Source organism: Suncus etruscus, chromosome 9 (assembly GCF_024139225.1).
Source record: "Suncus etruscus isolate mSunEtr1 chromosome 9, mSunEtr1.pri.cur, whole genome shotgun sequence".
Classification (NCBI taxonomy): domain Eukaryota; kingdom Metazoa; phylum Chordata; class Mammalia; order Eulipotyphla; family Soricidae; genus Suncus; species Suncus etruscus.
The window spans coordinates 24,644,260-24,785,786 of NC_064856.1; the positions used below are offsets into that span (position 1 = coordinate 24,644,260).

Sequence of the window (141,527 nt, forward strand, 5' to 3'; positions counted from 1 at the left end):
GGATGTGCTTAACAAGCAGAATAATAAGATTATTTCCTGGTGGAGGGGCGATTGGGGCTACACCTGCCAGTGCCCAGGACTTACTCTTTTTTTTTTTTTTTTTGGTTTTTGAGTTACACCAGCAGTGCTCAAAAGTCACTCCTGGCTCCATGCTCAGAAATAGCCTCTGGCAGGCACGGGGACCATATGGGATGCCGGGATTCAAACCACTGTCCTTCTGCATGAAAGGCAAACACCTTACCTCCATGCTATCTCTCTGGCCCCAGGACTTAATCTTGATTGCACTCAGGAATCATGCTTGGAGCTCGAAGGATCTTATGAGGTGCCAGGGGTCAAACCTATGTCAGCTGTGTGCAAGGCAAGTATCTCACCCACTGTACTGTGTCTAGCCCTGACATGTTTTTTAAAAAGGGAAAGACTAAGAAAGTTAGAGACTAACTAGATGTCCAATATACAATTAATACTGATGACAATAAAAAAGAAAGCAAATAGGCTGGGAGGTAGCTTAGAAAACTAGTGTGAAGAGATTGCATGTGGAAGATCCTCCACACCAATACCCCCTACACCACAAGCACTACCTAGAGCAATGCCCAAATCCCCTATCAGGAGTAAGTCCCAGCAACACCGGATGTGGTCCAGAAACCAAAACCAAAAGTTAAGATTCCAGGAAATCCAAAGTAGTTCAATATAAATGGTTATCTTTAGGCCTGAAGGATATAGTACAGGAGTTAATGTGACTGATCCATCAAGTACTGCCACTACTGATCCCAGATCATAGAGCTAGGAGTAGTCCTAGGTACTGTGGATGTAGCCCTAATTCCTCTCCCTCAATCTTAAACCAGCCTATCTACTAGAATGAGAGGGGAAACACAGTTGCTCCGTTGGTACAGAAGAGGCATTTGACAAACTCAAAACTGCCTTTCACAATGGTGTGTGGAGCAATGAGAGGGTGCTTCTTCAATAGCCTTGAGGGCATCCTTGAGAAATAACCCCATAGCTAATCTCTTACACAATGGTAAAAAGAGTGAAAACTATTAAGAGCTGGAGCAAGACAGGGAATCTTGTTTGGAGTGCTGCTTTCTAGAATTGACCTGAAAGCTCTAGGTAGAGCAAATAGATAAGAAAAGAAAAAGCCACCCAAGTTGGAAAAGAAGAAACAAAACTCTATTTATAGACAACATGGTCTTAATATAGAAAGAATCCACAAGGAACAGGCCTGAGCTAATTAAGCCACGTTGCAGGGGAGAAGATGAATACAAACATGATCTGTGTTTTTACAAAATACTGCTTGGGGCCCGTAGAGATTGTAGAAAGCACTAGCCTTACATGTGACCAACTCTGATTCAATTCCTGGCACCCCATATGGTACCTAAGCACCACCAATAATGATTCCTGAGCACAGAGCCAGGAGTAAATTTTGAGCACTACTGGGTACCCCAGTGGTATCCCCCAAATAAAACAGCCAAGAAAAATTAATAAAGCAATTTTATATACAAAAGTATCTAAAACAAAAAAATACCTAAGAATAATTTTTTTTGTTTTTTGGGAGGGTCACACCCAGCAGCTCTCAGGGGTTACTCCTGGCTCTAAGCTTAGAAATCGCTCCTGGCAGGCATGGGGGACCATATGGGATGTCGGAATTCAAACCATCATCTGTCCTGTATCAGCTGCGTGCAAGGCAAACGCTCTACTGCTGTGCTATCTCTCTGCCCCCCTAAGAATAAATTTTTTTTTTTTTTGGTTTTTGGGCCACACCCAGTGATGCTCAGGGGTTACTCCTGGCTATGCGCTCAGAAGTCGCTCCTGGCTTGGGGGACCATATGGGACACCGGGGGATCGAACCTCGGTCCATCCAAGGCTAGCGCAGGCAAGGCAGGCATCTTACCTCTAGCACCACCGCCGGGCCCCAACTAAGAATAAATTTTAAGAAAGAGGTAAATGCTTATATACTGAAACTAAAAAGAAAATTGCTAAAATAAAAAAAGACCTAAATGTAGATTTTTGTTCATGGGAAAGGGGAGCAATTTTCTTTTTATTTTTTTAATATATCTTTTTTTTTTTTTTTTTTGGTTTTTGGGCCACACCCAGCAGTGCTCAGGGGTCACTCCTGGCTGTCTGCTCAGAAATAGCTCCTGGCAGGCACGGAGGACCATATGGGACACCAGGATTCGAACCAACCACCTTTGGTCCTGGATCGGCTGCTTGCAAGGCAAACGTCACTGTGCTATCTCTCCAGGCCCAATATATCTTTATTTAAACAGCTTGATTACAAATATGATTGTAGTTGGGTTTCAGTCATGCAAAGAACACTACCCTTTACCAGTCCTCCTCCCCACCCACCCCCACCTGTACTCTAGACAGGCTTCTACTTCCCTCATTCATTCACATTGTTATGATAGTTCTCAATGTAGTTATTTCTCTAACAACACTCATCACTCTGTGGAGAGCTTCATGTAATGAGCTGGACCTTCCAGCCCTCCTCTCTTTTGTCTCTGAGAATTATTGCAAAAATGTCTTTTCTTTTTCTTTTTTTTTTTTTTGTTTTTTTGTTTCTTTTGTTTTTGTTTTTTGGGCCACACCCGGCTACTCCTGGCGGTCTGCTCAGAAATAGCTCCTGGCAGGTACGGGGACCATATGGGACACCGGGATTCGAACCAACCACCTTTGGTCGAGGATCGGCTGCTTGCAAGGCAAACGCTGCTGTGCTATCTCTCCAGGCCCTTATTTTTCTTAAAACCCATAGATGAATGAGACTATTCTGAGTCTATCTCTCTCACTCTGACTTATTTCACTCAGCATAATAGATTCCATGTATAGGAAAATTTTATGACTTCATCTCTCCTGGTCCCAGAATTCCATATAGCCCTCCAAAAATGGAATATATATATTCCATTGTGTGTATATATATATATATATATATATATATACAATTCATCTGTTGAAGGGCATCTTGGTTGTTTCCAAAGTCTGGCTACTGTAAATAGTGCTGCAACGAATATAGGTGTGAGGAAGGGATTTTTGTATTGTATTTTTATATTCCTAGGGTATATTCCTAGGAGTGGTATAGCTGGATCATATGGGAGTTCCATTTCCAGTTTTTGGAGGAATCTCCATATTGCTTTCCATAAAGATTGAACTAGAAGGCATTCCCACCAGCAGTAGATAAGAGTTCCTTTCTCTCCACATCCCTGCCAGCACTGCTTATTGCCATTCTTTGTGATGTGTGCCAATCTCTGTGGTGTGAGATGGTACCTCATAGTTGTTTTGTTTTGCATCTCCCTGATGATTAATGATGTGGAGCATTTTTTTCATGTGCCTTTTTGCCATTTGTATTTCTTCTTTGACAAAGTGTTCATTTCTTTTCCCCATTTTTTGATGGGGTTAGATGTTTTTTTTTTCTTGTAAAGTTCCGTCAGTGCCTTGTATATTTTGGATATTAGCCCCTTATCTGATGGGTATTCGGTAAATAGTTTCTCCCATTCAGTGGGTGGCTCTTGAATCCTGGGCACTATTTCCTTTGAAGTGCAGAAGCTTCTCAGCTTAATATATTCCCATCTATCCCCTGGCATCCCATATGGTCCCCCAAGCCAGGAGAGCACATAGCCAGGAGTAACCCCTGAGCGTCACCGGGTGTGGCCCAAAAACCAATATATATATATTCCCATCTGTTAATCTTTGCTTTCACTTGTTTGGAGAGTGCAGTTTCCTCCTTAAAGATGCCTTTAGACTCAATGTCATGGAGTGTTTTACCTATGTGCTGTTCTGTATACCTTATGGTTTCAGGTCTGATATCAAGGTCTTTAATCCATTTATATTTTACCTTCATACATGGTGTTAGCTGGGGGAGGAGGGGAGCAATTTTCTAAGATATTAATGCTATACCAAAGTGATCTATCTAGAGATTCAGCACAAATCCTATCAAAATACTAGCAACATTTTTTGGTTTGTTTTTGGTTTTGTTTCATTTTGTTTTTGTTTTGGGGCCACATCCAGCGACGCTCAGGGGTTACTCCTGGCTCTGTGCTCAGAAATTGCTCCTGGAAGGCTTGGAGGACTGTATGGGATGCCAAGGATCAAACCCTGGCCCATCCTGGGTTGTCCACATGCAAGGCAAATGCCCTACCACTCTGCTATCACTCCAGCCCCTGTTTTTGTTTTTGAGCCTGGAGGAGCTCAAGGCTTATTCCTGGCTCTGGAGTCAGGAATCACTCCAGATTTGGGGGGCTATATGGAATTCTGGGATCAAACCTGGTCAGCCATGAGCAAGGCAAGCTCCCTCCCCACTGTACTATCTCTCCAGCCCTCTACTAATGACATTTTGTTTGTTTTTGTGCTCTACCCAAAGGTGCTCAGGGCTTATTACTGGTTCTGCTCTTAGGGATCACTCCTGGTGGGACTTGGGGGACTATATGGCGTCTTGGGGAACAAAACCTGGGTTGACTGCATTCAAGACAGTCCCCTTACCTGTTGTACTATTTCTCTAGTCCCCCTAATAACTTTTTGCAGTGATAAAAAGTTCATTTTCATATTTAAATGAAATTTCAACAGGTTCACCAAACCCAAAATAATTTTGGGGGTCACACCCAGCAGCACTCAGGGGTTACTCCTGGCTCATTGCTCAAAAATCACTCCTGGGGGCCGGAGAGATAGCATGGAGGTAAGGCGTTTGCCTCTCATGCAGAAGGTCATCGGTTCGAATCCCGGCGTCCCATATGGTCCCCCGTGCTTGCCAGGAGCGACTTCTGAGCATGGAGCCAGGAGTGAGCACTGCCGGGTGAGACCCAAAAACCAAAAAAAATCACTCCTGGTAGGCTTGGGGAACCATATGGGATGCCAGAATTTGAACCACCTTCCTTCTTCATGCAAAGCAAATGCCCTACCTCATGCTAACTCTCTGGTCCTAAACCCAAAATAATTTTTAAAAGGACTGGGATAGATAGTACAGCATGAAGGACATGTGCCTAACACACAGCCAACCTGGGTCTGATCCTCAGTATCCCATATTGTCCCCTGAACATCACCAGGAGTAACTCCTGAGTGCAGAGCCTGGAGTAATTAATCCCTGAGTATCTCCAGGTGTAGCCCAAAACAAACAAACTCCTCGAAAAAAAGAAAATCCTAAAAAAAAAAATTGGTGTAATCATACTTCCTGATTTCAAAAATTTCCATGAAGCAAAACTGTGATACTGGCATAATGACAGACCTTGAAAATATACATCTACAGCCAACTGATTTTTTTTTTAATATAAAAATATTGAGTCCAGGAGCCAGAAAGTTACTATCCAAGTACTGACAGGGAAAGGTAAGTGAGAAAATCATGCAAGAGCAGAAACATAGATATTGATGGTCCTTTTCTGGTACCAAATCCTTAGGGGCCTAAGGGGCACAGATGGATGGGGCACAGATACGAACGAATTGGAAGAAACCATTTTGCTACCTGCAGTTTCTCCTTGATCTGAAGCTGGAAACCGGTCAGAGGAGAGGCCTTTTCTTTCACAATCTGCTTCTTCGACAAAACCCTTTACGTAACACCCTGATGTGGGGGTTGTGCTGACTTTGGGAGAGCAGGAGAAGGACTTTGTGGGCTCCTCAGCAGGAGCTGAGCCCCCATTGGAAATGGGCAGGACCCCCAAGCTCTCCCCTGATTTGCTCTGTGCCTGGGGAGATCTGCCATCTCCTCCAGCGGCAGGAAGCCAGATACAGCCTGTGCTGCTGGCATCGGAGCCAGGGCTGGGTTTCACAGGACTAGGAAGGGTACACAATTTCTTTTCGTTCAGGCTTCATACGTGGCAGTGCTCAGGATTTTACTCCTGGCTGGGCTAGGTGGTGCTGGGGATCAAACCTGAGTCTCTTATGTGCAAGGCAAGTGTTCTAGCTATTATACTATCACTCCTGCCCCTGAGGCTGGCAGTTTCATGGAACCATAATGGACTGGGCTTAGGGGTAGCAGTCTCAGGCTTATATAGCAATTCTGGCCCAGCCTGGGCTCCTCTGTGGATCAATCCCTTGGTCTGGAAACTTCTGCTTAGCCTGGAAGAACCTTCCTTCCCTAAGAGCTCAGGAGAGCACAGCCCTGGCCTCAGCTCAGGCATCTGAAGAGCAGAGCTGAAGACCCAGGACTCCATTCAGCCAAGGTGCTGCTCCTGAAGGTGTTGGTTAATGCCCAAGCAAAGGTGATCTGGACACAGGCTGGAGTTGTGAGAGTCGGAGGTAACAAGGAGGTGGCCTGCTGGCAACAGGCCCAGGGGCAAGGATCTACCTTTTTATGGGTCTAGGAGGGGGTCCATGCCAGGCGCCACCCAGAGACTAGTGTCCCCAACAGGAAGTGTCTGAGGGGTGGATAGGCCTCTCCAGACTCTTCAGGTTCAGGATTCATGGGGCCACAGTGATAGCACAGCGGTAGGGTGTTTGCCTTACATGCTGCTGACCCAGGACGAATCTGGGTTCAATTCCTGGCATCCCATATGGTCCCCTGAGCCTGCCAGGGGCGATTTCTGAGCACAGAGCCAGGAGTAACCCCTAAGCGCCATTGGGTGTGGCCCAAAAACTAAAATCAAAAAAAGAAAGAAAAAAGAAAGTTCAGGATTTACATGGGTCAAAGCGATAATACAGCAGGGAGGACACTTGCCTTGTATGTTGTCAACCTAGGTTTGATCTTCAGCAGCCCATATAGTCCCCCAGTACTGCCAGAATTCCTGAGTGCAGACCCAGGAGTAAGCCCTGAATACAGCTGATTGTGTTCTCCTCAACAAAAAGAAAAATGGAGGAAAGGAAAGGAAAGGAGGAAGGAAAGGGTAGGGAAGGGAAGGGAAGAAAAGGAAAAAGGGAAGGGAAGGGAAGGGAAGAAGAAAGAAAAGTTCAGATAGTTTGGGCTCGGGCATGGGGAAAATCTTCGCTTGGAGGGGGCCCAAGTGATAGTACAGCAGGTAGGGCACTTGTCTTGCACATAGCTAGGTTCCACTAGCATCCCAGATGGTCCACAGAGCAAGCCTGGAATGATCCCTGAGCACAAAGTCAGAAATAACCCCAGCACATTGCCAGGTGTGGCCCGAACAAACAAACAAACAAACAAATGAACAAACAAGGGCTTGAATCTGTCCTGGGATTGAGATTACAGAGCACAGGAAGTGTCTGTGTAGAAAGGGCCCTTCCTGGGAAGCAGGACAACTCATGGTCACTAAGTCCCCTGAGATTGAGGAGCAAAAGTCACTTGCCCAAGGTCGAATGGCACAGGTTCCAAGGGTCCTGTACGGGAACCAGTGGGCACTGCCAGCATCATGATTCAGGTCCAGCTGGTAAATGAGTAACCCGATCCCAGCGGGCAGGGCCAGGAGGGGCACCAGCTGCTTCCAGCCAGCGTGCAGGCCAGTGGGGAACAGGTCGCTCCTGCCTGTGGAATGTTCCTCAAGCCGGCACTGGGTTTCAGGTCAGATATGCCATGCAGAGAGCCCAGTGGGCAGAGCTAGGCACAGCTCTGAGCAGGAACCCAAAATCTGCAGGTAAGAGGCTGAACCTTGAGCATGCAACTGCCTCTAGCTTGAGCACAGGCCCTTTCTTACTTACCCACATTCTTTCACGTTCATCCCTCATCCCTTCCACCCTCTGTCCTTATTCCCTTCCATGCTCCTTCATTCCCTTCTACCCTTTCCACTCATTCCCTTTCACCCTCTTTCCCAATTCTTTCATCCTCCACCCTCCTCCTTCATTCTACCTTCTACCCTCCTCCCTCACTCTTTCCTTCCCACCATCCTTCTTTCTTCCTCCCCTCTCTTTGCCCTTCCTTCCTACTCCCTGCCCTGCCTCCCTTGCTGCCCACTCCAGGCTTGCTGGGCAGAGTCCCTAGTTGTACTCAAAGCCTAGGCTCCAGATTGGAGTCCCAATGAGGGTAGCAGAGTTGGGGGCTAAGAGCTGCTCAGAATTGAGTCCCAGTGCAGTGATGGAAATGTGGAGTGACCTCTCCTGGTCAGTGCCAGGACCTGGAACCTCATGGTCTGCCTTGGGGTGGGGGAACCCTGCCTTCATGCCAGGCACACAGGACATACTCACAGGTACTTACAATGCATTGATAGTAACCAAGAGCTTCCTCCCCCATCTGAAAATCTGTTGCTGCTTCTTTGCATTATTTTTGATGTTGTTGAATTTCTGGAGGTTTACAACTGGTAGTACTGGGTGGGGTCACCAGGCCCACACCTAGGGCCACTAGAGGGACACCAAGGACTCTCAGGGCTATCCCTGGAGTTATAAGAGACACATCTGGCAGTGGGGTGTGTGTACAAAATGCCAGGGATATAACTCAGGGCCTCACACATGCAAGATCTGAGCTCTACTCCTTGAACCACTTCCTGGACCCTCTATGACTGTTTCTGTTTGTTTTGTTTTGCTTTGCATCCACACCCAGTGGTCCTTGAGGATCATTCCTGGCAGTGCTCATGGGACCATATCGGATATATAGGGTCAAATTTGTATTGGCCATGAGCAAGGCAAGCTCTCTGCCTTCTGTCCTATAGCTCCAGCTTCTCTGCTATTGTACTCAATATTGTTACCTCTCTGCTTCTGCTCCTATTTTATTTGTGTTTGTTTGTTTGTTTGTTTTTGGGTCTTTGGGTTTTTGGGTCACACCAGGCAGTGCTCAGCGTTACTCCTGGCTCTATGCTCAGAAATGGCTCCTGGCAGGCTCAGGGGACCATATGGGATGTCCGGATTCGAACCACTGTCCTTCTGCATGCAAGGCAAATGCCCTATCTCATGCTATCTCTCCAGCCCTCCTATTTCATTTGCAAAGGGAAAAGCTTTCATTTTCTATGTGTGTTATAATTGACTGTATCAGCTTATCTCGACTCATTTGTCAGGGAGAGGATGCAGCTCTAACTCAGGCCCTTTTCCTGGTCATTCAAACAGTGACCAAGAAAAGCCCTGGAGGGGTCCCTATAGTCAGGCCACTGGTGAACTGCTGGTCAGGTGTCATAAGACACTCAGAGTGACAAGAAGCTGAGCACTGCTGCCAACAGACACACCACCCTGGCTGGCCCAGTCCCTCATCCTGGGGAGTCCCCACCTCTCAGGCAAACTGGACAACCACACAGCTATGGTCAAGAAGGCAGTTTGGAGAGACAGTATTGGGCACTGGCCTCTAGGCCACCAATAGAAGCCAGTTATGCAAATGTGGGGAAGAACATTCAGACAGGAAAAGTGAGGGCAAGGGATGAGGTTAGGCAGCATGTGTGTATTCGCAGTTCTGCAGGAAGGTCAGGAGTAGAAGGAGGTGCAGAGAGTGAACCCAGAGCCCATGAGGGAGAGGGAGATAGAAGCTAATCGTGTGCATCCAATTTACATTCCGAGTCACTCTGGCTCTTGGTGGAGAAAGATTATTGTGGGTCAAATAACAAAGGTGGGCCCGGAGAGATAGCACAGCAGCGTTTGCCTTGCAAGCAGCCGATCCAGGACCAAAGGTGGTTGGTTCGAATCCCGGTGTCCCATATGGTCCCCCGTGCCTGCCAGGAGCTATTTCTGAGCAAACAGCCAGGAGTAACCCCTGAGCAATGCTGGGTGTGGCTCAAAAACAAACAAACAAAAACAAACAAACAAACAAAAGAAACAAAGGTACAGTGAGTAGGGCGCTTGCCTTGTATGCAGCCAGCCCAGGTTCGAAACCCTGGCATCCCATTGATTCCTTGGTTCTCTGTGTCCTGCTAGGAATGATTCCTGAGCTCAGAGCCAGGAGTAATCCCTAAGCACCACTGAATATCCCCCCCGTCCCCCCCAAAAAAGAAAGGAATATTGAGAATCTGGAGAAATAACATAGCGGGTATGGCACTTTTCTTGCACGTGGCACAGTTTTGATCCCTGGAACCCTATATGATCCTGAGCTCCACCAGGAATGATCCCTGAACACAAAGCCAGGAGTAAGTCCTGAGCACACCAAAAATTAAGCAAAACACCAAAAACAGAAACTTAAAAAAAAAAGTTATGTAGGGGGTAACTCCAAAAGCAGGAGACTGTCAGGTGGGAAAGAGAAAAAAAAGAGGATGAAAGACCCCAGTGTCCAGTAAATCAGAGTGTGTGCAGGAGGCCCAAGTCTGGAGCTCCAGGAGCTCTGGAGCAGCCAGAAATCAGGGGATATGAAAGAGCAGAACGAACAAGTAGTGAGCTCGAAGGAAAACTAGGGGATCCTGAAGTCAGGTGGAAAAGGAGGTGTGGATCACTTCGGGAAGCTGAGTAAAGTGAAGCCCCTGTACTCAGCACCCAGGACCTAACACTCAACACCCAGCACCAAACACCCAACACCCAATATCCAACACCCAGGATCCAGGACCCAAAATCCAGCAATAGCTCCTCACATGCGACCCACCGATTCACCCGCCCTGGTAAAGAGTGTGAAGCAAAGTCTTTGGACTTTGAAAAAAGAGAGAAGAGGGAGAGATGAAGGAGCCATGCTTGCAAGGAGTCTCACTGATAAGGGGAACAGATTAACAGCACAGCTGTCAGGACAGTGCCATTCCAGCCAGTGGCAATCAGCAGGGGATCTATCTACAGGGTTACCACAGCAAGAATCAGTGCTTCCCTTGTCCATTTAGTGCTATGGGGTGGGACTCTGTTGGGGTCTGCACTGACATGGCCTTGCTCAGCCCTTGTATCTGGTTGTGTATCTGTGTGGCAGTTCTGCTTTGTTGAAAGATGAAAGACTCTGATGTTGTTTTCCTGCAGTTTCCCCCAGGTCCCCACAGTGCCCTTCCTGACCAGTGTCATAGCACGATTTTCCTGAGCACACAGGGATGGCTACATGGACACATACATGGTCACAGACACTAGTGGACACGTAGACACACACAGCACATAACTATGAACAGACTTCCTGACATATGCATATACATTTGTATACACAGGATCACAGCGCATATGACACTGCTCACATGACAGTGAACCACATGCACATGGACCCAAATACAAAAGCCTGGACACATAGGGAACCGCTGCACAGACAGACACGAAATTTATCTCTGAATCCCCAGCCTTCTCCTCTCCCAAACCTCAGGATTCTCCTGCATCTGTGTCCCCCCTCCAAGGGCACTGACATCTCAGTTCCCATCATCAGCAAATGCTGAGACAGCCGAGTGACATCAGCAGCCCCCTCACTGCACCCAGTGGGCTTGCGCCAGGCACAGACACTCAGCCGTTGTTGGGAGAACAGAGAGAGACTCTGTCCCGGCCCAGCTCTGGCTCCAAGTGCTGATGCTCTCTGCTTCTCCTCGAGCCTTGCAGGTATGTGGCTTAGATGGCAGGGCTGGTGGGGACTGGTGGGCTCAGCCTGTAAGGAGCGGTCCCGGCCAGGGTATAGGTCCAACTGGGGCATTCTCAAGCTTGCTCCTAGGGCTCCACAGGCTTGAGGGTGTCCTTCCCTGTGTTTGTGTTCAACTTCTTAGCCCTCAAGAAGGCCTGGGATGGTGCCTTATTAAGATGAGGAGAGAGTACCTAGAAAGATTTAGGACCCCCAAACCCACAGCCAAGGCTATGGTGTTAGGACATTGGGTCTTTACCAGCCCCTGGAGCAACTAAACTCTCGTGTGAGATCTCAGTTTGGGGGCCCCAGTATTGCTCATGCGGCCACCATGGCAATACCTTGGGAGCTTGAGGTGTTAGGGATAGAATCCAGAGTCTAGCTCATAAAGGCATGTGCCCCTTGACCTTCCTGAAATCTCAACTTTGGCCTTGACTTTCCAAGTGGGAGTAGGAAGGTTGCGTGAGACCTGGGTCAGCTAACCTCCTTTTTCTGGCTGTGCAAGCCAGGGATGGCCAGGTCACACCAGTTTGTCGGCTTTCTCATGGCAGCAGGAAGTCCATATGCCCCTCCTGAGGCTCATCCACAAGGATTCAGGGAGGCAGCATCCAATCTGTCTCCCCAAGCTCAGTTACCCTAGGAAAGTACCCTTTATTAAAAAAAAATTAGGGCCAGAGAGATAGCATGGATGTGGGGCATTTGCCTTGCATGCAAAAGGAAGGTGTTTCGAATCCTGGCATCCCATATGGTCCCCTGTGCCTGCCAGGGGTGATTTCTGAGCGTAGAGCCAGGAGTAAACCCTGAGCACTTCCGGGTGTGACCCAAAAAACCAAAATAAATAAATAAATAAACAAACCCCAAGATGATAGAAATGAGGGCCAGGAGGACTGGTCCGTGGTAGAAAGTTTGCTATCAAATTGGGAGGAGGGGAGAGTGCAGTTGGGGTAGAGAAGTAACTATTATGACAATGATAGTGGAAAATGATCACTGGACAATAATTTGATGCTAAAAGGAGATAAAGTGATATGAATAATACCATTTCAGCAATTGTATGGCAAAACACAGTGTCTAAAAGGAAAATAATGGGGGCAGGGTAAAGGGAACAAGAGAATAGAGTTTTCCATGAGCTGGAAAGGATGGGAGGGAAATTGGAAACACAGGTGGTGAGGGATGGGTGTTAGACATTACATGACTAAAACTCAACAAACAACTTTGTAACTGTATCTCACGCTAATACAAGAAAAATTAGAATGTTGAGCCGGAGGGGCTGGAGAGATAGCATGGTGGTAGGGCATTTGCTTTGCATGCAGGACAGTGCAGGCTCAGGGGACCATATGGGATGCCGGGATTCGAACCACCGTCCTTTTGCATGGAAGGCAAACGCCTTACCTCCATGCTATCTCACTGGCTCCCCCGCCATTTTTTTTTCTTTTTTTGGTTTTGGGGTCATACCGGGCAGTGCTCAGGGGTTATTCCTGGCTCTATGCTCAGAAATAGCTTCTGGCAGGCTCAGGGGACCATATGGGATGCTGGGATTCGAACCACTGTCCTTCTGCATGAAAGGCAAACACCCTACCACTGTGCTATCTCTCCAGCCCCAGGGAGTGATTTTTGAGCACAGAGCCAAGAGTAATTCCTGAGCACTGCCGGGTATGGACCAAAGACCAAAAAAAAAATTTTTTTGAGCTCATACCTAACTGAGCTCAAGGATCACTCCTAGTGGGTTCAGGGTCAAGCATGTGGAGTGCTGGGAATCAAATATGTATGCAAGGCAAATACCCTATGCATTTGCTGTACAATTGCTTCAGTCCCTAAGAAAGTTCCCATTCTAAGACCTCACCTGAGAAAGAAGGGCAGGGTTCCAAAATGTGTAGGGGTTGCCATACCCAGCTGCATTCAGCGGTTACTCCTGGCTCTGCACTCACAAATTACTCTTGGCAGGCTTGGGGGAGCCAAATGGGTTGCCGGGAATCAAACCCAGGCCAGCCGCAATAAAAGAAAACACCCTCCCCGCTGTGCTATCGCTCCTGCCCCAGGTTTCCAAATTTAAGTTTCACAGAGGCCCTTCCAACCTGGCCTTTCTGTGGTCACACAGCCAAGGAGAGTAGCTACTAACCATCCCCATCCTGAGATGTTTGGTGAGATCCAGGGCCTTTTGTCCTCAAGAGATAGGTACTCAAGGGTGAGGAGTGGAAAGGCCTGCCCTACAGGCAGGGAAATGAGTTCCAGCAGTAATTCATGCCTCCTCCTCTGTGTCCCAGAGCCCACTGGTCCCTCCTGCACAATGGACTCTCCCCCTTCTGGGACGGCCAGCCCTCAGGTGAGTGTCCCAGGGTGGAGGAAATCTATGGAAAGCCCAGCTTCTAACCCGACCTCACAGAAGGGAGACATTTGCTGGACACAAAGAGAAGAAACTTGGGCAAGGCTTCAAGAAGTAGCTGGATAGGAAAATTGAGGGATTGGTCTTGATGGTTCTAATCCCAAAGGGGTGGCTTGGCTACCTCCTCTCAGTTCCTGTTCCCTGACTTCCACTCCCCCACTCCAGCCAGCGGCCTCCAATGGCTAGTGTGCAAAGCAGAGAAATGCTGGAGGGATGAATAAGTGTGTAAATAAAAGAAAAAAGATAGGAAGGAAGGAAGGAAGGAAGGAAGGAAGGAAGGAAGGAAGGAGGGAGGGAGGGAGGGAGGGAGGGAGGGAGGGAGGGAGGGGAGGGAGGGAGGGAGGAGGGAGGGAAGGAAGGAAGGAAGGAAGGAAGGAAGGAAGGAAGGAAGGAAGGAAGGAAGGAAGGAAGGAAGGAAGGAAGGAGGGAAGGAAGGAAGGAGGGAAGGAGGGAAGGAAGGAAGGAGGGAGGGAAGAAGGAAGGAGAGAGAAGGAGGTGATTAAAAGAGACGTTGGAGAGGAGACTGAGATCTAGTGGGTATGCGGACAGTAAGCAGGTCTTACTGACCTTACTTCCTCTTTCTGTGCATTCAGCCCTCAAGGGCCAATGAGAACATCAACCTGGGGCCTTCAGCCAACCCAAAGTAAGTTCTGGTCTCCCTCAATCTCCTCACTTTGGGAATTAAACCCAAGTTTTTTGGTCTTGAATCAAAACCTTCCACCATCTGGGTCCAGCACCATCCTCCAATTTCTCCCATAAAATTGTATGTCCCATATGCTGAGCTCACACCTGGAATGCCTCTCAATTATTTGCTCTGGTAGCACCTTCCTGTCCTCAGAGCTGAGATTTACCCTCACCTTCTGTGCAGCTGGGCCTGGTGTGCTTAACCCTACAGATGGAGGGTTCCTGAGGTGGAGCGGGTTGGAGCAGGTTTTATAGGCCTGCTCTGTGTACAGGACACAGTGATGAGAATCTTTGGACCTTAGAAAGGCCCCATATTTTTTTTTTTTTTTTTGCTTTTTGGGTCACACCCAGCAGTGCTCAGGGGTTACTCCTGGCTCCATGCTCAGAAATCACTCCTGGGGGCCAGGAAGGTGGCGCTGGAGATAAGGTGTCTGCCTTGTAAGCGCTACCAAGGAACGGACCGCGGTTCGATCCCCCAGCGTCCCATATGGTCCCCCCAAGCCAGGGGCGATTTCTGAGCCCATAGCCAGGAGTAACCCCTGAGCGTCAAATGGGTGTGGCCCAAAAACCAAAAAAAAAAAAGAAATCACTCCTGGCAGGCTCGGGGGATCATATGGGATGCTGGGATTCAAACCAATGACATTTTGCATGAAAGGCAAATGCCTTACCTCCATGCTAACTCTCCACCCCGCTCTCCCCCATATTCTCTTGTAGGCTTCAAGGTCTATAAAGTAGTTAAAGGACTGAAGAAATATACAACTTTGCATAAAGCCAACCCTGGTTAAAACCCAGGCACTCCATATGGTCCTCTAAGTCCATGAGGAGTGATTCCTAAGTGTAGAGCCAGGTGTGGCCCATAATAGATAAACAAATGAATAATCTGAGTCAGGAGCTCAGGCACACAGCCTGGCCCAGTTTCACTGAATTCTGTCCACTCTCTCTCAGCGCCCGGCCTACCGACTTCGACTTCCTCAAAGTCATTGGCAAAGGGAACTATGGAAAGGTGAGTGATGTGGGGAATGGGGCAGGAATTAGGACTCCCCTTTCCCAACTTCCTTCACTGGTAAAAAGTACAGAAGCTAGATCAGGCTGGAGCAGAAGTCACTGGAGCCTTGTCTGCATTCTCAGGTCCTCCTGGCCAAGCGCAAGTCTGATGGGATGTTCTATGCTGTGAAGGTGCTGCAGAAAAAGTCCATCTTGAAGAAAAAAGAGGTACCAGAGCAGAGATTCTTCCTCTCCAGCTTCTCCATCCCCCATGTCCAGCCTAGTGTGGCTCCCCAAGATAGTTGTAGCTCTGAGGGTGTGCATAAGCCTTGCATTCTAGATTCTTCTGCTGACTAGAGACTCCATCACATCAGGCTCAGAGAGGCCAGGGCAGGAGCTGAGGGGAGTAGATGTTCACTGGGAGAACTTGGGAAAGGGAAGGACATCTTGGGTGTGAGAAGAGAAAGTCACTCAGTGGCAGGCAAACTTGAAGCTGGTCTTGCAGATGGATTCCTCAGGACAACCCTAAGGGTGTCCAGGCAGAACCATGGGGCATGAATATGGAGAGTTAGGGCCTGTTGAAATGGAATCATATCTACTGTGTTTATCTCCTGAGGCAGAGGTAGCTGCCAGAAAGGATTTAAAATAGTTCTCTGGATCTGGAATAGTCTCTGTGTTGAGCCTTAGCCTGGCTTACAGGGCAAGAAGGATCCTGAAGAGCCAGAGAGATGGTTGAGAAGTGAGGCACCTTCCTTTCATGTGGCATTGTGGCCCACCCATGTTTGATTCCCATGATTTCATGGTGCTTCAAGCACTGCCAAAGGTGACCCCTAAGCACAGAGCCAAAAGTCAGGAGCTGGGGTCTAGAATGGTGGGCAGTGCCAGGATCTGCTTGTTCTCACAGCAAAACCACATCATGGCGGAGCGCAATGTGCTTCTGAAGAATGTGCGGCATCCGTTCCTCGTGGGCCTGCGCTACTCCTTCCAGACGCCCGAGAAGCTCTACTTTGTGCTGGACTATGTCAATGGGGGAGAGGTAGGTCGGCCACTTTGCTCAAACTCCCCTTTCTCCAGACCCATTATGTAGTGGAAGAAACTGAGGTTTAGGGAGGAGACCCCTTGTCCCAGACTTTCCAGTACCTGCCAGGGGCCTGAGTGACAGCTACCCCCTGTACTTCCATGTTCCCAGACAAGGTCAGAGAGTGAAGAGGCCTGGACTGGAGTTTCCCTGCTTTACAGCAGAGACCACAGGAAAAGGTGATCTAGACAGGTCCCAAGAGACCTAAAGCAAATCTGGGGACCCAGGTTTCTTCCCGGATTTCACTATCTCTCTGGCCATGGTGGCACAGTGAGCTCCTCACATTAACCCGAGCCCTCACATCAGAGAATCCTCTGGGCCTCTGATGTGAACGGGACATTCTGTTCTATCTTTCTGAGTCCCTTAGAAATGGGGCTGGGAGGGGCCAGAGAGATAGCATGGAGGTAAGGGGTTTGCCTTTCATGCAGAAGGTCATCGGTTCGAATCCCGGCATCCCATATGGTCTCCCGTGCCTGCCAGGAGTGATTTCTGAGCATGGAGCCAGGAGTAACCCCTGAGTACTGCTGGGTGTGACCCAAAAACCAAAAAAAAAAAGAAAGAAAAGAAAAGAAAGAAAGAGAAAGGAAGGAAGGAAGGAAGGAAGGAAGGAAGGAAGGAAGGAAGGAAGGAAGGAAGGAAGGAAGAAAGAAAGAAAGAAAGAAAGAAAGAAAGAAAGAAAGAAAGAAAGAAAGAAAGAAAGAAAGAAAGAAAGAAAGAAAGAAGAAAAAGAGAGAAAGAAAGAAATGGTGCTGGGGAGCCAGAGAGATAGTACAGTGGTAGGGTGTTTGCCTTGCACGTAGCAAACCCAGGATGGGTGGTGGTTCAAATCCCGGCATCCCATATGGTCCCCTGAGCCTGCCAGGAACGATTTCTGAACGCAGAGCCAGGAGTAACCCCTGAGCGTTGCCTGGTGTGACCCAAAGCCCCCCAAATGGGGGGGGGGGCAAAGTGGTGGTGCAAGTGGTAAGGCATCTGCCTTGCCCGCGCTAGTCTAGGATGGACTGCGGTTAGATCCTCCAGTGTCCCATATGGTCCCCCAAGCCAGGAGCAATTTCTGAGTGCATAGCAGTGACTAACCCCTGAGTGTCACCAGGCGTGGCCCAAAACAAAACAAAAAAATGGGGCTGGGCTTTCCTTGCCCATAAAATAGACCAATATGGGGCCGGAGTAATAATACAGTGAAGGGGCCGGTGAGATAGCATGGAGGTAAGGCGTTTACCTTCCATGCATAGGACGGTGGTTCGAATCCTGGCATCCCATATGGTCCTCCGTGCCTGCAAGGGGCGATTTCTGAGTGTAGAGCCAGGAGTAACCCCTGAGCGCTGCCGGGTGTGACCCCCCAAAAAAAGTAATAATAATACAGTGAATAGGGTACTTGCCTTGCATGTGACCAACTCGAATTCCATCCCCAGCATCTCATCTGGTTTTCTGAGCCAGCCAGGAATTATTCCTGAGCAGAGTCTGGAGTAAGTCCTGACCACTGCTGGGCATAGCACCCTAAAAGAAAAAACCATAGGACAATGTGACTGACTCTGGACACAGCTCTACAGGGTTCTGTTTTTTGCTAAATGGTCTTTTGTCTTCAGACCCGGGTAGAACAGCTTAGGCCTGAACCTCTCAAATACCAGCTCTCCTGACTGGTATCCATTGATATGTTCCTCACTGTCCCTATGGCCTAGTGGATGCTTTGAACATTGAGGATAAAACAAACAAAAAAAAACATAGGGCTGGAGAGATCACACATAGGCCTAGACAAGCTCTGCATGTGGGAGGCCCCACTCCCCAACACTCGTATCCTCCCATGGATTCCACCAGGAGTGACCTCTTAAAGCCAGGAAGGCCCCTCCCCCAGTACTTCAGGGTATGCCCCAAAATCAAAAACAGAGATATGAACAGATGTGACTCAGAAGCAGCTGTAAACTCTGTTTTAAGAACCTGTCTGTGGCCACTTGGGGATACTGGGGATGGGGTGGCCTTTTGCCTCTAAGTACATTGCAGCTAGAGGGAGATAGTTGACCAGTTGCCCACCTCTGCCCTCTAGGAACCAAAGCACCCCCCCATGTCCCCTATACCTCTTAAATATTCTCACTTGTATCCTGCTTCCTCCCTCGAAGCTCTTCTTCCACCTGCAGCGGGAGCACCGCTTCCTGGAGCCCCGGGCCCGGTTCTATGCAGCTGAGGTGGCTAGTGCCATTGGCTACCTGCACTCGCTCAACATCATCTACAGGTCAGGAAACCTTGTCCTCTGCCTCTGCCCCTCTCCTGATGCTGTGACCAGGTGTGCTAGGCAGTGGGCACACTTGGCTAGGAGTGGTTGGGAGTTACAGTGGTGATGCTCCTGCACATCCTGGAATAGTGCTTTTCTGGAGTTTTCTGTAGGGCCACACATTCTGAACTTTGTTTTGTTTTGTTTTGTTTGGCCACACCTGGAAGTGCTCAGGGGTTACTCTTCACTCATAAATCACTCCTAGGGGCTGGAATGATGGCACAGCAGTGAGGCATTTGTCTTGCACGTGGCTGACCTGGGACAGACCCAGGTTTGATTCCCGGCATCCCATATGGTTCCCCCAAGCCTGCCAGAAGAGATTTCTTTTTTTTTGGTGGTTTTTGGGTCACACCCGGCAGTGCTCAGGGGTAATTCCTGGCTCCAGGCTCAGAAATTGCTCCAGGCAGGCACAGGGGACCATAAGGGATGCCGGGATTCGAACCGATGACCTCCTGCATGAAAGGCAAATGCCTTACCTCCATGCTATCTCTCCGGCCCCCAGAAGAGATTTCTGAGCACAGAGCCAGGAGTAACTTCCTGGCATGCTTGGTGGACCATATGGGATGCTGATGATTGAACCAGAGATGGCTGCATGCAAAATAAATACCCTACCTGCTGTACTATTGCTCCGCCCCAAAAGTGCTTTTCTTTTTTTTTTTTTTTTTTTGTTGTTTCGTTTTGTTTTGTTTTGGGGCCATACCCAGTGATGCTCAGGGATTACTCCTGGCTCTGTACTCAGGAATCACTCCTGGTGGTGCTCAGAGGACCATATGGGATGCTGGGGATTGAAGCTGGGTCACCTGTGTGCATAGCAAATGTCCTACCTGCTGTACTATCTCTCTGGCCCAGATATCCTGCACTTTTAGTTGAGCTACTTGCTCTGGAAGTGACAGGCTCTGATGATAGAGGTGCCAGGACTGCTTCTGGGACATGTGGGTGGCCCTGAGCCTAGAACTCTTGGCCTCACACTTGATGCAGCTCTGGCCACTGAGCCATCTATGGGTTCCTCTAGGCTCAACTGCTTCTCCAATGACACATTGGAAATTGTTTGATCCCTAAAACCTGATGTAATTCCTGTGAGCTGAGCTTCTTTGTTTTGTTTTGTTTCTTTTGGGGCCACACCTAGCAATGCTCAGGGCTTTTTCCTGACTCTGCGCTCAGGGTTCATTCCTAATCAGATTTGGGGATCATATGTATGTGGTGCTGGAATTAAACTTGGGTCAGCAGTGGGGACCTGCACCCAGCTAGATTCACAGTCAACAGCACATCACACATGCTTTCTTTTGTCTTCTGCAGGGACCTGAAACCTGAGAACATTCTCCTGGACTGCCAGGTGTGTGTGCATTTGTGTGCCCAGGCATATCTGGATGTGCCCGTGAGCCAGTGCACATTTACACACATGTGTGGACATGTGTGTTCATGGATGCCCACATGGAGGCAGGCTGGAGATAGGTGGTGCCTCTGGGCCACCTGAGCCTCCGTGTCTGAGTCTGGACTCCGCAGACAAACCAAGGTTGGGTGTGGTGCAGGATATTGGGCCACAGTCTCAAGAGCTCTCCTTGAGGGGTCAAAGAGGTGGGTTGGGCAGAGGAGGGGCATTCATCGGGGAAGCCCTTGGGTCTGAATGAAACCTCAGTCCTGTGGGGCTGGGGTGGGGACTCTGGGCTTTGAAATCATCTTGTCATAGCTTTGGCTTTCACCACCCCATTCCTTGCCCGCACTCTTCAGGGCCATGTGGTGCTGACGGATTTCGGTCTCTGCAAGGAAGGTGTAGAGCCAGAGGAGACTACATCCACCTTCTGTGGCACCCCCGAGGTAAACCGAGCCCCCAGGAGAGTCTGGTGTGAGGAGCTAATCCAGAGCCACCAGGATCCTCCTAAGAGGATTCACTCCTTCCTCCAGAGTTCACTCCTTCCCTGCACTCAGCCTAGTTTTCCTCATCTGAGTAATGGGAACATGGATTCTAGGGACTGCTGAATTCTGGCAGGAAAGGAAATCTACACACTCTGGGCCCAAGGGATTCCTACTCACTCCCAGTGAGTAGGGAGTGAGTTGATCCCCGGCATCCAAGATGGTTCCCAGCCAAGGAGTGATTCAGAGTGTAGAGCCAGGAGTAAGCTGAGTGTGGCTCAAAAATAAATTAAGAAATTGACACATAAGTCATGTGTGGGATGGAAAAAAATAAATTAAGAAATTGACACATAAGTCATGTGTGGGATGGAAAAATTCTAGCAGCCAATTAAAAAAGAGAAAAGGAGGGGCCAGAGAGATAGCATAGAGGTAAGGCATTTGCCTTGCATGCAGAAGGCCCGTGGTTCGAATCCCGGCATCCCAATTTCTGAGCATAGAGCCAGGAGTAATCCCTGAGCTCTGCCAAGTATAACCCAAAAACCAAACCAAAACAAACAAACAAATAAACAAAAAAGTGAAAAGGAGGGCCGGAATATAGCACAGTGGTAAGGCATTTGCCTTGCATGTGGCCGACCCAGGATGCACTCGGATTTGATCCCATTTGGTTCCCTGAGCCTGCCAGAAGTGATTTCTGAGTGCAGAGTCAGGAGTAACCCCTGGACAGCCAGGTATGGCCTAAAAAAAACAAAACAAAAAAAGAAAAGAAAAGAAAAAGTGGATGGGGCCGGGAAGGTGGCGCTAGAGGTAAGGTGTCTGCCTTGCAAGCGCTAGCATAGGATGGACCGCGGTTCAATCCCCTGGCATCCCATATGGTCCCCCCAAGCCAGCAGCAATTTCTGAGCACATAGCCAGGAGTAACCTCTGAGCGTCAAATGGGTGTGTCCCCAAAACAAACAAAAAAAAAGTGGAAAAGGAATAATGATTTATGTTAATAATATAATTGAGGGCCCGGAGAGATAGCAGAGCGGCGTTTGCCTTGCAAGCAGCTGATCCAGGACCAAAGGTGGTTGGTTCGAATCCCAGTGTCCCATATGGTCCCCCGTGCCTGCCAGGAGCTATTTCTGAGCAGACAGCCAGGAGTAACCCTGAGCACTGCCGGGTGTGGCCCAGAAAACCAAAAAAAAAAAAAAAAAAAAAAAAATTAAAAAAAAATAATAATATAATTGAAGTATTTTATTATTTAAATTTAACTAGTTCATCTTTTTTTTTATAGCCATCCAGTGTGCTTTTGGCCCTTCAGACTCATCTTGGCTCAGATACATCTCTAGTCATCAATACTGTTGTGTGGGGCCAGAGCCATAGCACAGCGGTAGGGCTTTTGCCTTGCATACAGTCGATCCAGGTTGGACAGTGGTTCAGATCCCGGAGTCCCATATGGTTCCTCAAGCCAGGAGTGATTTCTGAGTGCATAGCAAAAAGTAACTCCTGAGCGTCACTGAGTGTGGCCCCAAAACAAAACAAAACAAAACAAAATACTGTTGTGTTTCGCCACAGAATCATTGCAGATTGTTTTGCTTTGTTTTGTTCTGGGATCACATCCAGTGGTGCTCAGAACTTATTCCTGGCTCTGCTTAGAGATTATTCCTAGAAAGGTTTGGGGAACCATATGGGATGCCAATGATCAAACTTTGGTCAGCCACATGTAATGCAGTGTTTTACCTGCTGTAATATTGCCCCAGCCTCTCATTGCAGATTTTGTGATCATTATCTTTTTTTAAATGTTTTTTTTTGTTTGTTTGTTTTTGGGCCACACCCGTTTGACGCTCAGGGGTTACTCCTGGCTATGTGCTCAGAAATCGCCCCTGGCTTGGGGGGACCATATGGGACACCGGGGGATCGAACCACTGTCCGTCCTATGCTAGCGCTTGCAAGGCAGACACCTTACCTCTAGCGCCACCTTCCTGGCCCCTTTTTAAATGTTTTTGGCATGTGATCATTATATACTAGATGCTGTGTGAGCCGAAGCACAGCCAAGAAAACATTCCAGTAGGATCGACAATGCAGATCCTTTCTTCTTGGTGGTTCTTTACAAAGGGAGAAGCTGAGGTGGGGTTTTTCAGATTGCTGTGTTTTCCCTCATCAGTACTTGGCTCCAGAAGTGCTTCGGAAAGAGCCTTATGACAGGGCAGTGGACTGGTGGTGCTTGGGGGCGGTTCTCTACGAGATGTTACATGGCCTGGTGAGTAAAGTGTCTGCAAGGGACTTCTGGATCTGGGGAGGAGTTGTGCTGGGGGATCCTTGTTGGCTCAGCTTTGCTCAGGAAACAAACAAACCATTTGTCTACTCTAATTTTACTCATTTATTTTTATTTCTTTTTTCTTAAACATTTTTGGTTTTTTTTTGGGGGGTCACACCCGGCAGCCCACAGGGGTTACTCCTGACTTCACTCAGAAATCACTCCTGGCAGGCTCTAGGGACCATATGGGTTACTGGGAATCAAACCGGGGTCTGTGCGTGCAAGGCAAACAGCCTGCCGTTGTGCTATCACTCCGGCCCCACTCATTTATTCATGTATTTTATTTTTATTTTTTTTTTGGTTTTTGGGCCACACCCGGTGACACTCAGGGGTTACTCCTGGCTATGCGCTCAGAAGTCGCTCCTGGCTTGGGGGGCCATATGGGACGCTGGGGGATCGAACCGCGGTCCGTCCTAGGCTAGCACAGGCAAGACAGGCACCTTACCTCTAGCGCCACCGCCCGGCCCCTTATTCGTGTATTTATTTATGTATTATTTTGTGCCAGACCTGGTAATGCTCAGGGATCAGGCCTGGCAGAGAAAGCAGACTGATTGAGATGATGGGGATTGAACCCAGGTTGACCAGGTGCATAGCAAGCACCCTGCATACTGTACTTCTTCTCCAGCCTTCTAAACTTTAAAAAAAACGATGTCAGCTGGGGATGTGGCTCACTGGCCAAGCACATGCCTGGCAAACATGAGATTCCTAACATCACCCCCCCACACACACACACACGCGCACACACACACACACACACACACACACACACACACACGCATGATACCAGGAGTCAGGAATCTGGCTTATTAGTAGAGCATTTGCTGTTTATGTGTGAGGCCCTGGAACAGTATGTTCCTCTGAACACCCCTGGGAGTGATTTCCAAACATTATCAGATGTGGTCCCAAACCAAAACAAAAAGAAATGAAGCCAGAGTGAATGTGATGATTATCTATGATTTTTCCCCCAATAATATTAGTTTAGTATTTTCCAATCTATGTTCATGGAGTCTCTGCCCAGCTAATTATTTTTTGGAATGGGCAGAGTGATGGGAACTACCTCCAATTCCAATAGCTGAAAATACTAGACCTCAACATCTCCAGCTTCTCTAGGTGGCCAGGGTTCTTCTGAGCCCAATTCTGACTCAAGGAAGGAGCTGGAGGCTCCATGTGGTAGCAGCCCACTCTGGCTCCTGGTCAGGTCAGGCTGAGGAGGTGTCCTGTTGCCATCCCGATTGCTTCTTTAGCTTTCTCAGTGATCTGCAGAGATGCTACTTTTTTGGCTTGATTGATCATAATTCGTTTAGGAACCTGCCCAGTACTATGATTTGAGTGCTGTTTTGTAAGCAGGAGGCCCAGATTGGATATCAGGCCCTGCAAGGACTCCAAGCACTACTGGGAGAAATCTCCAAGCTGGGAGTAACCTAACCAGATGTGGTCCCCAAACCAAATTACAACAGTGTGCTCTCTCTCTCTAATTTTGTTTTGGTGGTTCAAAAAAGCTTTTGGAGGCTGGTGCTGCAGCAGCAAATGGAATTATTCCTTTCTTACTGAGAGGTAAATTGAGGCCTAGAAAGGTGCTGAATGATATGGAACCAGCCCTGACACTCGTCCTGGGCTACCAGCATACACAAAATACACAGCAAGTATACAGAAGCTTAAATAGCTCTGGCCAGGCCAGGCCATTCTCTGAGGCGACTTCATCACTGTGGCTGGCATCGGTAAAGGAAGGGGCTACCTGGAGGAGGCTGAGGGAAGAATTAGTGTAGGGCAGCAGAAGGATCGTGTGGATAGAGGAGACACAGGACACACAGCCCGGCCCCTCCAACGAGGATTAGAAGGTTTGGTGCTAAAACATTGCAGAGTGTGAGGTGGGGCTGAAATGGATCAAGTAGGTGCTGTAGTGGAGCAAAGTGGGCTACAAGATACTTGTGGGGGTCCATAAGCCCCCATAGGTTTGGGGAGAAAATTGGGCAGAGACTGCTGACCCAGCAGTCCACTCCACCAAGCTGGAAGCCTGCCCAGACCTATTGGCTGCTCCCCAAGTGGAAACCTTTGCATAAAACCCAGATCTGGGGAAACTGACAGCCCCAACTTCTCCCTATCTTCCAAAACCTGTGACCCAAGGGCTAAGGAGTTTTCTTTGCATGCAGCTAACCCAGGTTTGATCCTCAGCATCCTATATAGTATCCAGTATCACATGGTATCAGATGTATAATATGTATGATATTATATCACACACTGCCAGGTGTGATCTCTGAGCACAGTCAGAAGAAAATCCTGAGCAACAGCAGGTGTGACCCCAAAGCCAACCAAGTGACTAGCCAACCAAACAATAACCCAAAACCTGTGTCCCTGAGCATGAGTAATCCTCCGGTCTCTCACAATCTCTCCCTAGCCCCCCTTCTACAGCCAAGATGTGTCCCAGATGTACGAGAACATTCTGCACCAGCCTCTCCAGATCCCTGTGGGCCGCACAGTGGCAGCCTGTGACCTCCTGCAGGGCCTTCTTCACAAGGATCGCCGGCAGCGGCTGGGCTCTGAAGCTGATTTTGTAGGTGACCAGATAGAGTACTATAGTCTCCTCCTGGCACCCTCCGCTTCCCACCCTCATTTGGAAAGTCACCCCTGCTATCCTTGGTGACCAGTTTCATTGCAGTCTTCACTGAAGCACCTGCTATGTGCAATGTGCCAGGAGCAAAGGGCTCCATAGACTGGATCCATCTTGACTGAGTTTAGCAGGGGAACATGACCAACATCTGCATTACTGGGAACAGATTGGGACACTAATCAGGAGAGGCATGAACTGGGAGGGACTAAGAGGAACTGTCAAGAAGGACTAAGAGGGAACTAAGAGGAATAGAGATAGGAAAGGCGAATTCACACATGTGGTCAGTGTGGTTGCCACTGGGAAGGAAACAATTTGGCTGCCACTGAAGTTGAGAAGGAAGCAATCCTGCTGAGAGTTGCGAGGAGGCACCCCAGATATGGGGCTCAACACGTATATGGTAGGAACCAGACTGAGTGTGATGAACTTGAAGGTATTTTGAATAGGTTGGCAAGGCTTGATTTAAATTTCTAGAACATGGGGCCAAAGAGATAGCATGGAGATAAGGCATTTGCCTTGCATGCAGAAGATCGGTGGTTCAAATCCCGACTCCTGAGTGCTGCCGGGTGTGGACCCCCCCCCAATTTTTTTTCTAGAACGTCCTGGCACTGGGAGATGCTCCATGAGCTAAGTGTATGCTTTGTGTGCGATGAGTCTAGTTGTTTCCCCTGCCTGGCATATTCACCCTGGCACCACTGAGTGTAACCCTGAGCACAGAGGTGGGAGTTGTCCTTGAGAACTGCCAGGTGTGAGGTGCCCACAAGCACAAAAACAAAACTAAAGAAATTCCTGATAATTCTGTGCAGAGCTCAACAGGACTCTTTTCTTTCTTTTTTCTTCTTCTTTTTATTTTGGTTTTTGGGTCACACCCGGCAGCGCTCAGGAGTTATTCCTGGCTCTACGCTCACAAATCGCTCCTGGCAGACTCAGGGGACCATATGGGATTCGAACCACCGTCCTTCTGCATGCAAGGCAAATGCCTTACCTCCATGCTATATCTCTGGCTCCAGGACTCTCTTTTCACTACTGAGCATGGCCTCTTTGCCGATATCCAAGAGGCACTCTGGAGAAGGAGCATTTGTATATCCTGTTTCCCCAGTAACTCTAAAACAATTTACTTTTTAAAAATTATTTACTTGTTCTTATGAGGCAAAGTTTTAGGTTCTAGATAATGGTTTTATCCAGATGACTTTTTGGTTACAGGACACCAACCAGAATAGCAGGTTAGTTTCTGGGTAAAGGCTTTAGCTCATTGTTGCTAGTTGGGGTGCCAAGCTTCAGGGGTGGTGTGGGAGCACCTCAAGAGGGTAACTTCTCATTTGTATTTTTTTTCTGCAGGTGGAGATACAGAACCACATGTTCTTCAGCCCCATAAACTGGGACGATTTGTACCACAAGAGAGTGACTCCGCCCTTCAATCCAAATGTAGTAAGTTGCCTTGGACTCAAACTAGATTATTGGAACTTGGGAAAGCATAGAGTACTGGGTGCCTCTCTCTCTCTCTCTCTCTCTTTCTCTCTCTCTCTTTCTCTTTCTCTTTCTCTCTCTCTCTTTCTCTCTCTTTCTCTCTCTCTCTCTCTCTCTCTCTCTCTCTCTCTCTCTCTCTCTCTCTCTCTCTCAGCATTTGGGGCTTACTCCTGGCTTTGTACGCTCAAGAATCACTCCTAATAAGGCTCAGGGGACCGTATGAGGTCCTGGAGATTGAACCTGGGTTGGCTGCAATTAAGGCAAGCACCCTACTCACTGTACTATTTATCTGATCCTATTTGCATATTTTTTAAGTTTAAAAAAATAGACTCTAGAGGCTAGAGCCATAACAGCAGATACAGTGTTTGCCTTGTAGGCAGCCAACCCAAGTATGATCCCTGGCATCCTATATGGTCCCCCCCAAGCCTGCCAGGAGTGATTTCTGAGCACAGAGCCAGAAGTAACCCCTAAGCACCACTGGGTTTGGCACAAAAAATACAAGCAAAACAAACAAAAAAAATCTAGTCTTAATTTGTAGTCCTTTGATTTATTTCTGGGGCTGGTGGGGTTGGAGAGACACATATGGAAATACTCAGGGAATATTCCAGACATACTGGCTTGGACTTATTCACATTGGCTCATGTTCCACTGACTCAAGCAAGTCACATTCCCAGTATGCAGAAATAGATTCCACCCATGGGTAAAAGGTGGAACATGTAAGATCAGCTCTGCCAGCTCCTCCAAAGTCTTCCTTCTCATCTCTCATGGAACCTGTTTTATCTACTCCAGAGAAAAACTATCAACCCCTAAAGTGACTTGCATGTAATTATGCATTATTCATCATTTCTCCCCTATGACACAAGCTCCTGATAGCTAGGACACACTCTGGTTTGTTCACCTATATTTCCAGCACCATGCAGTGCCTGGCTAGGTGGGCTTAGCTTATCTAAGATTTAGGGTGTCCAGGGCTGGAGGGATTGTATTTGTGTAATGAACCCTGTGGAAGGAAATGACTAGTCTGAAATATGTAGGTCAATGCCAGTAAGCAGTGTGTCCATGAGGTACTCAGAGAAGAGGCCAAATGCCCCTCTGGGGACATATGTGTGCCTTAGGCCCAGCTGCCAAAGCCTTCGCTTCTCACCCTTCTCTTATGTTCACAGGCAGGTCCTGCTGACTTGAAACACTTTGACCCAGAGTTCACACAGGAAGCTGTGTCCAAGTCCATCGGCTGTACCCCGGACACCATGGCCAGCAGCTCTGGGGCATCCAGTGCTTTCCTGGGCTTTTCCTATGCACCTGATGATGAGGCCATCCTGGATGGTTAGAAGAGCAGGGCCTGGGAAATGCATCTGCAAGGCCCCACAGTGGCATGTACCAGATACCACCAACAGGATGGTTTATCTGATCCCCCAGGTCACCAGAGACTTGCTGTGTTTCTGTTCTGCCACCCAGCAAAGGACTTTTAAGGTTGGGGTTACTCCATTAAAACAAGAAGAGAGGACTGGAGCGATAACACAGTAGGTAGGGCATTTGCATTGCACACGCCCAAACTGGGTTTAATTCCCAACATCCCATATGGTTCCCCAAGCATGTCAGGAATGATTTCTGAGCACCTAACCAAAAGTGACCCCTGAGTGACACAAAGTATGGCCCAAAAGCAAAAAAGAGAGAGAGAGAGAGACAGAGAGAGATTTATCTAATATCAGAATGTCTTCCTACATTCACAGATTCATGGAGTCTCTGCCCAGCTAATTATTTTTTGGAATGGGCAGAGTGATGGGAACTACCTCCAATTCCAATAGCTGAAAATACTAGACCTCAACATTTCCAGCTTCTCTAGGTGGCCAGGGTTCTTCTGAACCAAATTCTGACTCAAGAAAGGAGCTGGAGGCTCCATGTGGTAGCAGCCCACACTGGCTCCTGGTCAGGTCAGGCTGAGGAGGTATCCTGTCGCCATCCCGATTGCTTCTTTAGCTTTCCCAGTGATCTGCAGAGATGCTTTTTTTTTTTTTTTTTTTTTTTGGTTTTTGGGTCACACCCGGTGGCGCTCAGGGGTTACTCCTGGCTGTGTACTCAGAAATAGCTCCTGGCAGGCACGGGGTACCACGTGGGACACCGGGATTCGAACCAACCACCTTTGGTCCTGGATCGGCTGCTTGCAAGGCAAACACCAATGTGCTATCTCTCCAGGCCCAGAGATGCTATATTTTTGGCTTGACTGATCATAGTTCATTTAGGAACCTGCCCAGTACTATGATCTGAGTGCTGTTTTGTAAGCAGGAGGCCCAGATTGGATATCAGGCCCTGCAAGGACTCCAAGCACTACTAGGAGAAATTTCCAAGCTGGGAGTAACCTAACCAGATGTGGTCCCCAAACCAAATTACAACAGTAAAATACCCAGAACATCTGCATATGTTGTTGGTCTTTCTGTGCTTAACTATGCTCAGTCTGGGATGAGTTTTTATTCAAACAAACCAGCGGTAGAAACAATTAACATCCAGTTGGAGCCAAGAAGAGAAAGAGAGTAGAGTGACTTTCTCTGGTCTAAGGTTTGCCTCACTAAAGAAAAACTAGGGGAATGAAGTGACCCCAGGCCCCTCTCCAGTGTGCTCCTCAATTGACCATTAGGCTACTAATGTCTCTAATGAGAGTGGGTGGTGGGGTTGTGACAAGGAGGCATTTCCTTTGTATGGCTGGCATTTAGACTGACTGTAAGTTTGTGCAGTATTTCACCTAACTTGTCCCTGCTTCCTGGCTGGTCTCCAACCAGAAGGCTAGTATAGTTTTGGTGACCAGAGCTTCTGCTCACTGATAGAGGAGTTCTGCATGCTCAAGAGTAGCCATTGCTAAAATTAGCCATTATCCTACTGGATAGAAGGTGAGCATAGAACACCTCATGACCTAGGATGCCAGTATCTGCAGGATGCCTGGCAGCCTCTTTCTAGAGAAAAGGCAGTTTCTTTTCCATATATTTATGGTTCATCACCTACTTCAATGGGTTGAGAGCAGCTTTGTGTTTGTGAGATCCAGCTTCCATCCCCAGCACTGAATGGTCCCTCAAGCATTACCAGAGATGATCCCTGAACACAGAGTTAGGTATACCCCTGAACACTTCCAGATATGGGGTCCAAACACACACACACAAACACATTCATACACAAACACATTCACACACTACCACTACCTATTTCAAAGAGTTTTTGGTTGGGAGAGTTAGAAGTTATATCTGGCTGTGCTAAGGACTTATTACATTCTTTGTAATCTGTGTTAGATCTCTAATATCCCATATGGTCTGATCCCCTGAGCTCCCCAGGAGTGAGCCAGGACTAAATCCAGCACCCCACTAAGTGTGACTCCAAAACCAAAAATAACCCAAAACCAAACCAGCAATTAGCCACTATTTTAAAATTAGTAAACTCGTTGAAAAGTAAGAAAGATTCACTCAGGAATATTGAGCAACTTACTCAAGTTCGCCTAGCTGGCCCAAAGCACAGACAGGGATTACATTTTTTTTTTGTTTTTGGGTCACACCCAGCAATGCTCAGGGGTTACTCCTGGCTCTACACTCAGAAATTGCCCCTGGCAAGCTCAGAGACCATATGGGATGTCGGGATTCGAACCACCATCCTTCTGCATGCAAGGCAAATGCCCTACCTCCATGCTATCTTTCCAGCCCAGACAGGGATTAAATTAAAGGATTTGAATTCTCCAAAATTTAATTCCACAACCTAAAAACCTGTCAAAAAGTGGGAAGAGGAAATAAACATACACTTTGCTGAGGAAGAACAACATACGGCCAACATACACTTATCATTAGGGAAATCCAAATCAAGACAACAATGAGATATCATCTTAAATCAGTGAGGATGGCACATATCAAAAATACTGGGAACAATCTCTGTCAACGGGAATGTAATGAGAAAGGAATTCTTATCCACTGCTGGTGGAAATCCCTATGGAAAACAGTAAACTCAGTAAACTCAAAATTCAGCTGCCATATGATGCAGAAATTCCTGTTTTAGGTATCTATCACCAGGACAGAAGAACATTAATCCAAAAGAATGTATGCACACCACTATTGCAGCATTCAGTACAATAATTAAGACTTAGAATCAATCTAGATGTTCAATAACAATGGATCTGTATATATGTAGCACATCTCCTACTACATAGCTGCATGGAATGACGAAATCATGCAATTTGCAGCTACATGGATGAAACTGGAAGATATTATGTTCAATGAAGTAAGCCAGAAGAAGGATAAATACAGAATCATATCATTTATATGTGGTACTGTGCTCGCTTCAGCAGCACGTATTGGAACGATACAGAGAAGATTAGCATGACCCCAGCGCAAGGATGACACGCAAATTTATATTTAGAATTATATATATATAAATTATATTTAGAATAACTGCATGAAGAAATGCAATGGTTTAATTGAAGTTGTCTTGAGCACCCTTGGCCCCAGAGCATAGCAAGGAGAAGAAAGTAACTGAGAGGAAGAGGAGAAATACAAAAATGAAAGGATGGGGGCCAGGAGCCAAGTGGCCTCAGGTGCATTAGTAGTGTTATAAAAAAAGGACAGAACTAGGGCCCAGAGAAATAGCACAGCAGCGTTTGCCTTGCAAGCAGCCCATCCAGGACCTAAGGTGGTTGGTTTGAATCCCAGTGTCCCATATGGTCCCCCGTGCCTGCCAGTAGCTATTTCTGAGCAACCAGGAGTAACCCCTGAGCACCGCCGGGTGTGGCCCAAAAACCAAAACAACAACAACAAAAAAAGGACAGAACTAAATATCCAAGCTAAAGGTAACAACAATAGAATCAAGAGATCCATAAAAAGAGAGAGAGAGAGAGAGAAAGAGAGAGAGAGAGAGAGATATAGAGAGAGAGAGATAGAGAGAGAGAGAGAGAGAAAGAGAGAGAGAGAGAGAGAGAAAGAGAGAGAGAGAGAGAGAGAGAGAGAGAGAGAGAGAGAGATCCAAACTTTAACAATCTAAACGTAAAGTTTAGATATACTGGAAGGCTAGGGGGCAAGGAGGATGGTATGGGATGCACTTGAGGAACATTGGTGAAGGGATGTGGACACCTGTGCTGAAGTTGGCCCTGATTTATTGTATGCCTGAAACACAACTATGAAGGACTTTATAAATCACAATCGTTAAAAAAAAAAGCCAGAGGGCCGGAGAGATAGCATTGAGGTAAGGTGTTTGCCTTGCGTGCAGAAGGACGGTGGTTTGAATCCTGGCATCCCATATGGTCCCCCGTGCCTGCCAGGAGCGATTTTTTAATGTAGAGCCAGGAGTAACTCCTGAGCGCTGCTGGGTGTGACCCCAAAACCAAAAAAAAAAAAAAAAAAAAAAGTCCATTTCTCTCCCTACAACAGTTTCCAACAGTGAGAGGCATTCTCTTTCTGTACCTTTTTTTGGTGGTGCTGGGAGGCATGTTCAGTGGTACCAGAAAGTTCTATGGGACCATATGAGGTGACACAGATGGAATGTAGGTGGCTTTCCTCCGATATTGGGACTATCTCTCTAGTCCCAATATTCTGCTTGTTCTAACTGAATGAGTAGTCATCAGGCAGATAATTACCAATTCCCACCTTCATGTGGCACCACCTTGGGCCACTGGAGCATTCTTTTTGTTGTTGTTGTTGTTGTTTGGGCCACATCCTTTTGACCTCAGGGGTTACTCCTGGCTGTGCGTTTTAAGATCCTAAAAATCCCACTAGCATGTCATAGCTGAAGATTGTAACACACATGAATAAGTCTATGAGAAGTGCCAGATGTTTCACAGCTGAGCCTCTTTCACACTGTCTCAGGCAGCCCGGGGCACTGCCCTGGGAAGAAGAGTGACCTTTCTTTCGCTGGCTAGTGGTGGCCCATTTCCCAGGCAATCAGTAAGTGACCTTGACTTTCCCAACAACAGCAGTTAAGGCTCCATCTGTCCTTCCCAGCCTTTGCCTTAACCACTACCACTCTTCCTTCACATCTCTGCTCCCCCAGTCGCCTTTAGGCCTGCCTCTGGTTCCTAAACAAGAGTCTACAGTTTCATAGGATCAGATCATAACTTCCCTCCCCACCTGCCCGCACAGTCTGCTGGACTGAACCTAGCAGCATGGGGCTAATCAACTCGGAAAAAGTTACCGCTTTATAAGTACCTACTTACAAAAGTAGGCACTGCAGCAGCCGAGGGCTCCCAATCCCTCTACAGCGTCCACACTCCCCCACCACCCCGCTCCCTAAATCTCTGGTTCCATGTTTCCAACAGCCCCAGCACTCCACCACCAGCAAGCTCAGCTCCCGCTCCAAGCCGGGCCTACCCCTCCGCGCCTGCGCACTAGGAGGCCAGGCAAAGCGTTTCGCACACCCTCCTGGCAGGGGCGTTCACGTTGCTGCACTTTCGGGACGAAGTAATTTTGGGCCCTTCGGGCTACCGTCTTTCCCTGTCTTGGATTGGGGTGCGCGTGTGTGTGGCCTCAAGTTAGGGTTCTCTTTGCATTGAGCCTTCATCCGAAAGAGGGATCAAGTTCCGCCTTAGTTCCGCCGCCGCTGTCCCCCACTCTTGCCGGTCCTCTCGTCACCGCGTCGCCCGCGGTGGCCCCGCCCCGCGCAGTCCGTCCCCGCAGTTGCTAAGCGGCTGGTACCTGCGCGGGATGCGGGGCGGCGTCAGGTGAGGCTGGGGTTCGCGGGGCTCGGGTGAGAACGATCGCGGCAGCTGGCGGGCACCGTGCCCGGCCGGCCTCGAGGCTTTGGGGCCAGACTTCTGGAAAATCGAACCCCGCAGGCCCAGAGAAGGCCGGAGAGGGGAGCAGTCGGTTCCAGGGGGACCTCGAACTGGGTCTCCCTGACACCTGGAGATTTCTTTGTCTCCCCCACCCACCCAAAGAGCACTGGGCAAGGGATCGAAGCATTTTCATGCTAGGCATCTGCTGCACTGCAGATATTTGATCATTCGTGGAGAAAGGTGAAGTGGGCCATCCCCACTTTGGGCCTGTGAGGGCCCAAAATGAATCAGATGACCACGGTGTAGGTGGGTGAGACAGTAAGGGGCTTGCTTGCCTTGCAGGTGGCCCATCCGATTGGAATCCTGGCAATGAATATAGTCGTTTGAGTGCAGAGCCTCCTGGAGTGACTCTGAGCACCCTCTGGAGTGATCCCTAAATATGCCTGGCGAATTCCCTGAGCACCGGCAGGGGTCATCCCATAGCCAGAGCAACATAACCACGAAGTTAATTTGACACACACACACACACACACACACACACACACACACACACACACACACACACACACACAGCAGGGGTCATCCCATAGCCAGAGCAACATAACCACGAAGTTAATTTGATACACACACACACACACACACACACACACACACACACACACACACAGCAGGGGTCATCCCATAGCCAGAGCAACATAACCACGAAGTTAATTTGACACACACACACACACACACAGCAGGGGTCATCCCATAGCCAGAGCAACATAACCACGAAGTTAATTTGATACACACACACACACACACACACACACACACACACCCACCACCACCACCACCACCACCACCACCACTCTTGTTGACTTTCGGGATCACAAGGAGGCACAGACTATACTGTACGGTGTACAGTTCCAAGGCAGCTAGAATGCATGCAACAAGGAGACAGCTGTTATGGGGCAAGAATTTGGGGCTCCAAGCCATGCACTGGGGAGTCTCCAAGGCCACCTTCCCCCAGCTGTGTAGGTCTGAGTCCCTGTTTGATCCCTGGCATACCATGGTCCCCAAGCTCCACCAGGTATGGGTTCCCCTCTATAAAAGAGCCAGGAAGGAAAAAAATAAGGAAGATAAGAGGATGGGACCTAAGAGATAGAAGAATAGGGTAGGACCATTGGCTTGCATGCCGCCAATCAAAGTTTTGTCCACAACACCCCATGCAGCACCATCAGGAATGATCCCTGAGTAAACCCTGAGCACTGCAGCGTGTGGTCCCCTAAAAAAGAGGTAGGAGAAGCAAGCGAGGATTGTCTTGATTTCTGAGCCTCTTAAGCATTTCACCCTCAACTTTTGTGAATTATAGGGTTTTCATAAAAAAGCTGAACTGGTATCCCCTTTCTTGATAAATTAGAAATAGAAAGCAGGCCAGAGAGATAGCACAGCGGCATTTATCTTGCAAGCAGCTGATCCAGGACCTAAGGTGGTTGGTTCGAATCCCGGCGTCCCATATGATCCCCCGTGCCTACCAGGAGCTATTTCTGAGCAGACAGCCAGAAGTAACCCCTGAGCGCTGCCGAGTGTGGCCCAGAAAATTAAAAAAAGAAATAGAAAGTAGATCTCTTTTTTGGGGAAGAGGTGTTTCTTTTGAAACTTATTTTTGTTTCCCTTTTGTTTGTTTGTTTGTTTGTTTTTGGATCACACCTGGCAGTGCTCAGGGGTTACTCCTGGCTCCATGCTCAGAAATCACTCCTGGCAGGCTCGGGGACCATAGGGGATGCTGGGATTTGAACCAATGACCTTCTGCATGAAAGGCAAATGCCTTACCTCCATGCTATCTCTTCAGCCCCTGTTTCCCTTTTTTTTAATTTCTTTTTTCATTAAAGGTAACTATGGAGAAAGAGCTTCGGAGCATCATTCTTTTCAATGCATACAAAAAGGAAGTATTTACCACCAACAGTGGCTATAAGTCCTTGCAGAAAAGACTTCGGAGTAACTGGAAGATTCAGAGGTAGCTTCGTTTACTGCTCTCCCTTCTAAATAAAAATAAGTTGTCTGCTGGTGAACTAAACAGTCTTCTGTGGAAAAAAATAGTTTAGGGGACCACAGACATAGAACAGCAGATTTTGTGTTTGCCTTGCACAGAGCTGTCATGGGTTTAATTATGATCCCCAGAGTCCCACTAGGAGTGACTCCTGAGTTCAGTCAGAAGCCCTAAGCACTGGCAGGTGTGGCCCAAGTTTTTTGTTGTTTTGGTTGTTTTGGTTTTGGGTCCACAACTGGTGATGCTCAGGGGTTACTCCTGGCTATGCACTCAGAAATCACTCCTGGCTTGGGGGACCACACAGGACACCGGGGGATCAAACCGCAGTCCGACCTAGGTCTTGCACATGCAAGACATATGCACAGCTCCGGTCCCATAGTGTGGCCCAAGTATTTACTTGTTTATTATTATATTTTTTGGCCCAAGGTTTTTTGTTTTTGTTTTTGTTTTTTTTTTTTTGTTTTTTGTTTTTGGGGCCACACCCTTTGGATACTCAGGGGTTATTCCTGGCTAAGCGCTCAGAAATTGCCCCTGGCTTGGGGGGACCATATAGGACGCCGGGGGATCGAACCACGGTCCTTCCTTGGCTAGTGCTTGCAAGGCAGACACCTTACCTCTAGCACCACCTCGCCGGCCCCTGGCCCAAGTATTTTTAAAAAATTAATAAGGGCCAGAAAAAATAGTACAGTGGGCAGGACATTTGCCTTGCATGTGACCAACCTGGGTTTGATTCCCCAACATCCCATATGGTCCTACTAGGAGTAATCATTGAGTACAGAGCAAGGAGTTAGTCCTGCATTGCTGGGTCTGAGCACCCTTTATCCCAACAAAGCCCCCCCCCCCAAGAAGGCAAACACAAAAAATATTTTAGAAGTACATTATTGAAACATCTCTTTTATTTTATTTTTTTTTTTTTGGTCACACCCGGCAGTGCTCGGGGTTACTCCTGGCTCTATGCTCAGAAATCGTTCGTAGCAGGTGCGGGGGGACCATATGGGATGCTGGGATTTGAACCACCATCCTTCTGCATGAAAGGCAAACGCCTTACCTCCATGCTATTTCTCTGGCCCCGAAACATCTGTTTTTAAATGGCAATTTGTTTATTAAGTTGTCCTCAAAATCACAAAGAAAAAATTATAGCATGTATACCTTTGTATGCCTATGTATATGGGTTTTCTTTCTTTTTTTTTTCCTTTTTGGTTTGTTTTTGGGCCATACCAGCAGGTCTCAGGAGTTACTCCTGGCTATGCACTCAGAAATCGCTCCTGGCTCAGGGGACCATGTGGGAGGCCGGGGATCAAACTCAGATTCGACCTGGGTTAGCCGAGTGCAAAGCAAATGTCCTGCTGCTGTGCTATTGCTCTGGCCCCTTGGTTTTCATGGTTTGGGGCTATACAACACCATAATACCATAAATACCTTAACACCTATACTGTCTCTCCAGCCTCCAATATCATTTACCTTATGGGTAAGGTTATGTAGTTGTTTCAAACCATGGGGGAACTGATTGAATTAGAGCTATGGGGCTCTATGTTCTAGTATAGTTTCAGTTGTATATCTTAACTTTAGAGGTATTTCACCAGAAGCTGAAGACCCGGCAGGCCTAAAGCCGAGGTTCTCCATTTGGTAGAAACTATATACTAAGAACCTTCAAATCCTTTTCTCTCTGGGCCGCTTAAGGCCTCTGACTCTGATTCCATATTGTTTTGACAAGAAAAGAGCTCATTGCTCTAAATTATGACTCTGAACTTGTTTTTAAAATCTTGTTTCTAGCTTAAAAGATGAAATCACATCTGAGAAGCTAATTGGGGTGAAACTATGGATTACGGCTGGGCCAAGGGAAAAATTTACTGCAGCTGAGGTGAGATAAACCTATGAAGAAAACATGATAAGAGAGTTTGGGAGCATATTATTGGAAGTACATTAAGCCCTGAACTTAAAACCTCTTTTTTTTTTTTTTTTTTGGTTTTTGGGCCACACCCGTTTGATGCTCAGGGGTTACTCCTGGCTAAGCACTCAGAAATTGCCCCTGGCTTGGGGGGGACCATGTGGAACGCCGGGGGATCGAACCGCAATCAGTCCTTCCTTGACTAGTGCTTGCAAGGCAGACACCTTACCTCTAGCGCCACCTCACCGGCCCCAAACCTCTTTACCTCACTTTATTTCTCCTCATGAAGTTATGGAGTTAAAGTGAGATGATACAGAGAAAGAGTTGATGAATCGTTCAGGCTAATTAAATGCTAGCCATCCTTTTCTGCAATATTTTTGTCTTGAAAATAAGAAACCTTCCGGACTAAAAGTGATTTACAGTGGGGGAGGGACAGTTGCATTGCCTGTGGTGGGTTCCGGTAGTAATCCTGGCATCCCATATGGTCCCCCAAGCACCACCAGGAGTGCAGAGCCAAGATTAAGTAAGTCCTGATCAGGGCTAGGTGTGGGGAAACTAAAAGCTGAAAAATAAAATAGGGTCTGGAATGATAGTTCAGCAGGTAGGGTGCTTGCCTTGCATGTAGTCTACCAGGTTCAATCTTCTACATCCCGTATGCTCCCGCAAGCCCACCAGGAGTGACCCCTGGATGTAAGACTAAGAGTCAGTTCTGAGTACTGCCAGCTGTAGCTCAAAAGAACCCCATAAAGTTACATTAAACTTGAGAGAACCAGAGTGATAGAATAGCAGGTAGGGCACATGCCTTGAATCCAGGCAACTCAGGTTCAATCCCTGGCACCACATGGTACCCCTAAGCCTACCATAAGTGTCTCAGTCAGGTATGGCCCAAAAAACAAACAAACAAACAAAACCCAAAATTAAGCTTTTTCTTGTGTTTTGGACTAGACCTGGTAGTATTCAGGTGCTTGGACTTCATTCCAGTGGTGCTGAGAAGAACCATGTGGTCCAGAGATTGCACATTGGCTTCCAGTACACAAAACTGTTCTAGTCATTGAGATATCTCTCTGGCTCTCAAATTAAATTCTTTTAAAACCCTATTTATTGGAACAGACAAAGAATGATGAATATAAAACTCAACAGTAAGTTTTGGCCAAAATATGTGAAGAGGGGCCAGAGAGCTAGCACAGCAGTAGGGTGTTTGCCTTGCAAGCAGTGGACCCAGGACCAGTGGTGGTTTGAATCTCAGCATCCCATATGGTCCCTCGTGCCTGCCAGGAGCAATTTCTGAGCAGAAAGCCAGGAGTAACCCCTGGGTGCAGCCGGGTGTGGTTCCCCCCCCAAAAAAAAAATATGTGAAGAAATTGGACCTTTGTGAACTGTTGGTAGAAATGTAGAATAGTGCAACCTTATGGAAAACAGAATGACAGGTCCTAAGGCAAGCATGCTATATACAGTACTATCTTCTAGTCCCAAGATCACATAGTATTTTGGGCAGAAGTCTTTTGGGTATGTTCATAGATTGTTTTTCTTTGTGCAGTTTGAGGTACTGAAGAAATTCCTTGAAGATGGTGGAGATATCCTTGTGATGCTAGGAGAGGGTGGAGAATCCAGATTTGACACCAATATTAACTTCCTTCTTGAAGAATATGGAATCATGGTTAATAATGGTAATTCTTATTATTTTATTTGGTTGGGATTTGAGGGAGGCAACACCTGATTGTGTTCAAAACATACTTTGTGTGTGTGGTTTTTGGGCTAACCTGCTGTGTGTAGGTGTTACTTCTGGCATTTTGCTCAGGATTCACTTCTAGCAGTGCTCTACAGATAATCTGGGATGCCAGGAATTGAAGTAGGATTGTTTGCATGCAAGGCAAGCATCCTACCCTCTGTGCTATCACTCAAGCCTCTCAGAATATACTCTTTTTTTTTTTTTTTTTGGTTTTTGGTCCACACCCAATAACACTCAGGGGTTACTCCTGGCTAAGTGCTTAGAAGTAGCTCCTGGCGGGGCTGGTGAGGTGGCACTAGAGGTATAGAGGTAAGGTGTCTGCCTTGCAAGCGCTAGCCAAGGAAGGACCGCGTTTCGATCCCCCAGCGTCCCATATGGTCCCCCCAAGCCAGGGGCAATTTCTGAGCGCTTAGCCAGGAGTAACCCCTGAGCATCAAATGGGTGTGGCCAGAAAAACCAAAAAAAAAAAAAAGAAAGAAAAGAAATAGCTCCTGGCTCAGGACCATATGGGACATCGAGGATCAAACCCAGGTCTGTCCTGGATCAGCCACACGCAAGGCAAATGCTGTGCTATCGCTCTGGCCTCTCAGGACATACTCTTGCCTCTACACTCAGGGAGCATTCTCAGCAGGCTAGGGATAATATATAGAACCCAGGTTTGCCATGTTAAAGACAAAGTGCTCTGCTGGCTATACTATTGCTTTTTCCTATTATTGTTGTTGTTGTTGTTGTTTTAATAGAGACAGTGATTTCCTACTTCTGATTCGGACATCATTCTCTGGGTGGAAGTAGAGGGTCCAGCCTTCTGGTCTCACTGACAGGCTAAACTTCTGGGCCTGGGTATCTACCACACATGAAATCAAGGCTGAAGTAGAATTCTGGGTTTCTTTCAGGCAGACTCTGTGAGATAAAACTTCTTTCTAATCTTTCTAATTTTCCTCCCTTTTTCCCTTAAAGACGCTGTGGTTAGAAATGTATATTACAAGTATTTCCATCCTAAAGAAGCTCTGGTTTCCAATGGCGTCCTGAACAGGTAAGTATGTTGAAATGGATAACTGAACTCCTCCACCAATCTGCCTTCATCCCTTTTGCCCATCTTCCTTGTTGCCCCTCTTCCTTTGTGTCTTTCCCTTTTCTTTTTAATTATTCTGTGAATTCTTTCTTTCTTTTTTTGGAGGGAAGGGTTTGGGCCACACCCGGTGACATTCAGGAGTTACTCCTGGCTGTGTGCTCAGAAATTGCTTCTGGCTTGGGGGAGTATAATGGGACTCTGGGGGATCTAAACTCAGTCTGTCCTAGGCTAGCGTGAGCAAGGCTGATGCCTTACCCCATGTGCCACTGCTCTGGCTCCGAACTATTTATTTCTTACCCATCAACTTAAACTCCACTCATCTTTTGAAACCTCATCTCTCATTTGCTACTTTGTCAGTTGTTAATAACAGAAAAACTCCCAGTCATATGTGATCCATCAATAGACTTACTGAGGAGCTGAGCAGCCCACAGTCAGGCAGGTTTGGGATGTAGCCTGACTAGAATTAAGGCAGCTCCAAGGCTGCAATTTCCTAGTTTCTCCATAATTTTCTTGGCTCTGCTGTTCTATGTGTGTGGGATGATTGGTTTAAATAGTTTCCCAAATTTATTTCTTGTCCTTCAAGATAAGAGAAAACACCTTTGTCCCAGTCTCCCCAGCAGGGCTCATCACCTGGGCTTTGCCACGATCACATGCCCATTCTAATTAGTCTCCGGGTCAAGAGTACAGGATGCCTTAATGGTATGTGTAGGTTGTACATGGTACCCTGAGAGCCTGGAATGGAATCCCTGTTGTCTGAGTTAACGGGTCTAATGCCATCAGGAACTTTGGGGGAAATGGGAAACTTGCCCGAGGGGGACAGCACCAAGTGCATAGCAAGTCTGCTATGTGGACCTTTCCCTCAGGATTCAAGGAAGAGGAATTAATCCTTACTTTTTTTTTTTTTTTTAATGGTGAGTATTGTAGGGGGCTCAGTAGGACTCAGGCTCATTACTGGCTTCTCATGCAGGAATCACTCCTGGTGGAACTCAGGAACATACATTGTAAAATCACCCCACATGCCATATTTTCAACCCTGAGTGAATGGGTTTGAAGCAGGTAGCCCCGAATAATTAATAAACCAAGCCAGTCAGGAGAGAATCATGAAGTTAGTGACTTCTAGCTTTGTGGTCTCTCTGCGTGCCTAGCTAGACTGACTTGTTTATTAAGCCAGTACAAATTTACCAAGAGAGGAAAGGTCAAGTGAAACTAAGTGGACTTTTATATATCAAAGGCATAGATTGAAAAGGAAAGAGGATGTTGGGGAAATGCATTTATTGTGGGTAATAGCTGGTATGTGGTGCTGGGGATCTAGCCTGGGTTAGCCCCATGCAGAGAAGCTCTCTATCTTTTGTAATGTCACAATGACCTCTTAATCCTTATATTTAAGTATTAATTTTTGTAAGCTTAAAGAAAGTGGCATGTTGTGGGTGTAACTTTATTTAAATTTCAAGAAAATGTCTTCAAAGCAAAGCTGAAAGGTCTTTGCATGTCATTTATATTTAGTAGTAGTGAATGCAGAGGGAAATCCATAGTTTGTGGTTTTACTGGTTTTCGTTTTATGTCTTTAAGGGAAATTAGCAGAGCTGCAGGGAAGATTGTACCTGGAATCACTGATGAAGAGAACAATGGGAATAATGCCCAGTGAGTATTTCCTGAGCCAGCTGAATGAAAGTGTTTGTTATCAGAAGTTTCCTTTTTTGAAATTAAACATTTTTATTTATTTATCTTTGTGCTTTTGGGCCACACCGTGTGATGCTCAGGGGTTATTCCTGGCTTATGTGCTCAGAAATCGCTCCTGGCTCAGGGGACCATATGGGACACTGGAGAATTGAACCAAGGTTCCTCCTAGATCTGCCACATGCAAGGAAAGCACCCTACCACTGTGGTATCTCTCTAACCCCAGAATTTTTATTTCTGACTACAAAAAAATAATTTGTGGGGGGTAGAGAGATAGGACATTTGCCTTGCAAGCAGCCGACCCAGGATCAATGGTGGTTCGAATCCCAACATCCCATATGGTTCCCTATGCCTGCCAGGAGTGATTTCTGAGCAGAGAGTTAGGAGTAACCCCTGAGCGCTGCCAGGTGTGGTCCAAAAACAAAAAGCAAAAACAAACAAAAATCTGTGGGCTGGAGTGATAGAGTAGTGTTTGCACACTGCCAACCCAGGCTCAATCTTCAGCATCTCACATAGAATGGAGCCCTGAACATTGCCAGGAATGATTTCTGAGTACAGAGCCAGGAGTAAGTCTGAGTATCACCAAGTTTGACCCCAAAACAAAAACAAACAAAAGTAATGTTTGGGCTGGGAATATGGCCTTGTATATGTTTGGCTCTGCAAAAAAAAAAAAAAAAAAAAATCCAAGAACTAAGTAGTAAGTAGAGGAGATATCTCAGAGGTTGGAGTACATTCTTTGCAGTAAGGGGCAGTTCAGTGCTGCACCCTGCAAGGTTCTCTAAGACTGCTAGAAGTGACCCATCAGCAACTCTGGGTATGACCCTGTCTCCAAAATACAAGCAACAAAATAGCAAAATTGGGCTAGAGTGATAGCACAGTGAGTAGGGCATTTGCCTTGTACATGGCTGACTTGGGTTTAACTCCCAGAGTCCCAAATGGTCCCCCGAGGCTGCCACCAGTAATTTCTGAACACAGCGCCAGTGGTTACTCAGGTTACTCCTGACTCTGCATTCAGGAATTACTCCTGGTGAGCTTAAGGGACCATATGGAATGCAAGGACTGAATTTGCTCAGCTGCATGCAAGGCAAATGCCCTCCCCACTGTACTATTGCTCTGGCCCTTTTTGTTTTGCTTTGCTTTTCTGTTTTTTGGGCAACTCCCCATATTGCTCAGAAGTCATTCCTGGCAGGGAATGGCAGGGCTCAGGGGACCATATGTGGTGCCATAATTTGAACCCTGGCAAATGCCCTGTCTACTGTACTATTTCTCAAGTCCTGAAGAGTTCCTTTTTGGTTTTGTTTTGTTTGTTTTTGTTTTGGGGCCACACCTAGCTATACTCAAGGGTTACTCCTAGCTCTGTGTTCAGGAATTACTCTTGGCAGTGTTTATGGACCATATGGAATGCCAGGGATCAAACCTGGGTTGGCCACATGTAAGCCAAGCACACTACCCACTATACTATCTCTTGGATTTTTTGGTTATAAAATTCAAGCCCCTCTGCATAGGGTTATTTGTTTGTTTGTTTTTGTTTTGTTTTTGGGTCACACCCAGCAGCGCTCAGGAGTTACTTCTAGCTCCATGCTCAGAAATTGCTCCTGGCAGGCTCAGGGGATCATATGGAATGCTGGGATTCAAACCAATGACCTTCTTCATGAAAGGCAAATGCCTTACCTCCATCCTATCTCTCCAGCCCTATATTTTTGTTTTGTTTTTATTTTGGGGTCACACCCAGCAGCGCTCAGGAATTACTCCCGTTCTACACTCAGAAATCACTCCTGGCAGACTTGGGGGACCGGCATGCAAGGCAAATGCCCTACTTCCATGCTATCTCTCTGGCTCCTATTTTTTGTTTTTAATTTTTCATTATAACACTAAAATTTACCAAGATGTTCATAATTCATTTTTAGACATTAAATGTTCAAAACACCAATCTCACCACCAGTGTCCCCAGTTTCCTACCCACCACCCTAGTCTGCCCATTGTAGACACAAATTTGCTTCATACTGTTTGCATGCAAGGCAATGCTCTCTGTATTCTCTCTCCATCTCAAGCTTTGCATTTTGATTTGCAACCTTCTGTGAGTGTCAAGACTAAGTATGGGGAGAGAGTGTATAGTGGGTAGGCACTTGCCTTATACTCAGCCAGTTTCAGTTCAATCTCTAGCATTGAGTTTGGTCTCCTGAGCATAGTCAGGAATTACCCTTAGAGCATGGAGCTAGGACCTAAGCCCTGACCACAGCCAGGTGTTACCTAAAACCTGATATCACATGTTAAAACTCAAGGGTCGAGTGATAGCACAGTGGGTAGGGTAATATGCCAGTCTACCCAGGTTTGATCCCTGGCATCCCATATGGTCCCCTGAGCCTGACAGGAATAATTTCTGAGCACAGAACTAGGAGTAAACCCCTGAGCACAGCCAGGCATGGCCCCAAAATCAAACAAAAAGTTGGGAAACCATATGGGGTGTCAGTATGGAACTCAGGTATGCCATGTGCAAGGCCAATCCTCTGCCCACTTTAATTTTTTGGGGTGGGGTCACACTGGGCAGTGCTCAGGGATTACTACTGGCTCTGCACACATAAATCACTCCTGGCAGGCTCGGGGGACCATATAGGATGCCGGAATTCGAACTGGGGTTTGTCTTGTATTGGCCGCATGCGAGGCAAATGCCTTACCGCTGTGCTATCACTCCAGCCCCCACTGTAATCTTGCTCCAGCTCTTGAAACCTTTTTTATAATGAGTTAAATATGAATGTTTCTTGTCTTTCTTCCAGGGCTCTCACTTTTGTGTATCCCTTTGGAGCCACACTGAGCGTCATGAAACCTGCAGTGGCTGTTTTGTCCACAGGCTCTGTCTGTTTCCCACTCAATAGACCCATTCTGGCTTTTTATCTCTCAAAGGTACAGCCTTTTCTAGCATGGGTTGGGTGTAACTTTGATTAAAATAGCAAAAACTGCTTTCCAAACTCCTGTTTCCAGGGGGTATTTTACAGTTTTTCATTGGTCTTCACAACAGTCCTATAGAGTAGTATCTGAGTTATATATACATTTGGACAACAATGACTGATGGACTCAAGACCTACACCTCCTATTGCTCATTCTATATTATCTATTTATTTATGTTAAGTTTTTGGGTCACTCTTAGGGACGGGAGTGATACACAGAGTTAGGGCGTTTGCCTTGCATGCAGCCAAACCAGGATGGACAGTGTTTCGAATCCCAGTATCCCATATGGTCCCCCTAGCCTGCCAGGAGCGATTTCTGAGCAGAGCCAGGAGTAACCCCTGAGTGTAGCCCCACAACTGAAAATAAATAAATAAATTTATAAAAAAAAAAAAAAGAGATCACTACTGGAGATGCCTGGAGAACCATGTGGGATGCCAGGGATCAAACCTGGGCTAGGCACCTTCCAGGCAAGTGTTTAAACAGCAAGTGCTGTTTATCATTCTATTTGGGGGTGGGGTGGTCACACCTGGCAACACTCAGGTTACTCCTGGCTCTACACTCAGAAATTGCTCCTGGCAGGCTTGGGAACCATATGGGATGCCGGAATTCAAACAACCATCCTTCTGCATGGAAGGCAAATGCCCTACCTCCATGCTCTCTCTCCAGCCCCTGTTTATCATTCTAAATCTGAAGCTTTTCCTCTATAGTATGAAACATCCTATATTAGATTTATTATTATATGGTGTCTTTGGGGCTGGGGAGATAGCTCAAAGGGCTGGAGCAGGAGCACACTTTTCATGTAGGAGGCCCAGTCCTGATCCCTGGCACTGCTGGGAGCAAAAACCAATATGAGGAACAGACCTGGCACCAGGGATTAACTCCCCATTCCCAACCCTAAAATGGGGTGGGTTAAAACAAATTGTCAAATACACAGAGTTGTGCTATGATTTTTCAGTTTATTGAGGAAAACATCTCAGAGTACAGGTTTATTGGCATTAATATTGTAAGTAATGTAAGTTAGTTGGCATTTAATAATATTTATGATAGTTATGTGTATCTGTATGAGTGGTGATGAGTATGCAGATGGTACATTTTGGGTCTGATGCTGCTTTGTTGTCCACAGAACCAAGGAGGAAAACTGGCAGTGCTTGGCTCATGCCACATGTTCAGTGACCAATATTTGGATAAAGAAGAAAATAGCAAAATTATGGTAAGCTTCATTTTTCATTATATTCATAATAATTTGCTCATAGACTTTTTTTTTTTAGGCCACACCTGGTGGCACTCAGGGGTTACTCTTGGCTCTTCAGAAATTACTCTTGGCAGGCTCAGGGGACCACAAGGGATGTGGGGGATTGAACCCGGATCTGTCCCGCGTCAGCTGTGTGCAAGGTAAACACCCTACTACTATGCTATTGCTCCAGCTCCCTCATTGATTTTTTTTTAAATGCCATTTAAAAAATACTGTTTGGGGGGCCAGAGAGGTAAAGCGTTTGCCTTGCATTCAGAAGGTCAGTGGTTCGAATCCCGGCATCCCATATGGTCCCCTGAGCTTGTCAGGAGCAACTTCTGAGCATAGAACCAGGAGTAACCCCTGAGCGTGGCTGGGTATGACCCGAAAACCAAAACAAACAAACAAAAAATACTGTTTGTTTTGGGGCCAGGAACGTGGTGCTAGAGGTAAGGTGTCTGCCTTGCAAGCGCTAGCGTAGGACGGACTGTGGTTCGATCCCCCGGCGTCCCATATGGTCCCCCCAAGCCAGGAGCGACTTCTGAGTGTATAGCCAGGAGTAACCCCTGAGCATCAAACGGATGTGGCCCCCCCCAAAAAAATACTGTTTGGATCTGGAGAGATAGCTTCATGGGTAAAGCAGATGCTTTACATGTAGGCATTAAGAAGACCTGAGGGGGGCCGGAGAGATAGCACAGCGGTGTTTGCCTTGTAAGCAGCCGACCCAGGACCTAAGGTGGTTGGTTCGAATCCCCGGCATCCCATATGGTCCCCCATGCCTGCCAGGAGCTATTTCTGAGCAGAAAGCCAGGAGTATCCCCTGAGCACCGCTGGGTGTGGCCCAAAAACCAAAAAAAAAAAAAGAAGACCTGAGGGGCTGCAGAGATAGCACAGCGGCAGTGCATTTGCCTTGCATGTAGCCGACCCAGGACAAATTGTGGTTTGAATCCTGGACCCCATATGGTCCCCTGAGCCTGCCAGGAGCAATTTCTGACTGCACAGCCAGGAGTAACTCCTGGCTGGGTGTGGCCCAAAACCAAAACCAAACATTATGGATGGGACTTCAGTGATGAAAGAGAGGGTATGCCTTCAGGATGGCATTTTGGGGCATTGTGTGTTAGACTTGCACAGGAATGTAGGTGATATGGCAAAGGCCACTGAGACAGCAGGCTCCGTGCAGTCTCCAAGGTTGTGCAGCATGATTTCATGAGTCACTGGAGGAAGACACTGCTGACCTAAACTTTACTTAAGACCTGGCAGATGCTCAGTACTTTTAGTATTCGGGATTCAAGGTTTCTGGGGACTCAGCTGGAAGTCCAGTGTGTGTCTGAATGCCTTCTCTTAAGTCTAGATCTGTTCTCCACTGAACTGTAAGTTGTTGTCTGTCCTTTCACAGGATTTCTCTGGGACTGAGAAAGCCAGGATACTTTTTAAATTGTGATTAGTGGTTAGAGAGCCCTAAGAAAAGTGGTAAATTCCTGATACTGAAGGTAGCATTAGGATAAGGAAAACTATTTTGTGTTATTTTGAAGAGGTAATAGCCAGTGATGCAATGGGGACTCATGAAGAAAATTTTTATTTTCATTTGGGGGCCACATCCAATGGGGATCAGGTATCGTTCCTGGTGGGTCTCGGGGGACCATATTAGGTGTTGGGGATAACCTAAGTTGATTGCATATAAGGTAAGCATCCTACTCACTGTACAATTTATAAGGAACATATATAAGTTTCCTGTGATTTCAATAAGAAAATGGTCACTGCCCTCTATTCCCTTTTGAATCACTGATGTACGTTTGCCCCCCCCCCCCCTTTTTTTTTTTTTTTTTTTTTTTTTTTTGGCTTTTGGGCCATACCTGGCAGTGCTCAGGCATTACTTTTAACTCTGCACTCAGGAAATACTCCCAGTGGTGCTCAGGGGACCTTATGGGATGCAAGGGGTTGAACCTGGGTCAGCCACATGCAAGGCAAAAGCCCCACCTGCTGTACTATTACTCTGACCTCTATTACTTTTTCATTTTTTTTATTTTGTTGGGTTTTGTGTGTTTGTTTGTTTTTGGGTCACACCTGGCTGTGCTCAGAGGTTACTCCTGGGTCTGCACTCAGAAATCACTCCTGGCAGGCACGGGGGACCATATGGGATGCCGGGATTTGAACTACTATCCATCCTGGATTGGCTGCTTGCAAGGCAAATGCCCTACATTGTGCTATCTCTTTGGTCCCTCTATTACTTTTTTTTTTTTTTTTTGGTTTTTGGGTCACACCGGTGTTGCTCAGAAGTTACTCCTGGCTGTCTGCTCAGAAATAGCTCCTGGCAGGCCCGGGGGACCATATGGGACACCGGGATTCGAACCAAGCACCTTTGGTCCTGGATCGGCTGCTTGCAAGGCAAACGCTGCTGTGCTATCTCTCCGGGACCCTATTACTTTTTCTTATTTAATTTTATTCTGTAGACCTACACTCAACTTCATAAAATAACCAAATGTTTATTTGTATTTTTTGTAACCAGGATGTGGTTTTCCAGTGGCTCACTACTGAAGATATTCACCTAAACCAGATAGATGCTGAGGATCCAGAGGTAGGAGTTGTGAAATGTTGTGATGACTTCTCAGTGAAGAATAGAGGAGCAGCCAGGGAGATGAGTAACTGGGCTGAGTGCTGCATGATTTATTTACTGGAGGCCCAGGTTTGATCCCTGGTACCACATAACCTCCCAAGCACTGCAAGGCAGGAGAGAGCACAGACCTGGAAGTTGGCCCTTATTAACCAAAACAAAACAAAACAAAACAGGACAAGAGCCATAGTACAGTGGATAGGGCATTTGCCTTACATATGGCTGACCTGAATTTGATCCCTGGTATCCCCTATGGTCTGCTGAGCAAGACCAGAAGTGATTCCTGAGCAAAGAGCTAGGAGTAACATCAGGTGTGGCAGGTGTGGCACCAAAACTTTATTTTGAAAAACTGCTTCTGAACATCTGAGCTTCTAACTTAATTTTGGATCAAATTTTAAAATCTTGGGGCCGGAGAGATAGCATGGAGGTAAGGCATTTATTTGCCTGGCATGCAGAAAGTTGGTGGTTCGAATCCCAGCATTTCTTATGGTTCCCTGAGCCTGCCAGGAGCAATTTCTGAGCATAGAGACAGGAGTAACACCTGAGCGCTGCTGGGTGTGACCCAAAAACCAAAAAAAAAAAAAAGAAATCTTTCTTTTTTAAATAAATAATTTAATTGAATTACTTTTAATTGAATCACAATTGTCATCTTGAGGTACATGACTACAAAGTTATTCGTGACTGAGTTTCAGCATTATACTGAAGGGATATCATGCATACCACTTTATCTTCTTTCAGCACCCAGTTCTTGTCCATAGTGATCATTTACCACTATCATAGTCATAGTGGTTTCTTCTCTGCCCTAACTGCGATATTTGTGGCAAACTTCCTACCATGGACTGTGGACTGGTTCTCCTGACTCTCATCTCTATTGTCTCTGGATATTATTACCATACTATCTTTTTTGTTATATCCCACAAATGAGTGAGATCATTCTATGTCTGTCCTTCCTCTGACTCATTTTGTCCAGCTTAATAGACTCCATATCCATCCATATATAAGCAAACTTTTACATCCTATTATGTTGATATGGTTTTGGGTTTAAATTAAAATGGTAAATCAGAAGACGAGGAAATTTGCATAATGTTTTTGTTTTTTAGGTCTTTTGGATGTGCCTAGCAGTGCCTTGGGGGTCACTTCTGGTGGTGTGTGGGGCCCATCTTATGATGCACAGAGGACCATATGGTCCAGGGATTAAACCCAAAGCTCCTGCTTGCAAAGCATGTTCTCAGTCCTTTGATTAACGGTTCCTTTCCTGAAAGTTCATGAATGTTAACTTCAGAATCTCTTAGGAAGTCATGAAAACAATAGTTTCATGGCACTTTCCGTGTGTGTGTGTGTGTGTGTGTGTGTGTGTGTGTGTGTTTCAGATCTCTGACTACACGATGCTGCCTGACACAGCTACACTGTCCGAGCAGCTGCGAGTGTGTCTCCAGGAGGGCGACGAGAACCCACGGGACTTCACCACCCTCTTCGATTTGTCTATTTACCAACTGGACACCACCTCCCTGCCCAAGGTCATCAAGTCAGTACCTAGGCTTTTGCCACCCTCATTCCCTTCTGAGTGTTCCACAAACATGAACCTGGATGTCAGAGTTAGGAGCATAGCAGATCTGGGCTTGCAAAACAGGTTTTCCAGTTGGTGAGACTGGGGTGCAGGCCGAGGAAGGGACTAGGTGCTGGCCTCTTCCTTTTTTTTTTTTTTTTTTGTGGTTTTTGGGTCACACCTGGCAGTGCTCAGGGGTTATTCCTGGCTCCAGGCTCAGAAATTGCTCCTGGCAGGCACGGGGGACCATATGGGACACTGGGATTCGAACCAATGACCTCCTGCATGAAAGGCAAACGCCTTACCTCCATGCTATCTCTCTGGCCCCTGGCCTCTTCTATGTTCCAGGCCATGTACTACTACGTGTCAGGGGGCCCAACTTGTTCTGGTTTACCTCATTTCCCTGCTGTTAGCAGCCTCCCATGGCACCCACTCTGTAAACCCAGATGGATGGGACTTCTGTAGGCACCCACCTTCTTGGTTTTTTCCTCCAAGTTACCTGTGGCATTTTCAAAAATAGGTTTCAGGAGACACGTATTTTCCCTCCACATGAGTGGGGGGCTAAAACTCAGACCAGAATGACTTTCCCCGCTTGCTTTGATATGGTTTTCTTTTTTTTTTTTTTTTTTTTTTGCTGATACGGTTTTCTATCCCTGATAACCACCAGAACCAAGCTAGTTGAGTATCCCTGGCCTGGAGCAGAATCCACATCTGTGGAAATCAAAAGGTCTGATATGGAGTTTCAAGGTGCTTCTCTTTCAGTTTCAGAAGAGATTTGGAAAGGATCGTGTGTTACATGAAATATCACCAAAGTACCATGTGGACTGCTCGGAACATATGGGCAGTGTGGTTGGTTGAATGCTTTTCCCGCAGGCTCATGTACTCTCTGCTTGTTTGCTTTATTTGAACCAGGGCTCATGAACAGCTGAATGTGAAGCATGAACCTCTCCAGCTCATCCAGCCTCAGTTTGAGACGCCTCTGCCAGCCCTTCAGCCAGCAGTGAGTGTGTGCTGGGGTCGGATTCCACCACAGAACCCCCACTATAACACCTCATCTCCCCAGCTGCTTCCTCAGTGGATCTTTCCGCAGCCATCTGTGGTGCTACCTTGCAGTCCCCCTGTCTCTGGCTCTAAACCTGCACAGAGATAAATTAGATCTACTAGTGTGTTATTTTTGTGGTGCTGAGGATTGAAGTCAGGGACTCCTGTATGCAAAGTGTGGCATACCACTGAGCCATTTGTACTCTGTAAGGATTTCTACGTGGTGTCTTTTCTAGCTGAGACATCAAGGACATGGAGCTTCCTAGCTGTTAAACATTTTCTCTCTGTCAGGGTTGTAGGGTAATAAGTAATGAGTAATAAGGAGAAAAGTTTTGGGTGACCGAGTTCTGGATGCTAGATACCCAGATCCACGCATGACAGCTCAGCAGAGAGTCCACATGCTGGGGGTATCTTCAATACCACAGTCCAGCTGTAACATTGACTTGTCCTTAAAATTACCCCTTGTGGGGCTAGAGAGTTAGTACAGCGGGTAGGATGCTTGCCTTGCAAGCATTGTTTCAATCCCTGGCACAACACATGGTCCCCTGAAACCTAGCAAAAGTGATCTCTGAGTTTAGAGCCAGAAATAATCCCTGAGCACTGAGCATGTGTAGCCCCCAGCCAAACTCTACCCCTGCCCCACACCACACAAAATTCTCAGCAATGGGGCCGGGCGGTGGCGATAAAGGTAAGGTGCCTCCCTTGCCTGCGCTAGCCTTGGACGGACCGCAGTTCGATCCCCCGGCGTCCCATATGGTCCCCCAAGCCAGGAGCAACTTCTGAGCACATAGCCAGGAGTAACCCCTGAGCATCACCGGGTGTGGCCCAAAAACCAAAAAAAAAAAAAAAAAAAAAAAAAAAATCTCAGCAATGTGGAGGGGATCACCCCTAGAGAAGTGCTCAGGGGCTACTCCTTAGTCCTTAGGAACTCTGCAGTACTGGGGAACCCAGGTTACTTCACAAAATTATCATGGGCCAAGGAGTTTATTTTTGTTTCATTTTGGTGTTTGAGCCACACCTGGCCATTTTCAGGGCTTTTTCCTGGCTCTGCACTCAGGGATCACTTTTGTTGGGCCTTCGTGAACCATATGGGATCCCAGGGATCAAATCTGGGCAGTAACATGCCAAGCAAGTGCCCAACCCACTGTACAGTCTCTTCGGCCCACAAATACGATCTTACCCCACTATATTTGGGAAGATTTTAAGTCAGTTAGCTTTATCTTAGTTCCTTAAAATTGAGTGCAGTGGAAGTATTTACATCATGGAAAATGATACATTGTGGTGCCCGGAGAGATAGAACAGCTTTACCTCATTTGCCTTGCATGCTGCTGACCTGGGATTGATCCAGGTTTGATTCCTGGCATATCCCATATGGTCCTGGAGCCCTTCTAGGGATGATTTCTGAGCACAGAGCCAGGAGTAACCCCTGAGTGCTGCCAGATGTGGCTCAAAAACAACCAAAAAAAAAGATACAGTATGCTCCCAACTTAGGTTTTTGTTGCACTTAGAGAGCTGACAGTTGGACTTTGAGTTGGACTTTGGACTTTACTCGCACATTCCTGCTTTCACAGCTGTGAATTCTAGCTCTGTCTGAATCTGTCTCCCCCCACTTTCCTATCAGGACACTGTTTTGTGGCCTTTAGTGGATGTAGTTAAAGCTGGTGCCCCCAGTTGCCTACACTGGTCAGTTCTCTTGTTTAATGTGGGTCCAGCAGACTGACAGAAGGAGGTGATGGTTGTTGGCAGGCAACTCAGCCAGGGTTGAGTTGAAGGATGTTTCAGTCATTGCCCTCAGTTGCAGCTTTGTAGGTTATAGTTTAGTTTGGAGCAGAGGGGGTAAGAGTGTGGTTTGAGCCATACCCCAGCAGTGCTCAGGGCTTCTCTGATTCTGTGCTCAGTCATCACTCCTGGTGGGATAAGGGGATTGATTATATGGGGTGGCTGGGATTGAACCTGAGTTGTCCATGTGTAAGGCAAGCATCCTACCTGCTGTACTATCACTCTGCCTCCCTGTAACTTTGTTGGCTTTAAGTCTCCTCATGACTTATTTCCTTTCAGGTTTTCCCTCCCAGTTTCAGGGAATTACCACCGCCTCCTCTGGAACTATTTGACTTAGATGAGACTTTCTCCTCGGAGAAAGCCCGGCTTGCTCAGATTACCAATAAGTGTAAGTTTGTCCAGTTCCTTACTTATTCATATTCTATAATCATGAACTTCTATAATTTGTCATGAGAGCTTAAAGCTTATTTCAGGAAAACAAAATATGAACCTGAATTTAACATTAAAATTTATAAGTGACATTATCTGGCTGGGGGCTAGTTAGCTCAGTGAGTTAGATTGTGGTGCTCAGCAGAAGCTGAGGTCCCATTTACTCCGTATAGCTCTAGTGCAGTGACCAAATGATGAACACTACCCTTGGCCACCACCAAGCAAAGGGGCCAGAGTGATAGTACAGTTGGTAGGGCACTTGCCTTCATATGCCTTGCATGCATATGATCAACCCAGGATTGATTCCAGGCACCCCAAGCTCACCAGGAGTGATCCCTGCACTCAGAGCCAGGACTAAGTACTAATCACTGCTGGGTGTGGCCCAGAACCCAAAACAAACAAACAGCAAAATTCAGGCAGGCCCAAAGAATCAGAGGCCTGAACTGAACGGAATCCTTCTATCATATATACCCAATGTGACACGAGTGAAGAAACAGGACCCTTGGCCTCATGGCTGCAGAGGGAATGATGCTCCCAACCCTGCAGCCAGGACTCCTCCTGCACGGCACTGCCTTCAACACAGCCCACTGGAGAACATTCTGTGCTTCAAGGCACAACCATCTGTGGTGAGGCAGTGATCCAGGTCCTGCGAATTGGTCTCTGGAGATGCCTAAATATACATAGGTGACTGCTCTATTGAAATAGAAATTATTCAAAAAAAAGGGGGGGGGCCGGAGAGATAGCATGAGATAAGGCATTTTCCTTTCATGCAGGAGGTCATCTGTTCAAATCCTGGCGTCCCATATGGTCCCCCGTGCCTGCCAGGAGCAATTTCTGAGCATGGAGCCAGGAATAACCCCTGAGCACTGCCAGGTGTGACCCAAAAACCACAAAAAAAAAAAAAAAAAGAAATAGAAGTTATTTACATGGGCCAAAGGGATAGTATAGTGGGAAGGCACTTGCTTTGCATGCAGCTGACCCAAATTGATCCCTGACATCCCTTTATGGTCCCCTATACATTACTAGGGATGATCCCTGAGCATAGTACCATGAGTAAGTTCTAATTATTGCTGTGTGTGGTCCCAACCCTTCCCTGACCCCCCAAAAAATATTATGTGTGAACTAGTGGAAGAGTTCATGACACATGAGGCCTTGGATTCAATTCCTACATACCAAATATAAATAGATGAAATTTTAAAATGCATAATTAATTGGGGACCATTTTTTTGGTTTTTTTGTTTTTTGTTTTTTTTGTATTTTGGGCCACCTGGCAGTGCTTAGGGGTTACCCCTGGCTATCTGCTCAGAAATAGCTCCTGGCAGGCTCAGGGGACCATATGGGACACTGGGATTTGAACCAACCACCTTAGGTACTGAGTTAGCTGCTTGCAAGGCAAACACCACTGTGCTATCTCTCTGGCCCCGGGAATAGTTTTAATATGCATATGGAAGATAATGACTGTTAACTGTGATGCATTCAATCCCTGGGACCATGTGTGCTCAAAGACCTGAAAGAACTATGCAGAAATAAAAGTAATTTAACTTAAGGCTGGGAATTGACTAAGAGGGGCTCAGAGCACCACGCAGGGCCAGAACTGAACCCAAAGTCTCACACATGCTAAGCAAGTGCCCTGCCACTGAGACATGTCCTTGGTTGTTAGTCCCGTATTTTGGTCTTTCCTTTTGTTTTGTATGGAGGCCACACCTGGCAGTGCTCTGGGGTCACTCCAGGCTCTGCACTCAGGGATCAGTCATGGTAGGTTTTGGGGCCCATATGAGGTTCCAGGGATTGAATCCAAGTTGAACATGTGTATGGGAAGTGCCCTAACTACTGTTTAGGTTGTCACTCTTTTGTTTGTTTTGTTTTTGGGGGGCTACTCCTGGCTCTGCACTCAAAAATCACTCCTGGCTGGCTCAGGGGACCATATGGGTTGCTGGGATTTGAACCACCATCTGTCCTGGGTCGGCTGCGTGCAAGGCAAATACCCTACTACTGTGCTCTCTCTCTGGCCCCAGGTTGTCAATCTTAAAGTTCTTTAGTCACATTACTGTAGCAAGAGGGGACATTTGAGATGAAGGATTCTGTTGGGGTGACCCAAGCCACTTCAAACATGTACTGGAGCAGGGCAGTAGCCAGTGGTTAATCTACTGCCCACTTGTGCCTAGGTACTGAGGAAGACCTGGAATTCTATGTCAGGAAGTGTGGTGGAATTCTGGGAGTAACCAGTAAACTACCAAAGGACCAGCAAGATGCCAAGCATATCCTTGAACACATCTTTTTCCAAGTGGTGGAGTTCAAGAAGTTGAATCAGGTATCAAACCTAGAATTTCATTTGGTGGGGACCGCTGATGGTATCATTCTACTGAACCTGTGTTCTGTGCCATTCATGCTGCAAAGGCTTATTAGGTGTCTGTAGAAAAGATTAGACAACAGGGGCCGGAGAGATAGCATGGAGGTAAGGCATTTGCCTTTCATGCAGAAGGTCGGTGGTTCAAATCCTGGCATCCCATATGGTCCCCTGAGCCTGCCAGGAGCTATTTCTGAGCATTGAGCCAGAAGTAACCCCTGAATGCTGCTGGGTGTGACCCCTCCCCCCAAAAAAAATTAGACAACCTTCCCCACATTACATCGCCCAATTAGAGGAAACCATCAATAATACACAGCCTTCATAAGTAGATCACATAGCATGGATGCTATGGAATAGTCAGAGGCAGGGCTGTTACTCTATGGTGGAACATTTGTCTTGCATGTGAGGGGCCTGGATTCCAGCACCACAGGGAGAAACAAAAATGAGTCAAAGGGAACCAGCATGCTGAATGTGTCAGTAGAGGGTGGGCTTACTGCAGATTCACTCCTTCTTAGTATTGAAGCAGAGACTTGAAGGTACGAGGTAGTCAGCCATGCTAGTTGCTGAGCTGAGAGACCTGGCAGGGAAGGCCTGTAAACAGTCACATAACCTGGCTCTGTCTGGCCCAGTAAGGAATAGTTTGGATGCCAGGGAACTTGGGAACTGAGAGCAGAATGGAGATTATGTTCGCCCCTTGTGTAGGGGAGAAATAAGCTTGCTCTCCACACAAAGTTATTAATAAGTTTCAGGCAGAGCCGGCGGGATAACACAGCGGTAGGCATTGCCTTGCATGTGGCAGATCCAGGACGGACCTGGTTTGATCCCCAGTGTCCCATATGGTCACCCGAGCCAGGAGCAATTTCCGACAGCCAGGAGCGATTTTCTTTTTCTTTTCTTTTTTTTTTTTTTTGGTTTTTGGGCCACACCCGTTTGATGCTCAGGGATTACTCCTGGCTATGCACTCAGAAATTACCCCTGGCTTGGGGAGACCATATGGGACTCCGGGGGATTGAACTGCGGTCCGTACTATGCTAGCGCTTGCAAGGCAGACACCTTACCTCTAGCGCCACCTTCCCGGCCCCCCAGGAGCGATTTTCGAGCGCATAGCCAGGAGTAACCCTTGAGCATCACTGGATGTGGAACAAAAAACAAAAACAAAAAAAAAGTTTCAGGCATACAGTGTTCCAATACCCAATCTCTATCAATTTCCACCAGTGTCCCAGTTTTCCTCCCACTTTCCAAGTCTGTCTCAGTGGCAGACACTCCCCCCACATTGTCCTAGTGCTTCCTTCCCTAACTTGTACCCCAACCCCATTCAGTGACATATTTCCTACTGTTTGTCCTGGCAGACCTGGAAGACCTTATGGGATGCTAGGGATCAATCCTTAGTCAGCCATGTGCAACACAAATGCCCTACCCTCTGTACTATCTCTTCAGCCCCCTTATTGATAGAATTTCTAAAATTCAATACCCACCTACTCTTGAATAGATGTTCAGTAGCAATAGTGTCAGCTACAAGTCATGAAATGTATACATATACTTTGGTTTGGGGCCACAACCAGCGGCACTCAGGTTTCTCCTGACTGCACTCAGAAATTACTCCTGGCAGGCTCAGGGATATGGGATTCTGGGGATTGAATCTGGGTTGGCTGTGTGCAAGGCAAACGCCTTACCTGCTGTTCTATTGCTCCGGCCTCTCCATACATATACTTTGGGGCCATGGAGAGAGCTCAGTGGCTGTGCACATGCTTTGCTTACAGGAGACCCATATCTGATCCCCAGCTCCATATGGTCTCCTAAGCACTGCTTGGAGCGACCCCTGAACATTACCAGAGTAATAATACAGTTCTGAATGTGTGTGGATTTACCAACCAGAGTGTAGTGTTGCTTCATTAAGTCCAAGTTTTCGTCAGTAGTGAACTTATTACTTATCTAGAGTGTAGTCAAAAACTTACAGAGGTGTTCAAAGATTGACGACCTTGGGTGTAGAGTTACAGCCCTTAAGATGGGCTTGGATGGTCATAGTCGCATGGAGGTGCCTTTGCCATCCCAGGCCACGTAGCTCTGCAACCCCCTTCAGCCGGCGAGTCTGAAGGTTCATGAGAGCGGCGGGAATCAGACTCACTCAGACAGGCTTTAGGAAGTATCAGCTTTATTCATGCCCTGTCCACCACATGTGTGGTCAATCTTAACCATTTACGCATGCTATCCTTAGCTTGCCCTGCGTCTTAGCTTTTACAGCCATGTCTCCTCCTGTTCCCTCTCCATGCTGGCAAAAGTCCTTAATCCCTTCTCTCAAAGTCCTTATCTAACCTTCCCAAGACCCCTCCCAGGAATGGGCGGGTCTTGTAGGTAGTTACAAGTAAATCCCGGGTAGAGTCACACTTGGGGAGACATTCACGAGGCTGACAGGAGCGGCGTGTGGAACATGAAACAGTAAGTGTAGAGCGAGCTTTTTCCTCCCAGCATAGGTGCTGAGGGTTCCAGGTACTGAATGCAAAGACCAGTCATGATCTGAGCATATGTTAGTGTTGGGTCCCCACACTTTGCCATTTATATGCTAGGCCTAACGTGAGCACTGGGACGACTCAGAGAACACTAGTAGTACACGTTTGCAGTCTCTGAACTGTGTGAGTGATGGGTAAACCGGAATATAAAGCCAACACAGTGCTCGAAGTGTTTGCTTCCTACTCCTCGTGGTGGCTGATAGGTGGGTGCCAGGGAGCACCAGAATGTCCTGATTAGACAGTCTAGAGTCCAGGATACTGGAGTCTATATTTGAGGTTTTGCACTGTAACCCTGAAATTAGTAGTCTTTCTCCCTCCTCCAGGAACACGACATCGATACGAGTGAAGTGATGTTCCAGAGTCATTTCTGATGGCCTCCTGCATCTTCATACACTGTTTTTAAATAGTTCTCTGACTCCTTATCAAGGTTGACACTAAAGCTTGTCTGGTGTGAATTGTGGAAGGTCTGTTCACTTTTCCTATGTTACCCAGATCTGTCTCACACTCCAGCTCATAAGATCCTATGTAAAATATGTTCCATTTTTTCTAACTTAAATCTGAGCAAATCTGTACTTTTATATATATATATAAAACTGTCTTTCATTGAGTCTTTTATTTCAATTCCCCTTCTACATTTGAATCTTATATCAAAGATACAAATAACCCTCAAGTTTCCTGGGAATACACAACAGCTTTTGGACAAACTCAGAATGATTCAAAACAAATTTAATTGACAGTATCTGCTTGCTCCACATACCCAATGACAAGGAGAAAATAGCAAGTCCAGGGGCCGGAGAAATAACACAGCGCCGTTTGCCTTGCAAGCAGCCGATCCAGAATCTAAGGTGGTTGGTTTGAATCCCAGTGTCCCATATGGTCCCCCGTGCCTGCCAGGAGCTATTTCTGAGCAGATAGCCAGGAGTAACTCCTGAGCACAGCTGGGTGTGGCCCAAAAACCAAAAAAAAAAAAAAAAAAGGAAGGAAGGAAGGAAGGAAGGAAGGAAAGAAAGAAAGAAAGAAAGAAAGAAGGAAGGAAGGAAGAAAGAAAGAAAGAAAGAAAGAAAGAAAGAAAGAAAGAAAGAAAGAAAGAAAGAGAGAGAGAAAGAGAGAAAGAGAGAAAGAGAGAAAGAAAGAAAGAAAGAAAGAAAGAAAGAAAGAAAGAAAGAAAGAAAGAAAGAAAGAAAGAAAGAAAGAAAGAAAGAAAGAAAGAAAGAAAGAAAGAAAGAAAAAGAAAGAAAGAAAGAAAGAAAGAAAGAAAGGAAAGAGAGAAGGAAGGAAGGAAGAAAGAAAAAAGAAAGAAAGAAGGAAGGAAGGAAGGAAGGAAGGAAGAAAGAAAGAAAGAAAGAAAGAAAGAAAGAAAGAAAGAAAGAAAGAAAGAAAGAAAGAAAGAAAGAAAGAAAGAAAGAAAGAAAGAAAGAAAGAAAAAGGAAAGAAAGAAAATAGCAAGTCCCTCTTACATAAATCACTCCTTCATTGTAACATGACATTCTCTGGGAGTTAGGTTGAGGTTTGATTACCCCACAGTTCCCAGAAGGGAAAGGGAATTCCTATTTCCCTATCCAACAAGGACAGGGAAAGCAACCACAGTAAATAATCCACACAGATAAGAGGATAAAAAGAGGCAAGAAGGTCAGACACAAAACCCTTTACAAACTAGCCAGCTGCTCCAAATCCAGTTAGCTCAACTGTCGAAAGGAACCTTTCTCTCTGCTTTTCCTCCTATTTATTTGGATCCAGACAGTGCCCTCTGCCTAAAAGGGGGGAGGTGGAAAAGCAGGCAGAGAGAACAGATACAAAAGAAATATTACAAAAGCCTCTATTTACTTCACACTTCATCATCCAGCTATACCCAGGAGGCAACAATCTGGTGATTTGTCTTCACCTCTTGTGAGCTCCTGAAACCTTCAGGTCTATCACCATCCTGGGTTACAGGGGCTAAAAAGTAACCACCTGCTTCAGACTGGAGGAGAGACTGTTTGGATAGGGCATGTGATGTAGCAATGTAGTCCAGTCATGTATTGGATTCATGGGGGACCAATTTGGGGCACTCCAATCACTGGAAGATTGTAGTCACTAAGGGTGTAAGCAATGTGGCATAGTGGAATAATTTAGTACATATTAGTCTATGAAGTTGTGGCATATATCTGTGAAGTTGTGAAAGGAAAATCACTTAGGACTAAGGAATGATGGGGCTGTGGACTAATGTCCTGTATAGAAAAGAGGGGCTTTTTGTTGGTTTTGAGTCCACATCTATTGGTATTCAGCGGTAATTCTATCAGTATGTCAGTGCCAGGGATCAACTGCCTTGTTTTGGCCAGCAGATTAGAATAGTGGGTAAGGCCTTGCATGCAGCAAGGGAGGGGAGGGAAGAAGGGAGAAAATGACAAAACAAACAAAATCTTGCCTTGCTAATGTAGGCCCTACCTTTGATTCCTGGCACCTTAAAGAAAGGTTTTGTTAAACTCAAGTACAGTTCTTAGCAGAAAAATTTTCGTGTCAAAGAAAAGGAAATGTGTCTATGACAAAGAGGCACTCATTCCTTTAAGGGCAAGGAGGAAAGTGAGGCAGGCATCTTGGGATTCAGAGATCTGCTTAGTGGCTTTTGCTAAATTACTTTTCATTTCTTTGGGGTCTGAACAATAGCACAACAGGTAGTGCATTTACCTTTGCCCAACCGGGTTTGATGCAGCATCCCCATAAGGTTCCCTGAAATTGTCAGGAATAATGTTTGAGTGCAGAGCCAGGACTAACCCCTGAGCACTGCTGAGTTTGGCCCAGAAATTAAATAAAAAATTACTTTTCATTTCTCAAATGAGATATGACGCTTTAATTTGATCTTAAAAGGGTCCTAGAATACCACAGCTGCCTTGATTAAATTTAAGAACCTAGGAAATGTCTCAAAGTTCTAGAGGGCTTGCTTGGCATGCAAGAGGCCCAGGTTTAGTCCTAGCACTGCATGGTGCCCAGAACAAGGCTAGATGCATACACTGAACTACATGCAAGGAGTAGCCTTCATGAGCACTTCAGGGTGAAGTTTAATGAAGTCAGAAATATGGCTGTTGGACTGGAGAGTTTGTACAGTGGGAAAGGGCACTTGGCATGTAACTGACCATTTTCAATCCCCAGTATCCTTGGTCCTTGAGCACCTGCAGGAGTGTCCTGAGGCAGAGCAAGGAATAACCCTGAGCATTACTAGGTGTGAACTTTCCCCCTTCCAAAAAAACGGGAAAATGAAATATGGCTGTGGCAGAGTGTACAACTATACTCTCCTCTCTCAGCTGTGACAAATTGGACAACTACTGTCTCTTTTCTCTCTCAGCTGTGGCAGAGTGCACAACTTCTCTCTCCACTGAACTGAATGATGACGAAGACTCATTGATTATAACCTCATAAAAATCTTTGTGGTTTGTGTGTGTGTATGTGTCACACCCGGCAGTGCTCAGGGGTTACTCCTGGCTCCACGCTCAGAAATCGCTCCTTACCTCCATGCTATCTCTCCGGCCCCCTGGTTTTTTTTTTTTTGTTTGTTTGTTTGTTTGTTTTTTTAGGTTTTAGTTTTGAGTCACAGCCTGGGCTACTCCTGAATCAATGCTCAATAGTCCTGTTGATGCTAGAAATCTAGAATCAGCAGCATGTACAGCAAGTGCATTACCCCCTGTACAATCTCTCTGGATACTAATGTAGTAGGAGTTGGGGTTGGAGTAGTACAGCGAGAAGAGCATTCACCTTGCATAGCTGATCCCCAGTACACCCACTGCCAGGCGTTATCCTTGAGTGCAGAGTGCAGAGCCAGGAGTCAGCTCTGAGCATCAGCGCATATAGCCCCAACATAAAAAAATTAAAAAAAAAACACAAAAAAAAAAACCTTTATAGAGAAATGTGAGGAGAGAAAGAAAGGGAGAGAAGGGCCGGGCCCGGAGAGATAGAGCACAGCGGTGCTTGCCTTGCAAGCAGCCGATCCAGAACCTAAGGTGGTTGGTTCGAATCCCAGTGTCCCATATGGTCCCCCGTGCCTGCCAGGAGCTATTTCTGAGCAGACAGCCAGGAGTAACCCCTGAGAACCGCCGGGTGTGACCCAAACACCAAAAAAAAAAAAAAAAAAGGGAGCGAAGTCCTCAAGAGATTCAAGGTAGGGCCAGAGCCAATAGTGCAGTGGTAAGGCAATTGCTTTACATGAAGCTGAGCCAGATACAATCTCCAGCATCCCATTTGTTTCCCTGAGCACTACCTGGAGTGATTACATATTGCAGAGCCTGTATTAAGCTCCAAGCACAGCCGAGTGTGGCCCCAAGGAAGAAAAAAGTTGAGAGAATGCTTCTTTAGGGGGGAAAAAGCAAAGTAACTGACCAAGCAAATGCAGGCAGTTTTATAAGTCCTTTGCAAGGGTGGTTGCCAAAGGAGAGTTTGGTTCTTTGGATATTCTTGCAGTGCCTTTTGTTGCAGCTGGAGTGTCCTACAGGGCCCTGGTGGTACAGCCAAGGTCTGGGTCTGGAGTTCTGCATCTCAGTGATTTCCTTGCTATGCTGATGAACTGCTTGAGATTCTGAACTGTATCTCTCCCCCCACTCCAATATACATTAACAGGGGTCTTAAACCTTGAGCACGACTGGGTATGGCCCCGCAAAAAACCAAAACATTAACAGGTCCCCTTAACTCTGCCTGAAAATGTGGATGGGTTCTTTGGATGGGGGAGCGATACAGGAAGAGGTCATACCTGGTTCGCCAGGTATGTGGTGCTGGGAACCAAACTCTGGTCTTCCACAAGCAAGACAAACGCCCTATCCTCTCTGTATTATCGCTTCAGCTTCCGTGCCGAGTGTTTTTTGTTTTGTTGGTTATTTTATTTATTTGTTTTTCGGGTCACACCCGTTTGAATCTCAGGGGTTACTACTGGCTACGCGCTCAGAAATCGCCCCTGGCTTGGGGGGGGGCATATGGGACGCCGGGGGATCGAACCACTAGCGCTTGCAAGGCAGACACCTCACCTCTAGCGCCACCTCACCGGGCCGTTTTTGTGTTTTTAAAGCCACATCAAGTCTTGCTAGTACAAATTTTTGTTGGTTTAACTGTTTGGGGGCCACATCCCGGCGCGCTCAGGCGTTAGTTACTCTGATCTCTGTGCTCAGAAATCAGCAGGCTCAGGGACTACGTGGGATGCTGGAAATCGAACCCGGGTCGACCGCGTGCGAGGCAAAAACGCCCTACCCTGCTGTGTTACCGCTCCGGCCCCGCTTGTACCAAATTTTAACATGAGGCCCATAAACGTTCGATTCTGGGGATGCAATCAAGAAAGAAAACTTAGGGGCCGGAGAGATAGCATGGAGATAAGGCATTTGCCTTGCATGCAGAAGGACGGTGGTTCGAATCCCGCCATCCCATAAGGTCCCCCGAGCCTGCAAAAAGCGATTTCTGAGCGTAGAGCCAGGAGGAAACCCTGAGCGCTGCCGGATGTGACCCAAAAACAAATTAAAAAGAAGAAAAGAAAGAAAACCTAAGCTGAGATTGGCCCGTGCAGACAACAACCTACAGGGAAAGGGAGCGTCTGGCGCTTTTCTGGGGCCCACGGAAGAGCCTGCGGCGAGTGTACAGAGATCCCTGGGCAGGGGTAGAGAAGACTGGGACACTGGGCCTGCCTCGGGGTCACCCTGCCTCCTCCTCGGGGCTTTCTTCCGTCGCACCGCGCAGCGAGCAAAGGCACGGAACTGCCCGGAGACCCGCCTGCCGCCCCAGTGCCGGCGGCGCCCCCGAGTGACGTCAGGCAGCGCGACTCCCGTCGTGCCCTGCGCGGCGCCCGATCCTGACCCTGAGCGCGCGGGGACGAGCCGAGCGCCTTGGGGTGTTCCTATTCCTTGGAGAAGCTCCGTTTATATTTGGGGACACCCCACCCCCAACCCCCACCGGGAGACGCCGAGACCTGTCTGTGTCCTTCCAAATTCCCGGGGAGACTCGATCATTCCAAGCTTGATGGCTGGTCCGCCGGGCTTGCTGTTGGTTTCCATCCGCGGTGCCCGGGTAGGGCGGTGGCCTACTTGGTGACCCTGGCGCTTCCCTCCCTGTGAGCTCCCGAGCTCGAGGTTTTTTTCCTCTGGATTACAAAAGGCCATGTTACCAAAGAAAATGTCCAGGATAGTGGTCAGAGGTGCCGATCAGCCCAGGGTTGCTTTCCTGCCAGTCTCTTCCTTCCTCCTGGAGGTTGCATGAGATTGGGTTCATCGAATTCTAAATGACCTTGCCATTACTCTGCATTTGTATACAAATAAGGAGACAGCTGGGTTTCCCATAAGCTAGGAGGACCTGGGTTGTTGGTTTTCCTGTTCTGTGGTCCGTAAGTTTAAGACTTCCCAATAATAAAATCTGAACCGCCTAGACCCAGGCAAATGAAACGTCCCTCGTGCTTTGTAGTGTTTGTAGCTTTGTTTGTAGTGTTGGGGATCAGAGAAAAGTACAGCAGTAGGGCGCTTGCCTTGCACATGGCTATCCTATATGGTACTCCTGAGTCTGCCAGGAGTGATCCTTGAGCACTGAGCCAGGTGTAACCCAACTCCTGAACACTGCAGTGGTTCCCCCCACCACAAATTAACAAGAATTTCTAATGTTTCTTAGCAGCTAGGGTCTGGAGGAACTCCACTCAAAATCTGAAAGTTTAAAAAGCTCTGGATCAGGGTCAGAGTGTAGTACAGTGGGTAGGGCGCTTATCTTGAACCCTGCCAACCCAGTTCCATTCTAGGCACCACCACATATATTCCCCTGGGCTTGTTAGTGTAGAGCTCTAAGCACCCACTGCCCAGAACAAAGATACACCTATCAGATCCCACCCCTACCCTTAGTCTCAGACTTAAAGAATATTAAAAGGAGGAAGTCAAACTACTCTTCTGGGGCTGCTTATCTCAAAAGAATGTGGCGCTGGATGTTGCTGGAGAAACTGGCTCATGAAGGTGTGCCTAGATAGCCTCCTAAAGGCCTTTACCCTCATTTTAATACTAGAAATCAGCTCAGGAATGGGAATGTAAGGCATAAACAAAAACCTATGACTCAATTCAGGGCATGCCCACGTGTAGAGGTGTAGCTGCCTCTGTCAAGAAGCAGTGGTAAACTTGAGGAGGGACTCTGCTAATTTATGTTAAAATCCAGATACCAGGGGCCAGAGCTGTGGCCAGTTTCTTTTGAAACTTCCCATTAGGAAAGTTTCCTGCTGGTAATAAAGTTATTGATCTGAGTCACTCCATATCACCTCTGCCCCCGTGGTTTGCAATTTTTAAACCTGTATATACATAGAATCAGTATGGGCTTTAGTTATTATTTAAGATCCATATTTTATTGATTCCTTTTAAATAATATTCCATTAAAATGTCATAATTTCCCACTATATGTTCATTTGTTTATTATTTACTTACTCAGCTGTTACCAATTTGTTACTTACTCAGCTGCTACAAATGAAGTTTCGTAAAAGATGCGAACACATGCATATATTTTTCTTGGAATGACTTAATTGTGGGAAGGGAAAAGAACTTGGCCTACACCCAGTGGTGTTGGGAAGCTTCCAGCTCTGTTCTTGGGGGTCATTCCTTGTGCTGCTAAGGGAAGCATATGAGGTACTGGAAATTGAACCCAAGCCAAAGCATGTACTCCAATTTCTTGAACTACCTCTCCAGCCCCAGCCATATCAATCCCACCCACCCCCCAATACACATAGGTTTTTGGACCACACCTGACACTACTCAGGGCTTACTCCTGTCTATTTCCTCAGGGATCACTCACTCCTCCAGCTCATGAAATCACATATGGTCTCAGGGATTGTAGGGAGCCTCATGCAAGGCAAGTGCCTTAATCCCTGTGCTATCTCTCAAGCACACCAATTTCATATTAGACCTCTTCTGTGGTGCTCAGGGCATTCCCGCCACTGATATTTGAAAATTCTTTTTTTTTTTTTTTTTTTTTTTTTATGTTTTTGTTTTTGGGCCACACGGCAGCTCTCAGGAATTACTGCTGGCTCTGCGCTCAGAAGTAGTTTCTGGCAGGCTCAGGGGCAGGAGTAATCTCCAAGCATTCCTGGGTGTAGCCAAAAAACAAACAAACAAACAAACAAACAAAAGTCAACCCAAAATTGGGTCAGGATGGAAAACTAAGAGGCCAGAGTCCAGAATGTTAGCATAGCGGTAGTGTTTGCCTTGCACGAAGCCAACCCAGGATGGACTCTGGTTCGATTCCCAGTAGTCAATATGGTCCCCCGAGCCTGCCAGGAACAATTTCTGAGCACAAAGCCAGGAGTAACCCCTGAGCACTTCCGGATGTGACCCACCCTCAATTTACTCCTGGCAGGCTCTGGGGACTAAATGGGATGCTGGGATCCCTGGATGGCCCCGTGCAAGATAAACACCCTATTTGTTGTGCTATCACTCTGGCCCCCCAGATGGGGCTCTGGGAACCATATGTAGGGCCAGGCATTGAACCCTGTTAGTCACAGAGCCTATCCTCTGTACTATCTCTCTGACCGTGTGTGTGTGTGTGTGTGTGTGTGTGTGTGTGTGTGTGTGTGTGTGTGTGTGTGAACTATAGCCCCCAAGACTCTCTTTTGAGACCTTGATTATTAAATTTCTTTGTTGTGGGAATTTCTCTGTATTTGATATTGGGGATGGGGAGTGAGGGTGGACTACACCTGTCAGTGCTCAGAGTTTACTCCTGGTACTATCTTAAAGAATCACTCCTGATGAGCTCAGGGAACAGGTGTGGGAACCGAAATTGGAATTGGGAGGGGAACCGATGTGGGAATGGCAATTGGGTCAGCTGGATACAATGCAAAGGCCCTACCTGCTGTGTTATCTCTCTGCCCTTGTATCTGATTTTTTCTTTTTCTTTCCTTTTTTTTTTTGGGCCACACCCGGTGATGCTCAGGATTTACTCCTGGCATGTGCTCAGAAATTGCTCCTGGCTTAGGGGACCATATGGGATGCCGGGGATCGAACAGGGATGAACTGGGATGCCGTCCTAGGTCAGCTGCTTGCAAGGCAAACACCCTACTGCTGTGCCACCACTGGACCTTTTTTTTTTTATCTGCTTTTTAAATAAAGTTTTATTTTTGCCAGAGTGATAGTACAGTCGGTAGGTGTCTTGCCTTGCAAGTGGCCAACACAGATTTGATCCCTGGCACACCATATGGTCCACCAGAAGTGATTCTTGAAAACAGAGCCAAGAGTGATGCCTCTGAACATTGCTGGGTGTAACCAAAAAACAAAGAAAATTTTGGTTTTATATTTGGGGTCACACCCAGTGGTTCTCCTGATTTACTCCTGGCTCTGCATTCAGGAGTTATTTATTCCTGGTGGAGCGTAGAAGGCCATAGGGTATAAGATTAAACATGGGTTGGCTGTTTGCAAGGTAAGTTCCTATTTACTATTGTTTCGGGGCCTGTATTTTTGCTTCTTTGTTTCTTAGTTTATTTTTAGGCCACACTCAGCAATGCTCAGGGCTGATTCCTGGCTGGGCTTTGGGAAGCATATAGGACACCAGGGGTCCAGTCTGGCTTGGCCACAGTAAGTGCAAAGTAAGTGTCATATCCACTGTACTATTATTCTGGCCTCAAACTCTGATCTGATATTTTAAAATCAAATAATATGCCCCCCATTTTTTAATTTTTGGGCCATACCCAGTGGTGCTCAGGAGTTATTCCTGGCTCTGCGCTCAGAAATTGCTCGGGCAGGCTCAGGGGACCATAGGGGATTCTGGGAATTGAACCTGAGCCCATCCCTGGTTGGCCATGTGCAAGCCCTACCTCTGTGCTATAGCTCTGGCCCACCCCATCTCTTTTTTAAAAATTGCTTTTTGGTGGGCCATACCCAATAATGTTCAGGGGTCAATGCATTGTCAGAGTTCAAAGCAGGGCTGCTGAATGCAAAGGGTGCTCTCTAACTCTTGGAGTGGTTTCCTGAGCCTTTGAATAGCTTTCCTTGCAATTGTGAACCACTGTTGCAGAAAGTGTCCCGTATCCATTCCTGACCCTTGACCTGTTGTGCCTGTGGTCAGTTCTGAGCATGAGGTTCTGTCCTTGCTCCTGATGCCCTAGAGCAGGGCAGAAGTCACTACAAACATTGCTTTGTTTCAGAATTTCTTGTCATTTTTCTCTCTCAAGATCCAGTTTATTCTTTTTTTTTGGTTTTTGGGCCACACCTGGCGTTGCTCAGGCAAACGCAGCTGTGCTATCTCTCCGGGCCCAAGATCCAGTTTATTCTAACACTTAAAGCTCTTCCCTCTGACTCTTTCCCTTCCTGCCTCTTCAGCCTAAATGTCAACTTCCTAACTTATCTCATTCAGCTAAAAATCATGTGAGTACCTGGAACTAGCCCAGGAAATTACAAACTAAATTCGATATGAGGAACTAGAAAACTTGCTAGGGTAGTTGAAAATGTTAAGAAAGGCCCTCTTTGGAAAGATAGCACAGCGGCGTTTGCCTTGCAAGCAGCCGATCCAGGACCAAAGGGGGTTGGTTTGAATCCCGGTGTCCCATATGGTCCCCCGTGCCTGCCAGGAGCTATTTCTGAGCAGACAGCCAGGAGTAACCCCTGAGCACTGCTGGGTGAGGCCCAAAAACCAAAAAAAAAAAAAACGAAAAAAAAAAGGCCCTCTTATCTCACCCTCCCCCCAGGGTACCAGGACCAAGCTTGACAAATCTTTTTTGTTTTGTTTTGTTTTTGTTTTTTTGGGCTACACCTGGTGGCTGTGTTCAGGAGTCACTCCTAGCTCTGTGCTTAGAAGTTGCTCTTGGCAGGCTCAGGGACCATATGGGATGCTGGGATTCAAACCGGGGTTCTTCCTGTGTTGGCCATGTGCAAGGCAAATGCCATACTGCTGCTGTCCTAATGTCCTGGACCCACCTGACAAATCTTTTGTTTTTTTTGTTTTTTTTTTTTTTTTTGCCTGACAAATCTTGACTCAAATGTAGATTCAAGTCCCTAGAAAATGTGCTACAGGCAGTCTGAGAGGGAGAAAATGTATTGATCTCTCTGGTGACCTTTCTAGACTGGGCTTCTGGGTTATCTTTTTCTAGAAAAGCTGCTTTCTTTTTCTTTATCTTTGATCTTTTTTTTTTTTTTTTTTTTTTGAGATCTTTGCACAGGGCTGATTCCTGGCTCTGCTGCTCAGGAATCACTCCTGGTGGGGCTAGGGGAACCATGTGAGGTGCTAGAGATTAAACTTGAGTCAGTCACATGCAAGGCAAGTCTCTATTATACTTTCTCTCCAGCCCTGTGAAAACTGCTTCTTGAGGCCCATGTATACACAAGGTTACTCCAAGGCCAAGAGGCCACCATCTTCCGATCTTCTGGCTATCATCAGTAAAACTTTCTCATAATTACACATCTCCAATAGACAGGCCCTCTGGGGGCAATAGGACCTTCAAGATTTTGCACCTACGAGGAGCCAAACATGGTCAAGATCTGAAACTAAAAATAAAGCAGTGATGGGGAGGGAGTGATAGCACAGCAGGTAGGATGTTTGTCTTGCAGGCGGCAGACCTGGGTTCAGTTCCTGGCATCCCATATGGTTCCCCAAATAGCCAGGAGCTGTTTCTGAGTGCAGAGCCAGGAGTAACCCGGACCAAAAGAAAAAGAGGGGCCCGGAGAGATGGCACAGCGGTGTTTGCCTTGCAAGCAGCTGATCCAGGACCAAAGGTGGTTGGTTCGAATCCCAGTGTCTCATATGGTCCCCCGTGCCTGCCAGGAGCTATTTCTGAGCAGACAGCCAGGAGTAACCCCTGAGCACCGCTGGGTGTGGCCCAGAAACCAAAAAAGAAGAAAAAAAAAAAAGGAAAAGAGGTATGGGACTGGAGAAATAGCATGGAGGTAAGGCATGCAGAAGGTCGGTGGTTTAAATCCCGGCATCCCATATGGTCCCTTTAGCCTGCCAGGAGCGATTTCCCAGCATAGAACCAGGAGTAACCCCTGAGCGCTGCCAGGTGTGATCCAAAAACAAAAAACAAAAAACAAAACAAAAAAAAAAGAGGTAACTGAAACTGTGGGCAGGACAACGTAGACGTAGATAATAAAGAGAACAGCTCAGTGGGCAGAGGAGGAAGAAGAATGATAGAAGGGCATGGGACTCAATTTTTTTGGTTTGTTTTTGGGCCATATCCAGCAGTACACAGGGGTTACTTTAGGCTCTATACTCCTGACAGGTCTTGGGGGGACCATATGATGTCGGGAATTGAACTTAGGTCAGCCCACAAGCAAGGCAAGCGCTCTACCTCCTGTACTATCGCTTCTGCTCAATCCTCCTTTATCCCTTACTTGTCCTCATCAGTGTTGGTTTTATGTCCAGCCTTGTGATGACCCTGAACACTTTAATAAGTAAGTAAACTTGACTCTTGTCAAGCAAGGCCAGCAGAGGCATCTCTTGGAACATAATCCCACTGTGTTTTTTTTTACTTCCAGGTGTGGCTGTATCCGGCTGTTAGGAGGATGTAGGTGTGAATGATAACTGGAGAAGATGCACTTCATAATCTGTCAGCCACCTAAAGGATCTCCCTGCCTCTCTGTGGCCCTAACTCAAGTTTCCCAGGCTCCAGAGCCGTCAACAGTCCCAGTGTCTGGTCCCTGTGCTTTCTGGCGCCCCCTGCCTCTCACTGTAAGCACATATTATGCCCGAGCTGCCAATCGGCCTCTCCTGAAAGAAGACCATTAAGCCTGCTAGACAGTGTGCAAAGTAGCTTCCTGGACGTCAGAGGACTAGTGTAAGGGTAATTGTAGAGCACAAGGAAGAGGGCACTTGCCTCGCACGTGGCTTGGGTTGATCCTGGGCATCACCTATGGTACCCTGAGTACCTTCCTCAGTGATCCCTGAGTGCAGAGCCAGGAGTAAGCCCTGAATTTTTGGGGTGTACCTAAAAAAACAAAACAGACAAAAAAAGTCACAATTATAATAATTGAAAGCAAAGTACTTATTGAACCCCAGGGGTTGTTGTCAGTGTGTATCATACATTTTAACCACCCTATAAATAGTAACTGTTAAATTACAATTTTAATCCTTTCTTTTTTTTTTTTTTTTTTTTTTTTGGTTTTTGGGCCACACCCAGCAGTGCTCAGGGGCTACTCCTGGCTGTCTGCTCAGAAATAGCTCCTGGCAGGCACGGGGGACCATATGGGACACTGGAATTCGAACCAACACCTTTGGTCTTGGATGGCTGCTTGCAAGGCAAACGCTGTTGTGCTATCTCTCCTGGCCCAATCCTTTATTTTTCTTGGTTACTCCCTGAACAGGGTTGAAGGATTAGTTACTCCTGGTTATTCACTCAGGTATTACTCCTACTGTTCACACTTCATTTACTATTGATCCAGCCCTGTTTTGTTTGGGGTCGAAGAGCTTGCATTGGGCTTTCTACTCAGGGCTCACTCCCACCAGCACTGGGGGACCATGTGGTACAAAAAAACCCAACCCACACAGAATGAAGTTGTTCACAATGAAAAAGGCTTAAGTGCCAGAGTACAGGGGAGAAGGTTCTTGCCTTGTATGTTAGTTCAATCCCTGTTATTACAGCATATGGTTCCCAGTACCGCCAGGTGTGATCCCTGCATAAGCCTTAAGCATACTGGGTGTGGTGCCAAACCCCCAAAATAGTGAGGTTAATGAAAGAATTTAAGGGCTGAGCTCATGCTTTGCATGCTGGAAGTCCCAGTAGGATTCTCCAGCATGGTAACTCAATATCTCCTAAATCTGGCTGAGAGCAAGCTCTCAGCAGAGAGCTGACAGCATTCAGTCAGTATTTCCCAGGACCACCAGAATAAAACAAGAAGGAAATGCTATAAAAAAAAAACCCCAACAACAACAAAAAATGGGGGCTGGAGAGATAGCATGTAGGTAAGGTGTTTGCCTTGCATGCAGAAGGTCGGTGGTTCAAATCCCGGCATCCCATGTGGTCCCCCGAGCCTGCCAGAAGCGATTTCTGAGTGCAGAGCCAGGAGTAACTCCTGAGTGCCACTGAGTGTGACCCAAAAACCAAGAGAGAAAAAAGGGGGAAGTAAAAAGAATTCAGATTTATGGAGCATGTAAAAATGTTTATCAATGTACTTAAGCATATTGCATTTTTGGTACTCTTTTTTTGTTTTTGGTGCTTGGAAAACCATATGGGATGTTGGGATTGAACTGTGGTTGGTCTCATGCAAGGCATATTATTTGTTGCACTATCTCTCTGTCTTCAGTTTGGGGTACTTCTAATTTGTAAAGATAAGAGTTAAGTAATTTGCCTAACTCATAAAACCGGTGAACGATGGAGTTGGGCACTCAACTTCGAGTATGGCCACATAGCTGGTTTGCTTTCTTTTGTTTTTCTTGGGCCACATCTGGCTTCTTGTTTTCTGAAATATGAGACTCTAGCAATGAAGAGGGCTTGTCCACATGAGTAACTTTATGAGGGAAGTGGGTGGGGGAAGTCCTGAATTAACTGATGTAGAGCTTCTATCATTTAAAGATATCAGCCCAGGACTAGAGGAATAGTACAGTGGATAAGGTGCTTTGTATACTGCCAACCCAACTTCAACCCCAATATCTCATATGGTTTTTTGGGTACCACCAGGAATAATTCCTGAGTGCAGAGTCAGATGTAAGTCTAGCATCAATGGATGTGGCCCAAAATCCAAAATCAAAATCAGCAACTAAAAAAAAAAAAAAAAAAAGGGCCCAGAGAGATAGCACAGCGGTGTTTGCCTTGCAAGCAGCCGATCCAGGACCAAAGGTGGTTGGTTCGAATCCCAGTGTCCCATATGGTCCCCCGTGCCTGCCAGGAGCTATTTCAGAGCAGACAGCCAGGAGTAACCCCTGAGCACCGCTGGGTGTGGCCCAAAAACCAAACCAAAACAAACAAAAAAACTATATCAGCCCTGATGGCTCCATAAATTCGAGAATATGTTTTGCTTATCGGAGTCTAAGCTTCAACCCTCCACACCACATGATCCCCTGAGGAACTATGCCTGGTTTGATTCTGCTTTCCCTCTCCCCCAACACTCCAATTGTGGCCCCAAAACCGATGAACCAAAAATAGATGTCAGTGTTCTTTCTGCTCTGCTCACTGAGTCTGCAACAGCAGGTGGGTTGGAAGAGCTCTAAAGCACCAGCAGAGATGAAGAGACTAAGGTTCATCCAGTTCTTATTTCACTCTTCATTTACTTTTTTTCTTTTTTCTTTTTTTGTTTGTTTGGTTTTTGGGTCACACCCGGCAGCACTCAGGGGTTACTCCTGGCTCTATGCTCAGAAATGGCTCCTGGCAGGCTCAGGTGACCATATGAGATGTCAGGATTCGAACCACCGAACTTCTACATGCAAGGCAAACGCCTTACCTTCATGCTATCTCTCCAGCCTCTTTTTCTTTGCTTTCTTTCTTTCTTTCTTTCTTTCTTTCTTTCTTTCTTTCTTTCTTTCTTTCTTTCTTTCTTTCTTTCTTTCTTTCTTTCTTTCTTTCTTTCTTTCTTTCTTTTTTTTTTCTTCTTTTTTTTTTTTTTTTTTGGTTTTTGGGTCACACCTGGCAGTGCTCAGGGGTTATTCCTGGCTCCAGGCTCAGAAATTGCTCCTGGCAGGCACAGGGGACCATATGGGGCGCCGGGATTCGAACCGATGACCTCCTGCATGAAAGGCAAACGCCTTACCTCCATGCTATCTCTCCGGCCCCCTCTTTCTTTCTTTCTTTCTTTCTCTCTTTCTTTCGGTAGTTCTTTCTTTCTTTCTTTCTTTCTTTCTTTCTTTCTTTCTGTCTTTCTTTCTTTCTTCCTTCCTTCCTTCCTTCCTTCCTTCCTTCCTTCCTTCCTTCCTTCCTTTCTTTTTTTCTTTTTTTTTGGTTCACATCTGGCAGCGCTCAGGGATTACTCCTGGCTCTATGCTCAGAAATCGCTCCTAGCAGGCTTGGGGGACCATATGGAATGCTGGGATTTGAACCACCATCCTTGTGCATGCAAGGCAAATGCTTTACCTCCATGCTATCTCTCAGGCCCCTCTTTTTTTGTTTTGTTTTGGAACCACACCCAGTGCTGCTCAGTGGTTGCTCCTGGTTATGGGCTCAGAAATCACTCCTGGTACGGGGGATCGTATGGGACACTGGGGGTCGAACCTAGGGCCGACCTGGGTCAGCCACGTGCAAGGCAAATGCCCTATTGCTGTGCTATCGCTCCTGCCACTCTTCATATACTTTCTTCCAATCACTTCTCTGAAGGGGTCCACTATGGTATGTCTTGTGGAGTAGGGTAAATGGCAATTCATTTATTTTTGTTTTCAGACCACACCCTGATGTGTTCATATGAAGTGCCGTGGATTGAACCTGAGTCTTCCACATGCAAGTTAAGTGTTTAACTTCTATCCTATCTCTCTGGTTCATATTTATTACTTTTTATTATTTGGGGGTGCCACACTGGTGGTGCTGCAGAATCATGCATTGCTGAGGATTAAACCCTGGCTTCAAAACAAAACAAAACAAAACAAAAACCTTGGCTTCCTTCCTGACCAGGTAAATGGCAAATTAAAATAGAAAATCCAGGCTGGAGAGATAATAAAACAGGCTTTGCATGTGAGAGCCCAGGATTGATCCTTGGCACCCTATGTAGTCCCCTGAGTAGTCTGCTCAGAGGATATACCAAGCCAGGAGTAGCCCTGAGTACTGCTGGATGTGGCCGTCAAACCAAATAAATAAATGAAATAAGATAGCCTCACTTAATCTCTAGGAGTTTGCAGAAGCAACTGGCAAAGTGTGCAACAGTTGAATCCTGGGCCCTGACAATTCTGGGGTGAATGGAGGGGCTTTGAGAACCTTTGCATGTCCCATAGTTCAAAGGGAGAACTTGCAAATCCATAGCGAGTCAAAGAGGAGTTCCAGTAGCCTGGGGGGAATGCAGGGTGGTGGCACATTGTAAAGATTTTGTACCCTGAGGATGAGGAGGAGGTTTTAAATCCGGAAGAGACAAGGTCACTTTTGCCTTTTAGGAGATGCTTGAGGTCGCAGAAGTCACAGCAGAGAAAGTCATTGAACTTGAGACTGGAGAGGGAGCAAAAATCGTGGCAGGAACGAAGGTGCCAGGTTCCTTTACCACCGTAAAAGGGCTGGAGGTTTGGAGAGAGGCTTGAATTCAAAGCTCAGGAGTTTGCACTGGCACGCCCAACTGTCGGCTTCCGGGGTCACACCCGGTGGGGCTCAGGGGTTACTCCTGGCTCTGCACTCAGAAATCGCTCCTGGCAGGCCCTGGGAGGACTATATGGAATGCTGGGATTCGAACCACCGTCTGTCCCGGTTCGTATGCTTGCCAGGTATGAGCATGGCTGTTTCCAGCTTTTTTGTTTTCCAGTGGCTTGTATGATTATTTTTATCACTTTACTCTGAGCCTGTGTCTATCCTGAACTTTTCTTTTTCTTTATATATATATATTTTTTGGGGGGGGGTTATTCCTGACTGCTCAGAAATCGCTCCTGGCAGGCACGGGTGTGGGTGGGAACCATAGGGGATGCCGGGATTCGAACCATTCCGTCCTGCATCGGCGGCGTGCTAGGCAAACGCCCTAGCGCTGTGCTAGCTCTCCGGCGGCAGCAGCACGGCTTTCCTAGGGCGGCTCGGGATAGGCTACACCTGGTAGCGTGCAATCTACCAGACTAGGCTGGCCCAAGACTGGCGGCCGCTCGCCCCGCCCCATACGCAAACCACGCCCACAACGCGAGGTCCCGCCCCAGCCCCGCCCCGCGCCCGCCCGTCCGTCTGCGCGCCAGGTTCGGGCGGCGCCGACGCGCTTGGCGGGAGATAGGAAAGTGCTTGTGCGCGCGGCGGCGGTGGCGGCGGCGGCGGCGGCACTCTGGGCCACGCTGACGCTTCCCCGAGCGGCTCCGGGCCCCGGAGCGGCCGAAGCAGCCCGCGCGCTGGCCCCGGCCCGGCTCCCGCCCCGGGCTCAGCCGGCCGGCCCCCGAGCGCGGCGCGGCCCGGGCCGGGGGGGATGTCTCGGCGGACGCGCGGGTGAGCAGCCCGGCTCGGGCGGCTTCGGGCCCCCGCTCCCCCGGGGCCCCTCGGAGGCCTCCTCGCCCGGGCCGGGGACGAGAAGCCCGGAGCCGGCTCCGGCGGGCAGGAAGGGCTGTGTCCTGGCCCGCGCGCGCCGAGCCCAGGGTGGGGGGTGGTCTCGGGGGACCCTCGCGCCGGCCCCCCGCTTCCATCTCCTGGGCCCGCTGGGCCCCAAGGCCTGGATGGGAGCTCCCGGCACTCGGACCCGGGCCTGCATGCTGGCCTGTGGTCTCCCGCCCAAGCTCGGGGTGGGGGTGGGACGCGGTGTCAGCTGGCAGGGCCTTGGCCGGGGCGGGAGGCGAACCCCCAACTCGGGAAGGGGTCGCTGTCCTGGAGGAGGACACCAGGTTGCAGCTTTTTGGGTTTGCTGGACGTGCAGTTTCGGGGCAGCACCCCTGCCCCATTTACCCCCCAACCCCGCTGGAGAAATTGCTGGGGGAGGGGAGGTCTTTGTCCACAAAGGACGGGGTTCCGATCCGGGATCCTGGTGAGGTTCTTGCCCTACTCGGAAGACTCGGGGGGCAGCCGGGATCGGACGTGAGGGCCGCTCGTTGGAGCGATGCAGCTAGTTCAGGGGGTTTGGGACCAGGAGGAGGCCCTGCCCTGCACCCCAGAGCACTTTGCTACCTACAGGAGGTTGAGCGTGGAAGGGAAGACACGAGTCAGACTTTGCCGTGGAGTTTTTGGCGGGTGGCACCCCGGCTCCCACCTCATCTCTTCCGAGGCCCCTGGCCGAAATTCTCCTGTGCACCCTCCCCTCTGCTTCCTGCTCTTTCCGACTCAGCCCTCCCCCCAGACTCCCAGAGTGTGTGGGGTGCTTGTTTGCTGCTCCGTGGACTTGGCGGCAAATGAGTCGGGCTCTGTGGGTTTCGCTTTGCCCCCCTGTCCGATGGAGATTACGTGAAGCTTGCTGGCTGGGCTGCGTTCTCGGGGTTCACCCATCTCAGCATTGCTCACAGTGCTAACGGCATTGTTAGTCCTGAAGGCATGTGTACTGAGCCTCTGTCCCTGGAAACTGCAGCTGCAGATGGTTATTTTTTTTATTTATTTTTTTATCAGAAAGGTCCTGGGGCCAATTGGGCTTACCTTTTATTTTCTTTTGGTTTGGGGCCCTCATCTGGTGGTGCTCATAGGGTAGCTTCTGGCAGTGCTTGGGGATCAGACACCCACCTCCCCTTGCAAAGTAGCTTTTTGAGTCATCTCAACGCCCTCCCTCCCCCCCACCCCCAGCAAATGGTGTTTTGGGATGGAGGGTTTGGGCCACTCCCAGCTGTGCTCAGGGCTGATTTCCTGTCTCCACATTCTGGGATCACCCTAGGGCTGAGTGGGGAGGGGGACATTTTGGGGGAGGCAAACACCCTGACATCTGTACTGTTGCTCAGATCTCTGAGTAAACATTTTAAGGCCCTGATGTGGCATGCCAGCACTCTGCCCTTAATGAAGTGTCTGCATTCTGTTTTTTTTTTGGGGGGGGGGGTGAGGGACTGGGTTTTGAGCCATGCTCAGGGGACTGTTGAATGCCTGCGAACCAAATGGGCCTTTTGCACTTATTCAGCCCTTTGAGCTATCTCCCTGGCCAGGTGTCTCTAGGTTGGAGAGCCTTTCCTGGATTCCTAGAATTGACAACTTCTGGAGAGAGGATGAGTCCTGCTGTTTGCAATGGGTCTGACAACAAGCCTGACTTAGGAATGCATTTGTGGACACAACATGATGGGCACACCTGTATAGCAGGAGCTTTTTTTTTTTTTTTTTTTGTGGTTTTTGGGTCACACCCAGCAGTGCTCAGAGATTATTCCTGGCTCCAGGCTCAGAAATTGCTCCTGGCAGGCACGGGGGACCATATGGGACACCCGGATTTGAACCGATGACCTCCTGCATGAAAGGCAAACGCCTTACCTCCATGCTATCTCTCTGGCCCCTGACTATATTTTTATGACTTTTTCTTTGTAGTGCCAGTTGAATGCAATATTTTACACATGTACATATGTGCTGGGGATTAAACCAGGTTTCTCTCAGTCTTTGTGTTTAGCCCTTTGCACCATCTTTACTGGCTCCTCTGTGTGTGTGGGATATCATACCTGTGGTACTCAGGGATTACTCTTGATTCTGCACTAAGGTGGGCTTGGGGAACTGGACCATATGGAACACCTGGGATTGAATCCAGGTCTGTATCATGCAAGGCAAATGTTCTGCAACTGGCCCTTTTTAACTCCTTTCTTGGCAGCTCTAATTATTTTTGGTTTTGGGGCCTTGTCAAACTGGGTGATCAGGGTTCACCCCTGCTGTGTTCCAGGAATTATGTAGTGACAGGATTGGGATCAGCTACATGAAGGGTTAAGTGCCTTAGCCCCCATCCTATTTCTTCAGCCCTCATGTAGCTCTTTGTTTTGTTTAGGAGGTTTTGTATCACCCCCAGTGGTGGGATGTTGTCTTAATATAAATTAGAGAGTCCTAGAGTTGGTGTGGGGATGGTGAAGCCTTTCTGGGCTCCACTTGGCTCCCACAGCCTCTATGGTTTGGCAGGGTGAAGGCGGAGAGCTTCTTAAAGCAGTCAGATGAAGTTCCAGGAGTCAGCCAGCTTTATTTCACAGTCCTACTGCCATGTACACCTCCTCACATACTAAGCCTTTTCCTAGCAGCTACTTCTCTACTCCCGCTGGCTCTCTTGGCCTCTGTCTCCCTTTCAGCTGCTTTTTCCAGGCTTCCTAACTGGCCTCCAGGCTGACTAACTCCCTTTGGTGATGCTGCTGCTGCTGCTTAATGATGCTCAATTGCTAATGCTGAATCTCTGATAATGATGCCTTTCATACACTTCTCTAACTCCTTACCCTCATTCTCTCCCCCCATGCAGACTCCTCTGCCCGACCATTCCAGGTGTGGGCAGTTCTGATCATTCAGGTGGGATAAATAAGTTGGGGGAGGGGATACCCACAGTGAGATACTAGGGATTGAACCCAGATATGCAAGGCAAACATCCTGCCTGCTGCACTTGCTCTCTACTCCCCCTCTTTTAGCTTTTGAGGCTCTAGATTGTTCTGAAAATAAATAAAAAATCAAGAAAATTAGCCCTACCATGGGGCCATAGAGATAGTACAGCAGGCAGAGCTATTTCTTTTGGTCCCCTGAGCTCCACAAGAATTGATCCCTGAGTATAGAGCCTGGTTTGGCCCCCAAACAAAAAGTAGCTATAGCCTAGTTGTAATATGAAAAGAGGTTGAAGCAGCTTTTCAGAGCAGGAGTTTAAAAGCCTGCCTTCCCCAAACCTTTTCCCGAAGATGGCCACACTGCCTGCCATCTGCCCTGGAGACTCATCTTTTTTTTTTTTTTTTTTGGGGGGGCCACACTCGTTGCTCAGGTGTTACTCCTGGCTGTCTGCTCAGAAATAGCTGCGGGCAGGTACGGGGGACCATATGGGACACGGGGATTCGAACCAACCACCTTTGGTCCTGGATCGACTGCTTGCAAGGCAAACGCCTCTGTGTTATCTCTCCGGGCCCGAGACTCATCTTTTACTTCCTCTCTCCACCCACACTGCAGTGAGGAGTTGGATGAGCTACACTACCAGGACACGGATTCTGATGTGCCTGAGCAGAGGGACAGCAAGTGCAAGGTCAAATGGACACAGGAGGAGGTGAGTGATTCAAAAGCAGTTCCAGGGGTGGTGGCAGTTGCAGACTGGGAGTACCCCCAGAAATTAAGCCCGGGGTGTCTCCTAGTGGGGCACATGGTAGGACAGTGAAAGAATCAAGTAGTTTATCTGTGTCTCTGAAGCAGACTTGGGGACTTTGGGTGTATATCTCAGACCTTAGGGTGGTTATGACTCCTGGGAGTGGGTGTGGTCTATCTACTTTGAGAATGTTGGTTGAATTTTTAGTTTTGTTTTGAAAGGTCACTTTTTCTGGGAGGAGGAGGAGGTCACACCTGGCGGTACTCAAGGGTTACTCCTGGCTCTACACTCAGAAATTGCTCCTGGCAGGCTCGGGGGACCATCTGGGATGCCTGGAATCAAACCTGGGTCTGTCCTGGGTCCGCCTGTGCAAGGCAAATGCCCTACTGCCGTTCTCTCTCTCTGCAGCCCTGAGTTTTGAGGCCACTTGTGCTAGGAATTGAACCTAGAGCACCTGTATATATCTTTTGAGCCATCACCTAGACCTAAATTGAGCTTTTTATGTTTGTTTGTTTTTTGGGCCACACCCGTTTGATGCTCAGGGGTTACTCCTGGCTAAGCGCTCAGAAATTGCCCCTGGCTTGGGGGACCATATGGGACGCTGGGGGATCGGGATCGAACCGTGGTCGTGATCTTTCCTTGGTTAGCGCTTGCAAGGCAGACACCTTACCTCTAGTGCCACCTCGCCAGCCCCTGAGCTTGTTCCTTTTTAAAGTTTCTGGGGCCCCAGAAATCGCTCCTGTCAGGCTCGGGGACCATATGGGATGCCGGGATTTGAACCACCGTCCTTCTGCATGCAAGGCAAATGCCCTACCGCTGTGCTGTCTCTCCGGCCCTGAAGATACTGCTTCTTAGTAGTACTCATGTTTTCTTTTCTCTTGTGGAGGACCAGGCATGGTATTTGGCTCTTGTGGACCTAGAAGAAAAATAGGTGCTTGTCCCTAGAGCTGTGCTCTGCATGGGCTGGAGAGATAAGGCGCCAGCACTGCCTGACATCTAGCCTCTTAAAGGTCCTGTGTGGCCCAAGGCTCTCCTAGCACATGGGAGGTACTGGGTATTGTGGGAGAGGTCACTGATTGGAATCAATCAGCATGACTGCTAACAGGAAGTCAGATTAGCAATGAGGATCTGGGAATGGACTATTAGTCTCCTCTTCCCTGCTTGAAGTCTGTGTCACACCTGGTTTGCGTGGTCCCCATGCCCAGCCCTATGGATGTCACTGACCAGAAGCACCGGGCCCAAATAACTCACCTTCAAGTCTCTGCTACACGGCCAGGTTTCCAGGGGAGAAGCCTGTGGGCTACAACCAGACTATGAGCACAGTAGGTACTCCATGTCCCCCAGAACTAGTGAATAGGAAGTAAACTGTAGATGGATAGAGTCAGAGAAGCTGCCTTTTGGCTGGGAAGGAGGATCCCTGATGGGAGCATTCATAGGGAAGAATGAATGTTTGGGACCAGATCGCAAAGGCTGAGAGTATGCCTGACTGAGCAGGGCAAACTACCAGGCAGTTTGTTTTGGTCTGGTTTTGGAGCCACACGCAGTGATGGTCAGGGTTACTCCTGACTGCACTCCTGGCAATACTTGGAAACCATATGGGATGTCAGGGATCAAACTCAGTGGCATGCAAGGCAACAAGTTACTGGAGCTCTACCTGCTCCCACTGATTATTACTTTGGCCTCCAAGGCCCCACAATTTTAAATGTGTGTATACACACACACTGCATATATACACGTCTATAGCATGAAGTTAATCATTTATTTGGGGCCTGGAGCACATGCTTGTATCTGGGAGATCTCTTGATCTCCGGCACCTCATGGTAAACCCAGTCAGTACCTCCAGGGACAGCACCAAACCTGGACTCACTCTGAGCACCATCAGGTATGGCTCAAAAACAACCAAAACAAACAAAAAAGACTCAGTTTGATGGAGTAATTCTCTCTATACTGTCAGGTGTAGCCATTTGAAGTGCTGTCCAGTGAGCTTCCATCATTAACCCGAAGCCACCCACATCACTGAGCAAGAGAACATTCTGGTTGAGCCCAAACTGCCTTGCTGCATGTCTTTTTTTTTCTCGCACCTACCTTTGTGCCTTCAGCTCACTTCCAGTGTCTTGAGTTTCACTCTTGAGTGCTAAGCTCTGTGGCTGACCTTGATGCTTTGAGGGGACTGTTCTAATAGACATGGCTATCTCACTGCCCTTTCTTCCTGTGCCTCCCGACTCCAGAGTGACTCCTTTTGGGTCACACCTGCCAGGGGCTACTCCTGATTCTGTGCTCAGGAATTATTCCTGGTAGTACTCTGGGGATCATATGGAATGCCATGGATAGAACCTAATTTGATTACATGCAAGGCAAGTGCTCTCTCCACTGGTATCACTCTATAGTTTCTCCAGTGCTGTATCTTGACCATCTGTGAACTGGTTACCTATCATGATCTTTGTCTTCTTCCTGCCCTATTGCTTTAACTTATCCAGGTGGGCCTTAAAACAAGGTAAGAGGGACCTGGATACCCAGAGTCACATGAGATCAGACTTCAGTGGCCATGGCCTTGTCCACCTCCTCCCATATCACTGACACTCTTCTCCCACTGTATTGGCATCTCTAGAACCTGAGTCTGTTTCTTTGTCTCTCTGAATCTTTGTGTCCGTTTCCCCCCCCCCCCCCCTCCAGTGCTGGTGTCTGACTAGTTCTGGGATCTGTTCATTCTTCCTCCCTCTGGATGGAGCCTCTGAGGTTGGGCCATGGCAGTTGGAGTAGCCAGCCAGTGGCCCAAGCTCTCTGGTCTACTGAACCACCAGCTGGGCGAGGCTGGCCCCTTGGGAAGGGCTCTGAGCTGAGACCTGTGTCTTTCCTGCAGGATGAACAGCTGAGGACCCTGGTGAGGCAGTTTGGGCAGCAAGACTGGAAGTTTCTGGCCAGCCACTTCCCTGTGAGTGTGGTGCTGTGTGCCCTTGTTTAGGGGCCTGGTGTGGGTGAAAAGGGAGGTTCCCCCCCCCCCAGCATAAAGAACCCCATACCCTATACCTTCCCTGGACCTTGGTCCCCAAAGTGAATTTGGCAGCACCCCCAGAGCCCAGCCTCTGTCCTGGTCTTCACCTCAAGGCCTATGAGCCTATACCTCTAGGTATTTGAATCTCTTCCTGCTCTATAGGATTTGCATTTCTTCCTGCTCTTGAGCTTGTGATGTTGGTTGCTCTGCCCTAATGCTGAAGCTGAGGGGAAATAGGACCCCTCCTGGGAATTCCCCCACCCCACAGATGTTCACTGAGGGGGATGGGAATGGGCAGAACTGCTGCTGGCCTTGTCTCCTGTGTCCTTTAGCCTCTTTTTTGTCCTTGACGTAAATTACCCTGCACACTTTTATTTTTGGGTGGGAGCATTACAAATTCTCATCAGGCCCTCGGTGTTAGGGTGTGGGGGAGCCCCATGGTCTTTTTTTTTTTTTTTTTGGGTTTTGGGCCACACCCATTAACGCTCAGGGGTTACTCCTGGCTATGTGCTCAGAAGTTGTTCCTGGCTTGGGGGACCATATGGGACACCGGGGGATCGAACCGCGGTTCATCCAAGGCTAGCGCAGGCAAGGCAGGCACCTTACCTTTAGCGCCACCGCCCGGCCCCGAGCCCCATGTTCTAACCCTGGGTGTAGTGGTGTGTGGGGTGAGAAAAGAACCTGTCAGGTTACCTCTACCCCTGCCTTGTCCCTCAACCTGGCACCCCAGGAAGCCTTTTTTCCCTGCAGAACCGCACTGACCAGCAGTGCCAGTATCGGTGGCTGCGGGTCCTGAATCCAGACCTGGTCAAGGGGCCATGGACCAAAGAGGAAGACCAGAAGGTAGGCCAAGGAGGTGCTGGGCGCCTGGTTGGCTGAGGCTGCAGGCCCCAGTTCTGCTGACTTCTTCAACGGTGGCTCGCTCCCAGGTTATTGAGCTGGTTAAGAAGTATGGCACGAAGCAGTGGACGCTCATCGCCAAGCACCTGAAGGGCCGGCTGGGGAAGCAGTGCCGGGAGCGCTGGCACAACCATCTCAATCCCGAGGTGAAGAAGTCCTGCTGGACGGAGGAGGAGGACCGCATCATCTGCCAGGCCCACAAAGTGCTGGGCAACCGCTGGGCTGAGATTGCCAAGATGCTGCCTGGCAGGTGAAGTGCTGCAGGGTGGGGTGATGGGCGGGGTTTTGGGATAAGCTGCTGGTACCTTTCCAGGGCACAATCTACCCTGTGTTTTGGTGGGGGGTAGATGCTCAGGCTCAGGTAGAGGGTCTGAGTTTTTTGGGGGAGGCTCACACCAGGCAGTGCTCAAGGTTACTGTTGACTCCGCTCAGAATTCGTTCCTGGCAGGCTTGGGGACCATATGGGATACCAGGGATCAAACTTGGGTCTGTCCCGGGTTAGCAGTGTGCAAGGCAAACACCTTACCGCTGCGCTTTTATCCTGGCCCCCAGATATAGGTTCTGAGTCTGGTGTGTCTCTGGACTGACTCATCTTTTCCAGAAGGCACCGTGACTCTTGACTCTTTCTGGCAGGTCTGAGGATTGGGTGGGCTTTGGGGAGCTAGGAACTCTTGGCTCAGTTTTTGGGTCACACCCGGCAGCACTCAGGTTACTCCTGGCTCTACGTTCAGAAATTGCTCCTGGCAGGCTCGGGGGACCATATGGGATGCCAGGATTTGAACCACCGTCTTTCTGCATGCAAGGCAAACGCTTTTCCTCCATGCTATCTCTCCGCCCTCTGCCCTGAGTTTTTGTTCTTGTGCATCATTCCTGCTCTTGCCTGTTGGCAAACCTGGCCTCGGCTTTACCGGAGCTTGCCCTCCTGGCGGGAGGTGGGAGGTCAAGTCTAGTCTGGCCCGGCCTTGCTTGGCTCTTGGCTTCACCTGTTCAGATTCCCACTGGGTCTCCTCCCATGAGCCTGTGACTCCCTTGTTGCTAGAACCTTCCTGGGATAACACCCAGCTGCCTAAGTTGACTGTATGTCCTGATCCCTCTTTCTTGGGCCACTGCTGGTAGTATTCAGAGGTTACTAGGGGTTACTGGAGGTTTTCTGCTCAGGCATCACTCTTGGCAGGCTCCGGGGATCATGTGGCATGCTGGGGACTGAATCTGGGTTGGCTGTATGCAAGGCAAGTTCCTTACCTTCTGTACCTCTCTTCAGCCCCTGTCCTTAAACTTTTCTTTTGTTTTATTTAAAGCTACACCTGGTGGTGGTCAGGACTTATCAGGGAATATTTGGGTGGGTTGGGGGTAGTGGTGGCTCAGGGCCCTATATAGGGTATCAAAGATCATCATACCTGGGTTTGCCATGTGCAAGGCAAGCATCCTGTCCACATTACTACTATATATAGGACCCCTATACTTTTTGTTTGTTTGTTTCTGGGCCACATCTGGCAGGCTTGGGAGACTATAAGGGATGCTGGGAATCGAACCCGGGTCTGTCCCGAGTCAGCAGCATGCAAGGCAAATGCCTTACCGCTGTGCTATCACTCTGGCCCCAGACTTGTTCTTTTTTTTTTTTTTTAATTTTGTTTTTGGGTCACACCCGGAGGCGCTCAGGAGTTAATCCTGGTTCTGCACTCAGAGATCGCTCCTGGCGAGCTCTGGGTACCATATGGGATGCGGATTTGAACCACCATTCGGCCTACCGCTGTGCTATCACTCTGGCCCCAGAACCCCATTCTTTAACTTGTTAGCTTTTTTTTTTTTTTTAATTTTGTTTTTGGGTCACACCCGGAGGCGCTCAGGAGTTAATCCTGGTTCTGCACTCAGAGATCGCTCCTGGCGAGCTCTGGGTACCATATGGGATGCCAGGATTTGAACCACCATTCGGCCTACCGCTGTGCTATCTCTCCGGCCCCAGCTTATTTTATTTTACTTGCTTTTTTTGTGGAGTGGGGACAGGAAGATGCACATCTAGCAGTGCTTTGTTGTTATTTCTGGCTCTGTCTATGCTCAGGAATCATTCTTGGAGGCGCTTAAGAACTATATGGGATGCTGTGGGTCAAAATTTGATCAACTGCATGCAAGGTAAATGCTCCATCTGCTATGCTATCACTCTGGCCCTTTTTAAAAAAAAATCCTTTTTACGGCCGGAGTAGTAGCACAGCAGTAGGGCATTTGCCTTGCAAGTGGCCAACCCATGATGGACCCCGGTTTGATTCCCAGCATCCCAAATAGTCCCCCAAGCCTGTCTGGAGCAGTCTCTGAGTGCAGAGCCAGGAGTAACCCCTGAGTGCGACCAGGTGTGACCCAACCCCACAATGAAATCCTATTTACTTATTGGGGGGGGGGCCACACCTGGTGGTGCTCAGGGGCTACTCCTGGCTCTGCTGGAGGGATCATGTGATATCAGAATTGAACCTGGGCCTCCTTCGTGCACAGCTAGTCAGAGTTACTCCCAGAAATGATCTGCTTCCTAAATTCAGGTCTGCACTATTATCCTTTGGCAGCCAAATTTAGGGAGGCTAGTAAGTGTGGGTCATCCTCAGACTTGGTATGGGTTCAGTGTTTCCTTGGCCCCTACAGGACTGACAATGCTGTGAAGAATCACTGGAACTCCACCATCAAGAGGAAGGTGGACACTGGGGGCTTCCTGAGCGAGTCCAAGGACCGCAGACACCCCGTGTACTTGCTGCTGGAGCTGGAGGACAAGGACGGCTGCCAGGGCCCCCGGCCCCCAGAAGGCCAGGTGAGTGGCTGCTTGCCAGCGTGCTAAGACTGCGCTGGGGTCTTGTTTTAGTTTTGGCGGGTTGTAGGAGGGGCCCAGAGTTAGCACAGCAGATAGGAAGCTTGCCATGCACGCAGTAGACCTGGTTTTGGTCCCCAGCATCCCTTATGGTCATCTGAGCATTGTCAGCAGTGATTCCTGAGTACAGAATAAGGAGCCCTGAGCTTTTCCAGGTGTAACCCAAAATTTAAAAAATATAAAAGGGACTACTACTCCTGGGCTTCATGCACGGGGAACCATCTGGTGCCAGGTCCGGTGCAGATTACTTACTGTTCGACTCTGGCTCTGGGCCATCACCTTTTGCTTGCTTGTTTTGGCTTTTGAGTCACATCTTGCTTTTTACCTTATTTTGCTTTAGTGTTTTTTATTTTGGAGGGGGTAGGGGTAGGAAGCTGCACATCAGGTATGCTCAGTGGCTCTGTTCTCAGGGAATACTCTTGGAGGTACTTGGGGGACTATAAGGGATGCTGTGAGTCAAATCCACATTATCATCTTTTTTTGGGGGGCACACCCAGTGACGATCAGGGTTTACTTCTGGCTATGTGCTCAGAAATTGCTCCTGGCCAGGGGGACCATATGGAATGCCCGGGATTGAACCAGATTTGTCCTGGATCTCTGCCGCAAGCCAGGCAAATGACCTACTGCTGTGCTATAGCCCCAGACCGGACACATCATTTTTTAACCCTGTTGACCTGGTGCCTTCTCATCCCACACTCACTCTGCCTTCACATCTTATCCATAGCAATGTCACAAGTCCCACCTACCCCAGGGTCTCCGTGAGACTGTTACCAAGGCTTGGCTTCCTGCCACAGACTTGCACACATCTACCCCCATGTGAGGGTGGCAGAGCAAATTAATCTAGAATGAGGATTCAGGATCAGGGTGTAGCTCAGTGGTCAAGCACAGGAAAAAAGGAAGATGGAGGATTCTGTGGAAGGTGACTTGGCCTTGACCTCAGCTGCAATTGCTCCTTCCCAGCCTTCTCAATTTTCTGCAGTGTGGTGTGTCTGTCTGATTGGTGATTACCACATGAGTGGTATGCCATCATATGACTACGAGTAAGATGTCCCCCAGCCCCGGTTCCCTTAGGACCCCTCCCCCTTTTTTTAAAATTTTGTTTGGCACTACATCCATCAGTTTTCTCAGGGATTACTCCTTTTGACTCTGTACTCAGGGATCAGTTTTCTCAGGGATTACTCCTTTTGACTCTGTACTCAGGGATCACTCCAGGCAGTACTTGGTGGAAGCTGGGGGTTGAATCTGGGTTGGGTGTATGAAAGGCATACGTCCTTTACCATCTGTGCTATATCTCTGCCCCTTTTAGTGATGATTTTTGAAGCTCAATCAGGGAAAGTTTTACAGGTTTTCCTTCCACTTGCCTTCTGCTTTTCTCAACGGGGTTCCTGGGGCTATAGAGTCTGCCATGGTGCAGATCCCAGAATCAACCCCTTTGCCTGTTTCCAGCAGGGCAGTGCTGGGCCTTCCTGTCCCCCCACATTCCCTGCCATGAAAGAGGAGGAGAGTAGCGAGGAAGAGGCCACCACGGCTGCTGTGCTGTCTCAGGAGCTGGACACTGCCTCTGCAGAGCTAGATGGAGCACAGACATCCGAAACCTCGCATACCTTCCCCAAGCAGGAGGAGGAAGAGGGCTCCTCGTCGGAAGGCAACCTACCCTACAAGTGGGTCGTGGATGCGGCCAATCTTCTTGTCCCTGCCATGGGCTCCAGTAGTTTCACCGAAGCCCTGGACTTGATTGAGTCGGTAAGGTTGGTCAATGTGAGCCCTGGGCCTCCTGTCTCTGGTGCACACCCCCAGTGCTGCTTGGAGGCCATCCTCTTTATGTTTGCTGACCAATGCTGAACGGCATCCAATCAGTCTTGGGGAGCTCTGAGATGGGAGAGTTTCCATGCAGCTCCTCCTCCTCCCCACTCCTCTCATTTGATTGAACCCAGGGTCTCATACTCTGCCACTGAATGATGCTTTGCCTTTTTTTGTTTTTTTTTTTGTTTTTGTTTTTTTTTGTTTTGTTTTTGGGCCACACCCGGTGATGCTCAGGGATTACTCCTGGCTATGCACTCAGAAATTACTCCTGGCTTGGGGGACCATATGGGACGCTGGGGGATTGAACTGCAATCTGTCCTAGGTTAGCATGTGCAAGGCAAACAAACGCCCTACGGCTTGCACCACTGGCCACAATGCTTTGTCTTTTTTTTTTTTTTTTCCCTCTTGCAAGTTTTTGTTGGTTTGGGAGGCTACACTCAAGTGTTTTGATTACTACTCCCTGCTGGGGGTCCCATGCGGTGCTGGGGATCCAGCACAGCAAAGCTGTGCTCTAATCCTTTCAGCAATCTTTCGAGTCCAATTTATCCAGTAGGAGAGTTCAGTTAAGTTTGCAATTAGCAGACCCCCAAAGTGTCCCCAGGAGAGGGCAAGACTGAGATGGGACTTTGATCTCTTTTCCTTGCTAGTTGATTCTACCTTTTCCTTTTACTTCAGTACCGGGGATGCAAATCAGGATCTCATGTGCAAGAAGGCAGACACTGTACTGCAGAGCCCCATCCTGGCCCCATGTCTTTTCCAGAATCACCCACTAATTTGTAACAAATGTGGTACAGTCATTCCTGATCTTTCTCTTTCTGGGCAGGACCCGGATGCCTGGTGCGACCTGAGCAAATTCGACCTCCCGGAGGAACCGTCGTTGGAGACCAGCCTCAGCGACAGCCCCTTAGAATCTCAAGCTCCCCCAGGCTGCCCGCCCACCACCTCAGCACCCAACGTCACTGAGTACCGACTAGACGGACACACCATCTCAGACCTGAGCCGAAGCAGCCGGGGAGAGCTGATCCCCATCTCCCCTAGCACTGATGTGGGGGGCTTGGGCATCGGGACGCCCCCCTCAGTACTCAAGCGGCAGAAGAAACGGCGCGTGGCCCTGTCCCCAGTGACCGAGAACAGTGGCCTGTCCTTCCTGGACTCATGCAACAGCCTTACACCCAAGAGCACCCCCGTCAAGGCTCTGCCCTTCTCACCCTCCCAGGTGTGTTGTGCTCCAAAGGACAGGTGTACTCGGGGGCAACCCCCCATCACGTCTATGCTCTGGGACCCAGGTCATACATTTCCTTAAGGAATCACTAAATTCCCACGTAGGGGTGGGTCATTCATTCCTTCTATTGCTTTATGGTGTTTCCTTCTCTCCTCAGCTACTTCATTAATAGCATTTATTTTTCTTTTGGATTTTTGGCCAAAAAGTGATGGTGGGGTTACTCTTGGCTCTGTGCTTAGAAATCGCTCCTGGCTTGGGAATGTCAGGGATCGAACCGCAGTCCATCCTGTGTCAGCCACCCTACCGCCTCGCTATTGCTATGGCCCTCATTATTACTATTTTACCTCTGAAAAGACCCACAGGAGTTTGGTCAATAGGTGGAGTTTTCTGGGGCTTCCAGGGTGCCTTAGTCCTGGCAGGTTGATTCAGGAAGGGCTTTTAAAAGATGGAGACTCAGACTGGGACAAGTGGTTAGGATGGAAAAGAGGACTCAGCACCTGAGTTAAGAGCTACGTGGTTGGGGCCAGAGCAATAGCACAGCGGTAGAGCATTATTAGCCTTGTACTTGGCAACCCGGGATAGACCCGGGGTCAATTTCCCGGCTTCCCATATGGTTCTCTGAGCCTGTCAGAAGTAACCCCTGAGCGCCCCCAAGTGTGGGGACAAAAAGAAGAAAAGCCAGTTGACCGTAGCCAGGGCTACAGTCAGTGGAAGTAGCCAGTGGGATACCAGCTCATGTTTGGGGACCCTTGGTGTAGGAGGTAAGTGATTATAGTGTGGGTGGGGCTTCCTTTCTCAGAGGATAGAGTCGCTCAGAGTTCTGGCTTCTGGAGTCCCAGGAGTAATGGGTGGGGCCCTTAGAAATTTAGGGTGGCTGGTGGGGCTGTGAGGGTAGGTACAGTTATGGCACTGTACCTCTGAGACAAACTGTCCTATCATCAATGCTGCGTAGGATTTTGTCTTCATTTTGGGTCATAATGGTACTGGCAGTTGTTCTTTCTTGGTGCTGTGCTCAGGAGTTGCCAGGGCAGGCCATAAAGTGCTGAGTCTTAGATTTTGTAGTCATGTGCGAGCAAGTTAACTGTCTCATGCTGTTTCTTTCCAGCCATGTTTATTTTTTTCCCTGCCTCACAGACCCCAGAGGCTGCTGTTGGCTGGTAAAGGGAATCAATCCTGAGGTGCCTCAGTAGTGGCCAGGGCTGTAGGGTGTGGAAGCTGTCAGGGACAGGGACAGTCTTATGCAGTAGTCTGTAGGGGGGGTGGGCTTTGGTTGGACAGGAGGAAAGTTGGCATCAGTGCTTCTACAACTTAATGCTCAGTAGTGGAGTCACTAAGTCTCAGCCTTTTATTTTATTTTTTCTCGTTTTGGCTTTGGGGGCTGTAGCTTGTGGTGGTTGGGGGCCATGTGGTGCTGGGATTGAACCTGGGACTCCCCATGCCAGCATACATGCAATTTCAGCTCTTGGAGCCACTTTCCTGACACACTCCTCCTACTCACCTGCCTATGCTCAGGGCTTACTCCTGACTCTTTGCCCAGGGATCACTCCTGGCAGGCTTGGGGACCTTGTAAGATACTAGGGATCAAACCTAGGTTGGCCACATGCAAGGCAAGTGCTCTATCCACTCTGTACTATCACTCTGGATCCTCTTGGCTGGCTTATTCCAAGAAGGTATGATGAGGACATACTCAGAACTGTGGATTCTTGGAGTGAGATGTATGCAAGCTGTCCCCCTGGTTTTCCTTCTTGGGCAGTTTCTGAACTTCTGGAACAAGCAGGATGCACTGGAGCTGGAGAGCCCCTCACTGACGTCTACCCCAATGTGCAGCCAGAAGGTGGTGGTCACCACACCCCTACACCGAGATAAGACACCCTTGCATCAGAAACATGCTGCGTAAGTGCACCCCTTCCTGGCCTAGCAGGACTTGAAGAGCTGGGTACAAGGTATTTTTGGAAGAAAACCTGAGCCTTGTTTCAAGACAGGCTCCTCCCCTCTGATCACCATACTTGGCTTGGTCAGTGACCCTCTGATTCCTCCATCTCCTTTGCCCTCATTTTTACTCATTTGTTGCTGTGGTTCTGAGAGTTTTATGGTCACACTGGGTGGGGCTTCAGGGGTCACTCACACTCCCGATTACTTGGGGGTGTTCCTCACCACTTCTGATCACCTCAGTACTTCATGTCTACTGGGGTTTGATGGCCTCAAGGAAGGGGATTTGGGTCCCATTAGAGTCAGCTGGTACCTGAAATCTCCATTCCCTCTGGTGTGTGCCTCTCCCTTTCCCTAGCCACTCCCATGGGCCACATCCACATAAACCTGTGTGTGTCTTCTCTGATACACATCTCTCATTGTTTTCTAACTGCCAAGGCTTTCCCCCAGTCTTATTGTTTAGGGGTGAGGGGGTATTTATTTTTTGGGGTGGTGCTCAGGGCTCTGCGCACAGGGTCTATGCCTAGTGGACTTTGGGTATCTGGGAGTGAACCCTAGTTCCACTACCTGCAATGAAAGTGCTTTAGCCACTGTATTATCTCTTTGGCCTCTGTTTTGTTTTGTTTTGTTTTTGGGCCACACCCTGTGACCCTCAGGGGTTACTCTTGGCTATGAGCTCAGAATTCGCTTCTGGCTTGGGGGGACCCTATGGAATGCCAGGGGAACTAACCGTGGTCTGTCAGACAAGGCAGGCACCTTACCTCTAGAACCACCACACCACCAGCCCCTGTTTTTTGATTGATCTTTTTGTTTTCGGAGGCCACACCCAGCATTGCTCCTGGCTCTGCTCTCAGGAAGCTCAGGGAACCAGATGGAGTGCTAGAAGATCCAACCCAGGTCACCTGGTGTGAATGCAAAGCAAACTCCCTATCTGCTATACATGCTATCACTCTGGGAGAGGGAGTGTTTAGCACATGTCTGGGCCCCAGTGTGTTAGTGTGTCTGCATATGTGTGTGTCCTTCCTTAGAGGAAAAGGCCTGGTTCCAGAGACATTCTCAGCCTCTGCCCTCCAGCCCTCTTCCACCCCTTCCTGTTCCTTCCTGCTTCTTAATCCCTGATTAGGGCCCTCCTGGGTGGGGAGTTATGACAGCTGGATCCTGCCCCCTGCCCCGACTGCAGGTTTGTGACCCCAGATCAGAAGTACTCCATGGATAATACTCCACACACTCCCACCCCCTTCAAGAACGCACTGGAGAAGTATGGACCACTGAAGCCCTTGGTACGTGAGCAGGGACTGGGGTTCAGGATGCTTCTGGCTTCTGAGGGGTTCCAGGTCTTGATTTTCCACTGAGAGGTTGCCAATGAACTTTGAGGCTTTCTGAGGGGTGAAGTACATCTGCAGTGCTATGGGGACTGTGTGGTGCAGGGGATAAGACCCCCAGGCCCAGGGAGACTGAGCCTGTATCTCAATCATTTTCTGAGCACCCAGTGGGAGTGGGGTCGGGTGTGTGTGTGGGTGTGGGTGTGGGTGCGAGCACACACTCATTCTGCACCATTGCACACAGAAATTAGGTGCTGGGAAGAAGGGTGGGTGCTGGAAGGGGACCCCTAAGACCATTGTGTGCTATGACACTGATTTTTCCAAGTTTTTATTTGTTTTTGTTTTGGGGTCATGCCTGACAGTGCCCAGGGCTTACTCTTGGCTCTGCACTTGGGAATCATTCCTGGCAGGACTCAGGACCCTCTTGTGTTGTTGAGGGTTGAACCTACAGTTGGTTAACACCCTCCCAGAAATACTATCTTTTCAGTCCCTGGTTCTTGACCAAACCTGGATGGCCATTTCGGGTTTCTGCTCAATAGTGACCCCTTGTCCCCTTGTCCTAGTTCCTGACTGGGGTGGGGTACCAGAGTTTGGTGTACAAGTTCATTTTCTAGAAAGAAGAGCCACATCTGGGTGCTTTCTCTGAATATTAGGGACACTCCCCCTCCTCCCTGCTCAGTCTTCAAGGAGAAGATGGCAGGGCAGCATATATGTGTGTCTGCATCTGTATGTGTGCCTATATGTTAATGTGTCGGTATTAATGTCAGTGCATTCGAGTTAGTGTGTCAACATGTATATGTGTTTATCAGTGTGTCTATGTTTGAGTGTGTCTGCACAGACATGTATAAATGTGTGGCCTGAAACGCCTGCCTGTTGGCTGTAACAGGGCTTGTTCAGCTCAGCCAGTGTCACTGGGCAGCTTGAAAGTATCTGGGGGGCTTTTGAGGATCCCTGCACTGTCCCTGCTGCTACTCAGGCTTCCTTACCTGGGTGTCTGCCTCCTGTGGGGATGGGCATGGCCATGCATGGTCAGGGTTAGTCACTGTGGCCCGGCCAGTGTGGAGCCTCATGCGTCCCAACCGCCCATAGCCACAGACCCCGCACCTAGAGGAGGACTTGCGAGAGGTGCTACGCTCTGAGGCTGGCGTGGAACTGATCATCGAGGACGACCTGAGGCTGGAGAAGCAGAAGAGAAAGATGGGGGTGAGCAGGGCCTGAGGGGAGGTGCTGGAGGGTTGAATATAGCCAAAGGAAAGTTAGGGGTTGGACGGAGCAGCGATGGGAGCCCATCACTTCTCCGGGAGTTGGAGCACCAGGCGTACGTTGATGAGAGAAGGTAGGTGACATCTCTACAGCAAGGACACCATAGAAATCCTGGTGTCAGTCGGTGAGTCAGGCGGTGGATACAGGCCTGGGAAGTAAGCTGCCAGGGAAGGACACGGGCTGCCCACGCCATCCTGTCCTGTGTCTGACACTGTAAGCAAGGCACACTGGTTTGGGGGACACTGCAGACTTGGGGACTGTTAGCACCAGATCTCCCTAGTCCTGGAGCCTAGGTGGCATAGGCCAGGGCGTGTGGCTTATACTGGGCCCTTGGGAAGGAAGATGTGTCTTGTGTCATTGGTCTGCAGGGATGATTAATCAAGGGGAGTTTGAGTCAGAGGGACGGACTGTGCTTGTTCCGTCTGCAAAGGCAGAGGCTTGTCTGTGGGTGTTTGTGCCCGTGTCTCTGCTGGGGTGTCTGGTCATAGTGCCTGGGCACCCTGACCCTCCCTTTTTTCCCCCTTGCCCAGCTACGCCGGAGCCCCATCAAGAAGGTGCGCAAGTCTCTGGCCCTGGACATCGTGGACGAGGACATGAAGCTCTTGGTGTCCCCGCTGCCCAAGGCGTACTCCCTGGTAATGGGCTGTGGGTGGCTGCTGTCTTGCGGGCACTCCCAGACTCTGGGTGGGGGCTTGCAGGAAGCCCGAGTTCACTTCTTGAACTAGGTAGTCCTGAGTATAGCAGGATTAGCTTCTGAGCTTGCAGGCTGTGGCCCAAAAGCTGAAAGAAAGGAGGCTGTTGTCTGGAGCTGTTCTGCTGCTGGGTCTCTGCTGGGTTAGTGGAAGTGAGGACCAGGCTTGCTGGCACTATCCTTGCATTCTCTGGAGGACCGAGAGTTGGGGTTGTGCCTTGACACATCTGTGTAGATGGGGACTTAGTTGCAGGCTGGGGGTGTCTGACCTTGCCAAGGGTCTTGGCGGATGTCTGGAGGGCACAGGAGCCTGACTGACCTGATCCCTAGCTGGCTGGAGGGGATTATAGGGCAGGGCTGTCCTTCAGACCTTGCCGGTGTGACTGTCCCCTCTGTCCTGCATCCTCCCAGCCCCCCATCCTCAGAACAGCCTCAGACTGGGTGCCCAAGCTTTGTTGTACAGTGAATGGTCCCCAGAAAGGACCAGGACCCTGCAGGCAGCTTTCTGCCTGCCACTGCCACCTAGTGTTTCCTGGAGCCTCCAAGCCAGACAACTCCTTGTGGGAATCCCCTTACCTTTGATTGTGCATAGGATGTACCCCAGAGACTATAGAGCAGCACTCCCTTCTCTGAGACGGGGGTGAGGGATCCAGCTTCCTGTTCAGGGAATGGTTCCTGAAATAAGGGTAAGCTACGCCCCAAGGCCCCTTTAGGGTCCTGGTTGTGTGGCCCAGGGTCTGCCGGAATGACTGGTGCTCAGTCAGCCAGTGTCATATTTTGTGCCCCTGGCCATGTTCACTAGACTGAACCCGAGTCTCCTGCAGTTCCAACCTCAGAGTGGTGTCCCTCCATTTCTCCAGTGTTTGTTTTGCTCTGATTTCAGCCTTCAGGCGGCCCCTTTAGTTCTTCGGGCTTCAGCCTGTCCCTGCCAGGCGTTCAGGAGGACACCAGCCTACTTAACCAGGGCTTCCTGCAGGCCAAGTCCGAGAAGCCTGTGACTACCTTGAAGCCCCGAAGTTGCCTTTCCACCCCTGCGCCTGTAAGTATTGCCTCGCTAGTCCACTGTGCAGGGCCCTGTGAACCTGCCTTAGGGTATCAGTCTGCAGGGCACAAGGTACCCTTGTGCTAGCTAGTTTAGGTGCTACTGTCCCCAGGTGGTCATTATCTGTGCTCTTCCAGCCTGTAGGCCCGGTGGCCCATAGAAGGAGGGACTGGCCATTAGGAGAGCAAGGTCCTGGAAGTGTGTCCTGTCCTGGGCAGCCTTGCTGGGGTTATGGGTAGTACTGTCCCCTGCTTGCGTGCTCACTGTGTCTCCTCACAGATGACCAGTGCCTGGAAGACGGTGGCCTGCGGTGGCACCAAGGACCAGCTCTTCATGCAGGAGAAGGCACGGCAGCTACTGGGCCGCTTGAAGCCCAACCACACCTCCCGGACCCTCATCTTATCCTGAAGTTGCCAGTGTGTAACCCCCTCAACAGCCTGACTCATGTTTACAGGGGGGCCCACACATGGGTGGTGCCTGCCAGAATGCTCAGATGGGACTGAATGGGATCTGGCTCCTGTCCCCGTGACTCCCCCACCCCGGTTCCCTTGGTGTGGAACCTGGTGCTCCAGCAGGACTGTCCCATCCAGGCTGTCCCCTTTTTTGATGGCATGTGGCCACACACCCACACCCCATATTTTCAGAGAATAAAATGTTCTTCCTAGTGTTGTTGCTCTGGACTCATCTCTGTCCCTATGCCCCTGTCTCTGTTCTCCGGACTGCCCTGCACAGTACACCAGCTGTCTTCACTGGAGGTGTCCCCCAAAGTGCTGCTTCTCTTGGCTGGGTGCTCTTGGGTGGTGCCCGGGCTCTGGCTGCTGTCAAGACACTTTGTCAGCCCCAGCTGGATGGGTAAACAAACCCACAGGGAGTCTGCTGTTCTCACTGTTCTCACCATGTGACTTCCCTGGCTGGAAGCAAGGAAGTTGAGTAGAGAGGCAAGTACCAGTTGGAGGTCTGGGTGATGGACTGGAGTGCTGTTTTTTTGGAGTGTTGGTCACACCGAGTTCAGAGCTTGGCTCAGGGATCATTTCTGGTGGACCCCGGGATTGGTCATGGTACTGGGGAATTGACCCCCAAGTCTGCCATAAGCAACGTAAGCATCTTACCTGCTGTATAACTCTGGCCTGTTAAACATGGAACCCTATGAGCTCCCAAGGATAGGGGATAAGGTTACCTGGGGGTGGGGCAATGGCTAGAAAGGGGTACATGATTGAAATTGGTATAGACCAGTGTTGAGTCTGTGCCCCATTATTCTCCACCCCCCAACTACAACCCATTTCTTTGTTTTGTTTTGTTTTTGGGTCACACTTGGCTCTATGCTCAGAAATCGCTCCTGGCAGGTTCAGGGGACCATATGGGATGCCGGGATTCGAACCACCGTCCTTAACGACTTACCTCCATTCTATCTCTCTGGTCCCACAACTCATTTCTTGCCTGGGCATTTTTTCATGATCCCAGGTGTTGATATCGATGGTATTATAAACCAGACATCCACTGAAAATAGACAAAAATAATGTGTATTTTTATTGATATTTTTTGTCAACCCCATGTTCAGTTATGCTGCCACATGTGAGGTTGAGGCCAGTGGTGGGCTCTAGAGCAGTGGGGTTTATGTGGCCTGGAATCAAAGGTCTCTGCAAGGTAGGTACCCCTGAGGTAGCACCATTCAGTCCAATCTCTGGCACCATGAGGCCTATTCAGGGACACCCACTGGTCCTGGGGACCGGAGGTGCGACAACTGATTAACTATCATTTGTCTTTGCTTTTTTTCTTTTCTTTGGTATTTATACGCTATACTACACTCAGGAGTTACTCTTTTTTTTTTTTTTTTTTTTTTTTTTTGGTTTTTGGGCCACACCCGTGGTGCTTGGGTTACTCCTGGCTATCTGCTCAGGAATAGCTCCTGGCAGGCATGGGGGACTATATGGGACACCGGGATTTGAACCAACCACCTTTGCTCCTGGGATGGCTGCTTGCAAGGCAAACGCCACTGTGCTATCTCTCCGGGCCCAGGAGTTACTCTTGGCTCTGCACTCAGAAATCATTCCTGGCAGTGCTCGGGACCATATGGGTGCCAGGGATGGATGCCAGGTTGGCGGCCAGTATTTGTCTTTTTGTGGGTTTCTTCATATTAAGGTTCATCTTGACGTTGCTGTAGCATGTGTTAACATTTTCTTTCAAGTGACAGCTTCAATCCCATCACACCTCACATGTAACTGTCAAAGGTCTTTTGTGCAAGATTGAGTATGCAAACAGCACAGCACATTGAGATTCTGTTTTCAATCCTTATGGCAGTCTTCCCAGAAATGCGACGGATGGATTACAGAATGGTTATATTTTAAATTTTAGTTGCTTGACTTAGGCTTACTCCCGGCTCTGTACTCAGGAATCCTGGCTCAGGGGACCATATGGGATGTCGGTGATCAAACCCAGGTTGGTTCGCTGTACTGTCATCCTACCTGCAGTACTATTGCGGTGTTATCTCTCCCTTTTTTTTTTTTTTTGGTATTACCTTTTTTATATTTATGTTCTAGTTAATTAAGTGTTATTTTCAGAAAAAAAAAATAGCTGGTGGCTAGGCTGTCCCTTTCAAATGGTGCCACCTAGTTGCCAGCGTAGTGTTTGCAGCCGTAGTTAAAGGCCACGGAAATTTCCTGAAGGTCTAGAAAAGCTTGAAACCTTTTTGTTTTGTTAGGGTGGGGTGAGAGTGGGTGGTGGTGCTTTTGGGACCACTCCCAGCAGTGTTCAGTGCCAGGATTCACACCTAGGGGGTCCTGCATACAGAGTGTGTTTTAGCCCCTGAACACTTTGACTTTTTGGGGGTCACTTTTGACTGAACACTTTGACTTTTTGGCATACCCGGATATGCTAGGAGTTAGTCCTGGCCCTTGTGCTCAGGGATCACACCTGGCAGGGCTCGGGACCACATGGGGTACCTGATACTGAACCTACCTACTGTACTATCTCCCTATTCCTTGACTTCCCATTTTGTGGCTCTCCAATCTCACCAAGCAGTTGGGTGTGTGGCTTTTGCTTCAATATCTCCACTCACTCTCCACTGGGCAACAATTTGTGAAATGGCTTATCTAGACCAAAAAAGACCTGTAATTTGAAAGCAGTGGACATTGCTAAAGGCTGGGAAGTTGCCTTGTGAAAATCAGGATCTCAGCTACAGGGCCAGCATTTCCATCTTGCAGATCTCCCCTTAGGCTAGGTCTTAATCCTCAAATCTCCAACAGGAAGGCTTTTTTGTTGTAAACTCTTCCAGAAACACCTTGAGGTCTTGAGGTTTGAGAGGGGTCACATGCTGGAGATGGTCAGATGCTTATTTCCACCCACATGTGACATCTGTACTGAGGGCTCTGAATAGGCCACTTAGTTTTGTCTGTCCCACGTAGTGATAGGAGCTGGCAGGCTCAGTTATGGCTTTATCTGACAGAGTGGTAATTAGTTTAGGTTCAGTCCTGTATAGAAACAGTATCCTGGTTAGTGTACATTAGAAATACATGCATTCGGGGCCGGGCGGTGGCGCTGGAGGTAAGGTGCCTGCCTTGCCTGCGCTAGCCTAGGACGGACCGAGGTTCGATCCCCCGGCGTCCCATATGGTCCCCCAAGAAGCCAGGAGCAACTTCTGAGCGCATAGCCAGGAGTAACCCCTGAGCGTAACAGGGTGTGGCCCAAAAACAAAAAAAAAAAAAAAAAAAAAAAGACATGCATTCAATTTAATGTATCAAATAGAATTTTTAAATGTGTTAAGGTGCTGGGGCTGGAGAGATAGCATGGAGGTAGGGCATTTGCCTTGCATGCAGAAGGATGGTGTTTCGAATCCCAGCATTCCATATGGTCCCCCAAGCCTGCCAGGAGCAATTTCTGAGCATAGAGCTAGGAGTAACCCCTGAGTGCTGCCAGGTGTGACCCAAAAACCAAACAAAACAAAACAAAACAAAACCTTAAAAATATATATGTTAAAGGTCTGAAGCTATAGCACAGTGGGCAGGACATTTGCCTTGCTCCTGGGCAACCCGGGTTCGATCTCCAGCATCTCATAACCTGCCAGGAGTAATTTTTTTCCAGTGTAGAGATGGGAGTTAACACCTGAGTACTGCTGGGTGTGGTCCCAACCCCCTTCCTCAATGTTAATTCTTTAGTGTGTTTATTGATATATTCTGATTGATTTCTATCATTTTTCTTTTTGGGCCATACCCACTAGTGCTTAGGGCTTACTCCTGGATCTATGCTCAGAGATCACTCTTGCTCCAGAGGCAACAAGGGGTTCTGGGGACTGAACCCCCGGGTTAGCCACATGCAAGGCAAGTGCCCTACTCACTACTATTACTTTGCCCCAGTACAGAATTATTTTGTTGATTAATATTATTTGTGTATTTTATAGATTTGGTTGTCATCCCCTGTCACCCTTTTTCTGGGTGGTGGGTACACTGGGTGGTGCCTTGGGTCTGCTCCAGGCTCTGTGTTCAGGCATCACTCCAAGCAATGCTAAGGGGATCATGTGTGATTTCAGGATTGGTCACATGCAGAACAAGTGCCTTAGCCCTTGAACTGCCCCTCGGCCCTCCCCTTCCCTCTCCCATTGCCTTATTATTCACTCCTATTTCCACCATTACTGGACTGATCATGTTCAGCTCCCTCTGTGTTTGATGCTGTCCCCCAGTCCTCCCCATAGAACCCCATGTGTAAAGTCCCTTACTTGCCAGCAGGAGGAGACAGCTCAAGGAGCAAGAAGCCTATCACCAAGAGGAGGTAGCACTGGACCACTGTTCAAGCAACTTTTTACCAAGTCTCTTGCTCTTTGATCTACTTTTAAATATCCTTTAAGGGAACTGAAGAGCTAGTACAGCAAAAAAGGATCTTCATGCTGGGAACAGGGGTGGAGGGAGGACAACATTGGTGGTGGGAATGCCCCTGATTCAATGTCGCTATGTACCTAAAATATTACTGTGAAAGATTTGTAATCCGCTTGGTCAAAATAAAAATTAAAAAAAAAAAAAAAAAAAAAAAGGCTTGGGACCGGAGAGATAGCATGGAGGTAAGGCGTTTGCCTCATATGGTCCCCTGAGCCTGCCAGGAGCGATTTCTGAGCATAGAGCCAGGAGTAACCCCTGAGCGCTGCCCGGTGTGATCCCCACTCCCCCCCCCCAAAAAAAAAAAAAAAAAAGAAAAAAAGAAAAGAAAAACACCAAAAAACCCAATCTACAGAAAAGTAAAGGGATGTTGCTTGGGCCCAGCCTTGCATCTCATCCTTGTTTATTTCTTCCTTAAAACAACCCCAGGGGAGGGGAACTGGAAAAGAGATTAAGTGGGAGGTGGGTGGGAAGGGCAGGAATTTAACCTTTCTTGTTAGGGTCAAGGAGACTTTGTGAAGGCAGCTCCCAGTTTAGGTTTGGACTCACAGGGATTTGATTTCATTCCAATTTGTTGTTGTTTTGGACCACACCCAGCGGCATTAGGGTTACTCCTGGCTCTGCTTAGAAATCGCTCCTGGCAGGCACAGGGGACCATATGGGATGCCGGGATTCGAACCAACTTTGGTCCTGGGTCGGCCGCTTGCAAGACAAATGCCCTACCGTCGTGCTATCTCTTTGGCACCTTTATTCCAACTTTAATAATTCTGTTCCCCTCGCTGAGCCTCCTAACCTGTAGTTTTGGGCTAATGAGATCTATGCCCATGGGCTGTAGCAAGGAGATAGTAGGGTCAATCACCCGTGGCTGCTGTGCCTAAGAAGCTGCCCTACTCTTTTAGGCAAGGAGTGGTGGTGGTGGTGGGGGTGTTGGGCCACACCAACTCAGTGGTGATCTTCAGGGCTTCCCTTAGTGATCCTGGCAGTGTTGTGCCAGGAGTTGAACTAGGACCAGTCACATGCCAGGAAAGAGCCTCATTAGCAGGATCACACCAGCCTTGGAGAGGTTTCACTATCATTTTCCACCAAAACATGGAAGTATCCTTCTGTACCCCGAGCCCCACCTCTGCCCACATCATCCCATCAGATCTGCGTCCCCTTCGGTGAAAAGACCAGACTGGCTAGGTAAGGTGTGGCCAAGTGCCATTTATTCTGTGGGGCTGCCCCTATAGATGAGTGTGGCTCCTGCTGGAGCATCTATTGGCCTGGTCTGAGGTTCTTCTGGGGGACCATGAGGGGCACGCTCTCACAGACAAGCTTTTGAGGGGCAAAAGGCTTCAGGACGAATATGGGGTAGCAGTTGCTGTTGTCCGTGTTCCAGGTGTTGGCGCTGGGGCCTTGCAGACCACTGCCGAGACGCGAGGTGCTCGTGCCGTCCTCCTCCTCCAGATTTCTACGATTTACACAGGCAGCCTCATGCTCCTGCAGCTTCTTGATGGGGAGCACGTGGCAGGCATTATACTTGCAGGTCGCCATTGCTTTGGCTTTCCTGATGGTCTCCCTCAGGCAGAAGGCCAGGTGGTATTGGAAGCGGCTGCGAGGGATCCTGTGGTGGGCGTTGTAGGGGCATGTTTCCAACGCTTCTGGCTCCATGAGCATGTTCTGGGGAAGCAGAGATGCTGTGGCTGAGGGGGACACCCCTTGGCGCGGCGGGTGAGCCTTTGGAGGAGAAGGAGCCATCTCTGGAGTCTCAGCTCCTACCTCCTAGTCTCCAGGCGGGCACGGACAGGAGGCTGAGAGGCACAGCTGCTCTGAGAAGGCAGTTGGCTGGGACGCAGAAGATCCAAGTCCAGAAGTTGGACCCCAGAGCTCCCAACCTGCAGCAGCCCCGTGGGAAGGTGGAGCAGGTTAGGTTCTGTCTCTCAGGGTGTGTCTGACCCTGGCAGGGACACTGTGAGGTCAGGCGCTGTCAAGGAGGTTACAATGGGCAGCTGGAACCCTCAGCTCGAGGCCACGCCCACTCCATCCCTACAGGAGTGCAACAGCTGGAATAGCTGGAATCATCAGTTCAAGGGGCGATGAAGCCAGATGGCTTGGGGTCCTTCAGGGCAACTGGGGCCATCCGCTGTGTCCACTTTGTTGGTAGAACATTAGTCCCAACTCTTTTTATAACTTTATTTTATTTATTATTATTATTATTATTATTATTATTATTATTATTAGTTTTGGTTTTTGGGTCACACCCGGCACGATCAGGGGTTACTCCTGGCTCTATGCTCAGAAATCGCACCTGGCAGGCATGGGGGACAATATGGGATACCGGGATTCGAACCACTGTCCTTCTGCATGGAAGGCAAACGCCTTACCTCCACGCTATCTCGCCGGCCCCCCCCCCCTTTTTTTTAACTTTATTGATATTCTTTTGTTCGTTTGTTTGTTTTGTTTTTGGGCCACACGCGGAGTTGCTCAGGGGTTACTCCTGGCTGTCTGCTCAGAAATAGCTCCTGGCAGGCACGGGGACCATATGGGACACCGGCATTCGAACCAACCACCTTTGGTCCTGGATCGGCTGCTTGCAAGGCAAACGCCGCTGTGCTATCTCTCCAGGCCCGATAGATATTCTTATCTCAAGGCTCTTTGGGGCATATATTTCTGGAAAAGGGTCTCATTAAAAGTTTTGCTTCTAAGAATTCCATGGTCGGGCCGGAGAGATAGCATGAAGGTAAGGCGTTTGCCTTTCATGCAGGAGGTCATTGGTTCGAATCCCGGCGCCCCATATGGTCCCCTGTGCCTGCCAGGAGCAATTTCTGAGCCTGGAGCCAGGAATAACCCCTGAGCACTGCCAGGTGTGACCCAAAAACCAAAAAAAAAAAAAAAAAAAAAAAAGAATTCCATGGTCGTCTTGGGGATCTTGAAATCTTTGAGGCTCTACATTAAAAAACAATTGGGGGGGCCGGAGAGATAGCATGGAGGTAAGGCGTTTGCCTCTCATGCAGGAGGTCATCGGTTCGAATCCCGGCGTCCCATATATGGTCCTCCCGTGCCTGCCAGGAGCAATTTCTGAGCCTGGAGCCAGGAATAACCCCTGAGCACTGCCGGGTGTGACCCAAAAACCACAAAAAAAAAAAAAAAAAAAAAAAAAAAAAAAAAAAAAAACAATTGGGGGGCCGGAGAGATAGCATAGAGGTAAGGCGTTTGCCTTTCATGCAGAAGATCAGCGGTTTGAATTTTGGCATCCCATATGGTCCCCTGAGCCTGCCAGGAGCGATTTCTGAGCATAGAGCCAGGAGTAACCCCTGAGCGCTGCTGGGTGTGACCCAACCCCCCCCCCAATTTTTTTTTTTTTTTGTCAAAAGCTTTCCCATCCAATTGCCCCTCCCCAATTTATCATCAATTTAACATAAACTGGTTTTTTTTTGTTTGTTTTTTTTTGGGTTTTTTTTTTTTTTTTTTTTGGTTTTTGGGTCACACCCGGCAGTGCTCAGGGGTTACTCCTGGCTGTCTGCTCAGAAATAGCTCCTGGCAGGCACAGGGGACCATATGGGACACCGGGATTCGAACCAACCACCTTTGGTCCTGGATCGGCTGCTTGCAAGGCAAATGCCGCTGTGCTATCTCTCCAGGCCCCATAAACTGTTTTTAAATGCTGAAGATTCTACACATAATTTGTACTGAATTAGGACTCAAAATTTCTAAAAATCTCTTTCTATGAGTACTTTGAATATATACAATGAATGTGGAAGTGAGTTGAGACTGAGTCAATTGAGTCAATTGAGTCAATTGAGGCTGAGTTCAACTGAGGTAAATGTGAGAGGATGAAACTTATATTGGGGAGTGATACAGACTTCAGAAATTATCATGTCCTTTCTATCACAAAGTAAAATAAAATATTAAAAAAAAAAAGCTTTCCCATGCTTAGGATTCTCTCTCATTAAGATTTTCGCTTTTATAAACTTTATTGTGTTCATGGTCTTTTGACTCATACAATCTTTTGGATTCTCTGCTAAGACTCCTGGTTATTTCTATTTTTCCCTTTAATTTATTTCATGTTTTTGTTTCGGGACATGGGGTGCTAGGGATTGAACTTGGGTTGGCTGCATGCAAGGCAAATGCCCTATCTATTATACTATGCTCCAGCTCTCTAATTCCTACTTTAAAGGAACAGATTAGGGCAGTGCTTCTCAATTATTTTCTGTTATGCCCCCCCTAGGAAAAAGAAAACATTTTTTGTGCCCCCGCGTGACTGTAAATAGTATCTTTATTAAAAAAAAACTTTAACCTGCAAAACAAAAATATATAAAATTAATTTGAGCTGATTTTAATCAGAGGTGATGTCTGGATTAATGGCTACAATGAGCACGCTTGCAATGCATAGCTTTTCGAAGCGGGGTTTGAAGCAGGACACAGCAACTCTCAGCTCCAGAGACATAAACACGGGACTTAACTTGTTATGACAGTATTTGCTCAGGCGCGCCCCCCTTTATGGAGCCTCACGCCCCTCCTGGGGGGCGCGCCCCACTATTTGAGAAGCACTGGATTAGGGTAACTGTTGCCTATAAAAATTGCTGGTTCTGGGGCCGGAGAGATAGCACAGCGGCGTTTGCCTTGCAAGCAGCCGATCCAGGACCTAAGGTGGTTGGTTCAAATCCCGGTGTCCCATATGGTCCCCTGTGCCTGCCAGGAGCTATTTCTGAGCAGACAGCCAGGAGTAACCTCTGAGCACTGCCGGGTGTGGCCCAAAAACAAAAACAAAAACAAGAAATTGCTGGTTCCCCCATCATATTCTCTGTGCATCCCACTTCACTAAGTGTTTCAAAGTCTTCACAGGCTTAGGCCATTTGGGTCCAGAAAGCGCCTTCACAGCACCTGTGTACAGATTTGGAGCAGTTCCTCTGTCTTGTTACATTGGCCCCTTCCTCCCTTCTTCACTTCCTCCCACCCTCCCTACCTTTTTCTTCCTCCCTTTTACTTCTCCCTCCCTCCCTCCCTCCCCCCCTCCCCCCCTCCCTCCCTCCCTCCCTCCCTCCCTCCCTCCCTCCCTTCTTTCTTTCTTTCTTTCTTTCTTTCTTTCTTTCTTTCTTTCTTTCTTTCTTTCTTTCTTTCTTTCTTTCTTTCTTTCTTTCTTTCTTTCTTTCTTTCTTTCTTTCTTCTTTCTTTCTTTCTTTCTTTCTTTCTTTCTTTCTTCCTTCCTTCCTTCCTTCCTCCCTCCCTTCCTTCCTTTCCTCCCTCCCTCCCTCCCTCCCTCCCTCCCTCCCTTTCTCCCTCCCTTCCTTCCTTCCTCCCTCCCTCCCTCCCTTCCTTCTCTCTCTCTCTCTCTCTCTCTCTCTCTCTCTTTCTTTCTTTCTTTCTTTCTTTCTTTCTTTCTTTCTTTCTTTCTTTCTTTCTTTCTTTTCTTTCTTTCGTTCAGTCTTTCTCTTTCTTTCATCTCCTTTCTTTTTTTATTATTATTATTTTTTTGGTTTTTGGGCCACACCCAGCTTGCTCAAGGCACACCCGGTGTTGCTCAAGGGTTACTCCTGGCTGTCTGCTAAGAAATAGCTCCTGGCAGGCATGGGGGACCATATGGGACACCGGCATTCGAACCAACCACCTTTGGTCCTGGATCGGCTGCTTGCAAGGCAAACGCCGCTGTGCTATCTCTCTGGGCCCTCATCTCCTTTTTTTCTCTTTTGTTCAGGAGTTACTTCTGGCTTTGCATTCAGGAATCACTCCTGGCATATGTTGGGAGACCATATGGGGTACCAGGGCTTGGCAGTGACATGGAAGGCAAGTGCCCTATTCACTGTACTATTTCTGCAACCCTCAGCATCCAGTTTTTTTGAGTGTCGTGTAAGTATTTGGGTCCATTTCCATGTGCAGGTATTAGTGGTGGTACTGATGATGCTTTCTTGGAGCGGACTTTGGTTCCCCAAACAGTGGCTCTGCTGTTTGCACCCCTCCACTGTCAGGATGTCCCTGTATGGTCCCTAATGGCCTGAGCAAAATGTATTTGAATTTTTTTGTTTTGTTTTTGGTCCATACCCATACCCAGCAGTGCTCAGGAATTACTCCTGGCTCTGTGCTCAGAAATCACTCCTGGTAAGCTTGGGTGACTTAATGGGGGTGCTGGAGATCAAATGTGGGTCCAGCGCATGCAAGGTAAATGCCCTACCTCCTCTGCTATCGCTCCACCGCCTTGATTCTTTTTATTTTGAATGAATAGTTTTTCTCAACTTTTATTGATAAATTAAACTTCTTTTGCTATACCAAAGAGTGTTATATTTTATTTATTTTATTATTTACCTATCTTGGTTTGTGGGTTACATGTGGTGGTGCTCAGAGGTTTCTCCCAGTATAGTGCTCAGGCTATTGTTCCTGGTGATGATCCCAGACCATGTGGTACTGGGAATTGCCTCTGGGGACTCCTACATGCAAATAGGTCCTTTGACCTACTGCATGGTGTTTTGGACACAGCTTTGATTTCCCGTTAGCAGTGTTTCCTTTCTTTTTACATTTTATTTTTTGAGAATGGGGCATAAAAGAGGCAAAGAGATAATTTATGGTGTCTAGAACCAGCTGACTACGATCATAGCTAATTTTTTTCTTCAGTTTTTAGGCTGTATGTGGGGTGTCTGAAGCCACTACCTATGACTATGGATCTGTGGTTAGTGGATCATATAGTGCTGGGATCCAACCCTGGGATTTCACTCATGCAAAGCATGCGCATGGCCCTCTAGCCCTTGCTAAGGTTCTTCATCTTGGTTGTAGGTGCTGTGTAGCTTCAGCTTTAGTATCGATTTCTGTCATATTCCATAAATTTCATGCCTCATTATTGGTAGTTGGCTTTGGGTGGGATTAATTGGATTGGGGATTGATCTAACCCCACCTTACTCAGTATACACCATGGTTGGTTGGAAACATCTTTGAATGTAGCACCTTGGATTGGTGTTGAAACCATCTGATCTCACCTCCAGGTGTGATTTTTTCCTTCAGAATAAATACGCAGATTTTCAGGAAAATACTCTTGCATTTTTTGGATTTCCACAGAGCTTGCTGCTTTTTAGGAGCAAAGGGCAAATGCGTGGAAACTCCTGACATCTGTTTCTCTCTCCGTGTGTGTGTGTGTGTGTGTGTGTGTGTGTGTGTGTGTGTCTGTGAGATTTCCTAAATTGACATTTGTTTTCAGACCCACGTTTCTCTAGTTTTGGCTTTAGAACCTGAGGATTTATTTTATAGCCTTGGAGTTTTGCATTCTGGTTGTTAATTCCTATGTGCTGTCTCTTCCTTATTGAAATCACAATTTTGATTTTTTTTCATTTCATCCACTGCTACTCTGTCCTCTGGGCTGTTTTCCTTCTGCACCTCCCACTGGGGTGCAGATGATTCTCTCATGAGCGTCTTCAGATCACAAGAGCTTGCTCAAGGCACACTCAGGAATTCCCATTGCTAGCTGGCCTCTGGCCTGAAAAGGTTCATGGGTATCTATCTCCTTCCTAGCCTGCACCAGAGCAGGTAGAAAAATGACCTTCCCACACTACCCAATCCTATTTCAGAGTTCCTGTTTCAGTGACCAATTTTATCATTTACCCTTTGGTTCTTGCTTGAAAACTTGGAACTCCCAATTTCTTTCCCTCCTTCAATTCCTGCCTCCACATCTAATTTATCACCATTTTTTTTGTTTGTTTGTTTTGTTTTTGGGCCATGCCCAGTGACACTCAGGGGTTCCCCCTGGCTCTGTGCTCAGAATTGCTCCTGGCTTGGGGGATGCCGGGGGATCGAACCGAGGTCTGTCCTAGGCTAACACGTGCAAGGCCTTACACCCTGCACCAATGCTCCAGCCCCAACTTATCACCATTTTTTTTAACGTGGGGACTGTTGAATCTATCTAATTTTCTTCATACCATTTCTGATCCACTCATATTTTGGTTGTTGGGTATCTTGTAAAGGTGGGGATCAAACCCAGAGTTGGAGCTGGATATTGAACTTGCTAGCATGTAGATGTGGCCACTCTGAGTTTGAATTCCTGGCACCATATGGTCTCCTGAGTCCCACTGGGGGTCTTTAACGCACAAAGGTAGGACTAGTCCGCTCATCACCACAGGTTGTATTCCCCAAACAAAGAGCACTCAGTGGTGCTCAGAGGTTACTCCTGGATATCTGCTCAGATAGCCCTTGGCAGGCATGGGGGGAGGGGGACAATATGGGACGCCAGGATTTGAACCAACCACCTTAGGTCCTGGGTCGGCTGCTTGCAAGGCAAACACCGCTGTGCTATTTCTCCGGTCCCACAAAGAAAAATAATTTAATTGCCCACCCCCTATCTCAGCCAGGCCTTGCACATGCAAAGCAAGTACTTGATGACCAAATTGCATCCCTGATATCCCTGGCCCTGTTCTGAATTTTTTTGCCACACCCAGTGGTGCTCAGGGGTTATTCCTAACTCTACACTCGGAAATTGGTCCTGGCAGGCTCAGGGGACCATATGGGATGCCAGGGATTGAACCCTGGTCTGTCCTGGGTTGGCAGCGTGCCAGTCCTACCATTATGTTATCACTCTGGCCCCATGTTCTGAATTTTATAGTATAATTTTTTTTTGCTATTTTTCATTTTGCTCTCTGGGTAAGACATTGCATTTTATTTTTCTTTGGTTTGTAAAAATGGTAATATTTTTATTAAAATAAACTGTCAGTAATCCTTCCCTTCCCTCATTTCACACATCTTCCATCCCCCGTATGGTAAATGGCACTGAATGTTCCACTCCCTTCCTCCATTACTTGGATGAAGGCTTCCAAACTGAATGATTTACACAAATAGAGTTAGAGAGAGAAACCAAGTAAATAGCAGTGCAAATAGCAAATAAAATGGGCAGGTCTTCAAGACATTCCCTCAAAAACTCAAGTCCAGGAACTACACGTTTTTGAAGGGAAAAGTATTCTGTGCAGGACACCAGAGTATCGCTCTCCCAGGCAGACAGGGTCACAAGACACTAATGGAGCGGCTCCAGGGGGTGCTAAATGTCTTAGGTGAGGACCACCATGGCCACGAGGGGGCAGCAGGATTTCAGTTTCTGACTCCCTCTCCTCTTCTCTCCTGATGGTGCCCAGAAATGCTGGACTGCAGGGCACAAAAACCAGGGACTCAGTTTTATCCGGTTTTACCCTAGTCCAGGGACTATCAAAGAGATGTCATCAACCCTCCCTGCAGAATGCCTCAAGTGTTTGCTAATAGTGTGCATGCAGTGCCCTCCTGGATCCAGTCAGTGGGGTGAGGAGGTCTGGACAGCAAAGAGAAGGACTGGAGAATTTTAAAAACTGCTTTTTGGAGGTGGGCACAGAGTTTGGGGTTCAGATTTGGGGGTAATGTGTGTGAATGTTATTAGGAAGAGCAAATGGCATTGAGGAGGGTTGGAGGATTTGGGCTTGCATTTTTTTCCCCTCCTTCATTTAAAAAATCACATTGGGGCCACTCCTGGCCATGCATGAAAAACCACAAGGTTCCAGGGATGGAACCTGAAGCTTCTGCAAGCAAAACCTATGCTCAGCCCTGTGAGATATCTCCCCACACCCATCCTCATATCTAGGTGGGTGACAAGTTCTTTGTTGTTCATTCCTCTTCCATCATGGTAGTGATCAGCCACATTGTGTGTCCTTCACATCCTCCAAGATGTGGAGGTACAGTGGTGCACAAGGCATGCTTTCCTGGAGCTCAGGCCTTTGTGAAGGAATTTGCCTGAACCAAGGATGCTCTGAAAATGAACTTATAGCAGCTGGAGAGAATTTCAGAAGATTGGAGTGCAGAAACTGGAGTTCAGTCCCCAGCACTATGGAGTATCTCAAGCACCAAGCCAGAAGTCAGTCCTGAGCCCAGCTTATGCCCCCAAATCAGAAAACGAATTCAGAAAGGAAAAGAACTTAGATGATAACAACTGCCTGGCCATTTCATGTTTTCCTTGGGAACCCAGGCCTTGGTTAGCATGGCCCCTGCAGAGAACCGAATTTAGCATCTAGCTCTTATCCTTTGTGCTTCCTAAGCCATGGCAGTCTTTTTGGGTCATTGTCCCTGGGTGTCACAAACAGGACTGTGTTGATCTCCTCAGTGCATGTGGCACACCAGGGTTTGAACTCACAACCTTGTGCTCACCAGACAAGGGCTTTCAGTCATTGCATCATCACCAGGTCCCTGTGTTGGCTGCTTTTAGATATTCTGTCAGGGACACTAGGAAGATATAAGGAAGCCAAGATCTGAGGAGTGAGCAGGAGTTAATGGAAGAGAGAAGAGAGAGGAGAGAGAGAGAGACAGAGACAGAAAGAGAGAGAGAGAGAGACAGAGAGAGAGAAGATGGAAAGAGAGGAGAGAGAGACAGAGACAGGAGAGAGAGAGAGAAGAGAGAGAACAGGGAGAGTATCTTAGCTGGAGGGTGTGGCTTGTGCAAAGGCCCCAGGGAGGGAACCAGCCCCTGCCCAGTGAGTGGAAGTGGGGAGGAACCCACCCTGGGTTTGGGGAGTTAGCCAGACCCACACCAGTGGTTCCTCACTTTCAAAGGGGTCAGTGAGATCTGTTTACAAAAAGGATGAATGTGCTGGGGAGTGGTGAACCTCTTGTGAAGGGGGTAGGGGATGTGAGTTGCCCAGGATACCAAGTATTCAAGACAGATACTCAAGGAAACTTGGGTGGGTAGCCTCTGGGTAGGAGTGTGGGGTACATCCTGGCTAAGCAGAGAGCATTGGGGTGCTAGGCCAGAGCTGATGGGTTGGTGCAGGGTCACCCCCATGAATTGTTCTTGGTACCCCTCTGTCCCTCCTTGTTGAAAACAAGTGAAATTGGGGAACATTATGTTGTCTTTAACTAGGCCACGATGACTAATTAGAAGACTCATTTTCAAAGATTTCCATATACAGACATGAGCCCAGATGGGGACAGGGTAGCTTGAACCCTGATTCATTCTGAAACCCGAGAACTGGGGCTGGTAGTGGCTTCTCAGTGCAAAGACAGAACATTCGGTTTCACTCAGCCACCACCACGGGCGTGCGACAAGATAGAGCGTTTGCCCTGGTGCTGGGGAGTGTGAAGGTAGTGGGGAGCTGGCTCTCTGCCAGATCACAGGCCATGTGAATGTCAGAGAGTTGTGTTGGGAGGGAGGGAACCCCAGAGGAGGGGCCCCAGACCCTGATGCTAGTCTTGCCTTTGACAGTGAGTGACCTCATGGCCTGGGCTCACCCTGTTTCCTCATCTGGAAGATGGAGGGTGAAGCCAGTGGTTTCCACAGCTGTTCCTGTGTTGTCCTTGTGCTTTCACATACCAATGAGTCCATCTTCCATGGTACCTGCTCCCCATTAGACTTTAGTTTTCTTTGGGGTTCTTTGGGCACAACTGGTGGTGCTGAGGGCTCACTCCTAACTCTGTACTCAGAGATCCTTCTTGGCAGGGCTCAGAAACTTTGTAATGTCAGGGATCAAATCAGGGTCAGTCATATGCAAGACCTTAACCCCAGTATTATCTCCAGTCTCTGATTCTGGCTTTATTTTTTTGTTTTTGGTTCACACCTGGCAGTGCTCAGGGATGCTCTGTGCTCAGAAATGGCTCCTGGCAGGCTTGGGAAACCATATGAGATGCCGGGTTTCGAACCATCATCCGTCTGGGGTCAGCTGCATGCAAGGCAAATACCCTATAACTGTGCTATCTCTCTGATTCTGTTTTGGAGGCTACTTGCATTAGAGCTTGGGGATTAAATCTCACATGCAAATCCTGTGCTTCAGCTCTTTGAGTCATTCTCCAGACTTTCTCCTCACCTTTGAAGATCAGCAACATTAGCACCCTTGTCCCCAACTCCAGACTCCATTGAGGGCACATTACCCTTATTTGTTTTGTTTTGTTTTGTTTGGAGGGGTCACACCTGGTAGCACTCAGGGGTTACTCCTGGCTCTACGCTCAGAAATTGCTCCTGGCAGGCACAGGGGACCATATCAGATGTCAGAATTCAAACCATTGTCTGTCCTGGATTGGCTGCATGTAAGGCAAATACCCTACCTCCATGCTATCTCTTCAGCCATCAAATTACCCTTATTTAAGGGTAGTGTGGGGCAGCAGTTTAACTCAGTGAGCACTGGGGGTCACCTCTAGGGATGAAGAAATCCAGTGCAGTCCATTCCTTATTAACCCGAAGGGCCTTCAATGGTTATATCCTAGCACTGAGACTTACAGAAGAACATTCACAGAATTCTCCAGGCCAGTCCAACTTTGTCAGTGATCCAGGCAGTGCAGATTTGAGGCACTGCACACACAGTTCCCCTCATCCCTCCCTCATATGCACAGAGGGGATCAGAGTACAGACCCCAGGAGAGAAATTACCCCACCTCTTTGGTGGCAGCTTCCTCACTTTGGTTATATTTACTCCTAAATCTCATCCTTGAACAATGCATGACCTGAGCCATGGAACCCTGGGTCGCTGTGTCAGAGGTCAGAGATCCCTCCCTGCCATTCTTAACAAAATTGAACACAAAGTACCACTAATAATGTTCTGAATGATTGTGAAAATGGTGCACACTGTATTCCATCAGTTACAAACTAGCTCAGGATACAGAACCCACTTCGAGTGTTCCTCCATCATCTGATTCTCTGATCTAATTGTTAGGTCCAGGATGTAGTGCTGCTTGGGCATTATGGTGCTGAGGGTTGTCTAGGTTTTAGGGGGTTTTCAGGGCTACATCCTGCAATAGGCAGTGTGGGGGGGGGAATAAAACCTGGGCCTCCCACCTGCAGTATTGCTATCAATTTGTGTTAGTTAGAAGCTTCATGCAGGTAAGACTGTCAGTTATGTTGTCAGATCCAGGTTTTCAGGCTTGTCTGGTGGAAGGGAAGGAGCTAAACTTTATTCCTTTTTTTTTTTTTAATTTTGGGGCACACCTGGCAGTGCTCAGGGGTTACTCCTGGCTCTGCACTCAGGAATCACACTTGGCAGACTCAGGAAACCATATGAGATGCCAGGGATCGAACCCAAGTTAACTGCGTGCAAAGAAAGCACCCTCCCCTCTGCGCTATTGCTCTGGCCCTGAACTTCATTCTTGAAGCATCTTCTGCCTCTGACAGCAGCACTGGTTCAGAGTTTGTGAGTCATACTCATTTCCATATTGAGTATCTGGGGGAGTCAATTGTGTGTAGATGGAACTGCAGGATAATCTGATGCTCCCTTGCAGTCTTGAGTTTGACATCATCCCTCTCTGAGGCTTCACTTTTTCTCCTTTTCTCTTTACTTCTGCTCCCTGTATCAGCTTTATTTTCAGGGTGTTTCTCTCAAATAAGCAAAATTTTTTTACTGCCTGATAGCAGCTGGAGATCCCAAGGACCAAGAGAGAACAACAGGGTGAATGGAGGTATTGGGGCTGGTTTGGCTCACCCAAGGCTCTCCTCCTCCCCCTGGCTTTGCAAGGCACACACTTCTGGTTCACTCCTTCTGTAACTCTCAAATACTCTCCTGTCTGTGATAGTATGGACAGCACTTGGGTGAGTCCTGGTGAATTCCAGAAGACCCTGGTGTGCTGGTAGGCTCCTTTCTGCATAACTTTGGGGTGTTCAGCTGCTGGGGCTCATTCTAGTTCTCTGTCACCTTGTGGGCCTGGATTGCAGCTCTGGTTTCTCTCAAAGCTCCATGGTTCTTCAGGAGGCAGGCTCCTTTAGGATGGGCTTTGAGGCAGCCAGGGCAGCTCTCCTTCTAACATGCCCTCTCTCTCTTAATTCTTCATGCAGGAGAAAAGATGGGGAATCTCTGAAGGTAGTACCTAGCTCTCTCTTCTTGTGCTTTAACTCTGGCCCTAAAATGCCCCTTCACTTCTGGTACTTTCAGAGGTTCCCTGTGTGGGCCCCAGATCTAGGAACTTGTGAAATGGGGCTCTTAGACCATCAGGATGTGCTCTCAGAAATAGGGGTGCCTCCCAGGCTCTGGAGCAAAGGAGAGATACAAGGAAGAACATAGTGTTGGGGGGATTCTTAGAATGTAATTGTAAATAATGCAGAAGGGGCAACAAATAATACACAAGATGTCTCTCACTGCCTCCTCTAAACTGTGTTCCCAGGTACGAATACTTTTGTAAAATGAGTATTTCTGGAGGAAAAAGTCATGAAATGAATGAATTGATGAATTAATGAATTTTAATTTTGACCACACCCAGCAGTGCTTGGAGCTATGCTTGAAAGGTTGTTTGGGGGCCGGGCGGTGGCGCTAAAGGTAAGGTGCCTGCCTTGCCTGCGCTAGCCTTGGACGGACCGCGGTTCGATCCCCCGGTGTCCCATATGGTCCCCCAAGCCAGGAGCAACTTCTGAGCGCATAGCCAGGAGTAACCCCTGAGCGTTACTGGGTGTGGCCCAAAAACCAAAAAAAAAAAAAAAAAAGAAAGGGTGTTTGGGGGCCCGGAGAGATAGCACAGCTGCGTTTGCCTTGCAAGCAGCCGATCCAGGACCAAAGGTGGTTGGTTCGAATCCCGGTGTCCCATATGGTCCCCTGTGCCTGCCAGGAGCTATTTCTGAGCAGACAGCCAGGAGTAACCCCTGAGCACCGCTGGGTGTGGCCCAAAAACAAAAACAAAAAAAAGAAAGAAAGGGTGTTTGTGAGTCACTAACATTGGTATTCAGGGGCTATATGGTGCTACGGATCGAACCTGGGGTCTCATATGGAAAGCATGTACTGCAGCCCTTTGAGTCCTCTTCCCAGTTCAATAAAAGTTATTTTATTTGTGTATTTATTTTTTATTGGTTCATACCTAAAAGGTGCTCCTTGTTCAGGAGTTGCTCCTGACAGAGTGTATCAGGGATTAAACTCATAGCATGTTCTCCATCCTGTTGAATAATTCTCTGGCCCCTGGAAGCCATTTTAAATGGAAAGTAAATGTAATTGCACTTACATTGTGAGGAGAACAGGAAGGGGCTGAGATACAGCAGGTAGAGTGCTTGCCTTGCATTTGCCTGACCTGGGTTTAAGCCCTGATACCACACATGGTTCCTCTGAGCCCTGCCAGGAGTAAAACCTGAGCACTGCTGGGTGTAGCCCCGAAACAAAAGAAGAAAAAAAGGAAGAGGAGGAGTCAGTGAAACTAAAGGAATCTCTGAAGTTCAGACTAATAAAACACTGTGATCAGTGGGACTTAGTTCTTAAATGCTTCCTCTAAATTTCATGAGTAGGGAAACACTGGGTGGAATCATAAGGTTTTAAAGTCCCACATATCTAATGATGAACAATGGTAACAGTGATCTTCCTCACTGAAATACTGAGTGGGGCCGATGGTGAAGCATTTGTAATACTATCAAGGTATCAAAGCAGAAGGCAGAAGGTGCTCTTTAAAAGTCTGGGTCTCCTTGCTCTTTTCTCCTAAATGTTCCCTTATGGATCAGTGTGTGGTCTGTTCTGTCATTTTCACAAACGTGACACAGGCTTATCATATGTGTTACCCAAAATCAGGGGTGTGATAACACCTCTCCATCCAGCTCCCCTCTTCCCTCCCTTTCCCCTCTTCCCCTCTCCCCCTCTCCTAAACCTTTGCTCCTCTCCTTCCTTCTCCTCCCTTCCCCTTTCTCTCCCCTCTTTATCCTCCCTTCCCTTTCCCTTTCCTCCTCTCTTTCTCTTCCCTCTCCTTCTTTCTCCTCCCCTCCCCACCCCTCCTTCCCCTTCTATCTGCCTTCTTTCCTCCATCTCTCCCCTTCTTCACCTCTCCTCCCCTTCCCTTCTCTCTCCTATCTTTCCTCCCTTCCCCTTCCACTTCCCTCCCCTCCCTTTTCTTTCCTTCCCTTTCCCTCTTGTCCCTTCTCCCCTTCCTTTGGAGATTATTGAGATGTGGAATTTGCCACTTGCTCACTGGAGCTGCCCTCTTTTTTTGAGGGGGTGGAGGTAGTACCCAGTGTTATTCAGGGCTATTGCTGGCTCCAGTCTTCCCTAGTTGTACTTGGGAACCATATGTGGTGCTGAGGATGGAACCTGGGTTAGCCAAAATGACTGCATGAAAGTAAGCACCCTGTATTCTCTCTCTGCCCCCCATGTACTCTTGCTTGTTGTGGTCTTGCAGGCAAGCTTGTTGGGAACTATATTATTTTGTGAGGACCACACCAGTGATGCTCAGGGGTTACTCTTGGTTCTACACTCAGGAATTAGTTTCTCCTGGCAGAAATCAGGAGATCTACTGGAATACTAAGGGTCAAACTTGGGTCAGCTGTGAGTAAGACAAGTGCCCTACTCACTATACTATCTCTCCAGCCCTGGGACTGAAGTTTTTAGTTTTTTAGTGCTCAAGGACATTCTGGCTGCAGACTTGCTGGAGAAGAGTGGGGGCATATTATGCTCCTTGGAGGTGCTCATCTGGGCACAGTGCTTGGTTCTCCTCTTCGGGACAGTGCTTGGCTGAAGATCCCACCCTTTCATTGTGGGGCTTACACTCACTAGTGCATTTGGAGGTGGGTCATGGGGCCAGGGTCCCAGACAGCCAAGCTCAGGGCCACAGCAGCATGTGATCTAGCATTGGGGTTAAACTTCCACTCCTGAGTCTCTGCAGCCACACATCTGTTTTTTGAGCCTGTAGTTGGGCCTTTTCTGAAAATTATCTTTTGTTTTTGGGCCACACCTAGCAGTGACAGGAGTTACTCCTGGCTCTGCTCTTAGAAATCACTCCTGGAAGGCTCAGGGGGTCCGTCCCGTATCGGCAGCATGCAAGGCAAATGTGTGTGCTATCTCTGTGCTATCTCTCCAGACCCTGAAAATCATCTTTTTCTAAGGACCAAACTTCCATCAGTCTTTGAACTTTGGCTGTTGTTGCACTGGAGTTTAAACTGTGTTGGGTGACAGATGACCAAGTGCTTTGCATCAAACGTTTATCTGTTCTCAGTTTACAGACATCTGAGTGATTTCAGTTTGGGGTATTTGAGAGTGGAGCTCCTCAAAACAATTATATGTGGGTTTTTCTGTGAATATACACTTCCTGAACTTACTAGGTTATGTGATAAAATCTCTGAGTATAGAAGAAACTTCCAGGAGCTTGGATTGGCTGAAATTCTAGAGCTCAGGTCTGGCAGGTGTTAGGATCATGAGCCCCATAGGGCCCTATCACACAGATGGATGTGGCCCAACAACAGCATCAAACAAATATACATCCCTGCTAGTATGAGGTGGCTAATATTTTTGCATTTCTATAAGTGAAGTCCATGAATGTCTGCCATGTCTTCACTGGCACTCCAATTGTATTTTGGGAGCCAGAGCTTTAACACAGCAGATAAGGTGCTTGTCTTACACAGGGCTGACCTGAGTTCAATCTCCAGCACCCCTGTGGTCCAGACTCCAGTGTCAGGAGTGATTCCTGAGTGCAGAGCCAGGAATAATCTCTGAGTACTGGCTCAAAAACAAAAAGCAAAAACAAAAAAGACATTGTATTTTCAAGACAATTATATTTTCATAGCTATTTACCAGCATTTCATGTGCTTTTAAGCTGAACATCTTCCAGAACAATAGTTTTATTATTTATTCATTTATTATTTTCGGCCACACCCAGTGATGCTCAGGGCTTATTCCAGGCTCTGCATTCTGGGTTCAGGGGACCATTTGCCAGGGATCAGATTTGTTTTTTTTTTGTTTGTTTTGTTTTTGTTTTTGTTTTTTCGGGCCACACCTGTTTGGTGCTCAGGGGTTACTCCTGGCTAAGCGCTCAGAAATTGCCCCTGGCTTGGAGGGACCATATGGGACACCGGGGAATCGAACCGTGGTCCTGATCCTTGGCTAGTGCTTGCAAGGCAGACACCTTACCTCTAGCGCCACCTCACCGGCCCAGGGATCAGATTTGGATTGGGCACAGACAAGTGTCCTATATGCTGGACTATCACTCTGGCCCAGGTGTATTTTAAAAATATTTTAATTTTTTTGGTTTTGGGGCCATACCCAGTGGTGCTCAGAGCTAACGATGTGCACAGGAATCACTCTTAGGGGTGCTCAAGCATCGTGTGTGGTGCTGGGAATTGAACTCAGGTCAGCTGCATACAAGGTAATTGCTATCCTATTTCTTCAGCCCCAAGGCAGGTCTATTTTTAAATACATGCTTCCTTATCCAACATTTTGTATGACTATCTTGTCAAAACAAATAGGACATTAGTCTCTGTACTCCCTCCATTCTTATTATTCTACCATTCAGTTTTTAGGACATTAAATATGTGATATATGGGGCCAGAGTGGTAGTGCAGCAGTAGGGCATTTGCCTTGCACATACGTGGCTGACCTAGAATGGACCGCGGTTTGATCCCCATACAGTCCTCCAAGACAGGAGAGATTTCTGAGTGCAAGGCCAGGAGTAACCCCTGGGCATTACAGGGTGTGGTCATAACCCCCCCAAAAGTGACATAGTTATTGGAATGTAGGGTTTTGGTTGTTGTTGTTTTTTGTTTGTTTGTTTGTTTGTTTTGGGTCACACCCAGGGGTTACTCCTGGCTCTATGCTCAGAAATTACTCCTGGCAGTCAGGACCATATGGGATGCCAGGATTCGAACCACCGTCCTTCCGCATGCAAGGCAAAGGCCCTACCTCCATGCTGTCTCTCCGGCCCCAGAATGTAGTTTTAATGCAAACTAATTTTATTTTTGGAAGAGTTTGGGGCCATACCCATGATGCTCAAAGCTTAGTTCTGGCTCTGTGCTCAGGGATCCTCTTGGTGGGCTAGGGGGATCATATGGGATACTGAGAATAGAACCTGGATCAGCTGCATGCAAGGCAAATGCCCTACCTGCTATTTTATTTTCCAGACAGGAAATAGATTTTAGATTCATGGCCCAGGCATAGCTCTGTGGTGATTTTTCCATCCTGGAGTCTCTTTTTTCGGGGGGGGGGGGACACACACCCAGTGATGCTCAGGGGTTACTCCTGGCTATGCACTCAGAAATCGCTCCAGGTCCCCCATATGGGGGACCATATGGGACGCTAGGGGATCAAACCGCGGTTCGTCCTAGGTTAGTGCGTGAAAGGCAGCGCCTTACCGCTTGCGCCACCACTTTGGCTCCAAGGCTCTTTTTTTTGTTTGTTTGTTTGTTTGTTTGTTTGTTTGTTTTTTCGGTTACACCCGGCAGCGCTCAGGGGTTACTCCTGGCTCTATGCTCAGAAATCGGTCCTGGCAGGCTCGGGGGACCATATGGGATGCCGAGATTCAAGCCATCGACCTGCATGAAAGGCAAACGCCTTACCTCCATGCTATCTCTCCAGCCCTGAGTCTCTTATTTTTATTTCTCTTTGTTGGTTTTGTTTGCAAGTAGCATATTCAAAGAGCTGCAGAGATAAATAGCTTGGTTCCTCTACCAAGCTCCAAGTTAAATAATGGCTGCCAAAACTTCCCAGGTAACCTGGTCTGGGTTGATTCCTCTGTGGCACTCTCAGAAAGGGGTGAGGCAGATTCCCTTGTTTTGCCTGAAACCACAGCAACCCAGCACCACCTCTACACTTCCTTCAGAAACAGCCCAACTCTTCGACGTAACCTTAACAAACTGTCAACCCACCAAATTTGTTTCAGATCTATAAATCTGGACAGTGTGGTTGCTTGTGCATGACACCTCAAAATTTTATAGTAGTGTCACAGGAAATCTGATAGGAAGGTTACATAGAAATCTACCAAGATCAGCGAGCCTAAATGGCTCACCTAGCACCAACTATAACCCAGTAAAATTTTAGACTCTGACTTCAGTAATATTATGGAGTTACATCATGGAGTAACAATCATTTCAAACTGACCCTGTTAATCTAAGTTTTGATAATTCTGTTTGCCTTTGTGTTATGACAAACAGTATGAAGTAAATTTGTTTGTGCCTAGAAGGGGGCAGCCTATGTTGGTGAGTGGGAGATTGGGGACACTAGTGTAGCGAAGGTCACACTGCTGGTGGGATTGGTGTTTGAATACTTGATGCCTGAAAAGACTTTTATGAACAGCTTGGTAAATCATGTGTTATAATAAATTGTTTTTAAATTCAAAGTGCAAACTAAATAAAATAAAAGAGCTTCAGAGGTGAGATTCATTTCAAGAGAGCTGAAGCTGAGAATGACAATATTCATACTTGGGGTGTCTCTGCAGGATTCAGTGAGCTTGACTCACAGGGGGTTTATCACACAGGGTCGTCCCCCCCCCACATGTTTCTGGGTCTACATTCAGTAATCACTCCTGAAAGTTTTTTTTTTTTTTTTTTTTTTTTTTTTTTTAATTTGCAATCCCTGGTTCACATCCAAGGCAAACTCCCAACTTGCAATACTATTATTCTGGCTCCTTATTTTAATATTTTTCAATTTTATTGTAGTTCACAAGGGTTTTATGGGGGCCCCATTCTCTGGTCATCTGCTTTGATTCCTGTCTTCTAATTTGTAATTTCAGTCAGAATCATAGGCTTTATTCCTTGAATTTCATTTTTCTTTCTCTAAAAGCTGTCCACCCCCCCCTTTTTTTTCTGGGATATACACAGCTGTGCTCAGAGCTTATTCCTGGCTCTGCATTCAGGAATTACTCCTGGCAGTCTTCAGGGATCATATGGGGTGCTGGAGATTGAACCTGTGTTAGCCACATGCAAGGCGAGTGCTCTAGCTGCAGTACTACCAGTCACTTCATTCTATTTTTTTTTTGCCACACCCAGTGGCATTCAAGAGTTACTTGATTCTGCACTCAAAAATTACTCCTGGGGGCAGGAGGTAGGTCATTTGCCTTGGGATGACATGGGACAAACCCTGGTTCAGTCCGAGGCATCCCTAATAGTCCCCTGAGTCTGCCAAGCATGATTTCTGAGCACAGAGCCAAGAGTAACCCCTGAGTGTCACTAAGTGTGACCCTCAAACCAAAACAAAAAGATATTGGGGTGATGTTTCACTGTCAAATATCTCAATCATTTACTCCTTACCTACAAATTTCAAAAATTGATCAGGGCATATGTTAAGTCTACATTTTGTATTTAATTTTATAATCAACAGGGTCAATTTCTTTTTAGATTTTTATGCTATACCCAGTGATGATCTAGGTTTACTCTGGCTTTGTACTAGGGACACTTCTGGCTACACTTGAAGACCATATGGGGTATCAGAAATCAATGAGTCTGCCACATATAAGGGAAGTAACCTATCTGCTGGACTATCATTCTGGCCCCATATTGTGTTTTTTTAAATAAATGATTTAATCACTTTCTTACCAGCAGCCATTATCTTTCTTTATAATTCCGTTTTAGCAGAGACTGTTCTGTTCTTTGATATTTCTTGGTAGTTTGTGGGTTTTGTAATGTTGTTTTCATCAGACTATTTCCTTAGTCCTCTTCCTCCCACACCTTTTATTCTTTTTCTTTTTTCTTTCTCTTTCTATATTTTTGGGGAGGCTGGTTACACCCAGCAGTGTGGGAGAACCATGCAGTGCCAGGGATCAAACAGGCCTCCTACATGCAAAGCATATGCTCAGCCCTCTGAGCTGTCTCTCTGGCCCAGGGTTTTTCTTTTTCTCATGTCATTCTGTTTAATGATATCTCCTGGATCTTTGTTTTGTTCTGTTTTAGGTCCGTACCTGGGGGTGCTCAGGGCTTACTCCTGGCTGTATGCTCTGGAATCACTCTTGGTAGGCTCTGGAAACCATATGCAGTACCAGATATGGAGCCTGAGTTGGCCATGTACAAAGCAAGCACCTTACCCTCTTGTAATCACTCAGGCCCCAAATTAATTTTTTCTTTCTTTCTTCTTTCTTTCTTTCTTTCTTTCTTTCTTTCTTTCTTTCTTTCTTTCTTTCTTTCTTTCTTTCTTTCTTTCTTTCTTTCTTTCTTTCTTTCTTTCTTTCTTTCTTTCTTTCTTTCTTTCTTTCTTTCTTTCTTTCTTTCTTTCTCTCTCTCTCTCTTTTTCTTTCTTTCTTTCTTTCTTTCTTTCTTTCTTTCTTTCTTTCTTTCTTTCTTTCTTTCTTTCTTTCTTTCTTTCTTTCTTTCTTTCTTTCTTTCTTTCTTTCTTTCTTTCTTTCTCTCTCTTTCTTTTCTTTCTTTTCTTTCTTTCTTTCTCTTTCTTTTCTTCTTTCTTTCTTTTCCTTCCTTCCTTCCTTTCTTCTTTCTTTCTTTCACTCTTTCTTCTTTCTTTCTTTCTTTCTTTCTTTCTTTCTTTCTTTCTTTCTTTCTTTCTTTCTTTCTTTCTTTCTTTCTTTCTTTCTTTCTTTCTTTCTTTCTTTCTTTCTCTCTTTCTTTATCTCTTTCTTTCTTTTCCTTCCTTCCTTCCTTCCTTTCTTCCTTCCTTCCTTCCTTCCTTCCTTCCTTCCTTCCTTCTTTCTTTCTTTCTTTCTTTCTTTCTTTCTTTCTTTCTTTCTTTCTTTCTTTCTTTCTTTCTTTCTTTCTTTCTTTCTTTCTTTCTTTCTTTCTTTCACTCTTTCTCTTTCACTCTTCCTTCCTTCCTTCCTTCCTTCCTTCCTTCTTTCTTTCTTTCTTTCTTTCTTTCTTTCTTTCTTTCTTTCTTTCTTTCTTTCTTTCTTTCTTTCTTTCTTTCTTTCTTTCTTTCTTTCTTTCTTTCTTTCTTTCTTTCACTCTTTCTCTTTCACTCTTCCTTCCTTCCTTCCTTCCTTCCTTCTTTCCTTCCTTCCTTCCTTCCTTCCTTCCTTCCTTCCTTCCTTCCTTCCTTTCTTCTCTTTCGTTCTTTCTTCTCTTTCGTTCTTTTATTTTTTCTCTCTATTTCATTTTGTTTGTTTGCTTACTTGCTTGCTTATATTTGGATCACACTGGTGGCAATGAATGCTCAGGCTTACTCTTGGCTCTGTGCTTCTGAATCACTACTGGGGTACTCAGGGACCATATGGAATTCCGGGGACAGAACTTGGGTCAGCCACGTGCAAGGTTGGGTTCTTTTTCTCTAGGTGCTTTTATCTTGGGGTGCTTGTCAGAGCTGTTTACCGTTTACTGTTTACTAAACACACTGTTTAGTGTGTTCTGGGTCTTGCCTGTCCAGGTGCTCTTTTTGCTGTTCCACGTTCTGCCGTTAGGGGGCCTGTCAGCAGAGGGAAGGCAGGTTTGCTTTCTAGGCTGCGCCATCATCCTGAAGCCCAGCTACTCCAGCTAAGATTTTCCCCTTCAGCCTGGAGTTGCAGGGGCGTGGCTACTGCGATCGGGGTGGGGTGGGGTGGGGTGGGTGGACACACTATCTGGCTCTTGGTTTGCGGGACTGCCTTTGGAAGACATTCAAAGATGATGCCCATCTTTCCGGAGCTTGAGTCAGGCCGCCTATAGAAATTGTAGCTTTGCTTTAGATTCCTTGCCCTTAGCTGTGTTGTGGGGGTTTTGATGTGACCAGCAAGAAAAGGCACACCCAGAGACAGATGACTGCAATTGGTGGGCAAGCAAGGCTGTGTACCACCAGGATCCTGAGTGGGGCCAGAGGGTCCTGTGAGGCTCGGGCTGGCAAAGGAGTCCAACTGTCCCAGGTCAAGACTGTGGACGCCACTTACTGGGGACCAACGAGAAGGAACACAACCCTTGAATAGGATGATGTTGTTTTATTACATGTCCATGTCTCTCAAGGCTTTGAAAATCACTCTCTTTTGTCTAATTAGTCATTGTGACCACATCTCCATGGAGACCATTATGTTTGTCCTCACAATAGACACGTGCGCAGCCAGGGAAGGGACCCGGTTGCCAAAAGTGTGTGCAGGGGACCAGGCGGACAGAGCAGCTTCCCTGGGGTTGGTAGAAAAAAGTCTCAGAACGCAGTGAAGTGCCTTTCCACCAAGAGACACTCCTTCTCTGGGGTCAGGACTTTGATTTAGGGGAGGAGGGGCCCTGGGAAGCCTGAGTGCTTACAGTTAGTCAGAGCCTCAAGGGAGGGAGTTTTTCCTTGTTTGAATCTGTGTCAAAGCTTTTATTCGTTATTTTAGTTTACATGTTCTAGTTTTACATTTTCTAGTGGTAGTAGAGACCATCAGGGCTATATTTTTTTTATTTTTGGGCCACACCTGGTGGTGCTCAGGAGTTACTCCTGGCTATCTGCTCAGAAATAGTCCCTGGCAGGCACAGGGGACCATATGATTGCCGGGATTTGAACCAATGACCTTCTGCATGAAAGGCAAATGCCTTACCTCCATGCTATCTGTCCGTCCCCTAATTTTTTTTTTTTTTGCTTCCTAAGTGTATTTGTGTGTGTGGGTCATACCTGGTGATGCTCAGGGGTTACTCCTGGCTAAGGGAACTATATAGGATGCAAGGATTGAACCTGGGTTGGCTGTGTGCAAGGAAAATGCCCTATCTGCTATACTATTGCTCTGGCTCCACTTTTTGCTTCCCAAGTAGGATTTAGGAGGTATGAGGATCCCATCAATTTCTGGCCCAATATGATGTGCTTCACAGCAAGGGCTGGGGCTCCAGTGCTGTACCCAGTGATGCTGGGGGCTGATGTGGGGGGACCATATGGTTTCAGGAATACAACCATATCAACTGTGAAGATGGCACTTGCCAAATGTGAGGTGACACTGGGGAGTTGAACTCATGACTGCACACTTGCAAGGCTGGTTGGTATTGAACCCAGGGTCTTGTGCATGCCAGTGTTAGGGAACTGCAGTGCAGGAATCTGACTGGCCTCCTAAAATCAAAGCACATACCAAACCCATTGATGTGTCTCTCTGGCCCAGAGTTTTTCTCATGTCATCCTGTTTAATGATCTCACCACAATCCTTTTTATTTCTTTTTCTTTTTTGGGAGGCTGGGGAGGACATACCCAGCAGCGTTCAGGGTTTACTTCTGGATCTACCCTCAGGGATCACTCCTGGCAGTTCTTGGGTACTGCATTAAACCTGTGTTGACTATATGCAAGGCAAGATCCTTACCTCCATACTATCACTCTAGCCCTCTAGGCATGCTTATGAAAGTCAGGGAGCTGGCTAGTAATGGTCTGTGCACTTTTCTGATCATGATACTTCAATATAGAAATTGAAATATAGAATGGTTATTGCAATTTTCATGTTGATTTCTCTAGCCTTGAGCTCTTCACCCAGATAATCGGGATGTTGATACCTCTACTGGCAGAATGTTAGACTGTATTCACAGCTTGTCCATCCCCTGGTCCATTCAGCAACTATCTCAGTGCCCTCAGAGCCCCACACAGCTCAGATTCTGGAGGTAAAGCAGTGAACCAAAGACAAAGATTGCGGGCCTAGTGGCTGACCAGTGAGGGAGCAAGATGCAGATGGCTTGCATCTAAGACTTGGTGTATCCCCTGGCACCCTTTGTTTAGAAGGCCAAATCTGGGAACACATCTCTCTCCTGAGGTGTGGCGGGAGGTGGGGTTGGGGGCATGATTTGTTTTGGGTTTGGCGCCTTAATAATTATCTTCACTTGTTAGGCAGTCTTGGTGCGAATAGAATCTAACCAATCAAGGCTTGTATACTACACTGAGAATTCCTGTCTTTTCCAGAATGGCTGAGTGCAGTTGTGAATGAGAACAAATCACCCTTCATGAGCTACAGTGCTGGGGGCCCGGGGACAGTGATTCCTGCAAAGAACAGCTTTGGAAAGAAGGTTTTCGGGCCCTGAGCCCTGCAGGGAGGAAAGCGTTAAGAAAGAAATGTGCATTTCCACTGAACAAGAAAATCAACTTAGAAAAGAACTGTGTATTGGAAAATATCTATTTGCCTGCAAAATAATGTAAAAATAATGAGCTCCTATTCCCCTTTGATGCGCAGCGCACGCTTTTAAGGAAAGATTCTGCATTTCTGAGATACTGGGCCTGGCATGTAATGAAGTGGTTGTTATGGCAACAACTTTCAAAAGCAAGTCTTTTCTGAGAGATGTGCTCCACACAGCCAGCGTGAGAGAGGAAAACATGAAAACAGAGACTGAGAGACGAGCTCCACTGAAGGCATCAGATACTCAGAGCCTGGTCTATGTAGGGGGGGAGGACGGGTTGAGGTAGGGGGCTTTGCATCTTTGCAAAGCAAGCTGGAAGGGGCCCCTATGGGGACTCAGAGAGGGCAACAGAGAAACTGAGACTGCTGCTCACTGGAGATGCATCCTGAACATTGGGGTCTCTAACCAGACTCTCTCCAGAATCTCCTCCTCCAGGCAGATCTCCTAGCCTCACTTCTGTGTCCTTTGTTCCAACCTCCAACCAGCCTCCTGGCCTCCTGCTTCAGAGCACTAGGATTCCTATTCTGTCTTTTCAGCAGGATCAGTGTGTGCAGGGATGACACACAGGGCTGTGGTTCTATTTTAATCTCCGAGATCCTTCCCAGTGCCTAGAACAGAGCCTGGCTCATATGAGTGACTTTAAGTGACATTAAGCTCTATGAGAGTCCTTCACTGGTAGATACTGTCATGTCCACATTTTTCTGAAAAGGGAACAGAGGCTGGAGAACTTCAGGGACTTGCTCAGGTGTGGGATGCTGCACCAGCTATTATATTACTTTCTCCTTTTCTTCTTTGTTTGTTTTTCTTTGTTTCTTCTTTCTCCTTTCTTTCTTTCTTTCTTTCTTTCTTTCTTTCTTTCTTTCTTTCTTTCTTTCTTTCTTTCTTTCTTTCTTTCTTTCTTTCTTTCTTTCTTTCTTTCTTTCTTTCTTTCTTTCTTTCTTTCTTTCTTTCTCTTTCTTTATTTCTCTCTTTCTTTCTCTCTTCCTTCCTTCCTTTCCTTCCTTCCTTCCTTCCTTCCTTCCTTCCTTCCTTCCTTCCTTCCTTCCTTCCTTCCTTCCTTCCTTCCTTCCTTCCTTCCTTCCTTCCTTCCTTCTTTCTTTCTTTCTTTCTTTCTTTCTTTCTTTCTTTCTTTCTTTCTTTCTTTCTTCCTTCCTTTCTTTCTTTCCTTCCTTCTTTCCTTCCTTCCTTCCTTCTATTCCTTCCTTCCTTCCTTCCTTCCTTCCTTCCTTCCTTCCTTCCTTCCTTCCTTCCTTCCTTCCTTCCTTCCTTCCTTCTTTCTTTCTTTCTTTCTTTCTTTCTTTCTTTCTTTCTTTCTTTCTTTCTTTCTTTCTCTTTCTTTCTTTCTTTCTTTCTTTCTCTCTCTCTCTCTCTCTCTCTCTCTCTCTCTCTCTTTCTTTCTTTCTTTCTTTCTTTCTTTCTTTCTTTCTTTCTTTCTTTCTTTCTTTCTTTCCTTCTTTCTTTCTTTCCTTTTCTATTTTAATTTGAGTTTCAGACATACAATAAATCAGGGCCACCAGTGTCTACCTCTCTCCACCAGTGCTCCCCAAGTGCATACCATACCACCCACACCTGCCTTCCAGCATAACAGGCCAATTTTAAGTTTAGATTGTTAAAGTTTGGGCCTCTTGATTCATTGTTGTTGTCTTTGATTTGTAGTTTTTTTTTTTCTTAGTGTTTTCGTTTGGTTTCCTTTTTCTTTTTCTTTTCTTTTTTTTTTTTTTTTTTGGTTTTTGGGTCATACCTGGCAGTGCTCAGGGGGTTACTCCTGGCTCTCTGCTCAGAAATTGCTCCTGGCAGGCTCGGGGGACCATATGGGATGCCGGGATTCAACCCGATGACCTTCTGCATGAAAGGCAAACACCTTACCTCCATGCTATCTCTCCGGCCCCAGTTCTATATTTTTTTTTGGGGGGGGGCACCCCCAGTGGTGCTCAGGAGTTACTCCTGGTTCTGCACTCAGATTTTGCTCCTGGCAGGCTCAGGGGACCATATGAAATGCCAGGAATTGAACTTGGGTCTGTCCTGGGTTGGCTGTGTGCAAGGCAAACAAATGCCCTACCACTGTACTATAGCAATGGCCCCAGTTCTTCTTTTTTTTTTTTTTTTAACTATGCCAATGCATCTGAGACTGCTTGGCCCCTGGGCCCCATCCTTTCATATTTGTGTTTCTCTTCTTCCACTCAGTTTCTTTCCTTCTCAATGTACTCTGCACCAGCTACTTTCCTCATTGCTTCTTCTGCATCTTCTCTTGGAACCCAAGAAGCCCAGCTCACCTTGACTCAGTGGATGTGGGATATCTCTGATGCACCATATCCTCTCTCCACACTGCCTGACTCTGGGTAGCTGCTCAGGAACCAGGAGTTGAATGAGACTTTGGGAGGCAGAACATTTTGCAAAGTCCTCTAGGGTCAGCCATGTTCCTGAGTTCTCCGGTATTGACCCATTTCTAGCTGCTTTGTTTGTTTTGGAGACATTCACCCCAAGCTTAGTTGGAGCTCAGTGAAGACAGAATGCCAGAAGAGGAGGCATGTGTGTATGCAACTGGCATGGCCTTGTGGGAAGGGGTTCATCTCCATGGGAGTCTCAGGTGAGGTAGTAGAATTAGGGGCACTTCTCTCTAGGGGGCTGGGGATCCATAGCTGACTGGCCCCCAGTTTTCCTACTGCACCCACAGAAGGCAGGACAGGCCTTGTCTGTTCTCTGAATTGCATCATGAGAAAGTAGAAAGCAACTTTGGAATCCCTCAGTTCTAGCCCTTCTGTGAGCTGTGAAACCTTGTAAGGTCACACAGCAAAGTGAGGATCGGTGGGAATTTGCAGGGCTGGCAAGCTGGCTTGCTGGCGTAGAGTTTGCCTTGCATGTGGGATCCGATCTGGGGTTTTATCCTTGCAAATGAACTAAAAGCTGGAACTTGGACTTGTAGTTAGAACCTTTGGGACTAAGGGTCCTTTTGAAAGGGACTAAGGGACTTTGGCCCCTGCCTCCCATCATCTAGGTTCACTACTGGCAGTCATGAATATCAGGCTCCAGAGTATTATAACATTTCACCCCCACTTTAATTAGGGAAACTCCCATTTAAAAAAAATAGAAGTCTTTGTTGTGTCAATTAGTTGATTGACTCTCATTGGTTTCTGAGTTAAAAGAAACTTGATCTGCAGCGAATGAATTTTTAGCAGGGAAAAGTTTATCGGGGATGGAAAAAGAAATTCAATTAAGTGGCAACTAAGTGGCAGGCTGCATTTGATAGGACTTTTAGCTTAATTGCTTGTATTTCATTAAGATATTTATTTATCAGGAGGATTCTTTATTTTAAAATCTTGGGCAGGGTCAAATAATCTCTGGTTATTTTCTGGCTTTGATTGAAGAAGCCTGGACCAGGAACAGCCCACTGGGGACCTCAGAGATATTTTCTCTCTCTCTCTCTCTCTCTCTCTCTCTCTCTCTCTCTCTCTCTCTCACTCACACACACACACACACACTCTCTCTCTCTCTCTCTCTCTTTCTCTCCCCTTCTCTCCTTTCTCTTCCTCTTCCTCTCTCTCCTCTGTCTCTCTCTCCCCCCCTCTCTCTTTTTCTCTCTCATTTTGGGCCACACCCGCTGTTGCTCAGGGGTTATTCCTGTCTTTGAGCTCAAGGGTCATTCCAAACAGTGCTCAGGAGTCCACATGAGATGCTGGGGATCAAACCTGGGTCTGTAGAATGCAAAAAAAAAAAAAAAAAAAAAAAAAAAAAATCCGGCCTAGTTATTGTGCTATGACTCTGGCTTCCAAGCAGAGATATTCTTGTCCCAAAGCTATAGAGAGTTTAGTAAGTGCATTTCTCTGGAGAGAGAAGCCAATGTTTCTCCTTAGATTTTCAAAGAGACAGGAGTCCCAAAGAAAACCTGGCTCAGCCTTTTGTCCATCTTAGCCCGAAAAACAGGTTTAAGTTCCCGCACATTTGTAAAATTGTAGATGAAGGCAGCCCTGGAAATGAAAAGTTACTTCACATGGACAAAAGTCACTTTCAAAAGAAAGATCAAGATTTCAAAAGATGACAAAAATTTTCATAAGAGGGGCCGGGTAGGTGGCGCTGGAGGTAAGGTGTCTGCCTTGCAAGCGCTAGCCAAGGAAGGACCTCGGTTCGATCCCCCGGCGTCCCATATGGTCCACCCAAGCCAGGGGCGATTTCTGAGCACATAGCCAGGAGTAACCCCTGAGCGTCAAACGGGTGTGGCCCAAAAACCAAAAAAAAAAAAAAAAAAAAATTTTCATAAGAAAGATTTTAAGATGAAAGTCACCCCCACAGGTTGAATTTTTTTTAGAGAAATGATTGCTACCACTATTATTTTTCCCCAGGAAATGTCATAGAAACTCAAAAGAGGATGCATTTTAAATCAAATCATTGTCCTTGAGGTAAATAAATAGTATGTGCTTTGACTTATTTGAGCTAATATACTTGGAAGCCCTCTGGATCCTTCTTAGGAGAACTGTCTGATGTAGATAGAATATGTAGTAAGTGAAGGAATGAAAATCTGTTCAGTAAACAAGAAAACCAGAGAGGACAGGAAGTTTTTCCAAGGACACACAGTTGGCCAGGAACAAAAGTAAGAGCCTTACCTGTTCCTCTGCCTTCCCCAGACTGGCTTCAGGTGGGGGTCTGGAAGAATCTAGCTGCTGCGACTTTCTTTTTGTTTTGTTGGTTTAGGACACGAGGGGAGAGGCTAGGTAAGCCACTTTTAAATCAGGGCTCTGTAGCTTCACCTGTGACCTTGCAAAAGAGACTTTGTTGACCACATAGGTCAGCTGGGATGGTAAGCACGTCTGTCCCATTGGCTGTTGGGAGGTGTTTCAAGGGGTATCCCAGGCAAGGCATTTAGATGGCACCTGAAAAATAGGGTGCAAAGACAGCTTGGAATACATTGTTGAGTAAGATTTCATTTTTTGGATGCTCAGGGGTTACTCGTGGCTCTATGCTCAGAAAACGCTCCTGGCAGGCTCAGGGGACCATATAGGATGCCGGATTCAAACTACCGTCTGTCCTCGATCGGCTGCGTGCAAGGCAGACACCCTACCACTGTGCTATCTCTCCAGCCCCAAGACTTCTTTTTTAAAAAGGTTTTTAAATCTTGGGGCCAGAGAGATAGCACAGTGGCAGTTGCCTTGCAAGCAGCCAACCCAGGACCTAAGGTTGTTGGTTCGAATCCCGGCATCCCATATGGTCCCCTGTGCCTGCCAGGAGCTATTTCTGAGCAGATAGCCAGGAGTAACCCCTGAGCACCGCCAGGTGTGAACCAAAAACAAAAAAAAAACAAAACAAAAAAAAGTTTTTAAATCTTAAACAAAATTGATGGAGAAAAAGAGATAGTGCAGTTGGTAAGGTGCTACTAGCCTTGTGTACCTTAACCTGGGTTCAGTCTCCAACAGTGCCTATACTTCCTGAGCATAGGGATAATCCCTGAATAATATCAGGTATGATCCAACCTTGCCCTCCACATTGAGGAGCACTGTTCTGCTCCACGTGGACCTCCACTCCCCTACTGTCCTTGAATCATGCCTGGTCCAGGGCAGTGGCACATATGGCAAGAGCACAAACATGCCTTGCCTATATGAGATCCTGAGTTCGATGCCCAGCACATAACACTCTCATAGCTAGTACCCACCCTGGAATTCACCCACAATTAAATAATCATTTTACTCCAGAAATGGATGAATTCAGTTTATCCATGGTGAGTGCTGGGTGAGCAACTTCCTGTCTCCTTGCCTTTGTTCTTCACTGATGCTTTCTGGAACCTGAATAAAATATTCAGTGTTTTATACGGCTCTCTCTTCTCCCTTCCTCCACCTCCCTCCACCTTCCCTCTTCCCTTCCACCTCCATCTTTCTTTCTCCTTTCTCCCTCCCTTTTCTTCCTTCTCCTTTCTTCCCCTCATTTCTCTATTTCTCCTCTTCCTCCTTCCCTCCTTCTCTCCCTTATCTCCATCTTCCTCCCCTCTCTTCTTTCCATCATCCCATCAGGTATATGTAGGAACTGGCTTCTATAGATCAGAAAGACCACAATTTGCTTTAACCCTCATAACATTTCTTTTTTTTGTTGTTGTTTTTGTTTGTTTGTTTTTGGGTCACACCCGGCAGTGCTCAGGGGGTTACTCCTGGCTCTATGCTCAGAAATCGCTCCTGGCAGGCACGGGGGACCATATGGGACGCCGGGATTTGAACCACGGACCTTCTGCATGAAAGGCAAATGCCTTACCTCCATGCTATCTCTCCAGCCCCTCATAAACATTTCTTTCCAGCTTTGTAGTCACTGATGTTCTTTTGGGGTCTGAGATCATTTATAGCTGGGGGATTTACATCTTGAAAAACTGAAGTGCAGTAAAAGCAAAGGGATTGTTGGGTTCTGATCACTCTTTCCCAGGTCCCATCACGGAACCTCCCTCTCTGCTTCATGCTACCCTTTGTCATGATAGTCACCCACCATGCCACCCCCTTGACCCACCCATCCAACATTTATTAATCCTGTTAGCCAGGACCTGGATGACATCTTGTGGGTAGAATTGGGCCAGAGCCTGCACCCTGCCCTGGAGGAATTGATAGGTTAGTGGAACAGGCACCTTACATCTGTCTCGTGGTCCAGGAGGTCCCAGACATCTTCTTCTTAGAAGATGGGGCACTATTGTTATCTCAGTGTAACTACTGAGGAGATTAAGGTTCAGAGAGGTTAAGTGAATTGCCTGAGGTCACACAGTTGGGGAGCCTTCATTTGTTAACCTCAATGACAAGGCATGATGCTCAGCTTATCAAACTGCTCAATCCAGCCAAGGGTGAAAACAGATTTTCAAAACCTGTCCTTTGAAATAAGCCTTCATTTGAAAAAAAAAATAAGAAGGGAGGAAAGGAAAGAATAGGGAAAGTTATTTTTACCTTCTTGCTTTAGATGGGGACAGTTTTGAATTTATTTTTTCCAGATTGAAACAATCGTTCCCTCAAATGGATAGTGATAGGTGTGATCTAAAAAATAATCTTTAAAAACGTCGCTGTGTTGGGCCTTTCACTCAGGTGACATAAACTCACTGTGACAGAATGCATTTAGATTACGGGAAAGAAATTGAAAGGAGTGTGGAGGGGGATGGTGTTTGCAGCACGAGGCTTAACCCTCTCCTACCCCATGGGGGTGCCAGTGCCTCTGGTGTGTGGTTGTCACACTGATGGATCTGGGAGAGGTGAGGGTTTCAGTGGCCCAGGGAAGGAGGTGTTCAGGCCTTTGGCAAGAAGAGGCTTCTGTTTCCTCTTATTTGTTCTATCCCCTCCTGGCCACCAATCACAAAGTGGGGGAGACGGAGGCAGGCTATGTGGGGCTCAGGGGTGGCAGCTGTGCATCGAGTCCAGAGGGTCTTGGCTGTCACTGCTCTGTGGTCACAACATCCCTAGTATCTCCCTGCCATCCTGCCATAGGCAGAGTCCTGGGCTCATACTGGTGAGAGCTGGGTGTCTTTTATGTGGTGGTTTCTTTTTTTTTTTTTTTTTTTTTGGTTTTTGGGCCACACCCGTTTGACACTCAGGGGTTACTCCTGGCTATGTGCTCAGAAATCGCCCCTGGCTTGGGGGGACCATATGGGACGCTGGGGGATCGAACCTCGGTCCTTCCTTGGCTAGCGCTTGCAAGGCAGACACCTTACCTCCAGCGCCACCTACCCGGCCCTATGTGGTGGTTTCTTTTTCCTCTTTTTTTTTTTTTCTCTTTCATCGATACTTGACCAATAGGACCAGAGGGTTCAATGCTCAGGGAAAGAGAAGAGACAGAGAGTGAGAGAGACAGAGAAACAGAGACAGAAGGGAGGGGAGAGAGAAAAGAGAGAGAGGGGAGAGAAGAGAAAAGAGAGGGGAGAGGAGAGAGAAAGAGAAAAGAAAGAAATAAAAGAGATTAAAGAAAGAAGAAAGAAAAAAAAAGGAAAGAAAGGAAAGAGATTTTCTTCCAACTTCCCAGATTGGTTCTGTGATATCTGACTGCCAATTCTCAGGGTAGGGGAGAGGTCTGGGTGGGATGAGAGTGGGATGTGGGCACCTGTGCATGTGGAAAACCTGGATTCCATTCCGGAACCCCATGGTTGCCCAAGCAGCTCTGGGAGTGATCCCAGAACCAGAATGACAGCAGATTGTGCACTTTCCCTTACCCCTTTCTCATGGTGGCACCACAAATTAGAAGAAGTATGTATATCTGATGTATGGGTGGGGTGTCTTAGATTCTAAGGACAAAACTTGCAATGGCCATCTCTCTCTCTCTCTCTCTCTCTCTCTCTCTCTCTCTCAAATAGGGATCACACAGGGGTGCAAGGGGTCTGCAGTCACTTGAAGAGTCTCGGGCCCCCAGTGCCATGAGGCACATGGTCCATCACTTGCTCGGTCCCAGCCCCCACCCCACAATGAGGGTTCTTGTTTCAGGGTTCTCCTGAGAAAGGATGGAGAATGGGCAGGGCCAAGAAGGATACAGAAGGTGATACAAGAACTGTACCACCAAGGGGGTCCCCCCATTAGTCAAGCAGTGGTCACTGTGGGTGTGTATCTCAGATTGAGGAGGCAGAGGAACCTCCCAGGTGAAGCATGTGCAAAGGCAGGTCCCCCCACCCCCAAATGGACAATCTTAGCCTGATAGCCACTCAATCTCCAGGGCTTTGAGATGGATGTGAGCCTGGTAAAGGGCATCCAACATGGGAACCAACAGTGACTCAGATAGTGAGAGTCCACAAGCCCAAAGGAAGAGGATAGAGGCTGATCTATTGCTGGTGCATTATGGGTGGGGAGAAAAGGGTCTGTCTTACTTCTGCTTAATACATTGTGGATGGGGAAGGAAGAACCCATCTTCTGTCCTGTGCATTGTGGGTAGGGAGGGGTGATAGGCAAGAAGTAGAACTCACAGGGTCCAAACTTCCTTGGTTAAGAGTTAGGTTGTGGAGACCCATAGTCTCCTTTAGGAAGACTTGGCTTGATTGCATGTTGGGGATCTAGGAGAAGAAAGAAACCCCAAAGAGTGAGGAGGCCAGGGATATGTGGTCAGACCTCAGATATGTGTGGTCCAAGATACCCACAGAACTTCTTGCTCCCATGGAAAAGTTTTTACTCTACCATTTGTAGCACTCAGATCCAAAATCTTGATTCAAGCAAGATACCACAGCAGGTAGGGCACTTGTTTTGCACACTGTGAGCCAGGGTTCCATGCCTGGCATCCCATATGGTTCCCCGAGGCCCAAGGTGTAATCCCTGAGTGCAGAGCCAGGAGTAGTTCTTAAATGAAAACAAACCAAGACAAATGTTTGGAGAACCTCTGCTCTAACAGTAAGTAGAAATAAAATGAACCTTCTCAGTGGAGATTTCCTCTATCTCTCCCCCCACCCCAGTTTTACACTATAAAAATTTAGAAATAATAAAAAAAAGATTAGTAATTTATGCCAGGTAGAAATGAATTCTTTGAAAAAGGCAGATGGAGCATCAGTAATGAATGGCCTTTGCATCTGATTAGGCTCTGGCTGGGAGGACTGGATGGGGATTGGAATTGGGAAGTTGGTTTTGGATGTAGCATGCTGGAGGCGCAGGTTGGTACCTTGTGGAAGGCAGTGGAGGGAGTGAGCAGTTCCTTGGTGACTTTCATGCCCTCTTCTGGGCTGGAGGATCAACCTTTTGGTTGAAGAAAATAGATATACACCAACCTTTTGCAGGCTTTTTTGGGGGAATAGGGAGAGTTGAGGCACACATGGCAGTGCTCATAGACTGCCCCTGTGCTCGGGGAGGGCATGATATATTGAGGACCAAACCAGGGTGTGCCATAAGCAAGGCAAGTGCCCTAATCTTTGTACTCATTTCTCCAACCTCCAGGCTTTTAAAAATAATCATCAAATTCCTCATGAATATTTTCTCTAGAGGATGTGGAAATTTCCAGCTTGCAGGCGATTCACTTAAAAAATAACAAAAATCATACCACTCTGATAGGCACAATTTGCTGCCTCAATATTTTAATTTGCATACTGTGGATTTCCAGTGAGATTAAGTTCCTTTTGGGAGTATTTCTGCTCCATCCCTAGTGAATTGCCTGATTATTATCCTTTTGTCCATTTTAAAAGTGGCACTGCCATGTTGTCCTTTTCATACTGATTGAAAAGGAATTTTAGATGTTCTAAATTCTTTCTTCTGTGACGTGGAGTCTGTGAGGGGTCATTGTGTGGTACCTCTGAGTCCATAGAAGAGTGACAGGGATGAAGGGAGCCTTGGGCAAAGGCATCTTCCCTTGAAAACCTTCCTTTTGCTCTTCCTACTTCTGCTTAGTCTTTCTCCTCTTATTAGATTCATCTATATTTTATTCTACTTTTTATAGCTTAATTAAAATAATAACTGATTCCTCTGAAGTTTATTTTGATGTATAGCACGAGGTTCTAAAATTTTTCCAGCCTCAGATTGTTAATGAATTGTTCCTGCATCATTTATTGAGCATTCCACAACATTTCCCATTAATTTAAATGCCACTTTAATCGATACTAAATTTTTGTGCGGACAAGGCCTGTTTCCCGGCTCTTAATTTTTTCATAGCCCTGTCTGTTCTCTGGCACTGTTTTAATTATTGTAATTTTACAACTGACTTAATATCTAGTAGATGAAATCCATTATTTATTTTTATTCTTGGGATTTTTCTTTGCTACCCAACCTCTTTTATTTTTCTATTCAGACTTGAGTTGGATGTTAAGTTTCAGAAAGTTTCCAGCCAAGTTTTAATTGCTGTTCCATTGTGCTTACATGTTATTTTGAGCCAAATCAATAAATTTGAAGCACAGCCTCTCTGCCCTTGAATATGGTATCTCTTCACTCATGCAGACTAACACATTACATTTACTTCTTCAACTACTAATACACCTATTTTAATTTTTTGTTTTGTTTTGTTTTGTTTTTGGGCCACAACTGGCAGTACTCAGGGCTTTCTCCAGACTCTACACTCAGGGATGACTCCTGGCAGTTTTGGGATGCTGGGTATTGAACCCAGATTTGGCTGCATGCAAAGCAAGTGCCCTACTTGATGTATTATCTTTCTAACCCCAATGCATGTATTTTAGTAATTTGGCCCTATGTTGAAAAACAATCTCTTTAATTTATGTCTGTGTATCATTGTCTCTTTCTCTTATTTATCATCTGTCTTATCTATATATTTAACTAGCTATCTTGTCTATGTATTTATCTAACTTATTTTCCTGTCTTGTCAGTCTCTCATGTTGTCTGTCCCTCCATCTATCCATCGTACCTATCTAATCTGTCACTATGGTTCTCAAGTAGGAGCCATACTGTTCTCCAGGGAACATTTGTCATTGTCTGCCATATTTTCAGGTGTCACAACTGGAGTGCAACTATTTTTTTTTTGTGTTAGTTTTTGGGCCACACCTGGTGGAGCTCAGGGGTTACTCCTGGATCTATACTCAGAAATCACTCCTGGCAGGGTCAGGGGACCATAAAGGATGCCAGGAATTGAACCTGGGTCTGTCCCAGGTTGACTACGTTCCAGACAAATGCCCTATCACTGTGCTATCTCTCCAGCCCAACTAAATGCATCTTGTAAGGAGAGGTCAGGGATGCTGCTAAACATCCCACCAAGCGTAAGTCCTACAAATCCCTGCTGATGGAATCATCTGGATATATGAATCAGTGAGACATCAGTGACATAGGGGTACCCCATTTTTCTCTCTCATCACAGCGATCTTTCTTGCCCTGGCAGAAGCCTCTCAATGAGCTACTGTCCCTAGGTGTGGTGCCTAGGAGCTGTGGAGTGTGTGACCTCCTTGTGGCTTAGTCCAGCAATTTTTTCCAAGCCTTGGTTCCGGGCAGGAGTGTTTCAGGAAAGCTGGAGAGAAATCCCTGAGGCACCCTAAACATTGACTGCTGAGGGGGTTGGAAAACTGAGAAGATGGTCTCAGGGAAGGTTCTGGGAACTCCTTTTGGCATATTCCTGGTCAGACATGTGGAGAGCATTATTTTTCTTCAACTACGATGGTGGAGCCATAGTTGAAGCCTGTATATGCCTCTCTTTAGTCTCAGAGGCAGCCAGTGGCCTGAAATTGATAGCTTTCATATTCATACCTTAGTACTTTTCCAAAGAAGGAGGTTTTCTATATTTAAACATTCTAAACTACCGTCACCCTCCTTTTCCTTTTTCACTTGATGCTTTTCTGGCCACTGCATTCCTCCGAACTACAGCATTGTGTGCTGTGGTGCGTGTGCACTTCTATTTGTCCAGTCTCTTGTGATTGGACCTTCAGAAGGTTTCCAAATGTTCATCAGGTCAATGCTTCTATCAACAGCCTTACTCGTGTCTGTGTATTTATTTTGTCATCAGTCAAAATACTACTTTTCGGTGGACTCTTTTGCATTCTCCAGAAAGACAAGATCATTGCGGCATGACAATATTATTATTAACAGATACTTGTCTATATTTCTCTCTGGTATTTCGGATTCATCTCTATTTCTGGGCCTTTTACATTGTTTAGAGATTTCAGAGCAATAGCAAATAAATGTGAGAACAGTGGTCATCTTTTTTCTGATATTGATTTGAATGAATTGGCCTCTTCAATTTCATTCTTTAGAATCATCTGGACTTTTGGTTTGAAATAATTAGTATCACATTGAGATATTGGCTTTTTATTTTTACCAAAGTTATCCAAAATCCAGAATCATGGATGAGTGAATTTTATAGACTAATCAATATTATTAGGCTATTTTAATTATTGGAATTATAATAATCTATTTAAAGTATTGAAATTACTGTATTCAATTGATATTGAAATTATTATAGTAATATATCTCTAGTTGTACAGTTTTTTCTTGAGATAGGAATCATATCTTTTGTTAGGTCACACCTTATTTTACTTAAGGCAAAGATCATCCCTGGCTCCTTTGTATGCTTGTTTACAACTTGTATTTACCCCAAAACAGAGATCATTTTACTTGTAAACCTGATTGGGACTGGCTCAGGATAGCCTGAGCTATCTGTTATTACTGCCCCATCCTGGGGTGGTCTCTGTACTCAATAAAAACATCAGTTCTGGGGCCCGGAGAGATAGCACAGCAGCGTTTGCCTTGCGAGCAGCCAATCCAGGACCAAAGGTGGTTGGTTCGAATCCCGGTGTCCCATATGGTCCCCCGTGCATGCCAGGAGCTATTTCTGAGCAGACAGCCTGGAGTAACCCCTGAGCACTGCCGGGTGTGGCCCAAAAACCAAAAAAAAAAAAAAAAAAAAAAAAAAAATCAGTTCTGGCAGGCAACTGCTCTCCATACAAGGTAGAAGACTGCCAGATTACATGTGTTTCACCCTCAGCCTGGTTTGGATTATTTCATGGGTGACTCTGATTCAGACTGGTTCACCTGGGGTTGAAGATAAAAGAGATACAATCTCTCTTACTTTTTTTTTTTTTTGTTTGATTTTGAGACCACCCACAGTACTCAGGGCTTACTCCTGGTCTGCACTCAGGGATCACTCTTGGTGGCCTAAGCCAGGGACCATATGGGTTACTGGGGATTAAACCTGGCCTAGCCACATGTAAGGCAAGTAAGTACCCTATCTGCTATAATGATCACTCCGACTCCTATAGAGTGACGTATACCTTTTTTTCTTTTTTGAAATTGTATTTTTTTTGCCTCTCTGTTTGTTTGTGGGGAGGTTTGAATAATACCCTCTATTGGGGCTACTTCTGGCTCTGTACTCAGGGATCACTCTTGTTTTTTTGTTTTTGTTTTTGTTTTTGTTTTTGGGCCACACCCGGCGGTGCTCAGGGGTTACTCCTGGCTGTCTACTCAGAAATAGCTCCTGGCAGGCACGGGGGACCATATGGGATACCGGGATTCGAACCAACCACCTTTGGTCCTGGATTGGCTGCTTGCAAGGCAAACGCCGCTGTGCTATCTCTCCGGGCCCCAGGGATCACTCTTGTAAGTGCTCAGTGGCCATATATAGTGCCGAGACTCCAACCAAGGTGGCGACCTGCAAAGCAAGTGCCTTAACCCTTGTGTTAGCTCTTTGTCCCCTCCCCATATTCTGTTTTTATTTTTCCTTTATTTATTTATTTTTTTGTCTGTTTTTGGGTCACACCCAGCAGCACTCAGGGGTCACTCCTGGCTCTATGCTCAGAAATCACTCCTGGCAGACTTGGGAGATCATATGGGATGATGAGCCACCGTCCTTCTGCATGCAAGGCAAACATCTTACCTCCATGCTATCTCTCTGACCCACTAGTTTGTATTTTTCTATAGCATTTTTGCATATAAAGCACATTGTGCTTAGTCTGCTATTTTTGGTGTCTACTTTTTAGACTGTACCTGTGGGTGCTCAAGGGTTACTCCTGGCTCTGTACTCAGGGATCACTCCTGGAGTAGCTCAGGAAACTATATGGAGTGCCAGGGATCAAACCCCAGTCAGATGCATGTGAGACAAGGACTGAACGAACTATCTGCTGTACCCTTGACTGGCATCCTTGACTATCTTTAAAACATGGTTATAAGGATTTTTCTGACAGTACATTATTGAGATTTATTCTTACATATTATAAAATGCATAAAATTAAATGTACAGCTGACAAATATGCATGTCCTAGGAACTATGTCAAGGTCAAGATATGGAAATCTTCTTGTTGGACCACACCCAGAAGTGCTCAGATTACTCTTGGTTCTGGGCTCAGTTGTCTCTCCTAGAGGTGATGGTTGGGAAACTATATGCCAGAGTAGACCACAAGCAAGGCAAACACCTTAAACCCTCTACTATCTCTCTGGCCCAAGTTCCCTGTGAGTCCTTCCAGGAAATCCTCTGTCCGCACCTCCAGCAACACTTTCTACATTTGTTTTGTTTGCTCTTGAATTTCAAGGAAACTGGGATCATTGATGCTCATTTGTATCTTTTATCTGGCTCATTCCACTTGGCATAATGTTTTTGAGATTCATCCAAGACATTAT

General features: G+C 47.4%; 4 protein-coding genes and 1 pseudogene across 5 annotated transcripts; 4 read left to right on the forward strand and 1 right to left on the reverse strand.

Moving 5' to 3' along the window:
* The first annotated feature begins 13,531 nt into the window (after positions 1-13,531).
* On the forward strand, positions 13,532-28,708 carry SGK2 (serum/glucocorticoid regulated kinase 2). The gene is made up of 12 exons (XM_049779309.1): positions 13,532-13,595; positions 14,249-14,298; positions 15,285-15,342; positions 15,468-15,551; positions 16,228-16,359; positions 18,516-18,628; positions 19,964-20,000; positions 20,396-20,482; positions 22,662-22,757; positions 25,210-25,365; positions 26,758-26,847; positions 28,047-28,708. The coding sequence occupies exons 1-12, from the start codon at positions 13,560-13,562 to the stop codon at positions 28,209-28,211; spliced, it is 1,104 nt and encodes a 367-aa protein (XP_049635266.1). The 5' UTR covers positions 13,532-13,559; the 3' UTR covers positions 28,212-28,708.
* A 2,474-nt stretch (positions 28,709-31,182) lies between these two features.
* LOC126019963 (uncharacterized) lies at positions 31,183-31,281 on the forward strand (annotated as a pseudogene).
* Positions 31,282-33,765: 2,484 nt separating this feature from the next.
* On the forward strand, positions 33,766-59,048 carry IFT52 (intraflagellar transport 52). Its single transcript, XM_049779271.1, has 14 exons — positions 33,766-33,853; positions 35,488-35,612; positions 37,418-37,505; positions 39,070-39,199; positions 40,219-40,294; positions 41,903-41,974; positions 44,785-44,911; positions 46,080-46,166; positions 48,694-48,762; positions 50,169-50,323; positions 51,257-51,344; positions 53,444-53,552; positions 55,759-55,904; positions 58,771-59,048. The coding sequence occupies exons 2-14, from the start codon at positions 35,494-35,496 to the stop codon at positions 58,816-58,818; spliced, it is 1,314 nt and encodes a 437-aa protein (XP_049635228.1). The 5' UTR covers positions 33,766-33,853; positions 35,488-35,493; the 3' UTR covers positions 58,819-59,048.
* Positions 59,049-76,392: 17,344 nt separating this feature from the next.
* On the forward strand, positions 76,393-96,779 carry MYBL2 (MYB proto-oncogene like 2). 2 transcript variants are annotated; one of them, XM_049779201.1, is made up of 14 exons: positions 76,393-76,412; positions 79,992-80,085; positions 82,982-83,053; positions 83,864-83,956; positions 84,043-84,263; positions 86,642-86,804; positions 88,311-88,604; positions 89,488-89,880; positions 91,640-91,779; positions 92,996-93,095; positions 94,227-94,340; positions 94,931-95,035; positions 95,975-96,130; positions 96,413-96,779. In XM_049779201.1, the coding sequence occupies exons 1-14, from the start codon at positions 76,393-76,395 to the stop codon at positions 96,539-96,541; spliced, it is 2,094 nt and encodes a 697-aa protein (XP_049635158.1). In that variant the 3' UTR covers positions 96,542-96,779. The 2 variants fall into 2 exon arrangements, with proteins under 2 accessions (XP_049635158.1, XP_049635159.1); XM_049779202.1 differs by lacking the exon at positions 82,982-83,053.
* A 5,470-nt stretch (positions 96,780-102,249) lies between these two features.
* On the reverse strand, positions 102,250-102,645 carry GTSF1L (gametocyte specific factor 1 like). The gene has a single exon (XM_049780530.1). It carries the CDS (start codon positions 102,643-102,645, stop codon positions 102,250-102,252), a length of 396 nt encoding a protein of 131 aa, XP_049636487.1.
* Between the last annotated feature and the right edge of the window lie 38,882 nt (positions 102,646-141,527).

Coding starts and splice junctions, on each gene's coding strand:
- GTSF1L (XM_049780530.1), bottom strand. CDS start 102,645: ATGGAGCCAGAAGCGTTGGAAACATGCCCCTACAACGCCCACCACAGG.
- SGK2 (XM_049779309.1), top strand. CDS start 13,560: ATGGACTCTCCCCCTTCTGGGACGGCCAGCCCTCAG. Junction 16,360..18,515: donor ACTATGTCAATGGGGGAGAG/GTAGGTCGGCCA, acceptor CCTCCCTCGAAG/CTCTTCTTCCACCTGCAGCG. Junction 26,848..28,046: donor CGCCCTTCAATCCAAATGTA/GTAAGTTGCCTT, acceptor TTATGTTCACAG/GCAGGTCCTGCTGACTTGAA.
- MYBL2 (XM_049779201.1), top strand. CDS start 76,393: ATGTCTCGGCGGACGCGCGG. Junction 84,264..86,641: donor GCCAAGATGCTGCCTGGCAG/GTGAAGTGCTGC, acceptor TGGCCCCTACAG/GACTGACAATGCTGTGAAGA. Junction 96,131..96,412: donor GCCTTTCCACCCCTGCGCCT/GTAAGTATTGCC, acceptor GTCTCCTCACAG/ATGACCAGTGCCTGGAAGAC.
- IFT52 (XM_049779271.1), top strand. CDS start 35,494: ATGGAGAAAGAGCTTCGGAGCATCATTCTTTTCAATGCATACAAAAAG. Junction 40,295..41,902: donor TCCAATGGCGTCCTGAACAG/GTAAGTATGTTG, acceptor TATGTCTTTAAG/GGAAATTAGCAGAGCTGCAG. Junction 50,324..51,256: donor TCCCTGCCCAAGGTCATCAA/GTCAGTACCTAG, acceptor TATTTGAACCAG/GGCTCATGAACAGCTGAATG.